The sequence below is a fragment of the Ahaetulla prasina genome, chromosome 2, assembly GCF_028640845.1.
Source record: "Ahaetulla prasina isolate Xishuangbanna chromosome 2, ASM2864084v1, whole genome shotgun sequence".
NCBI lineage: Eukaryota > Metazoa > Chordata > Lepidosauria > Squamata > Colubridae > Ahaetulla > Ahaetulla prasina.
Genome location: NC_080540.1, coordinates 278031700 through 278133558, shown reverse-complemented (window position 1 = coordinate 278133558; position 101859 = coordinate 278031700). Strand labels below are relative to the sequence as shown.

At 39.3% G+C, this 101859-nt stretch overlaps 1 protein-coding gene across 1 annotated transcript; it reads right to left on the bottom strand.

The window, feature by feature from the left end:
• Nucleotides 1–5979: 5979 nt before the first annotated feature.
• Nucleotides 5980–97280, bottom strand: FYB1 (FYN binding protein 1). Its single transcript, XM_058170998.1, has 19 exons — nt 97151–97280; nt 66144–67272; nt 48023–48203; nt 46783–46832; nt 44363–44382; nt 43821–43861; nt 40944–41061; nt 38639–38795; nt 35389–35533; nt 34675–34697; nt 33251–33314; nt 32077–32214; nt 30713–30744; nt 29506–29575; nt 29222–29336; nt 25997–26159; nt 11623–11656; nt 11416–11447; nt 5980–11267 (listed from the first exon to the last, which is right to left on the bottom strand). Exons 1-19 carry the CDS (start codon nt 97151–97153, stop codon nt 11248–11250), a joined length of 2535 nt encoding a protein of 844 aa, XP_058026981.1. The 5' UTR covers nt 97154–97280; the 3' UTR covers nt 5980–11247.
• Nucleotides 97281–101859: the final 4579 nt, after the last annotated feature.

The following is a 101859-nucleotide window of genomic DNA, read 5'->3' as shown; positions in this document are numbered from 1 at the left end:
TGCTATAAGGTATTTTGTTGTTTTCAGAGGAGCGGAGAACTCTTGTAAAATATTTCTGGATGCGTTCAATTGTATTAATGTCAGAGATGTGGTATGGGTTCCAGACAGGTGAGCTGTATTCAAGAATAGGTCTAGCCAATCCTTAGAACTAAGGATAAATTTCCTGACAGAAAAATTAATCATTGGAACAACTTGCCTCCAGAAGTTGCAAATGCTCCAACACTGGAAGTTTTGAAGAGTTGAGCGTGACTTAATGACTGAGTGATAAAAACAGATACTCATATGTGTATGTATGCATGTGTGTTTATATACATATATGTGCATTCTCTGTATACATTCAGAAAGCATTCAGGCCCGGTTCACTTTTGTCAGTTTGGTTATGCTGCAGCCTGATTCTACGGTTGTTAAAATTCGTTTTTTCCCCTCATTAATCTGCACTTAGTACCCCTCATAATGACAAAGTGAAAATAGAAGTTTAGAAATGTTTGTAAATTTATTAAAAAGAAAAAATCCTCAAATATCACATTGGCATAAGTATTCAGTCCCTTCATTCAGTACTTTGCTGAAGCATCTTTGGTGGCAATTACAGGCTTGAGTCTTTTGGGGTATGAGGCAACAAACCTTGCACACCTGGATTGGGGGATTTTTTGCCATACTTCTTTGCAAATCCTCTCAAGCTCAGTCAGGTTGGATGGCAGCTGTTGGTGGACAGCTATTTTCAGGTCCCTCCAGAGATGTTCAAAAGGGTTCAAGTCAGGGCTCTGGTTGGGCCACTGTAGGACACTCAGAGTTGTCCCTAAGCCACTCCTGGGTTGTCTTGGCTGTGTGTTTAGGATCGTTGTCATGTTGGTAAGTGAACCTACATGTACTTTCACCATTCTGTACCTGTTTGATGCATTCTATACTTACCCATTCATCACATATTCACATTCCTTTACACAAAATGTTCATGTAATCTGTCTTCATTGTATTGGTCTTTGTTACAGGAGCCCCTTTTGCAGATATTTGATATTTGATGTAACTGTCAAGTATTGTCTCCAAATGGCTCTACAGGTTTTGACTTCTTGTGTGCTACAGGCAGAATCCCATTTCTGTGAGAAATGGGTGCTCATAAATATACTAAAACATCTCTACAAATGTTCAATTTCAGCTGATAAAAATCAAAAGCCTTAACATTTGTAGGTGTAATCTTTTTACCACCATACATATTAGCAAATATGGTATCCTGTGGCTTGTTGAAAGGTAAAGATTTGTTTGGGTTGAACTCAACTCCTGATGACTTCGTAGACAGGTCCATGCAGGGTTTTTTTTTTTTTTTTGGAGGGGTGGAGGGGGAGAGCAAATGGCTTACTATAGGTTTATTCTGGAATGTTTTTTTCATTTTCTAATGTAACTTAACTGAGCCCAGGGCTCTCCATTTAAGTATTAATTATACTTGAGCCTCAAAATCTTCCCATCCTGGTAACATAGCCACTCAAGTAAATCCCAATCTGCAATTTAAACATAGGCTTTGAGTATATATACCCGTGATGGCGAACCTATGGCATGCATAGGAACCTATGGCATGCAGCGCCTCTCTGTGGGCACGCGAGCCGTTGACCCAGTTCAGTTCTGCTGTGCATGCGTGTGCGCCTCCTGTCAGCCAGCTGATCGTTGGGTCTCTACCATGCATGCGTGGTGGGCAGAGCATGAGCGGGGGCAGGCACACGCATAGGCGGGGGGGGGGTGCGTGTAGGAGGGCCACGTGTGCATGTGAAGGAGGCAGGGCGCATGCATGGGGGGCGCACACACATTGCATTTTGGGGGTTTGGCCATGTGCTTTGGGCACTCATTCCAGAAAAGGTTAGCCATCACTGATACATACTTATTCCCTATAAAAATAATCATTTTAATTGAGTATCCAAAGTAAGATTTTGTTTTATAATAATTGTCCCAAAGGTGCTTTTGTAAAAAGAGAAGTGGACGTTATTGTTTTTTTCCTTGAAAATGTTCCACTTTTCATCCAAGAAGCTGTTTCAGCTTTGACTGAACTGAACTGATCAGAACTGAAGAAGTTCTGTTCCACCTTCTTGGATAAGAAACAAAACATAATTCAAGGAAAAAAACCAAGAAAGTCCAGTTGCCTTTTTAAAAAAGAACCTTTGGGACAACCATGACCTGGATGATTGAGAATCTCCAGAGACTCACAGGAATTATTATAAACCACAAGATGGCATTGTGATGTCCCTTTTGTATTTTGTACAATTTTACAAAGGATCAAACTCATCAGATGTGCAAAAATGTCTACTTATCAATTTCTCCCCACCACCATAATCTGAAGTTATCTGAAGAAAATCTACTGAACTAGGTAGATTGGTAGTCTCTGGATATTTTTTTTTTTAAAGACATCCTCAATACATTTCATGCTGAAGGATAAACCCTATTCTCTGATGTTAGATTCATGCTGTCTGCTGGATAGGACTGGAATATATCTAGAGCCATGTGAATATTACAACTTAAACCTTGAAAAAACGGTAATTGGTTTTGCAACTTTTTTTTTAAAAAAAAACATTTTATCAGCTGCATAAAGTATATCTCATATGCTAAGTGGTGTTTTTAAAAACATAAAAACAGTACTGATAATAACTTTTAAATGTAAAGTTTCTCACTTCTAAAAGTGTGGTTTTACTCTGAAAAATGACTGGTTTTTCTTCGAAAAATGTCAAATGCTTCCTGTTTACACTCTCTATAATTTTGCCTTAACTACAGTAAGGAACTTTTTGATGTGTAACATCCAGAGTACATGCTACAAAATGAATCTTTCTGTGTGCTTGCGTGGAGAGAAGGGGAGGGAGGGAAATGTGAACGATATATATAACATTTAGCATATTTTTTTTAAAAAAATATTTTTTTAAATAGTTGCTTAGCTTGTACAAAGTGTACACCTTGTTAAGCAAACAGACAAGCTACAATTAAACTAGCAGAATATGTTAACCCTGTTGAATGTATGAGCTCATTAGTACAATTTGCAGCCAATTCCATTGTCTTTGATTATCACTTATTTATTTTCCAATAGTTATAGCCTGCCCTAATCCTGAAGACTTGACTGTGCTACAAATTCAGAGCAACAAGACAATTATTATACAAAATTAAGAGGATATCATATAAGTGCTAAATAATATTAAGGGCTAAATGCATGCTGGATTAAAATTGCTTTGATTTGCTTACAAAATTATTTTGTTATTGTTGTTGTTGTTGTTGTTGTTGTTGTTGTTGTTGTTATTATTATTATTATTATTATTATTATTATTATTATTATTATTAACTGAAACCAGGCCTCCAAAGAACAGGTGACTGGATACCATCAAAGCTGACACCAGCCAGAGCATAGAACAATTCAAAGTAGTACCGTATTTTTCGGAGTATAAGATGCACCTTAGTTTTTGGGGAGGAAAATAAGAAAAAAGCTGATTGGCGGGTAGATCAGCCTCCCAGAATACCTGCAATCAGCTGTTCCCAGAGGTGAATTTTAGGAACAGGTTCATTGGTTGTGAGCTCTGTGCCCTGCTTTTTTTCCCAGCCTCTGAAACCTCTAAAACTCCATTTCAGAAAAAAAGTTTTTCAGCCTCTGAAAGCCTCCAAAACAGAGCTTCAGAAAAAAAGCCTTCATTTCAGAGGCTTTTTTTCTGAAACTTTTGGAGGCTTTTTTAAGCTAAAAAAGAATTCAGAATTTTACAATACCACAATATCTCTCTTACAAGTTATCATTCCTTTTTAAAACTATAAATTTGTATTTAAAGTTTTAAAAAGATTAAAAACTAATACCAAGCCAAAAAAGAGAAAAAAGTACAAAAAGAAAAAAATATAATAAGCTTTCAATTTTCTTTGCAGCAAATACAAGTATGATTACAAAGTTATTTTATAGCTTGAAGGAGGTCCAAGGTTAGCAACACAGACCTTGGACCTCCTTCAAGCTAATCATACCCTGTATTCTACAATAGAATAGAATAGAATTTTTTATTGGCCAAGTGTGATTGGAGACACAAGGAATTTGTCTTGGTGCATATGCTCTCAGTGTACATAAAAGAAAAGATACCTTCATCAAGAATCATAAGGTACAACACTTAATGATAATCATAGGGTACAAATAAGCAGTCAGGAAACAATCAATGAGGTCAATCAAAACCAAATTGATAACTATTTAGTGGTAATGATGCCTGATAGTCGTGCCTATTTACGAATAAGTATGAAGACATTTGAAATAATGAAATATGACAAATAGCAAGCCACCATATAGAAAACTTGAAATCTTTATTTTTTTTAAAGAACAAAATCTACAAAGATTAAAAACATAATATAACATATAACCCCAAACTCCTGGATGCCATAGCAACATGCTACTATAATTAAGTCAAGAGTTCCAAGGATAGAAACTGAACATAAAAGAAAATGCATAAATTACATCGACTATTTAAAAAAAAAGGCAATTGTCTTTATAACTACCAAATAAGCTCATTAATTCTCTATGGAAGTCATATTCTATCTGTCATGCTAAAGATTTTCACATCTATATTCGTTTAGCTTGGAAACAGCTATGTAGGCTGGAACCATTGTATGCTTCAGGATCCATAAACTATGTAGGATTGTCCTATGATCAATAACCTTGTGGATCAGAAGCTGAAGTTTCCTCTGTTTGTTTCTCCTGTAATCTGTGCTATCCCTAAACATTGTGCCAGGCTGTGTATGTATGGGCAACTACTTCCCTACTTTTATTTGTCACAGTCTCCCCCCCCCCCATTTAAGGAGGATTCTTTGCCACTGCTAGCAGAGTAATTGTTAGAGAACCCTTAGATGGAAACCCCTTTTAGCTAATCTTTTCAAAAAGATGTCAGACAAGAAACATGACTTGTTGATGTATACAGGTAGTCCTTAACTTACAGCCACAATAGACACCAAGTGTGGTGGTTTGTAAGTGAATCATGCCTGATTTTATGACCTTTTTGCCACAGGTAAGTGAATCACGTGGTTGCTAAGTAAATCTAGCTTCCCTCATGGACTTTTGTCAGAAGCTGCTGGGAGGGTCAGAAATGGTGATCACCCTCAGATACTGCAACCATCCAAAATATACACTGATTGCCAAGTGCTCAAATTTTGATCAGGTGACTGGGGATGGTACAATGGGTGTAAGAGCGAGGACCAGTAGTCACATTTTTTCAGCACCATTGAGCTGTCATTAAATGAATACTTACAGTCAAGGGCTACCAGTAGGAGACTGAAATACATGGTGAAATATTTTAGTCTACATTCTACAACATAGAGGCCATCCAGTCAACAGTCCTGTATCTAATCTCTCCAAGTGCTTAATCATTTCTCTTTACCAGGAAGGTTGAATAGAGAGATGAAATGGAAAGAGAAAGAGTTGGTTGTGGTAAGTCTTTGTACAATTATTAGTATATAGCCATAGCAATAGCGCTTAAGACTTACATACTGCTTCACAGTGCTTTTATAGTCCTCTCTTAAGTGGTTTACAGAGTCAGCCTATTGCCCCCAACAATCTGGGTCCTCTTTTTACCGACCTCATAAGGATGGAAGGCTGAGTCAACCTTGAGCCGGTGAGATTTGAACTGCCGAACTGCAGCTAGCAGTCAGCTGAAGTAGCCTGCAGTGCTGCAGTCTAACCACTGTGCCTCAGCTCTTTTGCATACAAAATATGCTATATTTTATATTAGAAACAATCACTATTGGGTATATTATTATTATTATTTTTATTATTTATTGAATTTTTATACCGCCCTTCTCCTGAAGGACTCAGGGCAGTGTATATCACATTGAATAGTTTGGGATGGGTCGTGTTCAGACTGAACTGAACATTAACTGTTCATTAACATTAACTACTGCCACCATTAGCCTCTCACCGACCAGTGCGCTCTCACAGAGAGGGCCTCCTCCGGATACCGTCAGCTAAACAATGTCGGCTGGCGACCTCTAGGGGAAGGGCCTTCTCTGTGGGGGCCCCTACCCTCTGGAACGAGCTCCCTCTGGGGCTTCGTCAACTCCCCGATCTCAGGTCCTTCCGCCGCGAGCTGAAGACGTTGCTGTTTCGAAGAGCAGGACTAGCTTGAACGTAGTTTTTAAATTGGGATTTTTAAAAAAGGGGTTTAAATGAGGTTTTAAATTTGTATTTAAAAGTTTTATTTATTTATTTATTTATTTATTTATTTATTTGATTTTTTATACCGCCCTTCTCCCGAAGGACTCAGGGCGGTGTACAGGCAAAAATAAAACAGACAGTACAATATACAATTTAAAATGCAATTAAAAAACTTATTTTAAAATTGGCCTGAAAAGTAAAAATATGCAATGAACTAAAAACCCCATTTAAAATTAGTTAATAAGAATTTAAAATTTAATAAAATTCAATTTAAGCCAGCCCCGCGCGAATAAAAAGATGTGTCTTCAGTTCGCGACGGAATGTCCGAAGGTCAGGTATTTGGCATAAACCCGGGGGAAGTTCGTTCCAGAGTGTGGGAGCCCCCACAGAGAAGGACCTTCCCCTGGGGGCCGCCAGCCGACATTGCTTGGCGGCACCCTGAGAAGTCCCTCTCTGTGAGAGCGTACGGGTCGGTGGGAGGCATGTGGTAACAGCAGACGGTCCCGTAAGTACCCAGGCCCTAAGCCATGGAGCGCTTTAAAGGTAGTAACCAGCACCTTTAAAGGTAGTAACCAGCACTTTTAGGGCATCAATTGAATTTAACTGTCTATTCTTTTAGCTGTTTATATGTATTATATGTTTTCTGTTGTTTCTTTGGCTGTGAACCGCCCTGAGTCCTTCGGGAGATGGGCGGTATACAAATATAATAAATAATAATAATAATAATAATATTAGGGAAGGTTGCAGGCCAGAAGGTTGTATTGTTGTACTGTTTGGGGACATTGGCAGACAGAGTGGAGGAAATGAGGTTTGGTGCTGGAAATTTTGAGATGGATGGGCGAGTGAGTTGTCAGTCTTCATGTCGGACACACCAATAAATCTCAGTTCTTCAGACACTGAAGACCACAGTCTGCTTAATGCAGAAACTCTTGACATGATATGGCTTGATTGCAAATAAGAATGAATCTATACAGTATATGCCCAAAGGATCTGTCCACTGCAGTACGTAGAAATGAAAGTAGAAATAAAACTCTAGCTCTCCATTACAAGTCTAGGTTTTTTTGACTGTTTTCTTCACAACACTCAGATTTGGAAGGATTTGTTCAGTAGGATCACAAGGGTTCTTTCTATGCTGGTTCTTGCCTTGCCAGCTTCATTCTTTACAATCTGCTGTGCTGGGAGCTGTTGAGGGGAAAGAGGAGCTGACACATACCAGTCTTATTTTACTCCCCACATAAAAGTATTCTGGGATTCCTTTTGTTTGAGCTTAAACCCCATAACAACAAAAACTGTTCTGCCTTATGTTTTTGCTGACAAAAAGGCCCACCTAGAAGGGTTGGACAAGACATGTGGAATGGGTTTGGTTACTTTCAGTCTCTAAATCCTGAATCCTGCAGCCATTTTGTTCTTAGAAAATGTGTCTCTGTTATAGCCCATTGAAAAAAAATGTAGAAGCCATGTCCAATTGAAGGGGCCTCTGGTGGCTCAGCAGACTAGTCTGTCTTTTATTAACACAGCTGCTTGCAATTACTGCAAGTTCAAGTCCCACCAGGCCCAAGGTTGACTCAGCCTTCCATCCTTTATAAGGTAGGTAAAATGAGGACCCAGATTGTTGGGGGCAATAAAAGTTGACTTTGTATATAATATACAAATGGATGAAGACTATTGCTTAACACAGTGTAAGCCGCCCTGAGTCTTCGGAGAAGGGCGGGATATAAAATCAAATTTAAAAAAAATGTGAAGAAACCAGAGAAGGCAAGAAGTATGTTGCCAATAACACTAAACCGTTAATTACTGTTGATCTAAAATAGATCAAAAGCAAGCAAGACTGTTAGCTAATAAGAAAACAAAAATAGGAAGAAAATGAGGTTGAAGAGATTAATTTTTTAATTAATTTTAATTTTTTTCTTTGCAGAAATTGTTGGGTCTGAATTTCTATTTTTAGGAAGTGAGTGAGAAAATGAAGAAAAGTAGTGGTGAGAAGCAAAATTCTCACTCTTATTTATAAATTGAAAACAAATCACAGGAATGTGTCATTAAGAATTCAAAAGCGACATTCTTAATACCTTCACTAAAAGTTTATTCTAGATTTGATGTTTACCTACAAGTCTAAGGAATGATACAGACCAATGGCACTCTTAAAGGGAATTAAGATTCTACTGCCAGTTACACCATTTCTTTTAGAAAAATAGGCAGAAAGCATGTAAAATGCAATGTGAAGAAGAGAGAGAGAAAAAAAGAAATGAGATTTTGTGGAAGAAAATAAATAGTATGCACAAGGCACTTCTGTGTTACAACTATTTTCAATTTCAAGTCCCTCAGAAATCATTTTGAATCCAACCTTCATTTTCATTTCTGCTGACTTTAGAATGACAAATAACCTTTGAGGTTCAGTTTCACATAAAAATATATATTCTCCCCCATCTGTGTTTTTTAGTACATATATTTATCTCCATTTTGTGGAGATTTGCTATTGTGGGCAGCTATATGAAGGAATGTTGATTATTAAAAACATAAAACAAAAACTTTTCCCAAAGTTTCCCATATGTGTTTTACTGGCATTCCTCTATTACATTTTAAAAACGTGTAGTGCAATGATCATAATGCCGGCAATTTTGAAGTTGGGTGCTTTCCCCAATAGCAGTGAGGCTTGAAGAGTCAAGGGGGGAAAAAAAGTTCTAAAATATATTTTAAACATAAAGGAAGAGACCAACTCCAGGAACAGGATGCTGAGCTTCAGGGATATGGTAGAGCAGGAGTGTCAAACTCACAACATCGCATTGTAGTCATGTGATGTATTATGACCTGTTTTCCCCCTTCGCTAAAATGGCGGTGGGCATGACCAGTATGTGATACATCCGGCCTGCGGGCCACGAGTTTGACACGGGGTAGAGGAATAAGTTATGACTGGCTTGAATTCAGGAGACAGATGCAAAAACAGAATCATTGTTAGGTTTGTAGTGATGTAGCAATTTGAAAAATACTGTGCCACTTTGCCAATAATCTCAAGAAAAACAGCAGAATCAGAAATACCTTGATTCATTTTCCCAAATTAGATGATGATGTGAAACCAGATAGGTTTGGTTTCTGGCGCTGGCCTTGAAGTGATACAAATCCCTTGTGTGAAAGTTCCCTAGAACTATACAATTCTCTTAGTGGTGGAGGAGGAAGGAGATAACTATTTATTTATCAGAATTATATACATACAATATATAATAATACAACTGACCAAGTAAGATCGAGAAAGAGAATCTGCGGTTCTCAAGATAAAGGTGAAGTACGATTCATTGTATCCCACATTATTGCCAGATAAGTAGATAGTTGTCATTGATCACTTTCCTGTGAATAACTCAATCATTTAATTCAAAGTTCCAAAATATACTGAATGCTAGATTAAAATATGTTTGAGGGGTCCTTGGTGCTCTTTGAGCTTGCTTGTCTTCTTGCAGACGTTTCATTACCCTAACTAAGTAACATCATCAGTGCTACTAGCTGATGTAGTTTTCTAGTTAGGGTAATGAAACCTCTGCAAGAAAACAAGCATGTTCAGAGAGCACCAAGGATCCCTCATTTCAACCCTGAGCTACAAATATTCTCCTTTATTAGTAAAATATGTTTGGCTGGTTTGTACAGCTGTTCTCAAAAAAGCCAATTTTATTTTGGGGGGCATTAAGAAAGATGAAGTAAAATGCAAGGACAGTATAATAATGCCTTTAAGAAAATTTATGGGGTGAACTTTTTTAGAATATTGTGCATTATTCTTTAACATAGAATTGTTCTACCGAAAAGGCCCTTAAAGGGGGAGCTAAATCAGAGCATCTTTTTTCCCCCTTCAGAAAATATTCTGTTCGAAGATTTGGGACACTGAAATAAAAGGTTAACTTTTATTTATATACAGAAGGAGCCCAAATATACAGTACCTGAAAAGTCAGGAAATTCAGAAGGGATAAAACGTTTTTTTAAAAATTGCTACTATTTGAGGTAGCAACCGTCTTTTCTTTAAAACAAAAAAAGTGAGGTGGAGAATTACTACCAGTTTTGTGCTTTTTTCCTGTTTTGATAGTCATTTTTAAAGAAAGATTTAGACAAATTCAGATAGGTGAATAAAAAGGCAACAAGCATTTTGAAAGGACTTTCACAGGTTTGAGGGACTGTGAGAAAACTGAGGGAAAATGATACTGTTGTTCTAATACTGGAAGGGATGTTGAGCTTTTAAAAAGCCAGGTTCTGCTCTCTATCATCCTAGTGTAAAATGGAAGACTTGTCTTAACTTTCAAATGGAGATGAACAATGTTTGAAGGGAGAATAGCCACATCTCAATTTTTGAAAGATCCACAGGAGGCAATCCAATAATGTGACATTACCAGAGGACGCATGGCTCATTTTTTAGCTTTTGGGGAGATTTTAAGGATGGAGATGGGAACAGAAATCCTCCTAAAATTAAACCCTTTTCATTTCTATTCTTAAAACCATCCCAAATCTAAAAAACAAACAAGCTGAAACTTTGCTTCTGAAATTTAGCTGTTTTCCCATTGAATTTCAGAGGCACAACTGCAAGACATTGGTGGCCCATTTCTGAGTTATAGGAAGGCAGATTCTGCCTGAATATTACAAAAAAGGTTCAATAGCAGGTTAAATTAGTTGGCTGCTTCCAATTCAATGGTTCTGTGGTACGATGACTAGATAAAAATAACACAGAACATATGAAGGACAGGTATCACGTCTGTGGGCAGATTGGGATATTTCCAAAGCCCATTGTATGAATATGAGAAGGAGTATTGTACATGCAAATTGCTGATTTAATCTGTAGAACGCTAAATAGAATATTTGGGATTGTGTTGAGGGATTTATAGAAGAAAGCTGTCAAGTTATCCCACACCCAACATTGATTTAATAACGTCCCGATTTGAAGATTTGGCTGATGGTTGCAAATCAAGAACATATTTGTGTAATTTTATCATGCTTCTGTGATAAAACCTGCTTCACAGTCCAGAAATTGGTGGGATAGCTTAACCAAATCTTTTGTACATACGCATAAATCCTAAATCTGAATAATAACTTTCTCTCTTGTATCCACCAATCAGAAAAGATGTGGTCTGCCAAGATGAGGCCTGGAGCTAATCATTGTCATATAAATCTACGAAAGAGGGAAAAATGAAAAAACAAATCAGTTTTGGATAAAAACTTCCTATCCTTATAATTAAAAACAAACCTATAGAAAAATATTTCAGCTGCCTTCATTCTTGATCATTAGAATTCCATTTTACTTATATTGTATATCTTACCCTCTGCAATATCATCATATATTTCTTCATCACTGTAAATTTAGAAAGAGAAAATATGAATTTAGTTACTTTACATATATTAGGAATGGAGAAGAAGCATTATTTAATTTTTACTAACTCCCTCTTCTCAAATATAAATATTTTTAAACTATCCTTTGGCTATTCTGAGAGATAGAGAAAGATTTACTATGAAATTATTGCACTTACTCATGCGCTAGACAGCTTCTTTGGACGTAGCCATCTGAAAAATTAAATCATATATACATAGTTATTTTCAACATAAACTGACATCTCAGCTAAAAGAATCCAGACAGAAGAAAATTCTAATATAAAAATGCTATTTGTTATCTTTGAGTTCCATCTAGACCACATGAGACATATTGGCATTTTGGTGCAATGAAGAATATGCTGTATGATGACAAATGGTTCATCTATGGGGTAAAGATCAGCCAATTCCACCCATTAATATAATATAATATAACAACAGAGTTGGAAGGGACCTTGGAGGCCTTCTAGTCTAACCCCCTGCCCAGGCAGGAAACCCTACACCATCTCAGTCAGATGGTTATCCAACATTTTCTTAAAAATTTCCAGTGTTGGAATCATTATAGACCACAATTTTCTCTAATTTATAGTCATGCATAGAAATCAGACAAAAGGCTTTTTCTCAAAACACTTGCTCTCTTTTTGAACTGGATTGAAACCAAACTCAATGGTGATCCACTAAAATCACAGAGACAAGATGCTCTTTACCAAATATACTTCAATTCCACCAGTGCCTCCATTTCCCAACTCCACAAAAGCAGTTTGAAGATAACCCATAAACATTCATTTTTACCAATCTCAGAACTCTGAAAAAGAAACAGAATCACTGCCTCACAAGTGGATGGTCCCAGATCTTTCAACAAAACACACAACTTCCTTATACGTCCTTTGGCTAGTTATCTGCATAGTGGTTCCTATGGTTGAGAATTAAATACATGACAAAACTCCCCCATCCTTGGAAGACCTGCCAGGAAACCTCTTAATCAGGAGGTGAAACCATAACTACCTATTAGGGTATGTTGTAATGACCTTGAGAAATGGGACAAAGAGCAGCAGCTGAGACAACCATCATGCAAAAAGTATCTAAGCCCACAGAAGGAAAAGGGGTGTGGGAAGTGTTTCAGAAGGAGGAGTCCTTAATTTTCTGGAGAGTAAAAGTATAGAAGGGAATAAATATTTAGGGCTGCTAATGTCAACAGGGACAACGTAATGAGATCATAATTATAACATTTCCACTAGAGCTTCAAAGTACGTGATGGTCAGAGGTAGGTTTCAGCAGCTTCTGACCAGTTCTGGAGAACCAGTAGCAGAAATTTTGAGTGGTTCGGAGAACCGGTAAATACCACCTCTGATTGGTCCCACCCACATCTATTCTCTGCCTCCCGAGTCCCAGATGATTAGGAGGAAATGGGGATTTTGCAGTAACCTTCCCTTGGAGTAGGGAGGGAATGGAGATTTTATAGTAACCTTCCCCTGGAGTGGGGAGGGAATGGAGATTTTACAATATCCTTCCCCTGCCATGCCCACCAAGCCACACCCACCAAGCCATGCCACGCCCACCAAGCCACACCCACATAACTGGTACTAAAAAAAATTGAAACCACCACTGGTGATGGTTTATGGGCATGAATTTTTGCCTCATCCCATTTTCCAAAACCTGTACTTTGCCCCCTGCCACTCCAGTTATCAAAGCCAAGATATACAGGTAATCCTTGACTTACAACTGATCACTTAATGATTGAAGTTATGACAGATTCCACCCCCACAGCTATTTATAACCTATTCTTGAAGTTATGACGGCTGCACACATGCCTGGAGTCATTGATCACATTTACAATAGTTTGCATTATCCCATCGTCATATGACTTACGGTTTGCAACATTTTCTCCTGGTTTCCGACATTTACTTCCATTTTCTGGCCAAAAAATACCCATTGGAGAAAATCATTACACTTAACGACTGCCACCAAATAATATAAAAAAATGGATTCAGTTATGTAATGCCTCAATGTATGACTGCAACAACGTATGACCGTAAGGACTGAATTCCCAGACTGAATTATGGTCCTAAGTTGAGAACCACATATAATGCCTTTCTGCCGTTCTTCTTGAAGCCAGAAAAAAGACAGCTTGACTGAGCCATGTAATCATCCGGGGTTTTTACTTCTCATGATGAAAGCCTTATAACTAGGAAGGAAAGGCTGGGTGCATCGAATGTCCCCTCCCCCACCTTTTCCTGTCCCTTTCTTCATCCTTTTTGTTATGTTCGGGCAATGAAGAGGCAGGAGACCAGTGAGTGACAACAGCTCTTTAGTTTATTGTGACCCCAGCAAACACAACCGGCAAAAACCCCTCTTTAAATACTCTTTTGGTTGAGGCTTCAACCAATCAGCAACGTGCAATTTTCCCGCCCAAAATTCCCTCTCAAAGTTCAAAATACATTACACTTTTGGTCCAAGACAACATCATGGAAAATACATGGTGGCAGAAATCCTGCAGAGGGAAGTACTGCTGTGTGGAAGTACATGTGTATTGCAGAATATATGTGTTTATTAATCATCTGCACATATACCTGCCTTCTGATAAGACTACATCATGAAGACAGAATTCTGTCCCTTTGCGAGCATTATAGTGCAAGCAACAACAGAATTATTATTTTTTTGCGTGCTTTAGAAAAACCTTGGGAACACCCTATTTTCTCCAAAACATTCAAACTGGCTTTAAAAACAAACAAACAAACCTCTGTTGGGGTTATTTATTATCCAGATCACTTCTGAGCTTTAGAATCAACCAACAACAGTAAAGGAACATAGTGTCAATAAAGATATTGCAGATTAGCACATGAAGACCTAGGAAAAGATATTCAAATGTGGTAATATGTCTACAAAAGTCAGAACCATGCAAGCTATGATGGTGCCTATGACACCCTATGGAAGTGAAAAATCTGAAGAAGTAGGAGAGAAAGAGTTTTGATGATTTGAACTTCAGTGTTGGAGAAGCTGCCTAAAAATTCCATGGACAGCCAAGGAAACCAAGACATGGATCCTCAAACAAATCAGCCTACTCAAAGATACAAATGACTAGGCTCAAATTATCATACTTCAGACACGTTATCCAAAATCCTACTGTCTGAAGAAGGCTTAAGTGCCAGGAAAGCTGGGAGGAAAGAGAAGGAGAGCATCACCAGCAAGGCAGATGGATCCAATTAAGTAGCGATGAGTGGATCACTGGAAATGCTGAAGGACCAGGTTAGGAGAGATCATCCTGGAGAATAGCTATCTGTGTGGCCACTAGGAGTCAAAACAACTCGATGGCACATAATTAACCAATTAATTGTGCTTATTTGATGTAGCCTTGGAGGGTGAGTTTCTCATAGGAAGAAAAACTCCAAACTTCCTGCCCTCACAGTTAGATTTAAAAACTGCAAGGCAGACATTCCAGGTTTGATTAAAAAAAAGCTCTCTCCTTGGCCTTTGAAATTGGAGTTCCTGTCATTCATTTTAAGGCAGAACGACTTCCCCTTAAGTGAAGGATTGCAAATTCACTGTGACTCTCATGGGGAAATGAGCTCATATCTAGGGTATTCTAATCTTCTTTTCTCTCTTGTCTAAAAATAATCCTTGCCATAAACAAAACCTTTAGAGAAAAATCATCAATTTTCGATCTGGAAAAAGACGCTGGAGAAGGGTGGAGAGGAGAGAGGAAGGGAGAAGGGAAAAAATAAGAGGGGCGGACTATCTCAAAGAGAAGATATGGTTCTATATCATTTCAATAAACATGTAACTAATTTGTGACATTTCATAACAAGTTAGGCTGTGCTTGATCCATTGAAAATGGTGTTGAGAGTCTTCTAATGATTTTCAGCTGAACTAAACAATCTCTCTCTTTTGTTCATACCATTTTGCAACAATAAATCTACTTCCTGAAAACAAAAAGCTCAAATGGTAATTTATTTATTGTATTCTGATGTAGAAAATATACAGTATGTATAGAATATCTGCTAGACTTGGCTAACCTGCTAAAACCAAGAATTTTAATTGTTATCCTCTTTCTATAACTACTATCTCCAGAACAATTTTGTTCCATCCTGACCATCTTTTCACTATTATAAATATTTTCTTCTTTTCCCTACTGTCAAAAACTATACATACAAAATGTTTCTCTGCCAAGACCACATGCCACATATCCAAAAAAATTGACTGTAATGCACAGACATCTAAGTGATAATAAAATCAAATGGATTCGACTTTGAAGTGCCAGAAGACAATCTGTATTTGTGAAGCATTGGCAAGTAGTGAATTTCTGATCTTGCAAATAATCCAAAAGAAAAGTTCTCTGCTTCAAATATTTCAATTTCATCAGTATCTGACTTCTTCCACTCTATATCAACCACAGAACCGTCTTTAAAGGCCTCCAAGCATCAACTCTATTACAAAGTCTTGTCCAGACAGAACGAAGCATTAATATGTTAAAGATACCCTTGATTCGAGCTTAGCTTCTGTTGATTATACAGATCTGCCCATGTCTATTTCTTGGCAACCATAAAAAAAAAATGGGATTTTTTTTCAGGATGGTTGTTGTGGGGAAAATAAGAGGAGGGAGCATTAGGCAATGCCTAATAGGCATGCCACCTCTAGTTGTGTAAAATAAAAATGAAATACAAATCAAATAAATCAGTAAGGATTGTTCTTTTTGCTTCTTCTAAGATTGGACAAGGTTGGCTAGCTGCTGCCCTCTGCTGTAGACATAATGGGAATAAAATCAGAGAGAAATACTGTAATGAATGGTTTGCTAGATGAAATTTCAAGGACAGTAGAAGCTAACAGACGGTCATTATTTGTAAGACAGGATAGGGTATTGTTTTGTTTTTTTTAATTTTTCCTACAGAATGTTCATTCTGTTTTATTATCGCAGAATGTATTCAGGGTTTTCTATTCATATCCAGCCGATTCAATTCCAGGAATAACTTTTCCTTTCTTGGGAAGCATTAATTTAGAGTAACGTTTTTCAAACTTGTCTTAGTATTGTGTATGTTCGCTGCCTTGAGTTATTTATAAAAAAATAATAATAAAGGCAAGATAAAAATGAAAACAAGCAAACATAAAGAACCACAGAGATGATCTTGGAGGAGGAATATGGCAGTTCACAAAATATGATTTAAGCCAGAGGTCTCCAACCTTGGTCCCTTTAAGACTTGTGGACTTCAACTCCCAAAGTTCCTCAGCCAGCTTTGCTCTGGGCCGGGATAGCTCAGGCTGTTAAGAAGCCTGTTATTAGAACACAGTAGCCTGCAATTACTGCAGGTTCAAGCCTGGCCCAAGGTTGACTCAGCCTTCCATCCTTTATAAGGTAGGTAAAATGAGGACCCAGATTGTTGGGGGGGCAATAAGTTGACTTTGTAAAAATATATATATATACAAAATAGAATGAGACTATTGCCTTATACACTGTAAGCCGCCCTGAGTCTTCGGAGAAGGGCGGGATATAAATGTAAAAAAAAAAAAAACTCTGGAAGTTGAAGTCCACAAAGTCTTAAAGGGACCAAGGTTAGAGACCCCTGATTTAAGCCCAGGAAAAGAAGATAACATTGAAAAGAAACTTGAAGTATCTCCACATTAAAAAAAAAAAAATTATGCGAGAGAGGAGGATGGAAGATATCAGGCTTTTACAATTCTATTATTACAATTTATATCAATAAAGAATTTCACTACTTCTTTTGGAGTATGTTTCTGATATGACCTCAAAGGGCCCATAGCATTTTGTCAATAATTTCCTTATCCTTGAAAGGCAACGGGGTTATCAACGGTCTGCCATCTTCTACGTCAACACAGCACCAGGTAGAACACTAGTAAATATAAGACTTCCTTCCCCAACCATCTACTGCCTACAGGCGCCTTCTTTCGCGGTATACAAAACTTCCTCCCACAATCAAATGTGGCTGGTGGTGTTGTTTTTTCCAGAGAAATACAGAATAAAACCAGAAAGAAACCACTTAATGCAGCTGGCTGATGCAACAGATGTCCATGCTTTTCCAAAACTTACACAGAAGTGAACATTCTAAGCAGGTGAAACTTATCCTAGCTTGGAATAATATATTAGAATATCATTAATGTGGCAACATTGCCGATCGTTCTGTATCACGCCGAATAGGGGCAAGTTATAGCTTCAAAAGAATGTTTCTAAACAGAAGCAATGGATGTTCAGTAATAAATACAAGTGTAACATACTGAATATTTGGGGGGGGAAAGAAACTTAATTTCGCACATGTGCCGTTGGAGTTTAAAGTGGTTTGAGTAATCAAGGAAAAGATCGATAGCCTGGTGAAAATGTCAACCTTCTGGGCAGCTGCTGTTTAAACAATAAATCCCATACCAGCTTTCCCCGACCTTGGTGCTCTCTAGATGTACAATGTGCTGTTCAGCTCCCATAAGCCCCCAGTCAGCAATGGCATGCTGCCAAAGTCCACACATCTCAAGAATGTTCAGGATTAGGAGGGTGTGGCAGACCATTAGGGGGAAAAATGATTTAAGAGTAGCATAACACTTTTTTTCACCAGCATCTCTTTCGGAGGATGGGTAAAACAAATGACATATGTACAACCTACCATGCGAATAGTGCAATGGGCATAATTGCATCAGACACTAAGACACAAGTATGTAAGGGCAATATTTGCATGATTTCATCCACACACATGTCAATTTGGAGTCACTGCATGAGCTATTGATGCTGCTCCTCCTTTGTACAAATCTATGATGAATCTCCCCTTGAAACCTTTTGCATCAACTTTGATTCATCATCCATTCTGTCTTCATCCTATCACTTTATATTTTACCATATACATCTCTTAGATAAGCCATGTCTCCATTTTTAGTTAATCTTCTACAAAGATATAAACATGTATCTATAGTACTTGCTCATTTTTCTTTGCAAATCCTTCAGTTTTCCCTTTTAAAATACACACGCACACTTACTCAATGACTTACTAAAGAACAAAAATATAATTGGTAGAATTATTAACTGGCATGTGTTGTTTATTTGCCTCACTTTTATCCTTTCAATCAGGATTTTGCCAAACTCCTTCCCAGACACTCTTAACAAACAAACCTCCCTGAATTCATTATTCGACCTTTGAGGTATAATTCTTCCAATTATCAGGCATAGAAGTAGCAAACAAATCACACAACCACTTCATAAGCAAGCCACATCCATATTTTGACATTTCTCCTATGACATCAACACTCCCATTTTTCCAATTTTACAGATCATTTAGGACTCCATTTCATCTGTTTTCAGTTGGACTGAAAACAGATGGATTTATGGCATTTGTTTTAAATCAGTTCTTTGACATATCACTGCTACTCCCATACTCCTGTCTCACACGTACTCCTCTAAATATTACCCCCCTTCCGCTTGCAGTCCAAAATTGTTAGCGCTTTTATTTTTAATCCTGTTTACTCTGTCAGGGGCTACTTCCTTAATCCCTTTCACTCACTTCCAAAACAAAATGTTTCCATCAAAGTTGCCCTCCATTTCTTTGTGTTTTCTAACCTTCACCATTCCTTGCATTCTTTGGCTACATTCTCTTCACCTGTCTTTTTCTTGCTCTATAAAGCAAAAACAACAACAAGACTGTTTTGAAGCAATTGTTCTCTTCTTTGTATTTCCCTCCATCTTTAGCTTCCTTAACTTTACCATCCCACCAAGCCTCTTTTTCATACCACTGATGGTTACAGCACATCTGTTGTACTCTGTAGCGTAATTTGTTTCAGTCTTCTTCAAGCAGGAATAGCATGCATCAGAGGAGGGAATGGAAACAGGTGACAGGTGGTGGGTCACAGAACTTGGGTGAAGTGTGGGGACATAGGGGGCCATGATTGAGCCCCTTGACATGGTTCACACTATCTGGCAAACATCCTGCAAGCCCTACACCGCAGATTATGCTCTAATGTGGCAGACCAAGTATGACATGTTGGATAAAACACAGAAGGAATGAAATGTGAAAAGGAAGTCTCCCAGAGAACTAAACGTATTGCCAAGTTCTGCTTTAGGACATTGGCGTGCAAGCATATTTATTGAAATCATTTTGTGAATCATGTCTTTGAAGGAAGGAATGATGGGCTACATTATCTGGATTCCAGAAGGCAAATAATATAATCTCACCCTGATTTAGTAGTATCCCCTGTTGTTAAAAGGGTTTTGAACTTCAAGGGAAAAGGCAAAGGAGCAGAGCTGTAGTGCCAGCTTCTGGGGCTTTGTAGAGAAATAAAGTGAAAGGTCACACAAGCGGCAGTCTGCATTCCTAAAATTCCAATCATTAATACCTCCCTGGGGAAAGATATGCATAACAAACGGACTTATTCATGAGAACCAGGTGCCTTCGGAAAAGCAAGTTAAAATTGCCATTCATTCAGCATGATGCTGAACAAAAGGCAATTGGCCATAACACCCTCATCTCGTGGCTCCTTAATCAATTCTAAGGATTGCTCAAACAAAATTATAGTTTGCCCACATTAGACGAGGCATGAAAAGTTTCCCTTCCATAACCTACTACCTTCCCAATAGGTCAGGATTACAACTCCTGGCATTTTGCACAAGGCTGAAAAGAGATTTTAGGAATTGAAGTCTCAGTACATCAGAAGGGTGATAAGATGTAGAAAGAAAAACTGTTATGAATGAGCCGTGATATCACAAAGATGGCAAACTAACAAACAGTAAAATGTAACGTTCCTATGAAACAGGGGTCTCCAACCTTGGCAACTTTAAGACTTGTGGACTTCAACTCCCAGAGTTCCCGCAAAGCTGCCTGAGGAATTCGGGGAGTTGAAGTCCACAAGCTTTAAAGTTGCCAAGGTTGGAGAGCCTGCTATGAAAGATTTACCAAACTTTTGTCAGACCTTCAAGGTAAAGACATGCACACTAATTTTACTTTTATTGTAGCAGAACCTTGAAAGTCTGAATGCACTTCCCTTCTCGCTCCTTTTATCTTCATGAGAATGAGGGGAGTGCAGTCGGAGACACTTACTCTGGTTACAGATCTGGCCCAACTCAGATTTTTTAAAATCTGATTGTTTTGATAGTGACTCTTCTTCCTGTTCATCAAGGTTATTCTTTTTCTTGGTGACAACCTTCAACTCTCCAGGTGGGTTTGATAGCAACTCCCAGAATTCTGGAGGTTGTGTTGGGAAATTTGGACTCATAATTTACTTGTTCAAGAAGGACTGAAATGTAGAAAAAGTTGCCCTATTATTTATTATTCTATCACTTTCCCCATCCCTATATAGAAATGAGAAGTAGCAAAATACCTATTCTTTCAGTAAAGATGTTTTATACAGAGATAGGACATGCAACCCATAAGGATCCCTAAGGTATCTTTTAAAAATCATTCTTAGAATCATTCTATTTACAAAATTAATCTGTAATGTTGTTACAGATGTACAATATCAAGATTTCATTTTTGTGTGTTAGAATGAAGAGATAAGAGCGTTCCAGACAACCGAAAGCCAAACCTGCCTTGTTTTCCCCTTAGAGGCTTTGTTCATTCAGAACTATCTTTATGCATATTTTCCTTTTACTAGAACAAGTCAGAGTTTTGGAGATTTCCCCTGAATGCATTCATTAACATTGCTCAAGTATGTTTATTGATTTTTAAATCCTTGATATTACATACAGATTGTATGACTGTAACTTTGTTGCTTGTATCCTTATGATTTATATTGATATTGATTGTTTCCTGATTGCTTATTTGTACCCTGTGACTATCATTAAGTGTTGTACCTTATGATTCTTGATGAAGGTATCTTTTCTTTTATGTACATTGAGAGCGTATGCACCAAGACAAATCCTTGTGTGTCCAATCACACTTGGCCAATAAAAAATTCTATTCTATTCTATTCTATTCTATTCTATTCTATTCTATTCTATTCTATTCTATTCTATTCCCCAAGCAACACAATATTTCAGAAATTGTGGGTGCTTCATCACTGGAGGTCTTTATGAAAAGACTGGACAGCCATTTATCCAGAATGTTGTAGGGTCTCCTGCTTGAGTAGGGGGTTGGACTACAAAACTTCCAATGTCCCTTCCAACTCTGTTATACTGTTATTGTTACTATACTGAAAGTGTTGACTGATTCTTCAAATATTGACTGATTCTTCAATTCCTTCTGACTATATGGGATGTTGGGGTGTAGACAGAGAGTTAGGCATTCACTCAGTGTCCCCCTTGTCTTTCATTTTACCCAATCTTTTGTCTTTTGAGACTGCTAATCTCAGGGTCTTCTTTCTACCTTTGTTCCAAAGCATGAATGCATGAAATCTAGACATATAGAAATAAACAACATCTACATACTATGCAAAAGAGACAATCAACAACCCCAAATTGGAACAAAAAGGACCAAAACATCTCCCACCAACAATGAACACCCAGATGAGCATAGATTAACTCCAAGATTAACATCAGACCAACAATCAAAAAGTTAACAACAACAAAAGTAAACCCCAATCAAGAAACTGCCAATCAAACAGTAAACAGCCCAACCAAAGAATCTCCACCAACATTGACAGGGCAAGTTACTAGAACAGGGCAGTCAAATTCCCAGCCCGTGGGCCAGATGCGTCACACGCTAGCCACTCCTACACCCGGTTTAGCAAAAGGAAAAAAAAGTCCCGATACGTCACGTGACAAAGCCATGATGACATGAGTTTGACACCCCTGCACTAGAATATAAACTGAAAGCAAACCCCATTCCTTACTAGCATTGATGATATTACCTACTTTGGGTAATACACATCTGCAAAAAAAACAAAAAAACAAAAAAAAACCCAAGCTCAGAGAGCAGCAAGAACCTCTCTTCTTTATCATATATTGGCTGTGGAATATGGGCTTTTTGGGCAGGCTGGCTGCTGGTGCAAGGAAAGAAAGAAAGAAAGAAAGAAAGGAAGAGAAAGAAAGAAAGAAAAGAAAGAAGAAAGAAAGAAAGAAAGAAAGAAAGAAAGAAAGAAAGGAAAGAAAGATGGGGAGAAGTTTAAGTATGGCCTTGAGATGCAGCTGTGCTGTCATGGGAACAGATGAGCTGCCTTACTGCTAACCAGGACTCTTATGAGGCAGGTGGAGGTAGAATTTTTATTGGCCAAGCTTAGTGTTGAAAGTGTGGGAGTCTAAAGATCTGATCTTCTTAGCTGTGGAGGAATGCATTGCCATGTCTGAAGCTGGTTGTTTTCAGGCATCACAACATAGAGAGAACCTTTGAAGAGACCATATGGGAAGATGGTGGCTGGAATGAGACATCACTGGGAGGGTTCTGGCCAATTTCCTGCCCCAGAGAGAGAGAGAGGGTAAAAACACTGGTTGGGAAAAGAGAAGCCAAGACCTGGACAAAGGGATATGTTTTACCAAACCCTAAGACCAGTGGTGGTATTCAGTTAGTTCTATCCGAACCGATAGTGTTGGCTGCGGGAGGCTCCGCCCACCCACCTGGACGTCATCATGTCCTGTTTTTGACGCTCTGCGCATGTGCGGAAGGCCCTGCGCACACTCCCATTTGCGAACCGGTAGCAAAGGTAAGTGAATACCACCCCTGCCTAAGACCAGAGAGGGTTGCCTGCAGAGGGACATGTGGGGACCTGGAGGAAGCCCCAAATTGGGAAGAGCTGAGGGAATTGGTAACTAAGCAGTGGAATGGGCGGTCACTAGCAAATGGCTCTGGGGAAGTGGTAGATAAAGTTAGAGCCTTTAGAGAGACAGAAAGGAGGAAGAAACTGTACTGGGAAGTTTGATCATACTACTGTAAATACAGTAGTTCTATTTTTTTCTTTATGCCTGTAAATCATCTACTCGTACATAGTAATGGAAACAAAAAGCTCTCTGTCAAGCAAATGTTCTGCTTAAAGTCACACAGACACCCCACTGAAAAAGTACCATTGGTCACACTTTGACAATTGCTTTAAATAAATCTACTTTCTCTTATAACTGGCTTTGCAAACTGTAACGTTCGGCTCCGAGGAATGCGCACACACATACACAGGCAAATCCTTTTTTCCAACACAAAACAGCTACTACTGCTAGCAAAGCATTCAAAATTGTATCCAGGCTGGTACTGGCCAAGAACCTAGCAATTCCCCAAATTTGTGGCTAAGAACCACATAAATATCTAGATTCATGAATCCGGCTAAGTGAGTAATGGGATGTGTTTGGCTTGGCCTTGGGCATTGAATCCACATAGTTTATAAAGCTTGGCTTATAGTTATAATAAAACTCTCCAATTGGAGTTTAATGAACAAGACCTGGTTAAAAAAGCTGTGTCTTAGTGTGACATACGAACTTAGCCCTTCGCTCCAGATATAGATGAATATTCTCTGAAACCAATTTTTCCTTTTAGAAAGAAGGAGTTTATTTTAACCATCCATAGATTAGTCTCAATATAAAATCAGCAATAGGAGCTTAGTAAGGACATATTATATTTTAAATAAAAATATTCAGCAGTGTTCAAAATAATTATGTTCTGTAATTAATCTGAAAACCATTTGAGCTATTGCTAGTAATACCTGTATGGCCCATAGTGATCTTGAATGTACAAAGATCCTTTTATTGTCCTTTAACTGTTATTGGATTATGAATCCCATCATTTCTTATGTTTGGCCATAAGCATTAAGGCTGATGGAAGTTGGAGTTCAACAACTTCTACTCCTACCGTTCCTGTCCTATTGTTTCCTGTCCCTCGCATCCTGGACATAAACTGTTTCAATTACTACCCTCAAAATGACACTATCGAGCACTGCACACCAGAACAACTAGACACAAGAACAGTTTTTTCCCGAAGGCCATCACTCTGCTAAACAAATAATTCCATCAACACTGTCAAACTATTTACTGAATCTGCACTACTATTAATCTTCTCATAGTTCCCATCACCAATCTCTTTCCATTTATGACTGTATGACTATAACTTGTTGCTGGCAATCCTTATGATTTATATTGATATATTGACCAATTGTGTTGTAAATGTTGTACCTTGATGAACGTATCTTTTCTTTTATGTACACTGAGAGCATATGCACCAAGACAAATTCCTTGTGTGTCCAATCACACTTGGCCAATAAAAATTCTATTCTATTCTATTCTATTGCTTCCTTTCTTTATATTCAATTAATTTAGTTATTACATACTCATACTTATATATATACTTATATATTGTATAGTTATTTCATGCTTACGCTTTTATACTGTGTGACAAAATAAATAAATAAATAAATAAATAAACTAACTAACTAACTAACTCCAACTTCCTTTTTTTCCCAACAAAACAAACAAAACAAAAGGGAGACCCCAGCCTAGTTGAAAATTACAGACCAATCTCTTTATGCTGCGCCACCTGCAAAGTAATGGTGTCCCCCAAGGCAGCGTTCTAGGACCAACACTCTTCATACTATACATAAATGACCTTTGTGATCATATTATAAGTAACTGAGTTCTCTTCGCTGATGATGTGAAACTATTTAACATTACCAACAATGCTGCTACCCTTCAAAAAGACCTTGATTTTGAGTCAGAATGGTCAAAAAATTGGCAACTCCAAATCTCAACCAACAAACGCTCTGTCTTACACATTGGCAAAAAGAATCGGAACATAAAATACAAGCTAAGTGGACATAACCTTGTAGATGACCTTCACTCTGTCAAGGACCTTGGAGTACTCATATCAAATGATCTAAGTGCTAAAGCCCACTGTAACAACATTGCCAAAAAGGCATTAAGAGTTGTAAACCTAATCATTCTTGCATAGCTTCTTCTCCAGTAAGATTACACTACTAACCAGAGCATACAAAACATTTGCTAGACCAATTCTCGAATACAGCTTATCTGTCTGGAACCCATACTGCATATCGGACATTAATACAATTGAGTACATCCAGAAATATTTCACAAGAAGAGTCCTCCACTCCTCTGCTTGCAACAAAATACCTATGCCACCAGACTTGAAATTCTGGGTTTAGAAAATTTAGAACTACGCCGCCTTCGGTATGACCTGAGCATAGCTCATAAAATCATCCACTACAATGTCCTATCTGTCAATGACTACTTCAGCTTCAACTACAACAATACACGAGCACACAATAGATACAAACTTAAAGTGAACCTCTCCAAACTCGATTGCAGAAAATATGACTTCAGTAACAGAGTTGTTAATGCCTGGAATGCACTACCAGACTCTGTGGTCTCATACCAAAACCCCCAAAACTTTAACCTAAGACTGTCTACTGTTGACCTCACCCCATTCCTAAGAGGTCTGTAAGGAGTGTGCATAAGAGCACCAGTGTGCCTACCATCCCTGTCCTAATGTTCCCTTTAATTGTATTCATTTTATGTATTCAATTCATGCTTATACTTATATTTTAATATAATATTTATATTTATACTTATATTATATTATATACATATTATCTAATATGTACTCAACAAAATAAATAAATAAAAAATAAAATAAATATTTGGATGGGCACTTCTGCTTTTCATAACTTCCTTTCTGTGTTAGTACTTACATTTTCCTTCTTCATTCCTACAAAGCACTTTAGTATCATCCACATCTTGAATAACCTCAACCACTTCTCCTGGCTTGACTTGCAAATCTTTGGAACCTCTTTTCTTTTGGGATGGTGCTTTAGATACGGTAGTAGTGTACAGAACTCGAATATCACCTTCATACTGTGGAAATAAAATGAATTATTCATAAATAAATATTAAACATCAATTGAAATTATACTTTTGGCTTTGTATACAGTTGAATAAACGTAATCCTGTTAGAAGATTAGGCTATTACCTGAAATTCATTTGATTTTCCCTTTCAAACTCGAACTGGCTGAATCCCACCCCTGCTACAGAGTATGCTGCACCTCTCAAAGCATACAGTACAAGACAATTTGATTAGACAGTGAGTGATCTTTGTTCAACTATTCTTCTCGCCTGATGATCCAGGCAAGGAACTGGATAGGACCTCTATCAGAACACTATTTCAGTTGGGCAGTAAGTCAGTGGCCTATCTGTTGCTTCTCCATCCCATTCCTAAAACTACAGAGCAGTGGTGGGATTCACCAGTTGTAACAACCATTTTGCTTTGCGCGCCCTCCGGAGGCTGGAAATGGGCCCATTTCCAAACTTCTGGTACTTCCAGTAGGCCCGGTTTTCACCCTCCCCAGGCTCTAGAGGCCTTCCTGGAGCCTCCAGGAGGGCAAAAACAGCCTTCCCCGGGGAACAGAAGACCATCTTTATTTCTTATGGGAGCGGCCATTCACAGTCCACCTGTGGCTTTAGTCCCAAATTGACCCTTGTTCCTTAGCTGTTCCCTTCTCCTGGCAGCTGTGTGCATGCCCACACTGGGAACAGGCTCCAGCTGTTCTTCTGCCCCACTGATGTCTGACTCCGAAGACAGCTGACAGCTGTCAGACAGCCCTGGCCCCATCTCTACCGCCGATGCAGAGCACTTCCCCAGACTCCAGGACTGGCCCATGTTCCTCCCCAACCGCCTCACTGTCTGAATCTGCCACCAGCTCTGCTGGCCGCTGGCAGGCCACAACATAGAAACTGGGAGAATAAGGATTTTTTTAATAACTAGTAGTTAGGATGGTAATATTTTACTTCCAATATGAGATGCAGTTTAAGTTTCTAGACCAATCATTAAGGAACATGAGTGAAAAGTTCCTAACACCCTCCTATCTCTGATCTTCCCAGTGGGTTTTTTTTGTTTCTGTTTCACCAAGGTGGAAAAAGAAACTAAGCTAGTTAGTCTTTAGTCTGATTTATCAGAGGACTTATTTAATTAATTAGTCATGTAATCCAGTCCTATGTGTGCTGAGTTTTACAAAAGAGCAGCTGCAGTGGATAGGTGAGCAAGGAAACACATAGTGCAGTAACACCCTACAAAATTGCATCCTTTTTTAATTTTTTTGATTCACAGAGAATTTCAAACCAAGCAACACATCAGGTTCTTCAGAGATTTGCATTTCCTCTGGATCAAAACTTGAACACTCCCTTGAGACTATTGAATGACTTCCTCTTGCTATCAGACCTACAAAATGCTTTGCTAAGAGTGTTTTCAATGGGGAAATAAGACTACTTTCACATTTTTCCCAGGGGAACGAAAGAAGACTAATTATTCTTCAAGGCAGCTTTTTGAAATGCTTTTTGGTACGCTTTTACCGTGATTCTCCCAAAATAAGACCCTGTCTTATATTTTTGAACCCCGAAATAAGCGCTTAGCCTTATTTTCGGGGAGATCTTATTTTGGGGAGCAAGATGGGATTCCTCTTGCTGTCTTACCTGATTTCCAGCTCTGTCTCCCTAACCCTAACCAGAGGAAATGGCGAGGACCAGCTGCTCATGCTGTTAAATATTTTCGGGGAGGGCTTATTTTGGGGGGGGGTATTTTAGCGCATGTGCTCAAAAGCCTGATTGGGCTTATTATCAGGGGATGTCTTATTTTCAGGGAAACAGGGGATGAATTAAGATTTTAAAGCATCTAACTAAACCTAACTATTACTATCAGAAAATGAACTCCACTCAGTTCAATGAAAATGGAAGCGTCTAATGGGCTTTTTGACTAAAATGTTGCTTCTGATTTATGATTTTGATGATTAGATTAGAATAGATTATAAAAAAGGTTATTATAGCTTGAAAGAGAGAAAATGAGAGACCCAATATGATGGGTCATGTGAAATATTCACTGCCATGTGTGAGCCATAACAGCTAGGTTTGCACAACACAAATGGCATTTTTGTATAGAAGGGATTTGGAGGGAATCAACCCAATTTTGATTTTGATTTGCAGAGGCAGATAAATACAGAAGTCACTTCCTAACATATTTTCTTTTTAAATTTTTAATATTTTATTATGACACAATATGACAAACACATAACATACAACATATAAATATATCCTCTTTTTAACCAATGTTTCTTAGTGGTCTTCTTTCCATTTTCTATCTTTCCCCCCCATCTCTCTCACTTCCTGAGATATTTTATTTGTCAAACATATTTATCTATCAAACCTAACTATATGCAGATCATTCCGTCTGAAGCCATGTAGGACCTTAAAGACAACAAACAGCATCTTAAATCATAGCAAGAAGCCAATTTGCAACCAATGCAACTCCTTAAGCAGTGGAGTCACTATTTTGGGGTACACCTGTCAATCCCTGAACCCCTGCATTTTGTATCAACTGTAACTTCCAAATCCTTTCTAACAACTTCCCCTTGTACAGCACATTACATTATTCCAAGCAGAGTAACTACTGTAAGGCATAGGTGACTGCACAGGGCTTCCTCATTCAGAATTGTTGCTATTACTGCAAAAAGAAAATGTCACTATTCAAAAACCTTCCTGGGCACAACTGCCACCAACTGATCTTGTCAAATTGCATACCACCTCTTTTCAGAGACAAAAACAAATTTTCCCTGGAATTTGGCTCAGAAAAAAACGGCCATCCAACCCTGGAGGGATTCGGTCAAAGCCTGTTCTTACCCTTTCGAGCCCTGACAATTTCCAAGCACTGAGTCAACACTTTTACCATTTCACCAGTTTTAGGTATGGGATTAATGTGTATAGTTAGGAAACATCAACATCTTGTGGAAACTGGACCCCTTATCAATATTTATGGGCTTTTGTGAAGCTGGAAAATTACATAATGATCAGGTGTTGCATTGATATGTTTAAGATTGCTTACATGTTTATTTAACATATTGATGTTTACACTCAATCATACAAATACTTACTTTGAATTTTTTCCGAAAATCTTTCTCTTCTTTGTCAATCTTCTTAAACTTCTGTGAATCACGTTCATCAGATTTGCCCCTCCCAAAGTTCAAAGATTTTATATTTTTCCCGAGGCTAAAACAATACATTAGGACAAAAGGAAAAAAAAGCAACCCATCAGTGCATTACATTGATATATTTAGCTGCAACTGCAAATTGTTTTTACTAGTTTATACAACAAGTCAGCCAGCCCCCACTCTGTACAAAAGAAAACAAACAAACTTTTAAACTTATTTTAACTTGCCTAATTTCTTTTGGTGGGAGAGGGAAGTCAGTGGATTCAACATCATCGTAAACATCACTGTCTCCAGAATCTAAGATAGATTTGAAGAAATAAAAGATAATTATCATTGGTTATGCTTATACATATAGTTTGGTGATAAATTTGGACAAAAATAATAAATTAGGATTTCACTTTTAGACAAAAGCCATACTTTAAACCAAGACATTATCTTTATGTTATCTTAAAATTGCGCTTCACAACTCTTCCTAGAGTTGAATTGGAATTTCAATTACTGTAACTTTGCAGTTTAAAAATAAACCAGTTTTTGTTTCCTGGATTGTTTAGCCATTCAAATAAAGCTTAGACAAGGCAAAAGTTACCATGATATTTGTCATGTAAACCTGGCCAGGTACATTGAGTAATATGTTGTAACAGTGAATTTGTGTATTATGATATGCCATGACAAATATAAACTGGGCTATTACGTGAACTTTCTTATATTAACAGAACAACATGTTCAACACCTCAACCATAAGTTGAGGTGTGAACAGTCTAGAAATATTCTGACCGAGTTAATTAAGACTTAGCTAATGCATTTCAGGGCACTACTGGCTTATGTATATACATATTTTTGGATTGGATTGTGTCCTGTGATTGCTGTTAAACTGTGTTACTAGATGCTATTAATCTCACTGAGTTGGAATCTTAAAACAGGAATTACTTGGAAGCAGCAACACATTTCAAAACAATTCACTGAATATTATGTAGGCCCAAAGCTGCTTGTCAGTATTTGTTGCCTAAGGAGTATTATGCTTGTCACTGCAGATACCCCAAAATATTTCTTCAACAGTCTCTGGCTTCAAACTACATATCACATTAAAATATGTTACAAATAGGCTTTGTTTAGTGGCTGCTTCATTTAGTGGCCTTCACAGTTACAACGATGATAAAAAAGTAAAACTGTGATTAATCCTTGCATCTACAAACTTCATAGGTCTGTAAAGCAAAGGAAAGCTGAAGTAAAAACTCAAGCAGTTTGAGAAATACTAAGCTGAAGATACTATATTCAGGTGGCAAAAGGCCACAACCATGAGATGGCAGCAAAAGCCTACATTTTAAAAGATCTCTTTGCTGCCATCTCACGGTTATTCAGATTTCTGCATTGAAGATATAGTAGTAATTGTAATTCAATTCAGCCACAGTCAAAGAATTTCATCCAACAACTTACCCTTCCCTGTTTGTTTTGCTGAAGGACTTCTTCTAGAAATAAATTTAGAAACAACCTTAATTAATATATGAAATGGAAGGAGTGGTATTATCATAACTTTAAATTGTATGTGGCTAAATACAAAAATATAAAGCAATTGTCTTGAAATTTTGTCATTCAACCTGCAGACTAAGGTTGGTAGGTTCAACATCAAGAAAGCCATAAAATATCCATCCTTGCTTTACATAATTAAATAACACATCTATAAATATTATAATAGCAAGAATCTCTACCTATTTCACACATGAACTTTTCTTGGCTTTGTTTCTTGGCTATAATTAGACTTCTATTTCTAAAGCTATTATACCACTCTGAAATTGTTACCTTGGCCTGAAATAACTGGAAGGGCTTTAAATAGTTCCGAAGTATTACATAAATGCAATATATTATTGTTGCTATCAAAGCAATATAATTAAAGGAGGAGCATGCTGATGAATGCTTCCTATTTAGCAGTGGAATTCTGTGAAATCCACACTGTCATTGTTCCACTAGGAGTCATACTCTACCAGCATGTTTTCCTGGTCAAACCCAGCTAATGTGAATTAGAGCTATGCAAGGCCAATAATTTTTATTCCAGTAGGTCAGGTCTGCCTGCTTCTAATTCTGCTACCCAGATTGGTATCCTGAATCTGTTCTCAATAGAAGCCATCTAGATGATTAGGGCCCTGGAGGCTAAAACATATGAAGAGCAGTTGCAAAAACTGGGCATGGCTAGTCTAGTGAAGAGAAGACCAGGGGTGACATGATAGCAATATTCCAATATTCGAGGGACTGTCACAGAGGGGAGGAGGACAAACTATTTTCCAAAGCACCCAAAGGCCAGACAAGGAAATATCAATGGAAACTGATCAAGGAGAGATTCAAATCTAGAAATAAGGAGAAATTTTCTAACAGTGAGAACAATCAATCAATGGAACAGCTTGCCCTCAGAAGTTGTGGGTGCTTTATCCACTGGAGGCTTTCAAGTAAAGCCTGGACAGTCACTTGTCAGAAATGGTATTGGGTCTCCTGCTTGAACAGCGGGTTGGACTAGATGACCTATAAAATTCCTTCCAACACTGTTATTCATCTCTCCTTGCTTCATAGTAAAAACCGCTTCGCCTAACATGCAACCATGATAGTTAAAAGATATCAAGTCACAGACAGAAAGGCCCAATTTTTTATAGTCAAGTGGTATTTCCATAGCTTGAGTTATCTTATGCATATTTGATTTGTGGCTTATTAGGCTGCTGTGAGAAGTGGTTAGTAGAGCACAATCATCAATGAATCCGTGGTATTAGCTTTAGTGAGCTTTGCGTGTGTTACTTTTCACAGCAGTCTCTTACAAGGAATTTTCATCTTCTGTCACACTGATTTTGGATGGTGCCTCTCGCATACTTTTCTTTTGGTAATCTTTTCCCTTTAAAATCTTCAAAAGCCCCTTGGACCAGGTGTCACTCTTCTCTTCATCCTGTGACACAGATCTTTGAAGTATGCACACAATTATTACATAGTAGAATAAAAAAAAATGTTAGCAAGTACTTTGGCCTAATGGGTTAATATAGCAAATTATGGTGTTAATATATCATAATTTGCTATATGAAATATAGTTGCCTGAAACATTTAAAGTATACATCCCAACAAAATGTGTAGATCAACTAAGATATATTTGGAAACATAAATAATGTTCTTGAGTGTCCATATAGAATAGAATAGAAAAGAAAAGAATTTTCATTGGCCAATTGTGATTGGACACACAAGGAATTTGTCTTGGTGCATATGCTCTCAGTGCACATAAAAGAAAAGATACTTTCATCAAGAATCATAAGGTGATTGAATATGATATGAAGGTACATTGGGATTAATTGCTCTATAATGCATGAAATGGGCTAAAATGACAACAACAACAACAACAACAACAATAATAATAATAACAAAGAAGAGAATCACATATGACTCATGACTTTAACCCAGTCCTAAACTTGTATCCATAGGAGGAAACGTCAATTAATTCCATGGGACATGGTGAAGGAAATATTCACAGGATTGAGTTCAGAAACCAATTTATGGATAAACATGTCTATAATTTCATTTTAAACAACTTGCAAAATTCACCCATTATGTCACTTGTTAATTTCCTAACAAATTTACATCTTGAGCTAACACTTTGTGGGTAATTTTATTTATTTATTTATTTATTTATTTATTTATTTATTTATTTATTTATTTATTTATTTATTTATTTATTTTGTCACAACAATATACATAAGCATCACACACAAAAAATTATATAGTATATAAACATATATATGAAGAAATATAAGGAGGTATAAGCATATACAGTATATATATATATATATATATAAGAAGAAGAAAAAAGAAAAACAATAGGACAGGAACGGTAGGCACGTTTGTGCTCTTATGCACGCCTCTTATGGTCCTCTTAGGAATGGGGTGAGGTCAATAGTAGAAAGTTTTTGGATAAAGCTTTTGGGATTATGAATTATAATTCATACTTACTTTGCTGGAATCTCATCATCTTCTACTCCATCATAAATGTCATCTGGTGGAGGTGGCGGAAACCCTGTTTTAAGGGGATGGGGAAGAAATTGGGAGAAATGGAGTTTATGAATCAATTCATCTTTTAGTTTAACATTTTGAAGCAAGAAGAGTTTATAAGTTCAAGGAACAACAACAGAACAGTTAAAATATAAATACATATACCCTAATACATTTAAGGTTATTTAAATGTATCCAATACATTTCTACTCAGAAGTAGATCTCACTGAGTTCAGATTTCAAATGGACAGATATCCTAGTTTACAGAATACATCTTCAGTTTTAGCCTTGTCTAAGCTGGGGCTTTCCACACATGTTGGACTACAGATCTCATCATTCCCACTCAGAAAAGAATGCTGTTCTTTAAAGGAATGGAATCTAAGCTGGCATCTTGTTGACCATTAAGAATTAGCACCCCCTTGGTCTCTCCCTGTGCAATGGAATGTCTTGGATGGATTTGATACTGGATTAAGTCACACTGAATAAATGTCTGGGAAGAACCTAATCAAATGAGTAATTTACTGTAACTTGTTGATTCAGTAGTTACTAGCTCTCTCCATTTGCAGCTATTGTTTAAAAAGTTAAAATTTATTTAGTTTTAAAACAAACACGATGATTATGGTTAAAACTTTATTTTATGCTCATTGTTTAAAGAATAAAGGCATTTACCCTGAATATTTAGCACATGGCAAACTTTTCTGACTTTGCTTGGAAGTCAGAGAGAGAAGTTTTGATTTGTTAAACATTTTAGTAAAGGGAGCATTAATATATGAATTGATTGATTTTTTTTTCTTGTACAAACAGGTCATTTTCCAATTGTTATAAACTTGAGTCATCATTTTACTCTGAAATAAAACTGGTGAAATGTTATGACATCATCTTATTTTGAGATTATTTTCTTAAGATGGAGCTGCTCCCATTCTAAACTACTCCAGTTACTTGGTCATCCATTGTTTGTAGTTGAGAATCTTATGTGAATTCAAACATTTGGGGTTAATTCTGTCAGTCATTATTAGGCAAATCATTGATATGACTAACATTCAAACAGATGTAGAAATCACAGCTTAGTCATTCTGGAATGGCTGACAAACAAACTAAAACTGAAGGGCTTCCAACCTTTTGAGGACAACAATAGTTGGTTGGTCAGTCACAATCTCCTCATATACTTAAAGATAAACAAAGCCTTGCACAATAACCACCCACTATTTTATTTTCCAAGAATGCCTCTAGGATCTACATCGGGGCCCAAAGGCATTATTGGAAATACAGATTATGCTTCACATGGATCAATTCTAGTTTCTACTGTGAAAAAGAGCATCACAAAAGAACAATACGATGTTAGAGATGATCATTATTTCAAGACTTTAATAAAAAGGAGAACTCACCTCCCACGGCACTCTGACTTCCGCTTTGTCCATAAAACAAACAAAGAAAAACAAAACATTGAATGGAAAGAAAACCAGATGCATTTTCACAAACATGCAAAGTCACGTTAAGGGTTGATCACTCTCATCAATTATTTTCATACTGTTGCTAATCTCTATAACTCTTTGCTGAGAAAAATGACAATATTTTTTGGACCAATAGTGATCTTAGGAATTTTAAGAACCTGTCATGGGTTGATACAAGGGTGTTCTATACAGAACAGTTTTGTTTGTACAACATGCTTACAGATGTTTAGCTGATCCATGGTTTTATTCTACAGATTATTGGCACAAAGCTGGCTACATTCTAGCCAGTGTGCTATGCAAATCTAGCCAATGGCTGTTTTAGTGGCTGGGTCAGATATGACATCTTTCCTTAAAGTGAACTAAGGCTGTGCAACAATCCGGATTCAAAAGGCAAAGCGTGCTTTACAGCAATGTCAGCTTCCCATTTATTACTCATTTGGAATTAAAATATGCACTTTTTTTGAAAAGCCAATTTTAGTGGCACTAGTAGTGTACAGTTGTTATAGTCCTCTGGAAAAAACAGGTTGGGGAGTGTCTAAAGATGTGGAAGGATGAATCAGCACAAGAGATTGGACTACACAGAACTGATGATAGTATTTAGGGTTTAGATGGGGTGCTCATCACTTTATTCACAAATATGTGACATACCTGCTGATACTGTCTTGGTCTCCAACATCATCATATACTTCTTGATCACTGTCTGGGTGCTTTGACTGAACGTGCACGGGAGGCCGTGGCTTCCTTTTTAATGTATCGTAGTCAATTGCCACCATGGTAGTTTTAATGTAGCCATCTAAAACAAATATCATTTGGTGATATGGTTGCTCCAGTATAAAAAGACACATCTAGGAACTGAAAAATCATCATGCAAAATGTATTGTGGTATAGGACAAAGAGATAGTGAAATCCTGCTAATTCAACAGATGCAGAATATACCTTACCCGAATTAGAAAAATAATTGCACTGTTTTTCAGATGAGATTATAGATGAGATTATAAATTTGATTTTGGTCAGTACCAGGGTTCTCTGGTTTATGTTTTTTCCATAGAGAAATAAATAAGACATAGTACATGGAAATCAAGTTTATCACAGGAAAAATTGAATTAGGATCTTTCTCCTTCCTATATTAATGTTCTAGAAACATTGTACATAATATTTTTCCATTATGTAACCTCTTATCTGTAATCTGAAGCAAGACAGTCCAGGTACAATTTTATGAATACCAAATGTTAGCATAATAAACCCTCTTAAGCCCAGCATGTGAGATAGGAAGATCATCCACAATCTATGCATTATATGGCCTTGAAAGAAAAGCTGATAAAAATAAAATTAATTCTGTAGCATGTCCACCTACACCTGTAGTACAAAGAGTGTAAGACAAAGGGAACTCTTCCTTGAGATTTAGATCAACATCACAAGACTTAACTATGAAAAAAAAGCAAAAATAGGTACTCACATGGTAGAGAAAGTTAAAAATACAAAGGTATTAACATTGCTAAGAGTGCTATAACAGAATCTCCCATAAAAAAAGTTTTGAGAAGATCGTAGGCTATGATGGTTCAGCTGATCCGAGATCCCAAGAAGCATCCAACACATAATAGCTACGATTTGTATAAATATAATAAACATCAGAGTAGATATAAACATGCACATCAATATAAATAAAGATTACAGTTCTTGAGTAGCATCTTCCTATTTCTCTAAAGTATAAAGAACTGCTGAAACTGTGTCTTCATCAATATGTGATTTGTGCAAATTCTACCTTAAATCTGAGGTGAAGGGTAGATGTTTCACCCTGCTTTAGAAGGACAAACCATTTTCTTCTTAAAGAGAAAGGGAGGGATTTGGGAGTAACCCCCTGTCTTTATGAGCCAGCCTATGCATTTGTTCCTTCTGAATGGTTATAGTGAATGGTTTTAGAGACCAAGTGCCCAAACTGCAACCCAAAACCCACTTATTTATCACAAAGTGCTAATACAGCTATTTAACCTGAATAATGAAATTTTACTACCTAAAATAATGACAAACAAGGCAGAGTTCAGCTAATTGTTCTAAAAAAACCATAATAAATGCACTCTTATGTCTCTTGATTTTTTTTCTGCTTTTTGAAATATTTTGAAAACTTTTGTAATATCATTTTTCTCTTTCCTTCCCCCCCTCTCTCTTTCCCTTCCACCTCTCTCTTTTCCTCTCTCTCTCTCTCTCTCTCTCTCTCTCTCTCTCTCTTCCCCTCCCTCCCTCCCTCCCTCCCTCCCTCTCTCCTCCCTGTGGGAGAAACGCGATGGAACTGGGCTGGGGTGATGGCACGCATGCCCATAGAGAGGGCTCTAAAACACTGTGAAGCGGTATATAAGTCCAAGTGCTATTGCTATTAGAATTTCTCACAATTCTAGAAGTGGGATGAGCAAGAACAGCAATAATATGGCAGGAGAGAACAGCAAAGATTTGGCAGGACAGACATATTTTGGGCCCTCTCAGTTAAGGAGGGAACCTAGAAGATGAACTGTTTCTGCCATGGCACTCGTTCTTTGAAACTACTCCCTGAGTTGAGGTTGACCCTGACCCTTATGGTCTTCCGGAAAGCCCGCAAAATGTGTGTGTGTGTGTATGTGTGTGTGTGTGTGTGTGTGTGTGTGTGTGTATTTTCATGAGGTAGCAGGGAGCCTGTCCCTTGGCTCCCCATGTATAACATTCTGATTTTGAAAAGATCTTGTTCTTATTTATGTTTTAGTATTTACATGTTTTAAATGGTTTTATAATAAGTTTCAATTTTTGGTTTTATTGTACACTGCCCAAAGTCATCATGTGTGAGATGGATGGCCATATACATTAAATTAAAATAAATAAATAAATGTAATACATAAATAAATGCAATACATACAGAAGCAAATGCAGAGATACAAGAACTATATCCTTGGGAAAATTCATATTCTTTCATCATTATGTTAGCATAAATTCTCTTAATTTCCACACATTATAGTATACCTACATGAGTCTTTTAATCTTCCTAACCATTTCCCTTCTGGATTGTCTGTGATACGAAGTATTTCAATTAGATCTCCTTGTTTGAATGACAGATCATACTTTCCTCCTTTGAAGTCTGTGGAAGCTCGTGCCTGGTGAATAACTTCAATGGGACCTTCTAGCTACATAAAAGATGAAGATAGGCAGTTAGGTTTGAGTACTTAGGGAGAGTGAGAGAAAGAGAAAACCAAATCATAGCTTGAAAGATAATACTAAATATAATACTAAAACGTGTTTGTTATGAGAATGAGACCTCTCCATCCCATGGGCTTTATGCACTCTCTCTTTCCTGTAGTAAAGAAGCTTAGAAGTTCTGCTTTGATAACCTCCCTTGGTTGTGTCCTCTGAATCAAGGTTGGTTGTTTTTTTTTAACCGGCTGAGGGGAAAATTCAAGTGGGAACAAAATGTCAGTAGTGTTCTTCTGTCCTTCCTTGGAATGGGATGGAGGAACACTCAGTTCCCTTTTGAAAATGCATGAAATGACAAGGATATTGGGGTTTTTTCCCCCACCAAAAATACCTGACATGCTTACAGAAGTATAAGGTTCTGTTCAGACGTTGATCTGGAGCACTTCCTAGAATGACTGTGACCATACAGTGTCAAGTATTCACATGGCCATTTTGGGGTTTTTCCCCCCAATAGAACAATAAAGACAAAAAAACTCCAGCATCTGATTCAATGGACTATGACTATTTTTTTAATAAATATTTTTTATTGTTTTGTATCACATATTCCATTTCTATGCTGAACAGTGTATTTTCTAGGTGTCCAAAAATGTTAACATATAAACATCACCATAATTATTATAATCATATAAATCATAATATCAATTTTTATTGAAAAATATACTATCTCCCATTATAGTATACCTACATGAGTCTTTTAATCTTCCTAACCATTTCCCTTCTGGATTGTCTGTGATACGAAGTATTTCAATTAGATCTCCTTGTTTGAATGACAGATCATACTTTCCTCCTTTGAAGTCTGTGGAAGCTCGTGCCTGGTGAATAACTTCAATGGGACCTTCTAGCTACATAAAAGATGAAGATAGGCAGTTAGGTTTGAGTACTTAGGGAGAGTGAGAGAAAGAGAAAACCAAATCATAGCTTGAAGATAATACTAAATATAATACTAAAACGTGTTTGTTATGAGAATGAGACCTCTCCATCCCATGGGCTTTATGCACTCTCTCTTTCCTGTAGTAAAGAAGCTTAGAAGTTCTGCTTTGATAACCTCCCTTGGTTGTGTCCTCTGAATCAAGGTTGGTTGTTTTTTTTTAACCGGCTGAGGGGAAAATTCAAGTGGGAACAAAATGTCAGTAGTGTTCTTCTGTCCTTCCTTGGAATGGGATGGAGGAACACTCAGTTCCCTTTTGAAAATGCATGAAATGACAAGGATATTGGGGTTTTTTCCCCCACCAAAAATACCTGACATGCTTACAGAAGTATAAGGTTCTGTTCAGACGTTGATCTGGAGCACTTCCTAGAATGACTGTGACCATACAGTGTCAAGTATTCACATGGCCATTTTGGGGTTTTTCCCCCCAATAGAACAATAAAGACAAAAAAACTCCAGCATCTGATTCAATGGACTATGACTATTTTTTTAATAAATATTTTTTATTGTTTTGTATCACATATTCCATTTCTATGCTGAACAGTGTATTTTCTAGGTGTCCAAAAATGTTAACATATAAACATCACCATAATTATTATAATCATATAAATCATAATATCAATTTTTATTGAAAAATATACTATCTCCCATTATAGTATTGATTATATAACCATCAAAATATTTACTCATCAGTTTTTTTCTCTCATGTAGTCCATATTTCATATAAACCCCTACAGATGATAATATAATCCAAAAAATTCTGGAATGTGCAGAAATGGATAGGTTAACTCTAAAAATCAAAGGAAAAGAGAACTCGGAATATTTTATAACATGGGAACTCGTTTACAAATGGTTAATTGACAGATACTGAGGTTAGAGGAGTGGATTTATGTGAAATATGGACTATGACTATTATATACCTCTTATTGAATGAGCTGTCTTTGTTATTTTTCACAGGTGTAAGTAATGAAGAAAATTTGCTAGTTAAGTTTATCTTAACTATTTAAACTACTTAAATCAAACTAATTAAGTTTGATTAGTTAATTAACATTAATTAATATCTGGGAGTTGATGGAATCAAAAATCAAAAGAAAAATGAAATGGCAATTTCTGCTAGATAACTTGTGATAAGGCCACCAGATACCCATGGTACAAAATATTCCTTGGTCTCCACCAGGTTCTTTAAATTCTTTTAATTAAAACAACTCCATAAATGAAGAACCAACATGCTAAAAAGTCATCTTCATTTCCATAAAATTTCCTTTGGCTGCCACATAAGTTCCAGAAATATTTTCAAAACATAAAAATAGCTGGGGTCGGAGCTTAGTGCTTTTATGTGGAAAAGGAACAAATGTCAATGGAGTTAATAGAGACCATCTTGGAAAGCTAGAGGTTGTGGTGAAGATCAACTTCATCAATTAACTTTATAGTAATTAGAGGTTTTGTGACTGAACCCATCTACCATGGCAACTCAACCAGAAGACAGCCATTTTATGAAAACACACAACATGATCTCAAAATTCCAGACATTCTCTGTTAGCTCCTCGTATTTTTCAATTATTTATAACATTGTGCTATTAATATCTGCTGAGCCCTGCTGGCGCAGTGATTAGAATGCAGTCTTGCGAACTAACTCTGCCTACAGTCTGGAGTTCGAACGTGACCAGCCCAAGGTTGACTCAGCCTTCCATCCTTCCGAGGTTGGTAAAATCAGGATCCCGATTGTTGGGGACAACATGCTGATATTGTAAACTGCTCAGGGAGTGATGTAAAACACTATAGAGCAGTATATAAATCTAAATGCTATTGCTATGAATTTGGTTAACTCACTTGATTAAGCAGGCATTAAAATATTAACTTTTGCTGTTAAGTAAAAATACCAAGTGGCTATTTTAGCAACTTTAAAAACACAGAACATAGAATTATAGACTGGAAGGGTCCTTGTGTGTGAGGGGGTGTCTTCTAATCCAACCCCCGCCCAAGGCAGGAAACATTATACCGTCCCAGTCAAATGGCTGTCATATATATATTCTTTGCATGACCTTCTTGAAAGAAGTTTTACCTTGAATTTCTTTCTGAGTTCTTGCTCCTTTTTATCCTTATCCCTTTGTTCTTTCTTTTGATCAGATTTTTTCTTTTCCTCCTTCTCTTTCTTTTTTCCCTCTTCTTGAGGTGTAAATCTGCAAAATAAGAAGAAGGAGACTTAATATGCTATTCAGCTGTAAAGATGAATTGACCCCAAAGGGTGTTTCTTTTTAAAAATTTGTGGTTCTATTTGAGGTACAGCTCACAATTTTGAAGAAAGGGGAAGACTTAGCAAGATCTCTGGAATCAGATATGTACCACAGTGGTGGGTTTCAACCAGTGTTACAACCAGTTCACTTCGCGCATGCTTGGCCCACGTGTGCTCGCTTTGCTCACACGCACCCCAAACTTGCACTCTATGCAAGTGCATTGCATTTCAGAACAGCTGAGGCTCGGCAATTCGCTTTATTGGGCTAGCACTCACATTTGCGAAACCAGTAGCGAAAGTAAGTGAATACCACCACTGGATGAGGGGATGTTGACAACCAACCTACTGAAGTTAGTAAATCTTGCTACTGCTTACATCTGCTATTTTTGATATTCTAAATAGGGGATTTTGTATCAACATTTCCTGTATACAACCTCACTTTTACTGGAAGGACCAGTAAATTGAGTAACAATCTGTTTTCTTAATCATCCTGATTGTCAGTCAACTCCAGTATTTTGTAACCAGCCAAATTCCAAGGCCTAACTGCTTTTGGGTTATCCCAAAATTTCTTCTTGATTATGCTATCAAATTTCAGAGATAAAATTGCCAAGTTCTCCAGTTGGCTTAAAAGCCCTTGTTCTTCAAAAAGGAACACTTAACAAAAAAGAGAGGAAGGAAGAATTTTGCAATATTCTGTTTAATGTAACTTTACATTAAAAACCGTGTTGATGCTCCTGGTTGTAGTTGTTGTCTGGGCTGTCTTTAAGGGCTAACATCTATCTTGCAAGACTATGGATTTTTCTCTCTTTTTAGTCTCCAGAAAACCAGAGAGGTCCCTTCTGAATCACTTCTCAGGGTTTTCCCCCATTTGCAAACCAAGTTGCCTCTTATCAGACCATTGTTCAAGCTGCAAGTCTTCCTTCTATTCCCCCAACCATCACACTCACCCAGTACCTCCTCCTCCACTTGTAAATGGAAAATACTGACCTGACCTAAACCCCCTACAAAACCTAAATTCAGATTATGACCAGGAAAAATTAGTCTGCTTGCATAGGGCAGACAATCTTCACATGAAGCAATGGATCGGTTTTCAGCTCTCCTGAATTTTTTTAAAAAAGGAAAACAATAGTGGTGCAACCTGAAAATGAAAAATGAATTTTAAGTGAAAGTCCATTCTGTTTTATAGTTTATTGGGAAAGGTTTAATTAAGATTTCTGCAATCTCTTTTTATGTTTTTAATCACAGAATGTGGTTCTTTTTCTAGGAAGTTTTTAACACTTGCACTTGAACAAGGATTATTAAAATATTAAAATAGACTGTTTACACTTTTGGCCATTTAATGCATTCACAATGTAATTCTTTCCAGCCTTTTGTAATTCAAGAAATATTGACATAGCTAAAAGCAAATGGACTTATTCAAAGTTCGAGCACAAGCCTCTAAAATGTGCAAGAAAAAAAAAGTGATCAGGATATATTGGACATTGGTAAACAGAATTCATGCCTAGAATGCCTCAAGTGGAGCTTTACATTTTTTTTGGATCTTTTTGCAAATAACTTTTTTGCAAATAACAACACTCTTTATATTATACATTAATGATCTCTGTTAACATATTAAAAGTAATTGTGTTCTCTTTGCTGACGATGTCAAAATATTTAACACTACCAACAATACAGCTACCCTTCAAAAAGACCTTGACTTTGTGTCAGAATGGTCAAAAACTTGGCAACTCCAAATCTCAACCAGCAAATGCTCTGTCTTACACATTGGAAAAAAGAATCTAAACACTAAATACAAACTTGATGGACATTACCTTACAGATGACCCCCACCCTGTTAAAGACCCTGGAGTTTTCATATCCAATGATCTAAGTGCCAAAGCCCACTGCAACTACATCGCAAAAAAGGCTTTAAGAGTTGTAAACCTAATCTTACATAGCTTCTTCTCCAGAAACACTACACTACTAACCAGAGCTTATAAAACATTTGCTAGACCAATTCTTGAATACAGCTCGCCTGTCTGGAACCCATACCACATTTCAGACATCAATACAATTGAACGTGTCCAGAAATATTTTACAAGAAGAGTTCTCCACTCCTCTGAATACAACAAAATACCTTATGCCACCAGACTTGAAATCCTGAATTTAGAAAACTTAGAACTCCGCCGCCTTCGACAGGACCTGTGTTTAACTCATAGAATCATCTATTGCAATGTCCTTCCTGTTAAAGACTACTTCAGCTTCAATCATAACAATATAAGAGCAAACAATAGATTTAAACTGAATGTTAACCGTTTCAATCTTGATTGCAGAAAATATGACTTCTATAACAGAAGGGCTTGGAACACATTACCTGACTCTGTGGTCTCTTCTCAAAATCCCCAAAGCTTTAACCAAAAACTTTCTACTATTGACCTCACTCCATTCCTAAGAGGTCTATAAGGGGCGTGCATAAGAGCACAAAAGTGCCTACTGTTCCTGTCCTATTGTTTCCTTTCATTATATCCAATTAATATAGTTATTACATACTTATGCTCATATATATGCGTATATATTATATAGTTATTTTCATGCTTATGCTTATATATACTGTTGTGACAAATAAATAAATAAATAATAAATAAACTTTTAATTGTGGTCATGATTTAATAATAGCTGTGATTATTATAATATGCTCAGAGGCCCACTTTATATATCTTTTTCATACCTCATCTCATTTATGTCTTCATACATTTCTCCATCACTGTTCTGATTTTATGAAAAGGAAAAAAAAGTTTTAGTTTTTACTGAAAATTAAGAGTAGCGAAAAGTGTATATATAAAGTTTTAGTGTTTACTAAAAATTAAGAATAGTGAAAAGTATGTATACACACACATATATACACATGTATGTATTTATACACACATACATACCAGTGGTGGGTTTCAAATTTTTTTACTACTGGTTCTGTGGGTGTGGCTTGGTGGGCATGGCATGGCTTGGTAGGTGTGGCTTGGTGGGCATGGCAGAGGAAGGATACTGTAAAATCTCCATTCCCTCCCCAATCCAAGGGAAGGATACTGCAAAATTCCCATTTCCTCCCGATCAGCTGGGATTTGGGAGGCAGAGAATAGATGGGGGCGGGGTCAGTCAGAATTTTTACTACTGGTTCTCTGAACTATTCAAAATTTCCACTACCAGTTCTCCAGAACTGGTAGCATACACACATACACACACACACATTTGTAGATTATGAAGGGTAATACTTACTTCATCTGCATTTCCAGTATCTAATGGATAAAAAGGGAAAACAATTGCATTGCATTATTTTGCAGTCTAGCAATCAAAATACCAAGTCATGGGTAGCCCTTGTTAGCTAATGGTGTATGGGGGGGTTAGGGGGCAGCAGGGTGGGAAGGAAGGGAATTGGGGTGGGTGGGTCTATATAAGCAATGATGTCATGCCAATGCTGTCTGTTTTAACCTGCTTTGAGATGTTCCATACATTGCCCAGAGACATGGACTTGTGATACAATTCTATGACACTATTTTTTTTAATTATACTTCTTATACTCTTTATCTATTCCACAACAATTCTATGAAAGCTTCCTCTAAATCAAATGTTAGCTTATTATGTAACATGAATGCTGCAATGGAGTATTAATCTTTGTACTTAATCAGAAAATCCCCTTCATCTTTAATTACACTATTGTTTATCTTATATACTTTACATGCTTCAAAAATCCTTTGGAAAATGTATTTTGGATCTTTTCATCATAGTGGAAAAGACTAGATTTAGGCAATTTGCATGGTACTCAGTCTGTTTCTGATGCTGTTTATTCAATCTATATGAAAACAGACTTAGCTATGGGAGAGCTTGAAGTAGAAGATGGACCCTGTAGGTCCTTCTTCGTGATCTCTAAATGGACAGGTCATACCCAAGGAAACCAAAGAAACAGCACACATGTCAGAGCATCCTAGAATGAGGAAGACAGTGTATTAAGATATCACATTTTTTGTAACTGCAGACGTGAACATCGAAGTTGGCTTATAGAGTTTGATTGTCAATACATTTGAACCCAAAGTCCTGACTTATTTCTCATTTGTTATGGATCCCATACATGTCCTATTTTCATGCTTATGCTTATATATACTGTTGTGACAAATAAATAAATAAATAATAAATAAACTTTTAATTGTGGTCATGATTTAATAATAGCTGTGATTATTATAATATGCTCAGAGGCCCACTTTATATATCTTTTTCATACCTCATCTCATTTATGTCTTCATACATTTCTCCATCACTGTTCTGATTTTATGAAAAGGAAAAAAAAGTTTTAGTTTTTACTGAAAATTAAGAGTAGCGAAAAGTGTATATATAAAGTTTTAGTGTTTACTAAAATTAAGAATAGTGAAAAGTATGTATACACACACATATACACATGTATGTATTTATACACATACATACCAGTGGTGGGCTTCAAATTTTTTTACTACAGGTTCTGTGGGGGTGGCTTGGTGGGCATGGCATGGCTTGGTAGGTGTGGCTTGGTGGGCATGGCAGAGGAAGGATACTGTAAAATCTCCATTCCCTCCCCAATCCAAGGGAAGGATACTGCAAAATTCCCATTTCCTCCCGATCAGCTGGGATTTGGGAGGCAGAGAATAGATGGGGGCGGGGTCAGTCAGAATTTTTACTACTGGTTCTCTGAACTATTCAAAATTTCCACTACCAGTTCTCCAGAACTGGTAGCATACACACATACACACACACACATTTGTAGATTATGAAGGGTAATACTTACTTCATCTGCATTTCCAGTATCTAATGGATAAAAAGGGAAAACAATTGCATTGCATTATTTTGCAGTCTAGCAATCAAAATACCAAGTCATGGGTAGCCCTTGTTAGCTAATGGTGTATGGGGGGGTTAGGGGGCAGCAGGGTGGGAAGGAAGGGAATTGGGGTGGGTGGGTCTATATAAGCAATGATGTCATGCCAATGCTGTCTGTTTTAACCTGCTTTGAGATGTTCCATACATTGCCCAGAGACATGGACTTGTGATACAATTCTATGACACTATTTTTTTTAATTATACTTCTTATACTCTTTATCTATTCCACAACAATTCTATGAAAGCTTCCTCTAAATCAAATGTTAGCTTATTATGTAACATGAATGCTGCAATGGAGTATTAATCTTTGTACTTAATCAGAAAATCCCCTTCATCTTTAATTACACTATTGTTTATCTTATATACTTTACATGCTTCAAAAATCCTTTGGAAAATGTATTTTGGATCTTTTCATCATAGTGGAAAAGACTAGATTTAGGCAATTTGCATGGTACTCAGTCTGTTTCTGATGCTGTTTATTCAATCTATATGAAAACAGACTTAGCTATGGGAGAGCTTGAAGTAGAAGATGGACCCTGTAGGTCCTTCTTCGTGATCTCTAAATGGACAGGTCATACCCAAGGAAACCAAAGAAACAGCACACATGTCAGAGCATCCTAGAATGAGGAAGACAGTGTATTAAGATATCACATTTTTTGTAACTGCAGACGTGAACATCGAAGTTGGCTTATAGAGTTTGATTGTCAATACATTTGAACCCAAAGTCCTGACTTATTTCTCATTTGTTATGGATCCCATACATGTCCTCTGTCCATGATAATAGGTTATCTTACCTTCTGAACCAAATCCAACATCATCATAATTTTCTTCATTTTCTTGGCCTCTGCAAAACAACAAAAGTGAATTTGTTAAGAAAAAGAAGAAAGCCCATTGAAATATATTTTGTTTTTTAAGTGAAGGTCCATTCTGTTTTATAGTTTATTGGGAAAGGTTTAATTAAGATTTCTGCAATCTCTTTTTATGTTTTTAATCACAGAATGTGGTTTTTTTTCAAAGAAGTTTTTAACAATTGCACTTGATCAAGGATTATTTTCCACATTATTTCCATGCTAGAAAAAGCTATGCTTAATACAATTCTGCCTGCCATAATAGCCACATTAAAACAAGATCCATCCAGTCCTCAGCACTATATTTTATACATAAACAGGACAATTTGAAATCAGGAGGCCTTGAGTTCTAGTTCTGTCTTAGCATAAAAGTCAGTTGGGTGACTTTGGACCAGTGTCATTCTGACAGCCAACCCACCTCACAGGGTTGTTGTCATCAGAAAATGGGAGGAAAGAACATTAGATACGTTTGTCACCTTGAAATATTTACAATAATAAAGATGGTAAATCTATCTATCTATCTATCATCTCTATCTATCTATCTATCTATCTATCTATCTATCTATCTATCTATCTATCTATCTATCTATCTATCTATCTATCTATCCATCCATCCATCCATCCATCCATCCATCCATCCATCATCAATATCTATCTATCTATCTATCTATCTATCTATCTATCTATCTATCTATCTATCTATCTATCTATCTATCTATCATCTCTATCATCAATCTATCATCTATCTATCTATCTATCTATCTATCTATCTATCTATCTATCTATCTATCTATCTATCTATCTATCTATCATTGGCTTTTGCACAATCTTCTCCCAAAATAACTTTTTACTGTCACAAGAGAATAGTTCATATATAATGTAATTCGTCTGATATTGGCTTGGCATGTTGTAGCTTCATAAACCATTATTTATGGCTCAGCATGTTGGGTGAACCTAGTGAAGTATATCTTGATTAAGAAATCTTTATGAAACAACCATAACTTTTTGCTGTATATAGCTTATTGTAGCTGTTTATTGCAGTTCCCTCTTATGAATACCAAAACTCATGGGCTTCAGTATGAGCACATTGGAGAAGACGTTTCAGTGATGAGAAGAACAGAGATCCATCTCAATTTTTAAGAAAAAAGAAAATATGGAAGAGGGACTATAATTCACAACTATGTACCTGAAATCAGGTCTGGATGGGATGTTCCCCCTTGGGGGGAGAACAGGAGTTTGTGTTGATGGACGGAAACCTGGAGGAGGTGGAGGAGGAGGTGGAGGTGATGATAAATCTGTAGACTGTGTGGCATGAATGGGTGGCGGAAGTGGGGGAGGCAAACCCGCTGAATTGGATGAGCTGGAACCTGGAACAGAAACAAGACATATTTAATGTATATGAAATCATCATCACCATTCCTTTCCATATTGCTATTCTAGCTCTGCAGTCTGCGTGGCACATATTTTTATCAAATCAGATGTTGATTAATCCATTATGTTTTTGCATAACTTCTGTTTTGGATAAACTGGCCATATTCTAATAATTAAAGTTTGTGTATGTTCATGCATGCTTTCATTCTTTCCTGTACTCCAGAAAACAATGAAACTCTGAAATATAGGCTTCAGCTTCGTGCTTCTGGGAGCAATGTGTGAATGCAGCTGTTTCTTCCTTTTTAACTGCTAGTGGGGGTTTGAACTGATTGGGTGGGAGCTTGGCTGTGCTCTGATTGGATGGAGGTTTTTTTGTGCTCTGATTGGCTGGGGGTGTGTCCTGTTTGGGTGGGGGTTTGGTTGTGCTCAGATTAGTCTGAGTTGCAGGGGGATTTGAGCTGGTGAGCTGCATTGCTGTTGTTTAGCTTCGTGTTTGTGGTCGTGCTACATCTTCATAGTGGGTGTCTGTCTGCTGTATGTATGGATTGGAGGGGTTTGAAATGGCTAATGTTGCAGCTGCAGTCTGGCTTCTGGTCCTCGGTCGTGCTTCCTGATCAGTGTGGGTTTGGGTCTGCTTTCTGGGTGGATGTGTGGTGGTGACATCCTGTGTGGACCTCGTGAGTGTGGGTCTGGTGTCATTCCTTGTGTTAGGGACTCGTTTGTCAATAAGGGCGGGTTTCCAAATGGCTGGTAGGCGGGAGGTATCATCTCATTTGTTCATGCTGTGTGGGCGTTTTTCTATCTCGATGGCTTCTCTGATTATTCTGTTGTTAAAGTGTTCAGTTTTGGCGATAGTTATGGTTTTTTTAAAGTCAATATCGTGTCCTGTGGCTTTAAGGTGTTGGACCAGGGAAGAAGTTGGTTCCTCTTTTTTGACTGAGTTCTTGTGTTCTTCAATGCATGCACTTATTCTTCTGTTGGTTTGTCCGATGTATGTGGTGGGGTAGGCGGTGCATGGGATTTCATATACTCCTTGATTTTCTAACTCAATTTTGTCTTTGGGGTTTCAAAAGCTCAAATCCCCCTGCAACTCAGACTAATCTGAGCACAACCAAACCCCCACCAAACAGGACACACCCCCATCCAATCAGAGCACAAAAAACCTCCATCCAATCAGAGCACAGCCAAGCTCCCACCCAATCAGTTCAAACCCCCACTAGCAGTTAAAAAGGAAGAAACAGCTGCATTCACACATTGCTCCCAGAAGCACGAAGCTGAAGCTTGAAGATGACGAATGAGACTTCGTCGAAATGTCGCCAAGACACTTCTAATTTTACACGGGAGAAAACCCGAACAACCAAAGACCTACATACAAACACCCGTGAAAACCTCAGAAAACAAATATATATATATATATATATATATATATATATATATATATATATATATATATATATATATATATATATATATATATATATATATATATAGGTCTTTGGTTGTTCGGGTTTTCTCCCGTAAAATTGGAAGTGTCTTGGCGACGTTTAAGTCTCATTCGTCATCTTCAGGCTTCAGTTTCGTGCTTCTGGGAGCAATGTGTGAATGCAGCTGTTTCTTCCTTTTTAACTGCTAGTGGGGGTTTGAACTGATTGGGTGGGAGCTTGGCTGTGCTCTGATTGGATGGAGGTTTTTTGTGCTCTGATTGGATGGGGGTGTGTCCTGTTTGGTGGGGGTTTGGTTGGTCTCCCAGAAGCACGAAACTGAAGCCTGAAGATGACGAATGAGACTTCGTCGAAACGTCGCCAAGACACTTCCAATTTTACACGGGAGAAAACCCGAACAACCAAAGACCTATATACAAACACCCGTGAAAACCTCAGAAAACATATATATATATATATATATATATGTTTTCTGAGGTTATATATATATATATATATATATGTTTTCTGAGGTTATATATATATGTTTTCTGAGGTTATATATATATAGGTCTTTGGTTGTTCGGGTTTTCTCCCGTAAAATTGGAAGTCGCCAAGACACGTCGCCAAGACACTTCCAATTTTACGCGGGAGAAAACCCGAATAACCAAAGACCTACACACACATATATATATATATATATATATATATATATATACATATATATATATACATACATACATACATACATACATACATACATACATACACATGCATATCCACAATATAGTTATAGAAACTTTTTTTAAAAAAATACTGCAAATTCACAATGAAAGAAAAAAATTGGATATTTCTAAGACTCACTAGATACTACAGAAATCCAGGTAAGAGATTCTTTCATTCCTAATATTTGGGGGGAAAATAATTAACAAGGGAGATGATCCCTTCTGATTCACACTTTTTTACAGTGTTTTTTTACAGTATTACACATGGTTCTATATCAGGGGTTAGCAGTATATATCATGTTGACCAACAATAACTATAGCAAAAATAGGAAAAAAAGATTTAGGGTGACAATGCTGAAATCATATATTTGGCAACCTCATGAGATTTCTAGTTGGGTTACCAGATATCTGAATGGGCAAAGGAAGGGACAGATAATTGGAAAAGAGGACAAATGGGGGAAAAGAAGGACACCCTAATTATTATATTGGCATCTCTGACAAAAATTAAAAGATGTAAAGAAGATTTTGAGTCTCTTGAAAGCATACAGAGAAGACCAACAAAGATGATTAGGGGACTGGAGGCTAAAACACATAAAGAAACGTTGCTGGAATTGGGTATGTCTAGCTTAATGAAAAGAAGCACTAGGGGAGACATGATAGCAGTGTTCCAATATCTAAGGAGCAGCTACAAAGAAGAGGGTATCAACTTATTCTCCAAAGCAACTGAAAGCAGGACAAAAAGCAATGGATGGAAACTAATCAAGGAGAGAAGCAATTTAGAACTAAGGAGAAATTTCCTGACAGTTAGAACAATTAATTAGTAGAACAACTTGCCTCCAGAAGTTGTGGATGCTCCAAATTTTTAAGAAGAGATTGGATAACATTTGTCTGAAATTGTATATGGTTTCCTGCCTGAGCAGGGATTGGCCAAGAAGACCTTTAAAATCCCTTCCAACTCAGTTATTCTGTTATTTTAGTGAAAAACTGCAAAATATGTACTTATGTATATGAAATTACTTTTTCCAGCATCAGAAAGACTGGTTTTTCAATCATAATATTTTTTCAACAAATCTTTATTTTCAGAGAGCTACATTAGCGATAATATAGAATTGCTTTTAAATTTCATTAGACAAATTTGTGACCAGTTAGGGGATCTATAGACTAGAGTGATCACAGATTTGAAGGTTTGAAACCAATGACTAGAATTGGAAAATAAATTAAAAAATGTAAATCTAGGTTGTTCTGCCTGAAAAAAGGATAGAAAGAAGCAGGCAATTTATAAATACCCAAATGTTTGAATGAGTATTGTGAAATCAAGCCATAATAACAAAAATGATAAGCTTACAGCAAGAAACAAATCAACAGCACAGCTGCAGTTAAGACTGAATATCGGGATGCAAAATCATCAAAGAAGAAAAAAAGCCAAACAGTCCACCGCCAAAATGAAAGATCAGGCAAGAACATAAGATCAACATTTTATTTACTTATTTTATTTTTATTTATTTATTTTATTTCGTCAAGCATGTATTTTATGACAGATACAAGTGTAAACATAATTATAAATACATGAAAAGGATATGAATAAAAGAAAACATTAGGACAGGGACGGTAGGCATGCTGGTGCGCCTATGCACGCCCCTTACAGACCTCTTAGGAATGGTAAATAGGAATTATAAATGCTGAGATCAAGCAAACTAAAACAGATGAAAAAAATAACAAGAATAAGAAGACCAAAGAATAGCTGATCAAGAAATAGCACCTAGAAACAAGAAAGATTAAGGAAGCACTAGAAATAAAAAAGGTAGAGAAAAAGATGAGGAAGATCAAGAATTGGTTTGCACCATGTGAACATGAACTGCATGGTTTTTAGTTGAAACATCTGACTGGTCTATAGCCACTCATTGCCAAGCAGTTTAACCACATACTGCAAGGAGGTGAAATTGAAGATTGGTTAACATCTGCCAAAATCTACCTCATAATGAAGGATACAGCAAAAGTGGCAGCATCAGGCAACTACAGGCCAATTACTGGCTTACCAACAACTTTCAAATTGCTAATTGATACAGTTCAACAGTATCTAGTATCTTGTTGAAAACAAACTTTGCACTCGAGCAGAAAGGTAGCTGACCAAATAGTACAGGAACAGGTTGACAAGATGATTTTGGAAAACTGCAAGAGAAGGAAGACCAACTTGAAGGTAACTTGGGTTGATTACAAGAAAGCATTTGATTCTCTGGCACATTATTTGATCATCACATGCCTAAACATAATAGGAGTCAGTAGAAACATCAGCAGTTTTGTGCAAAGATCAATGGCAGAATGGAAGACATAGTTGTTGGTCAATGGTGACAGACTGAGAGAGATTAACATCAAGAGAGGATCTTTCAAGGAGACTCACTCTCCCACTCCTGTTTGTAATTGCACTGATTCCTCTGTCAACAATGTTGAACAAGTCAGACCATGGCTATCAAAGATCAAAAATATCTGCCAGGCTATCCTAACTCCTTTACATGGACAATCTGAAGCTGTATGGAAAAATACTCAACAGCGTTGAGCAGAGTATGGAATCTCTGCTCAACACTGTTTGTATATACATCCAAGTGTCAGATGTGAACAACCAAACCCACAGATGCAGATTCCAAGCTAACTACTTTATTATGTTCTGCCTATAATACAGGAATCTCCAGACTGGGGCAGCCTTCTCTTGGGAAGAAATAGATAGGACTCCAAGGAATTCGGGGGGGGGGGGAGGTTAGTCCTAGCCCTTTGCTGGTTGTTCAGTGACTCCAGATTAACTCTGTACCTGAGCCCACTTTCCGGCCAGCTTGGATGCTTCTCGATACCAAGATATTGCAATGAATTTTGGACTGGACAAATATGCCACCTTCATCATAAACAGGGGAAATATAGTAAAAATTGAAGGAATCAAGATGTCCTATGGAAATAACATCAAAAATCTGGATGAAGATGATCACTATGAAGATAGGCATCCTTCAAGCGGACAACATCAACTCACTATAGTCAAGAAAATTAGATGAGACTACATCAGGAGAGTCAAGAAAATCTTAAAGTTCAAACTCAGTGGAGGAAATACCATCAAGGCAATTAGCATCTGGACAATTCCGGTCATTAGACACACAATATCGAATTCTATATCTGGAATAATTGACAGGACTCAAGCAAAACTAAAAGCCTTTGATAGGAAAATAAGAAAAATGACAATGACATTGAATTTTTTTTTTTTTTTTAAGGGCCGGTGAATAGCGCAGGCTGGTACATTGAATCATTCCCTTCATCCATACATCAGTGTTGATAAACTCTATTTACCATGGAAAATAGGTGGACTGGAATGTTACAAGTATGCTAGACAGTTGGAAAAGAACAAAGGATATTGGAAGTATATCTAAAGAACAGTGAAGAAGATGCGGTGAAGCTAGTACCTATGATGGCTTATTGAGTACCGGAGAGACCAAACCGGCCTATAAAAAAAGACCAGATGATGAAGAGAAAAGAGAAATGGCAAGCTAAAGTATTACATAGCCAGTACATAAAAAAGTAGCAGGCACAGCAGATAGCAACAAGCCCTAGCAATGACTAAGAGCAGGAAAGTTGAAATAAGAGACAGAGGACCTGATTCTAGCTGCATAAGACCATGCCGTAAGAACAGATGCATATAAAGTCAAAACTGAGAAGACAGTAATAGGGAGCAAATGCTGCCTCTGCAAAAAAGCTAAAGAAACAGTGGCTCACCTAGTTAGCTGCTGCAAGATTGCATAGACAAAAGACAAACGATGACGTGAGAAAATAGCAAAGGTGGACTGGAATATCTGCAAGAAATGCTAACTTCTATTAAGTAAGGGCTAGATTAGAGTTGTACAATGGTGCAACTCAACAGAAGCAAAACTCTCTCACACCAGACGGAAACAAACGTAGCACCTTCAAACCAAACTTTTAAATTTTAGTCACTCCACCTGGCCAAATAAAACATTTTAAATAATACATGTTAATGTGGAACATACTAACAGATCAGGAGAATTAGAAAAAAAAAATACTTAAGTTTGGCAATGAAAGAGTTAATAAAAAAAGTCTGTGCCCTAAACCAGGGGTGAAATCCAGCAGATTCTGACAGGTTCTGGAGAACTGGTAGCAGAAAGTTTAAGTAATTCAGAGAACCGGCAAATACCACCTCTGGCTGGTCCCAAAGTGGGGTGGGAATGGAGATTTTGCAATATCTTTCTTCCAGGAGTGGGGATGGAATGGGGATTTTGCAGTATCCTTCCCCCAGGAGTGGGGTGAGAATAGGGATTTTGCAGTATCCTTCCCCTGCCACGCCCACCAAGCCACACTCACAGAACTGGTAGTAAAAAAAAATGGATTTCACCCCTGCCCTAAACACATGATTAATTCAGGGCTGTACCATTTTCAATATAGGGACCGTAGTCCTCAACATACAACCATTCACTGCAGAGATGGGTTTCAGCAGGTTCTGACCAGTTCTGGAGAACCTGTAGTGGAAATTTTGAGTAATTCAGAGAACCGGTGGTAAAAATTCTGACTGGTCCCGCCCCCATCTATTCTCTGCCTCCCAAGTCCCAGCATATTGGGAGGAAATGGGGATTTTGCAGTAACCTTCCCCTGGATTGGGAAGGAATGGAGACTTTACAGTATTCCTTCCCTTGGAGTGGGGTGGGAATGGAGATTTTACAGTATCCTTCCCCTGCCATGCCTACCAAGCCATGCCCTGCCCACCAAGCCATACCCACAGAACCGGTAGTAAAACATTTTGAAACCCACCACTGATTCACTTAGGTACTGTTCAAAGTTACAATGGCAAAGTAAAAGTGACTTATGACCGTTTTTCATATTTATAACCATTATAGCATCCCCATGGTCACGTGATCAAAATTTGGATGCTTGGCAGCTGACTCAAATTTATGATGGTTGCAGTGTCTCAGGGTCATCTGTCTACCTTTTGCGATCTTCTGACAAGTCAAGTCAACGGGGAAGCCAAATTTTCTTAACCACTGGGCTACTAACAAGGTGTTACTCATAACTGCAGTGACTCATTTAACAACTGTGGCAAGAAAAGTCATGGGGCAAAAGTCAATTAACAAATGTCTCACTTAGCCACATAAATTTTGGTCTAGATTGTGATTGTAAGTCAAGGACTACCTGTAGTGGCAATCTGTGTAGCTCAGGGTTGAAATCCTGGGACCTTGGTGTTTGCTGAACTCGGGTTGCAAATGTTTCAAAATCAGACTGGGTAACTTTGTCAGTGCTTCAATTCAGGGAAATGGAGTTTTCCAGCTTTTTATGGGCGAAAGCTTGTCCTATTTTTCTTCTTGTGGTTTCTGTGCCTGTTTCTGATAATCTACTTGGTTTGGCTAGCTGCACTGTTTTAGTGTAGATTATTTCCACTTATTGTGTTGGTTAATGCTTATCTCCTTATTGATTGCTGGCTGTGTGATAAGGGAGACTGTGCTTCATGCTGTTTATTTTTAACTTGAGTCTTTGCTTGTTGGAACAGTTTGCAAACTATTCTCTACCTCTACAGTATGTGTCTACTAATGACTGATCCATCGGAATGCCAGGCTTATAGGAAATTTTTAGTAGTTTTGAATAGGATAGAATAATTTTTTATTGGCCAAGTGTGATTGGACACACAAGGAATTTCTCTTGGTGTATATGGTCTCAGTGTACATAAAAGAAAAGATACGTTCATCAAGAATCATAAGATACAACACTTAATGATAGTCATAGGCTACAAATAAGCAATCAGGAAACAATCAATATCAATATAAATCGTAAGGATACAAGCAACAAAGTTACAGTCATACAGTCATAAGTGGAAGGAGATGGGTGATGGGAACGATGAAAGGATTAATAGTAGTAAAGACTTAGTAAATAGTTTGACAGTGTTGAGGGAATTATTTGTTTAGCAGAGTGATGGCGTTCGGGAAAAATCTGTTCTTGTGTCTAGTTGTTCTGGTGTGCAGTGCTCTATAGCGTCGTTTTGAGGGTAGAAGTTGAAACAGTTTATGTCCAGGATGTGAGGAGTCTGTAAATATTTTCACAGCCCTCCTTTTTGACTCGTGCAGTATACAGGTCCTCAATGGAAGGCAGGTTGGTAGCAATATTTTTTTCTGCAGTTCTAATTATCCTCTGAAGTCTGTTTCTGTCTTGTTGGGTTGCAGAACCAAACCAGACAGTTACAGAAGTGCAGATGACAGACTCAATAATGTTGATGTTAGCTGTCCATTTTAAATCTTGTGTGATATGGCAGAACCTAGAAATTTGAAGGTCTCTACTGTTGATAACTGTCTTGTCTAGTATTGTGAAAGAAAGGTTTCTCCTAAATCTTTAGTAGTTTTGAATTTGCCTTGATATAAAATTACTACACTTTCCCATTTGAACTTGTGGTTATATTTGTGTTGTTATATCGCTAAGTAAAAATATTTTCACCTTAAGTCCTGAGAGCTTGCTGGTATTCATGGGCAGATGCTGCTAATCCTTTGCCTGTTTGTACTACTTTGTAGCTTCCATAATCCTTGCATTGTAAAATTTAAATATATCCTCTTTGGTCTTCTTTAGCTGTGGGATCTTTGGGTTGGCTTAAGAGTCTTTGGAAGGATTTTGTTTCTGTGTGGGCAACTATAATATCTTGTAGTTGAAGTAACTTGCTGCGGTTTGAGATAACTTTGATATACGGTTACCCAGCAGTTAATATGTAGATAAGTAAAAACCAAACACAATTTACAGGAACAATCTAAGATAATATTATATAGCCAAACTAAGCCAAGTAAGCCAATCAGAAATAGGCATACAAATTATAGACAAACCTGATTGAGACATCAGTTACATCAGGTAGCACAAATTGCTACCCATAAAAAGGCAGCAAACACACTCCCTTAAATCAAAACATTAAAGGTGTTACTTCACCTGCAAGTATAAAAGCAAGTTTGTCAAATTCTGGGCTGCATAAACAGTTCTGGGCTGCATAAACAGAGGGATAGAATCAAGATCACGTGAAGTGTTAGTGCCACTTTATAATGCCTTGGTAAGGCCACACTTGGAATATTGCATCCAGTTTTGGTCGCCACGGTGTAAAAAAGATGTTGAGACTCTAGAAAGAGTGCAGAGAAGAGCAACAAAGATGATTAGGGGACTGGAGGCTAAAACATATGAAGAACGGTTGCAGGAACTCGGTATGTCTAGTTTAATAAAAAGAAGGACTAGGGGAGACATGATAGCAATGTTCCAATATCTCAGGGGTTGCCACAAAGAAGAGGGAGTCGGGCTGTTCTCCAAAGCACCTGAGGGTAGAACAAGAAGCAATGGGTGGAAACTGATCAAGGAAAGAAGCAACTTAAAACTAAGGAGAAATTTCCTGACAGTTAGAACAATCAATAAGTGGAACAACTTGCCTGCAGAAGTTGTGAATGCTCCAACACTGGAAATTTTAAAGAAAATGTTGGATAACCATCTGACTGAGATGGTGTAGGGTTTCCTGCCTGGGCAGGGGGTTGGACTAGAAGGCCTCCAAGGTCCCTTCCAACTCTGTTGTTATATTATATTATATAAATACAAGTTCCCAACAGGAACTTTCCTCCTCCCCTTCACTTAAGACAAGAGTATCAAAAGTGCGAGTGAAAGTATTTTTTTCTGAACTCCAACTTTCAGCTCTAGTAAGCTCTAAGCATGTATATGTGTGTAGAGTGTGATCTAAGGTCAACTTCTATGCATTATTCTAATTCTAATTCTACCTCTGCCTCTACTCTTCCTAATTCTAACATTAAGAAAAGGATTATAGTGGCAAGATTTCATCCTTCTTTGGATCACTCCGGTAACTCATAGTTGGCCTTGATCTGCTTGGTGCTTGTGACAAGTAAAAACCTTTGATCTTCTTTCCCATCATTTTCAACCGCACTGAGACCTTCCTGTGATGAACAGATAACAAACTGTGCCAAGCCTTTTCCTCTTCAGCACTTTTCCTTGGACTGTGCCCTCGGATGCTTTGGGCCACTCCTGAACACTTCCTAATAATGCATTTTACGCTTATTAGCCATGTTTTCTTTGAAATGAAACCCACATCCTTCTTCAATAGTCACTGGAGCGATCTAAGTCCAAGTTAGCCATTTTAACTGCCATGCATCGCCTCACTTTTCAAGCTTTCTCCTTCCCACAGTCCTCCTTGGGCTTCAAATCCTCCTCCTTTGTTACTTGGCATCTGCTCTCTTTCTCTTATGAGAACAATCGCTGATGATGTAAAACTATTCAACACCACTGACAATGCTGTTACCCTTCAAAAAGACCTTGACTATGTGCCAGATTGGTCAAACAAGTGACAACTTCAAATCTCATCTAACAAATGCTCTGCCTTACACAGAGCATTGAAAAAAAATCAGAACATAAAATACAAGCTAGATGGACATGACCTTGTAGATGACCCTCACTCTGTCAAGGACCTAGGAGTATTCATTTCTAAAGATCTAAATGCCAGAGCCCACTGTAACAACATTGCCAAAAAGGCATCAAGAGTTGTTAACTTAATCTTGCATAGCTTCTTCTCTGGTAATATTGCACTACTGTTGTGGTCTGCAGGCAGCCTGTGGAGCTGGCAGCAGAGTTGGACAGTGAGGAGGTTGGCGAGGAACATGGACCAGTCCTGAAGTCTGGGGAAGGCTTAGATGAGGGCTCTGCATCGGAGGTAGAGAAAGGGCCATCTGGGAGGTACATGCTGCCTCCGGAGCCTCCAGAGTCAGACCTCAGTGAGGCAGAGGTTCAGGGGGAGCCTGTTCCCATTGCACACATGCACAGAGTGGCCAAAGGCAAGAACAGTTAAAACAAAATGACCTTCCTGTTGAAGACTACTTCAGCTTCAATTGCAACAATACACGAGCACACAATAGATTTAAGCTTAATGTTAACCGCTCCAATCTTGATTGCAGAAAATATGACTTCAGTAACAGAGTTGTTAATGCCTGGAATAAACTACCTGACTCTGTAGTCAGGTAGTTTGACTCTGACTCTGTGGTCTCTTCCCAAAATCCCAAAAGCTTCAACCAAAGCTTCTACTATTCTACAAAGCTGTCTACTATTGACCTCACCCCATTTCTAAGAGATCTGTAAGGGGCGTGCATAAGAGCACAAGCGTGCCTACCGTTCCTGTCCTATTGTTTCCTTTTGTTATATCCAATTAATATAGTTATTACATACTCATATATATGCTTATATACTGTATAATTATTTCATGCTTATGCTTATATATACTGTGTGACAAAATAATAAATAAATAAACAAACAAACAAATAAACAAACAAATAAATAAATAAAAAGGATGACTCAGGAGTAGGGCTTGGAGATGATTGGCCCCTCCCAAACGACTTAAAAGAGGAGCAAAGACAGCTGGGCCTTTGCAGGAAGCAACGTTGTTAATTCTGTTCAGTTTAAAGTCTGAAGCTCTGTTTGATTCTGCACTCCATGTGGCTTTGCCAATTAGGTCTTTGACAGTGTGTCATGGGAGATAAAGGTGGGTGATTATCAACCTTATCCCGAAGGATTCTTTACAACTATTTGGGACTCATCTGTGAATGAAAAGAATTCACAGCTGTTGTAATAAAAGAGTTTTTGGGACTACTGGTATGTTTTACTGAGTCAGGAAGCCTAGGTCAGAATACAATACTAACTAGAGCATACAAAACATTTGCTAGACCAATTCTCGAATACAGCTCATCTGTCTGGAAGCTGCACTGCATATTGGACATTAATGCAATTGAGAGAGTCCAGAGATATTTCACGAGAAGAATCCTCTACTCATTTGCTCACAATATAATACCTTATGCCACCAGACTTGAAATTTTGGGCTTAGACAATTTAGAACTACGCCGCCTTTGGTCTGACTTAAGCGTAGTACATATAATTATCTGCTACAATGGCCTATCCATCAATGACTACTTCAGTTTCAACCACAACAATACACAAGCACACAATAGATACAAACTTAAGGTAAATTGCTCCAAACTCGATTGCAGAAAATACGACTTCAGCAAAAGAGTGCTCAATGCCTGGAAAGCGTTACCTGACTCTGTGGTTACATTCCCAAACCCTCATAACTTTAATCTTAGACTGTCTACTGTTGACCTCACCCCAGACCCACTCCTAAGAGGTCTGTAAGGAGTATGCGTAAGCACACCAATGTGCCTGCTGTCCCTGTCCTACTGCCCCCATTTATTCGTATCCATTTCCTGTATTCATTATCATGTTCATAGTTATATCTGTTATCTTATACATGTTTGACAAATAAAATAAATAAAAATAAATAAATAAGTCCAAGTTAGCCATTTTAACTGCCAGGCATCGCCTCACTTTTCAAGCTTTTGTCGTGTCCCACTTCTCCGCTGACGGCCAGGTCAGGGAAATCCGAATCAGGCGTGCCTCTGCAGCTCTGCCAAAGTCCTAGCAAAGTCCTCTAGGCAGGCAGGAGACCAGAAAGTGACTTCAGCAAGATATGTTCGATTTTGCCTGACTCAGAGACTGCCAGAAAGCAGATCCTTTATATAGGCCATGGGGTGTGGCTCCATGACTCAGCACTTATCCAGGCCTGCCCCTCCCTTCCTTCTGACGCCGCCGCCTATCAATTCTTCTGAAGCGAGAGTCACTCCAGTCGGCAGCTGTTGGTAATAAACCTCCCTCAGGCTCACATGCTGTGGGGGAGGGGGAGGGGTCTAGTTGCTCCGTTTGCCTGGGCATGGAGCCAGGGCTGGGGCCGGGAGGTGCCCCCTCCTCCTCAGCCTGTCTGGGCATGGAGCCAGGGCTGGGGCCGGGAGGTGCCCCCTCCTCCTCAGCCTGTCTGGGCATGGAGCCAGGGCTGGGGCCGGGAGGCATACTAGGAAATTCCTCAGCGTTCGGAAGCAGATAAGAAGACCCCGGCTGCGGTGAGAGCGGGCAAGACACAACAGCTTTCTCCTTTGCACAGTCCACCTTGGGCTTCATATGCTCCTCCTTTGTTACTTTAATTTCTCTTATAAGAACAATTTCCTTTCAGAATCTCATACCTAATTTCATCTCCTTATGAGCACGGATATTTAATAAACATTTGACAAGTTGGCTATTTTACAAGGTACTTGTTTCCACATCATATTTTTCTTTTGTTTCTTTTAGTATTTCCCAATAGCTTCCATAACAAGAGCCACTTCCTACTTTATCACATTTGCAAATGATTGCCTTAAGCTAAGTTTCTTTTATCTTGGCTATGATAACACAGAGTCCCATGACCCGGTGACAGTACAACACACCATCAGAAGTTTTTCTTTTGATCTGAACTACTGAGTGAGAAACAATGCACAGTGTGCCTCTGATACTCACTATAATGATCCTATTCTTAGGATCTCGCTCAGATATTTTGCAAGAAAAAGCAAGATCAAGTTATCTGTTATGGAGTCCATTCATAATTCTTCTAATGTGATCAGCAGTAATGGAGTTGGAAGGTGAGATGTTTGAATAATGCTGTTTTAAATATCTTGGAAGGATGTCCAATTATTTGCAAGAATGAAGGCTCTCAGCATTAATTTCAAATTAAACCAATACAATATCCCAAATGGCTGGCATTTCATAAGATCAAAAAATATTTGTTAGATTTATTTCCAACTTTTTCTTCAAGAGGTGACTAATAAGGGATCTTATTTCATTCCTCAACTCCTTATGATAGGTTGGGCTGAGAGGTTAGTTAGTAAATTTCCATGGTCGACAATTAACTTGAATCTGGACCTTTCCCTTTCAGGTCCAAACGTTTGCAATATTTGATGATACATGTAGCTTGAGAAAGTTGTCAACCTATAAGTAAATGGGATGGGTGCATTTTCCTTGAATCTGCTTAATCTTTTAAGGCCCCTGAGGGCCTTAAAAGGCTATCATCACATGATGTGGCAATAAATTTCATATCTATCCATGCATTATGTATGAGTGGATTAAAAATTTCCAAATGGTGCAAAGATGAAGAGCACCCATGCACCAATATATTTAATATGCAACCTGAGCAGATTAGGACATGGCTACAACTACAGTAGTGGCCAAACCTGTGGAAACCTTTTGGGAAAAGTGTATTTTTGAGGTTTGGTGGCTAATAACACCACTTTTCTTTTTTGGAGTTTCAAGATAATCCTATTGCACTGCTGGAATGGCCTGGGACTAGCCCAGACCTTAACCCAATTGAAAATCTATGGAGCTGACTAAAGAAACTTGTTAGTCAGAAGTGACCCAGCAATAAAACCCAGTTAATAGAAGCAATCTTATTTATTTATTTATTTATTATATTTGTATACCGCCCTTCTCCCAAAGGACTCAGGGTGGTTCACAGCCAATAAAAACCAAAATACATATAATACAGATTAAAAACAGTATAAAAAACTAATTCGATAAATGGCCTAAAAATTTAAATACGATTAAAACCCCATTTAAAACCCCATTTAAAACCCCGATTTAAAACTATGTTCAAGCTAGTCCTGCACGTCGAAACAACAACGTCTTCAGCTCGCGGCGGAAGGTTCGGAGGTCTGCTTTCAATCTTGGTCTCACATTATAACAGCTGCAGAACTAAATGACTTGGTTCACTCCATCGGAAGATGTTATAAGGCCGTCATTCATGCTAAAGGTTATCCAACTAAATATTAACTGATATGGTGATAATTTTTGTATATTTCGTTTTTCTATGGTGATAATTTTTGTATATCTCATTTTTTCTACATATTTCACTTTTCTTCTTTATACTGTAAATGCTATTCTAATAGCAAATCCTTCATAAAAGGTATTGCATTACATTCTTGATTAAATTATCTTTCCATTGATATATAAATTTATGGTACTACTCCAAAAAAAGGTGGTGTTATTATTAGCTAGTTTTAGAAAATACACTTTTCCCAAAAGGTTTCCACAATTTTGGCCACTACTGTATTCATATAAGAATTGGCCTACTATACATCGACTTGTAATTAGTATACTGTATTATTTGAAGCCTGCTTTTAAACTACCTTTTTCAAATAATAGGTTTTCCTTCATAGTAAACTTCTTTGACAATTTTTTTTGTTGGAAAAATGAGACCTAAATTAAATAAATTACTAAAAGTATAGTGTCCTCCAGATACAACAGTTCATTTAGTGACTGTTCAAAGTTAGAAAGGCACTGAAAAAAGTGACATGGCCAGTTTCACACTTACGACTGTTGCAGTATCCCCATGGTCATGCAATCAATATTCAGATGCTTGGCAAACTGATTCATATTCATGACGGTTGTGGTGTCCCAGGGTCATGTGATTACCTTTTGCAACCTTCTGATGAAATCCTTAGGGAAGCTAATTTCACTTAACAACTTTGCTACTAATTTAACAACCGCAGTGATTCACTTAACAACTGTGGGAAGAAAGGTTGTAAAATGGGGCAAAACTCAATGAATAAATGTCTCACTTAGCAACAAAAAATTAGGGTTCAATTGTGGTCGTAAGGCGAGGACTCCCTGTATCAGGGGTCTCCAACCTTGGCCCCTTTAAGACTTGTGGACTTCAACTCCCAGAATCCCTCAGCCAGCAAAGCTCTGGGAGTTGAAGTCCACAAGTCTTAAAGGGACCAAGGTTGGAGACCCCTGACCTGTATGGTCAATCAATGTGATCCAATTGAAAAGAATTTTAGCAAGCAGAAATGTTAAAAATGCAGGAGGACCAGGACAAAAGTAAAGTAAAATGCCACCCAAATGGAATAAAAAGTATAGCTTTCGTAAGAGTTTTCATAGCACGAGGATTAAATTAAATGTGAGCACAAAATATGCTATCACATTTTTATAATTAAAAGCTTACAAACAGCAGTGAGGAACAAGCTTTATTGCTCATACTATTTTCTTGCAGAGTGTCATCTTGGAACGGTGTTTGAACAAATTTTGTGTGGAGGTGAGCTTAGGACTCCATTCCTTCTAGTAAAGGCAGGTAGTAACAGTAGCAGCTCTTGCTATTTTCATAATTCCCTAAGACTGGAATGTAATAAACACACATTTCTCATGCTGCTTGGTTTAACTCTTGGTGGACTTCCAATTTTAGAAATTTTATAGCAAAACCTTAATAAAAACCATAGCATAAACTAAAAAAAAAAAAAAAAAAGAACCAAGAAAGAAAGGATGAAGATTGAACAAATATTTAGGGGATAGACAATTTTTGCTAACTGGAGATCATGCTACATTAAAAGTGTGAAATCTACACCATAATTACATATTTTACAGTGATACAGTGTATATTGTTGCATAGTACATATAGTCATGTGCTTTTTTAAGATAGTACCATGGGATGGACTATGCAAGCAAAAAATATAAACTCTTCTGACATTCCTCTCCCAAATCCTTTTTCTCCATGGATAGTCCTGTCAGTAACTCTAAACTGTTTTGATATAAAGAAAACAATTGTGATGTAACATTAAAGATGTAGAACTGGGAAAAACAAAACAGTGTTTACTCAGCCATTGTTCACTGGATAACCTTAAGGCCTGGCTCTCTCTCACACAGTGTGAATGGGATGGTAAAATAAGGGGATTCTCCAACGTGTGTTACCTTAAGCCTGCAAAGGAAACTGGGATGAACATATAATTTCCATCTGTCAGTCTCTATGTATGGCCTCCAGAGATCATGTGTTTCATAAGTCTAAAACTCCAAATTAGGGAAAAGCAGGCCCAAAAAGATATAACCCTTCCTCTCAAGTGCTAAGAAACCCTAATGGGATAGCCGTATCTCTTCTTACAACTTGTTTCTATGCTTATTTTGTGGTTGTTCAGTTGCTAAGTTGTGTCTGACTCTTCACAACACCATGGACCATAGCCTATATATTTTTTCCCACAGCCCTAAAATAGAGGCGGAAGTGAGCACGATATTGCATCTTCTCTTGGTATAAAATTTACCCCTTTTGTACAGATGGAGTTTCTACTTGTGATTGAGAACAGAGATTATCTCAATACCAAATGGAATATTACCGTTGAAGCAGTAAACCAGTTTTCAGTACAACAGTGTTGTGACATCCACAAAACATGGAGTGGGGGAGAGAAGGAAATGCTTAGCAATGTTGTGGTCACATTGTTGTTGCTCCAAGTTACCTTCCTTAGATCACTTTGTTATGAAACAGAGCTCAAAAAGCAAGAAAATGAGCAGAGGGATTTTCATGGGGAGGAAAGACAAATGAAAGAGGAACTTGAGAGAAGACAATGGCTGTAAATCTTATTGGGCCTTCTCAAAACTCTTGTCATACTTCTGGAACTTTGTCCACACTTCAGTACGAGTTAAAACAGAATCCCAGCCGCATCTAATACAGAGGTTAAATCCAAAATTTTTTACTACCGGTTTTGTGGGCGTGGCATTGATTGGTGGGTGTGGCAGGGGAAGGATACTGCAAAATCCCCATTCCCTCCCCATTCCTGGGGGAAGGATACTGCAAAATCCCTATTCCCACCCCACTCTGGGGCCAGAGGTGGTATTTGCCGGTTCTCTGAAGTACTCAAAATTTCTGCTACCAGTTCTCCGAACTGCTCAAAATTTCCGCTACCGGTTCTCCAGAACCTGTCAAAACCTGCTGGATTTCACCCCGATCTAATAGCATATAATAATCATCTCAACCACATGCCTTCACATATTTAAGGCTGCAAATCCTGAAGGTGTACAATTTGCATTTAAATAGAATAACCATAGGACCAGCTTGCAGATAATCTTTAAGCACAGAAAAGCTTTTGCCAAACATAAAATCAACCATAAATCCAGACACATTACTCACCTTCCCCATGACTTTTCCTGAATTTTTCCAGGTCAACTGTGGGAGGCCTGTTAGGCTTCTGTGGGGCTTGTCCCAATGCAATTATTGAAGGTAGTGTTTTTCGTTTGGGCAAATTCTTGTCTTTGTCTTTGTCTTCTTTTCCAATATTATTGGCCCAAGGTCCTGCCTTAACTGTTCGAGATGAATTGGCCAATTTAGCAGCAACGGTACCAGACGTAGATCCAGAATCCTCTTGCTTGTTTTGTAGGAAAATATTCTTGATGGGTTTTGGTTTTGCCTCTTCATTCTGCTGCCCAACAGGTTTAGTGGGGATTTGAGGCAGGTTGTTCTGGTTGCTGACAGGTTTCAAAGGTGGGAAAGGGCTGATGGGATGTGTTTCATTTCTGATCTTGTCCTGTGGATCTTTGAGGGGTCGGATGGAACCAGCTTTCGAGTTGATGGCACTGGAACTTGATGACACTTGATTGAAACTAGCACTTTTGTTGGAAACTTCTTCACCTTGGGTGAAACTTTGACTTGGTTTTTGTTTAACAGGTGGCTTTGGAAAAGGAGGCTTGGAGTTGTTTTCCTGTGCAGCACTGTTGAATTTTTCTTTAACTCCAGCGACCGTGGGAAAGGCAGGCTTTGCTTCACTTCCTCGGGGTTCAGGTTTGAGGAACCTCTGATCTAAAGGCTTTAGTTCGCTCTTCTGCAGAGGAGAGCCAGGTAGTTTCTTCTCAGGAATCTTTGGGAACACTGGCTTGGTTTCTTCTTTTAGTCCTTCAGAAATCTTGAGAGCCAAAGGCTTTGGATAAGTAGTTTTTTCATTAGCTTCTCGGCTAGCAGCCTCGGCTAGCATCTTCACCTTGCTGGCCACAGGATTGCTTTGCAAAGGTGGCGTTTTAAAATCCTTGCCTGATGCATCATGAACACCAGGTTTTGTGCTTGGAGGCAATTTAAGTGATGTAGGCTTGCACAAGCTGTTAGGTTTGGAAGACAGACTAGCATTTTCAAGCTGGGTGAACTTCTCAAAGGCTGCTTTTTTAGCCAAAGGAGGGTGCGCCCCAGTTCTGACCTGATGGCAGTGAACACCCTCAGCTGCGTTGTTATTAAACTTCGCCATGATGGACTTCACATTTGCCTTGCCATCCTGCAAAGTAGAAAGAAAGCAAAAGTCAGGAAGGTTCTTTTGCAGCAGCGTTCAGAAACGCTGCCGCTAATTTGAAGGCTTTCCTGGTTTGAGGCTTCTGATCTCCGGTTAGAGATAACTCAGTGTTTAGCTTCCTGTATGGCTAACAATGTTCAACTTTTTTGCTACACACTTGTGGTGATAGAGGATTTCGAGACGTTGATTGCAGACAAGTGTCGTTTTGCTGACTAGATCTTTCCTTGCCTTGCCTACTGTAATGTCTCTCTCTTCCTGTTATATTTGCGGAACACGCTATTGATGGTTAAGTTCTGAAACATATGCACCACTGTTTAGACTGAAGCCAAGACATTTTTACAAGACTTGCACTGTAAAGTAAGAAAATAATAAACTAAATCTCAGGTCTGCTGTGACAAAAAAGGAAAGCCCCCCCCCCAAAGCTCCAAAATTGCAGGTATAACTTTAGCCTTCCAAGGAGGAAGCGGAAGGGAAGCATCCTCAGTTGTTCCCTTGACCTAAAATAAATACACTATCGAAGCTGTCGAAGTGCTGTCCTGGTGTCTGGAAGCCGTACGGGTCTGGATGGGGAGAAACAGACTCAAGCTCAATCCCTCCAAGACGGAGTGGCTGTGGATGCCGGCACCCCGGTACAGTCAGCTGCAGCCGCAGCTGGCTGTGGGGGGCGAGTTATTGGCCCCAATGGAGAGGGTATGCAATTTGGGTGTCCTCTTGGATGGGCGACTGTCGTTTGACGATCATTTGGCGGCCGTCTCCAAGAGGGCCTTCCACCAAGTACGCTTGGTGCACCAGTTGCGCCCCTTCCTTGACCGGGATGCCTTATGCACGGTCACTCATGCCCTTGTCACTTCCCGCTTGGACTATTGCAATGCTCTCTACATGGGGCTGCCCTTGAAGTGCACCCGGAGGCTGCAGCTAGTCCAGAATGCAGCTGCGCGGGTAATAATGGGAGCAACTCGTTGCTCCCATGTAACACCAATCCTGCGCAGTTTGCACTGGCTTCCTGTGGTCTTTTGGGTGCGCTTCAAGATTTTGGTTACCACCTTTAAAGCGCTCCATGGCTTAGGACCCGGGTACTTACGGGACCGCCTGCTGTTACCTTTTGCCTCCCACCGACCCGTACGCTCACACAGAGAGGGCCTTCTCAGGGTGCCGTCCGCCAAGCAATGTCGGTTGGCAGTCCCCAGGGGAAGGGCCTTCTCTGTTGGAGCTCCTACGCTTTGGAATGAACTTCCCCCTGGTTTACGTCAAGTGCCTGATCTTCGGACTTTTCGCCGTGAGCTGAAAATGCACCTATTTATTCAAGCGGGACTGGATTAAAATTTTATTGGGGTTATTTATATTTTAAGATTTTAAATTGTTTTAAATTTTCGGCCACATTATAATATGTTTTCTTTTAATTTCTTTTAATCTGTATATAGTGTATTTTTACTTGGCTGTACACCGCCCTGAGTCCTTCGGGAGAAGGGCGGTATAAAAATCAAAATAAATCAAAATAAATAAATAAATACACAATAGCAAATTGATTCTTTTTTCATGCTGCCCCAGCTGTTTTTTGTTTTGTGGAAGGGCTCTTTCAACAGTAGAATTGCTAATGGTAGGAATAAAAAATCTACCTGACTCCGTTGTTACATCCTCAAACTCTCACAGCTTCAACCTTAGACTGTCTACCGTGGACCTCACCCCATTTCTAAGAGGCCCATAAAGGGGGCATGCATCAGCGCACCACCATGCCTACCATCCCATTTATTTGTACTCATTTCCTTCGTTCATGTCCATGTTCATATTTATACCTGCTATCTTGTACATGTTTGACAAACTAATAAACCAATAAAATAAATCAATATATTAGTATGACCTAAACATGTCACGATAAGCAATAAAGACATGGCTGGTACACTTTCCTGGTGGCTCATGTAGTACGATGGCTGACATAAAGCGTCCACATCAGTGGTGGGATTCAGTCGGTTCGCACCCCTTCGGGAGAACCGGTTGTTAACTTTCTGAGCAATACGGCAAACTGGTTGTTGGAAGAAATTATTAGGGCAGAGAAGCGGTTGTTAAATTACTTGAATCCCACCACTGGTCCACATACATATTTTGTAGCCTTTTGTCCTGGAAACATTTTGCCTAATGGTATGTAGAAAGTATAATTTACAACAAATGGGAAGTTGTGCGTTAATTAAAAAGCTCCCCAGAGAGAAAGCAATTCTGCATTCATTGCTGTTTGTCACTGGAGTTAAGGGGATTGGATTTTGAGCTACTAGATGCCTGGGACGACTTTGAAGTCTTTTGTCTTTCTTCCTTTGCCTTATGATTGAGAGTATCCCTGTTTCTTTACATCAGGAATTGAGAGACGGTTTGGTGTAGTGGCAAAGGCATCAGGAGAATCTAGTCCCACTTTAGGCATAAAGTCAACTGGGTGACAAGAGGCCAAATGAGGCCAAATATTTTCTCTCAACCCTAGGAACCCCAGCAAACAATTTCTGAAAAAAACTTGCCAAAAAATGCTGCAGGGACCTGTGCAGGCACTCTCCAAGAATCAGACATTGTTGAACATAAGGCGGAAAAGTGTGTGTGTGTGTGATAGGACAGGGGTCTCCAACCTTGGCAAGTTGAAGCCTGGCGGACTTCAACTCCCAGAATTACCCAGCCAGCTTTGCTGGCTGGGGAATTCTGGGAGTTGAAGTCCGCCAGGCTTCAACTTGCCAAGGTTGGAGACCCCTGTGATAGGAAGTAAAGGAGAGGTAATATATCACCACCTTTCAAAATTTACAGAATTTCTATATAAAAAAGAAGCATAGTAAAGACAGAACTCAGTATCCTGCCCTTACATTGCACCCTTTTATATACTTTTGGATACAGTGTTTGCTTCCTGGATCGCTCTTAAAATAATATAATTTGCAATGTGCGTGCTGGAAATGGTTGGTTAAAGTAGAATTCATGAAAATTCTGTAACACAATATAAAGGAGTCTTGAGGATCTAGCTGAAACTATTGGGATATTTACAAAATTTATAATACTGCCCCACTCATAACAACTCTGCACAGTTACAGATTACTAATCTCTGCTCTAAGACCTAAACCCTCATGGCTGACTGAAAAATAATATGCCGTATACCTTTAAAAGTGCAGGTTTTTCTCCAGACACTTTCCACTTCCTTTACTATTGTCTCCTCCCTTATCATGCCACTTTTTTTTTTTTTTTGCTGATGTAGTTGAGTTAGGTTTGAAATTTCTTGCACTTACACATTTACTCCACGTTTCAGTAAGCAGTTTGTGGTCGACTAAAAACCTCTACAGCTGAACAGCTTCAGAAGATGAGTTATAATTAAAAAGCCTTCCTCAGTACTCCTCTTCAGGAAGTCTCTAAATGTAAATATCAGCTCTGATTGTAGGGACATTCCAGGCATATGAGCCAAGAGCTGCGGTATAAGATCTGGAAGAGTAGATCTGAATTTCTCCCCTTTTGAGAAAGTGTAATCTAAAGCAGGGGTCTCCAACCTTGGTCTCTTTAAGACTTGTGGACTTCAACGCCCAGAGTTCCTCAGCCAGCTTTGCTGGCTGAGGGACTCTGGGAGTTGAAGTCCACAAGTCTTAAAGGGACCAAGTTTGGAGACCCCTGATCTAAAGTGATAATGAAGACAAGACTTTTGGTTGCAGTCCTCACATGGAAAGCATTGCATCCAAGATTAGGCTGTTGGCTTTTTGTTTTTTGGAAGACTAGCTGTTGTGGCTATTCAGGAGGTCATGGAAGCAGATTTGGTAGGTCTCCCATTTGAGAATTGATTTTGTGTTTTGCTATTCATCTTGGCATAGTCTATTATTGCAACAATTTTCTTTTTTTGTAATTGTTTTTTTTTGTTCCTATGATTTCACGTTGTTAATCTTCTTGCCCTACAAGGGTATATGGCCACTCAGAATTTCATATGTAAGTCCTAATAGCAAATCAACCAACCAACCCAGCAAATAAATAGGATTCTTCATCTCAAAAGTTCACACACAATACAGGTAGTCCTCAGTTTATGACCATAATTGGGATCAGAATATTCATTGCTAAGCCATACGGCTAGTAGTGTACTCAGTGATCAGGACAAAGGCTGTGGCGTACCATCAGCCTCATGGCTTTCTCTAGTATATAATACCCCATAGCTCTTCTATATAATATATTTGGTTTCCTGAAGTTATTACAAAATCCATCTGGAGGAACAGATGAGCAGGGGTGTAAAACTCACATCGTCACGGCGGCATCACATGACGTATTGGGACTTCCCCCCTTCACTAAAACGAGTGTGGGCGTGGCCAGGAGTTTAACAGCCCTCCTTAGAAAAATCAATAAAAGAATATTTGTAGCTCAGGGTTAAAATGAGGTGCTCTCTGAGCTGGATTTTGTTTCCTTGCAGACATTTCATTACCTTAACTAGGTAACATCATCAGTGCGAGTAAGGAGTGTTGTTTGCTGTCAGTTTATATTCTGGTGACTTGCCTATCTATGTGGGTGGGGGTGGTTTTAGAGATCCTTTTGATGGGCTATTTACTGATGGCTCTTTGGCAGTTTCTTGATTGGGGTATTATTACTCACTTGATTGTTGGTCTGAAGTTAAACTTGGAGTTAATCTATGCTGAGCTGGGTGCTGATTACTGGTGAAGAGGGGCTGGAGTTTTTTTCCTCTTTTGGGCTAGTTGATTATCTCTTTTGCATAGTCTATATGCATGTTGTTAATGCCTCTGTGTCTATTGATGGGTAATTTGCCAGAGTGCCAGGCTTCTGGAAACTCCCTGGGATTTTTGGACTTGGCATGGTCTAGGACTGTCACATTTTTGCAATTGAGACTGTGGTTAAATCTGTCTATATGTTGTGAAATTAAAGAATGTTCATCATGTCTTCTGACTGCCAGTTGGTGTTCATGGATGCCTTCTGCCAGTGTTCTGCCTGTTTGTCCTACATAATGGTTGTTGCAGTTCTTACATCAGGGGTAAAATGCTACCGGTTCACTCCGGTTCAGCCAAACCGGTAGTAAAAAAACCCTACTGATTTAACTACCGATTTGCTTGAACCAGTAGTTAAAAAATGCTACTGGTTCATCCGAACCGGTATTTCCGACAATCAGCTGTGCAGCGGGGTTTAGCTTTGCTAGAAAGCAGGAAATCTTGCTTTCTAGCAAAGCTAAATCATGCGTCACATCTGATCCCCCCCTCGCTATTCTACTTACCTTCCTGAGCCTCCTTTTAGCATGTACGTGCATGCGTGTGCATGCGTGCACTGCACTTTTGGTGCGCACTGTGCATGCACATGCAGCACGAGTTTTATGCGCAGTGCACATGCATGGCCAGCGAAATGGTATCAAACCGGTTCGGATTTCACCACTGTCTTACTTTCTATATGGTACATGACTCCTTCTGAGGTTGTTGGGTCTTTTAGTCTGCTTAGGATGTATTGAAGGGCTTTAGTTGGCTTGTGTGCTACGCTGATTCCATGTGGTTTTAGTAGTCTATTTGTGGTTTCTGAGATATTCTTGATGTATGGTAGTGTAATTTTAGGGTTTTCTTTTTAGGGTTTGTGTTGATTGTGCTGTATTGGGTTGAGTGGTCAGGGATTTTTTTGATAAAATTGTGTAGGTATCCATTTTGTTGGAATGTGTTGTATAGATGAGAAACAACAGTGGCTGATTTTTTTTTTAAAAAAAAATTGTGCACATTTATTCCTGAACTATTTTCCCTATTGTTACTTTACAGAAAAAAAGACCTACCTGCTGCAGGTATGGAATGGGAATGTAATGGGACCAAGGAGGAGGAAGGTTATCTCCTTGGAAAAAACCATTCCAGGAATTCTTGGTCTTACTACAGCTAGTCCTCGACTTATGACTACAATTGAGCCAGAATTTATGTTACTAAGTGAGAAATTAGCTAAGTGAATTTTGCTCCTTTTTATGATTTTTCTTGCCACATTTGTTAAATGAATCACAGCAGCTGTTAAATTAATAACATGGTTGTTAAGTGAATCTGGCTCACAGGTTGACTTTATTTGTCAGAAGGTCACAAAAGTTGATCACATGACCCCTGGACATTGCAACCGTCATAACTATGAACCAGTTGTCAAGCATCCGAATGTAAATCATGTGACCGTGCAACGGTCATAAGTGTGAAAAACAGTCATAAGTCACCTTTTTTCAGTGCCGTTGTAACTTTGAACGGTCACTAAACAAACTGTTGTAACTCGAGAACTACCTGTACTTACAACTAAGGAAAACAAACCACCAGAGAAGACATCTTGCTTGTTTTAATCTTGTAAGCAACCCAGAGTCATTTGTATAACATGGGCAGCTGTATACAGTCAATCAAATAAATAAATAAATAAGGCACAAATACTTGGTGCAAATAAATCAAATCAATCAATCAATCAATCAATCAATCAACCAGGCACACAAACTGTGCACATAAATCAAATAAACGAGGCACACAAAGTTGGCACATACCTTCCAACCAGCTGAGAACGACTGCTTGGTATAGAGCTGGCTAGCTGTCCTGCAGTTCCTAGGCATATGCATGCAGTGGAGTTATCAGAGAAATGGCGGAAGGAGTGGCCTGAATTGATATCTGTAATTGCTGGCTTGGCAATTCTAGAAGGCTCAGGAGAGTTTGGAGATTGGATGGCTGAAAAACCTTGGAGAGGACTGATAATCTCTGGGACCAATGAGATTTAATTATCAACCTCAGAACTGTACAGTGTTTCCTTGTCAAGAAGAGTTTAAAGGATTGACACTGCAAAAGTTTTGTCTTATTGCTCCATTAGGCTAAAAATGAAATCCGGTAGGGACATTTTTCCATGTTTTCCACAGAAGATTTTATCAACTGACATAAAAATGAAATGTCTATCTAGACATCTCTATAGCCTGTGGTGGTGGAAGTCCTGATTATTAGTATCTTCAGGTCAGTTTTTGATAACCAGTAATTGGCATTTACTTCTGGTTTTTTGAGAAAAAAAATCCCCATAGCAAACAATGGGTTTGTTTAACTGTGGCATTGCTTAACCACCATGGATTCACTTAATAACCATAGTGACTTGCTTAATGACCATTGCAAAAAATGTCATAAAAATCAGGTCAGTCACATGATGATTTGCTTTACAACCATTATGACTTATCAATGGACAGGCTCCGTTATGGCTATAAATTGAGGATTACCTGCACATTCGGGAGATAGGCCCATGGCCAGAATGTCAGGCTAAAAAGAAACTATGGTATATTAGAGATGAACATTTCTGATCTGGACAGATTGGTACTATAGCCCAGGCTTATTTCAGCATTAAGGGGATAAAAGCAATTTAAGAGATAAATTGCTTTTATCCCTTAAAATAACATGGTTGGAAGACTCTGGTTTAAGCAGCTGGGTTTAGCCTAAATGAAGGTGTTGTTTTCACAACCTGAAGCAGCACAAATGAAGTTACATCGAAGGTGGTCCAAAAATGGAAAATACTCAGCACTTTTCTGGAACTGGCCCTGATAATAAGCCGTGAATTTAAGGTATCTTTATATCTTTTCTTTTTTATAAGACTAGAAAATATGACTTAATATTGGAATATTAATGCTTAATACCTGGGCTTAACTGTCTCCTTGCCCCTTTCATTGAGATAGGAGACCGTGCCAAGGAATGTCTGAACTGCTTTTGCTCAAAGCTTGCTCAGAAGTGAAGTAAGCATGAATTTCAAGGCTGAAGCTGTAAGCAACTTTCTCACATCAAAATAAGTGAGCCCTGCAGTGCACATTAATCAGTGTAGCTTTTGCTGCATTATTAAAGAGATTTTAACAGCTTCCTTGTGAAAACGTAGAACGTTTAATAATTCTAGTTTGAGTGGTTATACAGTTGATGGCCTTAAAGACTGAAGTGGAGATTACTTATAATACTCATAATAAATGAGCTTTAACCTTGGTGTTAAAGTTGGTTTGCTGTTGGTTCCTCTCCTCTAACCTGGCTTATTTTCTAGGGTTGCACATCATGCTGGAGTTAGAAAGAAACTTTCTTAACTATGTTGGACTTATGAAGCAGAAATTTCCCTTTGCTCCAGTTCATTTTCAGGGCACAGAGATAAGGAAGACTCTGTTACTGTATTTGCCAATTATTGGGTAAGAATGGCAAGAAAGGGAACAGAATAAGGAACTAAACTCTTTGCAGTTTTATGAGCCTGGGAATAAATTTTGGGCCCATGTGATTTCTCTGAAAGGAGAAGCAGCAGCGACTGTTCTTCATTTATTTATTTTGCATGCTGAGGACTTTGTCCCAGGATTGAATTGTTCAGGAAGTTGCATATCATTGCCCTTGTTGTAGCACAAGCTACAAAATGATAAAAATCACTTCTGGTAAAAAAAAGAAGGACAAATGAGAAACTCCCTTTTAGTTCTACTTTCTATCTACCAGCCTGAGTAACAAAGCCCTTTGGGAAGGCGAACCAAGAAGTGAAATGTTAAGCATGTGTGTAGTTATTTTCACTCAAATAGGGATTAATGTATTGCTTTTAATCTATCACTTTAGTAAGGGGAAAATAGAAACATGTTCACGTAAAGTACAGCTTCAGACCAGTTCTCTCTGTCCAAACAAGGATACTTATCCAATTACAATTCAGTTCAATTTTATTCCCCCTATATGCATACATCAGGGGTGTCAAACTCAATTTCATTGAGGGCTGTTGAGGGCTCAACATCACTTGTGTCAGGGGCACCTGTGATGGCCCAAGCGCTCTGCCACTGAAAACGGGCTCCTGAGCTCCGTTTCCAACTGCAATGTCACTGGCAAAGGCTGTCTCCTGCAACCTTTGCCAGTGAAAACGGAGCTCGGGAAGGCCCCTGAGCTCCATTTTCATTGGCACAGGCACTCCTGGCCAGTCCTTCGCTGTTTACAGGGCCCAGATCTAAGCACTACACGGGCCGGATCTGACTCACAGGCCTTGAATTTAACATCCCTGGCAAACATTTATTTATTTATTTATTTATTTTATCACAACAATATATGTAGGTATCATACAAAAAGATTATATAGTATATAAACACATATATGAGTAAATATTAGGAGGTATAAGCATATATATATATATATATATATATATATATATATATATATATGTGTGTGTGTGTGTGTGTGTGTGTGTGTGTGTGTGTGTGTGTGTGTGTGTGTGTAGGTCTTTGGTTGTTCGGGTTTTCTCCCGTGTAAAATTGGAAATGTCTTGGCAACGTTTCGACGAAGTCTCATTCGTCATCTTCAGGCTTCAGCTTCGTGCTTCTGGGAGCAATGTGTGATCGCAGCTGTTTCTTCCTTTTAACTGCTAGTGGGGGTTTGAACTGATTGGGTGGGAGCTTGGCTGTGCTCTGATTGATGGAGGTTTTTTTGTGCTCTGATTGGCTGGGGGTGTGTCCTGTTTGGGTGGGGGCTTGGTTGTGCTCAATTTAGTTTGTGTTGCAGGGGGATTTGAGCTGGTGAGCTGCATAGCTGTTGTTTGGCTTTGTGGTGGTGCTACATCTTCATAGTGGGTGTCAGTCTGCTGCATGTATGGATTGGAGGGGTTTGAAATGGCTAATGTTGCAGCTGCGGTCTGGCTTCTGGTCCTTGGTCGTGCTTCCTGATCAGTGTGGGTTTGAGTCTGCTTTCTGGGTGGATGTGCGGTGGTGACATCCTGTGTGGACCTCGTGAGTGTGGGTCTGGTGTCATTCCTCGTGTTAGGGACTCGTTTGTCATATATATATGAAGAAGAAAAGAAAAACAATAGGACAGGAACGGTAGGCACGTTTGTGCGCTTATGCACGCCCCTTATGGTCCTCTTAGGAATGGGGTGAGGTCAATAGTAGAAAGTTTTTGGTTAAAGCTTTTAGGATTATGAGAAGAGACCACAGAGTCAGGTAAAGTATTCCAAGCACTGATGATTCTGTTACAGAAGTCATATTTTCTGCAATCTAGATTAAAGCGGTTGACATTAAGTTTAAATCTTTTAGTTGCTCTAGTATTATTGCAATTAAAGCTGAAGAAGTCTTTAACAGGAAGGACATTACAATAGATGATTCTGTGAGTTAAACTTAGGTCTTGTCGAAGGTGATGGAGTTCCAAGCTTTCTAAGCCTAGGATTTCCAGTCTAGTGGGATAAGGTATTTTATTGTTTTCAGAGGAATGGAGAACTCTTCTTGTAAAATATTTCTGGACACGTTCGATTGTATTGATGTCAGAGATGTGGTGAGGGTTCCAAACAGGCGAGCTGTATTCTAGAATTGGTCTAGCAAATGTTTTATATGCTCTGGTTAGTAGTGTGGTGTTTCTGGAAAAGAAGCTACGCAAGATTAGGTTTACAACTCTTAGAGCCTTTTTTTGCTATGTAGTTGCAGTGGGCTTTGGCACTTAGATCATTTGACATGAAAACTCCAAGGTCTTTAATGGGATGGGGGTCATCTGTAAGGTAATGTTCATCTAGTATGTACTTAGTGTTTGGGTTCATTTTTCCTATATGTAAGACTGAGCATATGCTGGATGAAATTTGGACATGATTTGTTCTAGATTCTGGTCTGTATTATTTATTTTTAAATTATGACATGTTTATACTGGTAACATCTGTTATTAAATAAGTGCAGTGAAGCTACACAGGTAGCTGGTCATAGAAGAGTCATGTAAATCAACCAGTGGGCAGCTGGCTTGTAGAGCAAAAGGCGTTGATATAAAATAGGGATAGTTGTCACTGAAAAACTAACTAGAGCTAGCGTTTCAAATACTTTTTATACAGGAAGCTTTTCTGGGCGCCCTGTCTTAAAATACCAGTAAAACCTAAAAATTGTCATTGCCAGCAGGAAGCTGTGGTTAGAGAGAGTGAGAGGAAAAAGAATTGTACTGTCAAAGCAGAAAGCATCCTCAAAAAAAGATGCCTGCTAGATGGTCCTATCCTTGAAGATGGTCCAGAAATTGTCGTGTGATGCACAATGTTTATTAAGGAAGACAATTAAATAAGACAAATTGATTTCTGCCAATACCATCCATGCTGTGTGCTAAGATGAGTTGAAATACTCAGTGTATAAGTTCCTTCACACTTGGGTTTTGCACACTGAGTATCTAGGTAGAAATCCCACATTGTCTGGTTGTAGTAGAGAGCTTCAGATATGCAGACCTTTGCAGGACAACTGCCCAAACATTCTTTATATAGGTGAAAGAGTTGTTATGTTAGATGATGCCTTCTGATTTATTTATTTTATTTTATTTATTCATTTATTTTGTCGAGTACATATTAGATAATATATATAAATATAAGCATGATTTGAATACATAAAGTAAATACAATTAAAGGGATTAGGACAGGGATGGTAGGCATGCTGGTGCTCTTACGCACGCCCCTTACAGACTTCTTAGGAATGAGGTCAACAGTAGACAGTCTTAAGTTACAGTTTTTGGGGTTTTGGGAAGAAACCACAAAGTCAGGTATTGCATTCCAGGCATTAATAACTCTGTTACTGAAATCATAATTTCTGCAATCGAGTTTGGAGCGGTTCACTTTAAGTTTGTATCTATTGTGTGCTCGTGTGTTGTTGTGGTTGAATCTGAAATAGTTATTGACAGGGAGGACATTGTAGCAGATGATTTTATGAGCTATGCTTAGGTCATTATTGAGCTATCACATTATCCATTTCTTATTAAGAGATCAGAGTACAATAATACCATGACATTTGCTGTCCTTATTTCCAGTCACAGTTCCGCTTCCTTGTTGCCCCTCTTCCCTTCTCAGTCACTGCCTATTATTATCCGCCCAGAACAGAAGACAAAACTTTACAGTTTTTGTATATATCTTTGATGGTGTCAAGATATTGGAAAAGACTACTTTAAAAGTGATTCCATCAAGGATAATTTAAATCTGTTTCATTCATATTCTGAAGACATGATGAAACCATTGAGAAGAGCAGGAAAAAAAGTATTAGTAAATCGTATTTGGTTAGATGCAAACAGGGAAGAGCTTTAACAACAAGTTTTCCAATCAGATCTGAGTTATCCCTGCTGCAGGATTGTGGATGGTGGGTATTTTTCTCACCATCTGATGATATGCAGACAAGAGCAAAGCTGGACTATTGAACCAATCTCTGTGCCTATCATATGCAGCACATCCCTAATCAGGGCAGCATCATTCAGGAGTAAAATGAATGATCACAATAGAACAATATTTCTCAGTCTTGACAACTTGCAGATATGTGAGTGTATAGTAGCTGGGGAATTCTGGGAGTTGAAGTCCACACAACTGAAAGTTGCCAGGGTTGGGAAAGACTGAAATAGAGGCAATAGGAAGCAGGATAGGGATTGCCAAGGGAGACAACAAAAATAATGTGAGTGCAATTTTCTGCAAGTTTAAGGAATGTGGAAAAGCCAGTTGTGATGAATAGTGTTAATTATTTATATTTTGTTGCATGTTCTACTGTTTTTATTATTTAGGAATTATTTTATGGTGAATTATTTCAATTGAGACTTTTTTCTGGGTACTGTTCCATGCTCATTTGAGAAGAAATATGCAAGTAATATTTATAAAAATAAGGATGATGTTAATGATAAGCTAACAAATAGAATGTACTACAGGCTTACCTCTTAAAACACTCTTACACTCCCTTTCTCTCCAATTTCTGCTCTGCGAGGGAAGGGAGAAAGGCCTCTGGTGGCTCAGACTGCTAAGACAGTCTGTTATTAACATAGCTGCTTGCAATTATTGCAAGTTCAAGTCTCACCAGGCCCACGGTTGACTCAGCCTTCCATCCTTTATAAGGTAGGTAAAATGAGGACCCAGATTGTTGGGGGCAATAAATTGACTTTGTATATAATATACAAATGGATGAAGACTATTGCTTGACATAGTGTAAGCCGCCCTGAGTCTTCGGAGAAGGGCGGGATATAAATGCAAATAAAAAAAAAAAGGGTCAGGCACAGGAGAGATTGCCTAGAGCCGTGATGGTGAACCTATGGCATGCGTGCTGGAAGTGGCACACAGAGCCATCTCTCCGGGCATGCCAGCCATTGTCCATTACTCTCTCGGGTTCCAGTGCGCATTTTTGCATGTGCAGGAGTGCCAGAAACCAGAAGAGCAGCTTCCTGGCGCACATGTGCATCCTAGGAAGCTGAGCTTCTGGTTTCTGGTGCGCGCATCTGTGCCGGTTAGCTGGTCTTTGCGTGTGCATGAGCACAAGAAACTGGAAGACTAGGTGAGCGGCACGCAAGAGCATGCTGGAAACTGGAAGCCCAGCTTCCCAATATGTGCATGCATGCCGGGGAGCTGCTCTTCTTGTTTCTGGCGTTCCCCCACATGCATGCTCCCATATTGGTACTCAGTGTTGAAAAGTTTCACCAACACTGGCCTAGAGTTTGTCTCATTTTTTGTTTTTTTTCTTGCCCTCCCATGCTTTTTTAACCAATCTCGTGGCAGGGGGTTTGAAGAAAAAGAAACAAGTGATCTCTTTAAGCAATATATCCTGTGCCTGGCCCTTTTTTCTCCACCATCCCTCTTGGAGAGCAGAAAGATAGAAGAGTAAGGGATTGCAAGAAAGTTAAGAAGCATATAATGGAAAATATACTATGCATAATGCACTTGGGACTACCAGTGCCAACTCATTTCGTTTTATGTATAGTCTTGATTATGTGTCTTCTTACTCTTTTGTAATCCCTTCTTCTCCAACTTTGCAAAAGAGAAAAAAAAAAGGCTCAGGCATAAGAAAATGCATGGTGAGTGTAATGGTGATTGTGTGACTGAGGGACACTATGAAGCTTTTAAATGTATACCTTGGCCACAAAGTTATTTTCAGCACTGTCATAAGTTCAAATGGTAACTATATGTGTCAATCACTAAAGATCTACTTCTATTCTCTCATGTTTTTCTTTTATAAGCCACTCTGGAAATATCATTGAAAGATTATACAAAATAATTTGTTCTCAATAAAATGAATAAAAAGGGGAGGGAGTCATATGTAGGGAAGAAAGATTACAAGAAATTAAACACATTTGTGCTAATTTAAACACAGAATATTTGGCCCATGCATTTATAGTTATTCCTTTTTAAAAAAAATTCAATCATGGATGCCGGTTGCCAAAATATAATTTTAGATAGTTCTCTGTCATCTAGATCAATGGTGGGATTCAATTTTTTTTACTACTGGTTATGTGGGCGTGGCTTGGTGGGTGTGGCATAGCTTGGTGGGCATGGCTTGGTGGGCGTGGCAGGGGGAGGATATTGTAAAATCTCCATTCCCTTGCCACTCCAGTGGAAGATTACTGCAAAATCCCCATTCCCTCCCGATCAGCTGGAACTCAGGAGGCAGACAATAGATGGGGGTGGGGCCAATCAGAGGTGATATTTGCTGGTTCTCTGAACTACTCAAAATTTCCTCTACCGATTCTCCAGAACTGGTCAGAACCTGCTGAATACCACCAGATAATGATCTGGATCATTATCAAATTTAGACAGCATTAAAGATACTGATTCGTTCTTTGGAATCATATGATAAGGATCTATCCAGTTGGGTGTCACCAACATATTGATTACTCCCAGGGATTTTATGTAGATGTATATCTTGTCCACACTGGACAAGGTAGAATTCTATAGATCAATAGCCTAAGCAACAAACTGTAGCAATGCTTTCTCACACATCACTTTCTAGATATATTGAACAGAAATGACCAGAGGAAATGCAATCAAAAGCCAAATTCCCAATCCTTTCAGAAAGATAGGAAGATCTTTCTGAAGAAAGGTATCATAGGCCAGTGATGGCGAACCTTTTATACACCGAGTGCCCAAACTGCACGCGTGCGTATGCCCAAACTAAAAGGTATGTGCATATGATCACGTGCATGCACTGACATGTGTGAATATGTGCATGCGTGGACATGTGTGAATGTGTGCGTGCACGGACATGCACAAATGTGTGCGTGTACGGACACGCATGAACATGCACATGCATAGACGTGTGAATGTGCATACACATGGACATGCGAGAAGGTGCGCATGCATGGACATCGTGAATGTGCGCATGCACAGACATGCCCACATGCGTAGCAGAGACCCGAAGACCAGCTGGCCAGCGGGGAGCAGGGTATCCCAACACTGGCAGCGCAGCAAGAGGTAAGATCTTTTTCTTTCGTTAGCTTCTGTTTCGTTGTTTGCAGGGAAACAGACGCTCACGAAAGAAACGCCACGGAGATCTGATCTCGGGCGACAGCACAAATGCCAGCAGAGAAGGCTCTGTGTGCCACCTCTGGCACCTGTGCCATAGGTTTGCCATCACGGTCATAGGCAATGGTTTCAAAAGTTGCCGAGACCTCCAAGAGAACCAGCAGAGCTGCAGTCTCCCCAGTTTCCTTAGCCATGTAATGTATTGAATGACTTTAGGCTGATCATTCACTCTTAGCCTTGCTGAACAAGACAAAATTGGGGAAGGACAGAAACTGTAGAGAAGATTAGGACTATGAAATCTTCAGTGGGGGTGGTGGTGGACAAATTTGGACCACTCATAGCAGATCCACAAAGTGATGCTTTGAGTTAACAGAGAAGCCATCCTACTTCAGCTGTTTCTGATTCTTTAGCTGTCCTTTGTTCACATACAGAAGTAAAAAGAAGGCAGACTGGCCCCACCACCACGCTTTTCAAGACAAAGCATTATTGCTCCTGATGCTTCATTTCAAGCGTCAAGCTGGGTCGCACCAATTTTACACGGTTTTGATGCATTTAGTTGATATGCCACTTTGAATATTTTTATTTGGGATACACATGGCGGTGAGCTTCAAAAATTTTAGTAAGGGTTCTCTGCCCAGTTGCTGGGTGGGTGTGGACATGGTGGGCATGGCCTAGTTGGCCTCCTGCACCACAGTTGGGGAGGGGGGCATTTTTGCCCTCCCCGGGCTCCAGAACCTTTCCTCGAGCCTCCAGGAGGACAAAAATGAACTTCCCAGGCTCCAGATGGCTTCCCGAACTTCCGGTAGTCCCATTTTTCATCCTCCCTGAGCCTCTGTGTGCGCCCTGCACTTACCTGTATCCAAAACAGGCTGTGTGGGGACTCCTGGGAGGGGTGGGGAGGGGTGAGTGGGGCCAGCCAGGAGCAGATTTGGGGGTTCTCTGAATTGCAAAGAATCTTAGCTAGAGGTTCTCCCAAACCCCTGCAAACCCACAGCAGCCCACCCCTGGATACACACATAGCAAGTCAAACAGCCTTTCCGTGCCTTTTATTCTGCTTTCAGAAATTCAGAATCTTTCCTTGTCAAAATATATTGCATCTTCTAGCGGTTGCCATTTTAATACTTTGCATAGCTCATTTTGCTTTACAGTTAAAACAATGTAAGCATTATGTCACAAACAATACGTGTTCCTTCCAGCTTTTGCATAGAGCCTCATTCATTGGCACGTGACAGTCTGAAGAGAAAAAGAAGGTCTGTCTGTAGCTAAGGTGTTTTTCATACAATTCCAGCAAATGGAAATGGGCTCTAATTAGCATGCAGCCATAAAAGCTATTAACCAAGCGAAAATAGACACCCATGTTCCTTTTCAAGGACTGGAGATTGCTACACCTATGGCCATCCTTCACTGTGAAAACATTACCTTGCGATATATCAGCCTTGTTATGCATATCAGGGCTCTAATTGGTTTTCTACCCAGCCGTCTCTGGACTTTACTGGAAAGGAAGAAGAGATAAGAATGCTCTGGGATAGACACCCTTGAATCTGCTCCCCCTCTCAAGGCATAAGTTCTGTAATCAGTGAGTCACTAGTAGGTGCCAACTGGCAATGTCTCAAGAATTCCATTCTTCAGGATGACATCAGTGCAATCCAGCCTAAAGGCAAACATATAATACTGTATTTATATAAGCAAGCACATATTTATGTAATTGATTCAACCTGAATTCTTATCCCAACTCAGCATGGAGCACTTTCACGCTTGGAGAGAGCTAATGAACAAGGAGCAAAACCAGCAAGGAAGGGGTCAGCGGTGGAATACACTGCACATCTGTGTTTCTCAGCAGCTGCTTGATAATGTAAAATCTGGTCTCGGCATTGCTCTTAAGATGCTGAAAATGTACACCTGCGTTTGGATCTTTAGATATTGAAGTATTCAGCTAAAATGTGCATCTGAGTTTGAACTGCTGCTATAAGGTTGCATCCTTTGTGAAGAGGGAGTAGGAGCAAAGCAGATATGGGGATGCATCTGAATTGTTCCTACAGTATTTTCCAAACTTGGCAACTTTGAGTTGAACTCCCCACATCTTAAAGTTGCCAAGTTTGAAAAACACTGGCTTATATTCACCAAGAAAACAGGTTTAGGGGAACCCCTTTCATGTACCAGCAATAGCCCGGACATGCTTCATTTTTACAATGTAAAACATTTCTTTCTGGGATAGTTAATAGTCTGATGAATAACACTGCTGAGCTGATTTCTCCCTTCCAGTTTTCTTCAAATCTTCTTCCCTTGCCAAAGAGGGTTCTTGTTTTTCTGTTTCCTAGGGTGTTTGGAGAAGGCATGGCATAATAAAAGTGCATTCCAATTAAGTGGATTTGGTTATGTATTGTATGTAGCCATGATCCACAGGTGGCACGTGGGGCCATATTGGTAGGCATGCGAGCTCAGCTCCAGCGTGCATGTGCTGATTTTCAGGCCTTCTGGGCCCACCAGAAGTAGGGAAACAGGCCATTTCTGCCCCCTGGAGGGCCTCCGTGTTGGTGGAGAAAGCTGTTTTCGCCCTCCCCAGGATCCTAGAGAGGCAAAAAACGGGCCCACTGTGCCATCTCGTGCCAAAAGTGGGGGGAGCACGGGTGTGTGTGTGTGTCATGCGCATGTGCAGGGGCAGGGGTGTGGGCACACACACACTGATCCCCCCAGCCAGTGGTGGGATTCAAATAATTTAACAACCGGTTCTCTGCCCTAATGACCAGCTGGGTAGGTGTGGCTCGGTGATTATGTGACCATGTGGGTGTGGCCAACTCAACGTCACTCACGTCGATGGGCACTTTACCTTAGCTGTTACAATGTAATAAAGGTTAACCAGAGAGGCAGTTTTCTGTAAGCAGGGCGATAAAGATTAGGCTAGAAACAACACCAGAATGTTTCAATTCCTTACAGGATTAGCCCTGTAAAGTGGGGAAAATAAACAAAATAAGATTTCTTCCAACAACCGGTTCCCAAACTGCTTAGAAAGTTAACAACCGGTTCTTCCAAATAGGTGTGAACCAGCTGAATCCCACCACTGCCCCCAGCACTCCTCTCACTTTTGGCACGTGATGGCAAAAAGGTTAGCCATCACTGGTATATAGTATATAGTTGTCAGTTGAAATTCTCATTCTGGTCCACTGTTGAAGTGGGAAAATACTCTCTCCTAATTGGCTGTTTGGCTGATCAGTTTCATATAAAAGGAGTTGTGTCAGCCAGGGAGCGAGATTGCCTCACAGGCAGGATTGAATAAAGAACTGTTAGGAATCACTCAGGCCTCACCTCCATTCTTCGCCCAGAACTTAACATATTTTTTTTTGACTTGCCTGCAGTGCCCAGTGCACACTGTATCTAAGATAAATTTTACCTCATTTACTTGTTTCAGTTTAGGTGCTGTTTCACTCCAGCTGACTCTAGGCAAGTCACAATATAAAACATTATTTAAAAAAAATCTTACAAAAGATAACAAGTGCCAGAAGCTCAATAGAAGTGGGTTTATATTTCAAAGCATGATGGTCAGCAGAGGTCAATATCATGGGGTTCATTTGCTATGAATTATGACATATGAAGATGATGACTTGGAATGGAAGAGAAATAAATGGGAAACCACATGAAATAATGAATGAAAGGGAATGAAAAAGTAGATAGATGTTGTGAATCTAAAACTAAGAGAAAAGGGAAGGATGAAATAAATATGAATACATGTGGTTTGATCTTGTTAAGCAGAGTTGATGGATACATGCAAGGAAGTGAAAATGTAGGTATTAATGTAAATGAATGGACTGAAATGTATGGCACAAAGCATGCATAAATGCTAGATATTCTCATGAATGAAAGCAAATATACGTGACCCAGGACAATGTTGCAAATTCCAATCTGGGTTGGATAATAGGACCAGAAATTTACTCTTCCAGTAAGGAGACTGACTCAGATTGGATCTTGCTAGATATTCTAGTCAGTTTAGACTTAATTTTCCCACAACACAAAGCCGTTGTGGATTTTTAATGTTGTAAGCCACCAAGAGTTACCTTTGTGTAAGTTGGGCAGCCATATATATTTGTTTAATAAATAAAATAAACCCAACTGTAATTCTTCCAGACAGCTGCTTGTCACTTGACCAATCCTTCTTGTTTTTTTCCTGCTTGTTAGAAGCAATGGTGTAGTAAACTCTTTCCTAAAGAATGGATTGCAGCTACCGCATTAGAAAAAACACTGGCTCCTAAAGTTTAATGTCAGTAATCCAGAGTTAATAAAACTGTCCAATTTGATGAATTAATATGCTGCCCACCCGACTATCCAAAATGACTCTTTGGACCAAACCAAACGTTCCTGTTTGGGCTGAACTGTTGGCAAATAATTGAGATGACAGGCCAGTAGGATTAAGATTTACAAAGGTTAAGCAAGTACACTTCCAAATTTACTTTAGCTAATCTGCATAGGTTACAAAAGGATGATCTAAAGGAGGAAGACCTCTTGTGGACCTTCCTTTTTAAGGAGATGACTCCAACAGCCAAGCAGAGTAGGCAATCCGGCCAGAGCCTGAAACAACTTCATTGAGAAATTTTACCTCTAACGTAAGGTAGTATGCTCACCATAAGATTCCTCCAGAGATAATAGGTACAACTCCTCATTTAACGTTTACTGAAATGCCATACTTATCACTTGTTGAAATGGGGTGCCGTATATATTAAATATACATAGACCTTGAGTTATGACTGTCAGAATATTCATGACTAGGAAGACATGGTAACAAGGTCAGCCAATGAGGACTGTTTAGAAACGGAAACTGGTAGGAGCCTAGGCGTGGCTCTGTATTAAGCTCTGAACTCTGAAGTTGCGAACTGAAACTGTTAAGTTCTGGAAGTAACGAGGCTGGAGACCAGGGTAGTGACAACAGCTCTTTAATATAGGGTGAACCCAGCAACAGGCTGGGGGGAAAAACCTCTCCTTTTATACAGTTCTACTGGCGGCTTCGTCCAATCAGCAACGTGCTGATTTCCCGCCCAAATATTTAAAGGTACATACAAGAATACATAACACTCCTCCCCTCCCAGAAAAAACTTTGCCTCTATTTACATTTTATTTACATGTTATTTTTCGACGTAGTCACGCAAATAACCTGGGCGTCTCCTAGTTCTTTCAGACCTGCGCGGTTCAGTCCTGGGTGGTGTTTTGAGCTGTTCGGAGGGTCTGTTTTCTCCTCCCAGCTCTTTTTCTAGGCCATCGGGCCCTGGATTATTTGCAGATTCTTTTTCTTGGCCATCCGGCCCTGGATTACTGTAATTTTCCCTGTCGTTTCCCTCGGGAACCTGATGGCGTCGCTGGACCTCCGGGACCTCAGCTAAGTCTTGCGCCTCCCCCGGGTCATGGTCAGCTGTGGGTTCAAATAAGGAGGGGTCATAATTTGTTTCCTGTGGCTTAATTTGTTCAGTTATTCGTCTCCTTATCTGATCTATGTGGCGCCTCCATACTCGGTTGTCTTGTAATTCGACCAAGTATGACTTTGGGCCGGTTGCTTTTATTATTTGCCCTGCGAGCCAACTTGGGCCGTCCCCGTAGTTGCGGGCCCACACTCGGTCGCCTATGCCCAATTCCCTTGTTTTGTCTATTTCCCCCTTGTAACCCTCTGGTGTGTAATGGGGACTCAAATGGTCAAGTGGGCACCGGAGTTTCCGTCCCATCAATAATTCGGCTGGGCTTCTGCCTGTAGCAGTGCTTGGGGTTCTGTGCTGAACGGCCAGAAAGAAGTCTATCTTTGTTTGCCAGTCACCTGGCTTGAGCCTGGACAATGCCTCCTTAGCGCTCCGGACGGAACGCTCTGCAAGGCCATTCGACGCAGGGTGGAAAGGCGCAGAGAGGGCATGTCGGATGCCCTCCTCTGCCAAGTATTCTTCGAACTGGGCTGCCGTGAATTGCGGCCCGTTGTCGGACACCAGAGTGTCAGGCAACCCGTGGGTTGCGAATAAGTGGCGCAGGGCTGCGATTACTGCCTCGGCCGTAGTGGATTTCATGAGTATGATCTCCAACCATTTAGAGAATGCGTCGACAACCACTAGGAAAGTTTGGCCATGGAAAGGGCCAGCAAAATCAATGTGGATTCTTGACCAGGGCCCTTGGGTTTTTCCCATTCCCTGACTGGGGCCGTTGGGGGTAGGGGTCTGGACTCTTGGCAAGCCTGGCATTTCCCCACCCTCTCAGCAATCTCTGAGTCCATGAGTGGCCACCACACATAGCTTCTCGCTAGCCCCTTCATCCTGACGATCCCTGGGTGGCCCTCGTGGAGGAGGTCCAGTACCTTTCCCCTTAATTTATCGGGGATTACCACACGATCACCCCATAACAGGCACCCCCCTTGAGCCGAGAGCTCATCCCGTTTTTTAACAAACTCCTTAAAGCGTTCGCCCGGCGCAGCGGGCCACCCTCTTTGTACCCAACCGAGTACAGTCCTTAACATAATGTCCCGGTATGATGCCCGAGCCACTTCCTTAGATGTGACTGGGCCAGAGTCCAAAGAGTCAATAAGCAGGATGGGCGTCCCCGGCGTAGGGTCTTCGATGGCCCCTGGTAGTGGGCATCTGCTTAACGCGTCTGCATGCCCCACTTCTTTTCCTGGTCGATGCTGCAGCTTGTACGAATAAGCGGCTAAGAAAATAGTCCATCGGGTCAAGCGTGGCGAAAGTGCCACAGGCATTGGGCGGTCACCAGCCAGTATCCCTAGTAGCGGTCTGTGGTCAGTCACGATTTCAAAATCCCGCCCAAAAACATATTCGTGGAATTTTTTCACCCCTGACACAATGGCTAGTGCTTCTTTATCTAATTGGCTGTAGTTCCTCTCTGGGGAGGACATCGTTCTAGAGTAAAAAGCTATAGGGGCTTCTGTGCCATTTGGAAGTCTATGGCTGAGTACAGCCCCCACCCCGTAAGGGGAGGCATCGCAAACTAGCACTAGGGGCAATGAGTTATGATATTGGATGAGCAGGCTGTCACTCGAGAGCAGGTTTTTTACTGCTTCGAAAGCCCTATTTTCCGACTTTCCCCAAGACCAAACAGTATTTTTTCCTAAAAGCCTATGCAGCGGTTCAGCAACGGTCGCTTTGTTTTTTAAAGACCGCGTAAAATTCACTAGCCCCAGGAATGCCTGTAGCTCTGCTTTGTTTTTGGGCGCTGGAGCCTTTCTAATTGCCTTGACCTTGCTCTCAGTGGGGTGAATTCCTTTCTTGTCTATCCGTAGCCCAAGAATTCGACGGATTCGACCCCTATCTGGCATTTGTTTACCTTGACTTTTAATCCGGCTGTCCGGAAAATGCCCAGAACCTTTCTCAACGCTCCCCAATTCCTCTCGTTTCCCTGAAATCAGGACATCATCAGTAGGAACTACCCTGGGAGCCCTTGCAGAAGTCGTTCCATTAGGTTTTGGAACAGCCCTGGTGCCACACTCACCCCAAATTGCAATCGGGTGCACTTGAAGGCCCCCTGTGCGTTACAATCGTTTGGGCTTGGCTGTGCGGGCGTCTACGGGCAGTTGTTGGTAGGCTTGGGCCAAGTCTAACTTTGCAAAGACTTGCCCTCGCCCCAAAGAGTGCAGCAAGTGTTGCACCACGGAACCGGTAAGCGCTTTTCTGTAAGGCTTTGTTAAGCGTCGCCTTGTAGTCAGCGCAAATTCTAATTGACCCGTCTGGTTTTATTGGGGTGACGATTGGCGTCTCCCACTTTGCGTGATCGACTGGCACCAAAATCCCCTGATTTATGAGCTTATCTAGCTCCTTGTCAATTTTTGGTTTTAGGGCAAAGGGGACTCTCCTCGCCTTAAGCCTAATGGGAGCTACCTGGGGGTCTAAGTTGAAGGAAATAGGGGTCCCCTTGTACTTGCCCAGGCAGTCCTTGAAGACATCTTGAACTCGTTAAAGAGAATGTCTTTCAGGTTACAGTCACTTCTGTAGATGCCAGTCACTCCCATGCCCAGGGCACGAAACCAGTCTAGTCCCAACAGACTGGGCAGGGTCCCTTCGACGATCGTGATGGGCAGGGTCTTCTTGTGTGGTCCGTACTCGACTCGGACGGAGGTGGTCCCTCGAACAGGGATGCGATTCCCCGAGTAGTCGTGGACTCGTAGCCGTTGCGCTTGCAGGGGGCGCCGCGACTGATGGCAGTGACTTCGCCAAAGTGTCCCAGGACATGATGGTGATCGCTGATCCCGTGTCTACTTCGAGCCGGCACCGTACTCCCTCTATTTTTGGTTTGGTGAAGATCTTCTTCTCCACTCGGGTCGAGGCGCGGCCTATGACCACAGTCGTTTGGTTTGAATCCGCGCCTTTTTTGTTTGAGCCAATCGCGGGTCGCCTTGCCGATTCCGCGCTCTGATTGGCCGATTTGAATTTTCGGCGGGAAGGTCGGGCCGCTCGACAAACTTGAGCTAGGTGCCCTTTCTTCCCGCACCGCCGACATGTCGCGTCCTTAAACTTGCAGCGTTGGCGCTGGTGTTGACCACCGCAGCTTCCGCATTCGTCTCGGTTCGGCAGACCCCTTCCTCATCTTCACCGTCGGATTCGGTCTGAACCTCCTCCTGGTGCACTGGAGTTGGCTTCGCGCTCGCCTTTGGTGGGACAGGCTTTTGCAGTGTCTCCGCCGCTTGGGTGGACATTTCATGTGCTCTGGCTTCGTCCAGAGCGTTGGCCAGCGTTAGGTTGCTCTTTGCTAGCAGCCGTCGCCGCAAACGGATGTCTCTGACCCCTCGGATGAGTTGCTCGAGGAGCACCTCGTCTAGGTCGCGGTATCCGCAGTCCTTGGACGCTTTCCTTAGGGCGGCCATGTAGTCACCGATGGATTCGCCCTCCATCTGCCTTCGCTCTCCGAATTCAAACCGCCGCACGTATTTTGACGGCGTTGGCGCGAAGTGGTTTTTTAGTAAAGTCTGTAAAGTTGGCCACGACACCGATTGTAACGGCGTTGGCTCTGCCAGGGCTTCCGCGATATCAATGACCTCCGGACCACAGTGGCTTAAGAAATAAGCCCTTTTGCGGTTATCTGGAACTCCTTGCAGTTCGTTGGCTTCTAGAAAGCTTTCGAAACGGGTCATATACGTTCCCCATTTCTCTTTGGCCGGGTCAAACGGTGCGGGCGGAGTATAACTGGCCATCTCCGCTTTTCTGCCCTGTGTTTGCTGGGTTCGGGTCTATCGTGCTTCAGCTCGGTTCTGGTTCTCCTTAGCCTCGAAATCCCACCTTCGTCGCCAGTGTTAAGTTCTGGAAGTAACGAGGCTGGAGACCAGGGTAGTGACAACAGCTCTTTAATATAGGGTGAACCCAGCAACAGGCTGGGGGGGAAAACCTCTCCTTTTATACAGTTCTACTGGCGGCTTCGTCCAATCAGCAACGTGCTGGTTTCCCGCCCAAATATTTAAAGGTACATACAAGAATACATAACAGAAACTAAGAACTTGCTTACAATCTCTTCTCTCTACCACGTTGAAAGAATCTGCTATTGGTATTGTACATTTATCTTCATGTGTTATTATGTATATAAAGAAGTTAATGAATCCAGCTGAATCAGTTATCTGTGTGTGCTTTCTGGATGTGATTATTGCAAGAAACTCTGACAATGACCACAACTGGGACCACAATTGTCATTGGTAAACAAGACACAATCTTTTTTGTCATGGTAGTTAAGTAAGTAACTGCAGTTGTTATGTGAATCACACCATCCTTGAGTGACTCTGATTTGTGTGAATCAATTGCTAAATGAATGGTTGTAAATTGAGGACTACTACAGGTTTTTATCCCTTATTATGATGTTTCAGAGAAGAAGTGCATTTGTCACAGAAAAATAAGTCTATCCATTCTTACATTTCCATATGTAAAAAGACTTGTAACATTAACGTATGAGATTCATTTATCCATTAGTGTGACTGTTCAATAAGTCATCCATTTCCTGCTCTAAGCAAATGTAAAATAGGTTTAAATATATTATTTGCAAGAAATGGGCAAACCTCTATGGGTGGGAAACAAGATATATTGTTTGCCTGCTTAAAGGGGTGGGTGGGTGTCAATTTCAGTTTTTTAACTTCTCTCCAATACAGCTGAGCCTACAAGTCATTGTGGATTATGATTCGTATCATCTGTAGCCATCAAATATGCTAGCTAGCTAGAGCTGATATAAGCATCCATAACATTAAATTTACTGGCTTTTCCTCCTTCTGTATAGCCCTTACATCATTTTTCAAGTGAACCCTAACAATGGAGTGAATTTATTCTTCTAATCCATACTGTGCTAAACACAATGTACCAAACAAAGACAAAACATATCTATATTCACCATAAATCATGGGTTAATGGGTAAGTTTACACACCATGCCAAAACCAAAGGGATACAATTCCTACATCAACAAAAGCACATGAAGGCACACCAAGATTTCCCAGTTGTTTATATAAATCTGTGAATAATGTGTCATTAAATAAGTGATTTTCTTTTAAGTAAGTATAAATACACTCAAAGCCTATTGTTTCTATTGTGAAAGAGGTATGATGTCAGGAGATGAATATGTCAGGAACAGGATTCTTTTGCTACAAAAAAATGTTGATCAAATCTATTAAATATAAGTGCAGATCAGGATATCCCCATAAGAATGTTAGAAATTATAGTCCAATGCATCTAGTAGAGGAAGTAGTTCTTATCAGACACTATTCCACTTTAAAGACATGACCCTAGATCAGTGGTGGGAGTCAAGTAATTTAACAACCGGTTCTCTGCCCTAATGATTTCTTCCAACAACCAGTTCACCAAACTGCTCAGAAAGTTAACAACCGGTTCTCCCGAAGTGGTGCGAACTGGCTGAATCCCACCACTGCCCTAGATGCAGGTTTGATCTTAAAATCAGTTAGGTTCTAACCATTTGATTATAAATGGTTATAACTTCTTTCAATTAAAGAAGTTGACACTTTTATACCAAGGTAAATAATTATTTCATCTCTTTGCCAAAATGGGTACTGCTGAAATGGAGGTGAGAACAAGAGTGCCAGATCTGGACTGCAAAACCTGGATACAGAATGCTAGCTAACTTTTGCTGCCCAGATTTATAGCCCAAAATGAGAAGGAAATATTTAGTGAGGGAAGGTAGAAGCTGCATAGAATGCATTTTTCACCAACTGTCCCTAAGAGGTCCATCAAATTAACCTATTTTCAAAGTGTTTCTAGGTGCAAAAAACTTTATGTATTGCTTGCTCAGACTCTATGAATAATCAGAAGCACTGTATGCAAATGTCACCTACACATACACTAAATCTGGTGCTTTACAGATGATGAACTGGATTTGGGCTTCCAAACTCCCTCACCAACATAAACACAACAAACTGCCCAAGATCTTCCCAAGCACAATTTTTGCATGTTTAGTATTCAATATCTAGACTGAAGCTGGGCCAACATTATCAGAAGTAGGACACCTATTTCCTTCATTTCTTTATTTGATTGATATTGCGCTCCCATCTCATGTCCTAAAATCTGCAGTACTGTTGTATAATTTTTTGTTTGAGCACTGTAGATGTCATTCATGTTCCACAATGTTGCAGGAGTATGGTAGACAAGATAGTTTTGTCTGATCTGTCCCTGAATGCTCCTGTTTTCTCCATGTTGCTTTCACCACTAGTCATTTCCTTTCCTTTTTCTATTGAGTCCAAACTGTACAACTGTCTAGAAGTAAACAGTATTAGCAGTGGTGGGATTCAGCTGGTTCGAGCTGGTTTGGGCAAATGGGTAGTTAAATTGCTGACTGACCCCCTCCCCTTCCAGGATGCCCCCTGTGCCCATTTTGGCTCCCAGGTAAGGGCAGGAAGGCCTCCTAGGCCCAAAAAGGGGTATGGGTGTGTGTGACACAGCCCCTCGTGGCCCGTTTTTACTCCCAGGAGGCTGCAGGGAGGCCTACTAGGCCCAAAACGAGGTGCAGGGAGGGTTGCATTCCCCCCGTGGCCTGTTTTTGTTCCCAGGGGTGCTGGAGATACTGGAGGCTGAGTGCTCCCTGTCACACCCCTCGGCTACGCCCACCATGGCTCTGCCCACCCCGCCAGTCATTAGGGCAGAGAACCGGTTGTTAAATTATTTGAATCCCACCACTGAGTATCAGGCTTCACACTATGGCTCCTACATAAATCGTAAATGGCATGGAGTCTTCTCCTTTTCTTTCCCTTATGAATAGGTAGATAATCTGTCACAATTACGATTTAGGGAATGTTCCAAGCTAAAAATTGTTCTATAAAAGCCAACACATAAGATACCACTAAAAGTAGTACTGACAGCTAAGCTGATCTACCCAATACTTTGTACCCTAATACTTTTTGTAATGATGAAAAATACAGCAACTTCCCTTCATAATAGCATAGAGAGTAACTTCTAACCCAATTTCCCAGAAAGCAACCTCTGCCATCCACTGATGCAGCTTTTCTGAAGAACAAGAGAGCTTTGAAATTGGCAAAGGTCCAGGAACGGATCTGATCCTTAAGTTCAGTCTGGCCATCCCTAAGTACTTTTGCAATGAAGTTTAGATTATGCTGATTCAGGACTTGACTATGTGGCTTAATCTATTGTACACCACAAACTATTGGTCAACGCTGATGACAAGATCATGAAAACCTCTCCTCTCCTCTCCTTTCCCTTCCCTTCCCCTCTCCCAGATACATATACAAATGCATAAAAATTGGTTTTTTAGTCTACGCCCAATTCAAATGTAATCAATTATATTCTTCAGAATATACATTCTATTTTGCTTCTTCGTTTTGTCTAAATGTTAACAATTCTACTAGAGGTTCAAAAACATCTCTAAACTAGGCACAGGAATCTAAAACAGCATTCCCAAGATTTAAAAAAAAAGCTGAAAATTTCTGAGAATGCAGTTTGGAATTTTTCGAAGGAAGAAAAAAAAAAGAATAAGATCCTTTATATTCTAGTTACTCCAGGAATTGAACTCATGCTCAAGAGGCAGATTGGGTAAACATCAAGAGAAGCACTTTTCCCATTCTGGTGCTCTTTGATGCTGGGACTACAGTTCTTAGAATTCCTAACCAACTGATGAGATTGGGATGGACTGAAATGGCTTGTATAAAGTCTACCTATCTACAAGTAGTTCTTGTTATAGGTCCACAACTGGGACAGCAAGTCAGTTGTTAAACAAAGAGGTCGCTAAGTGAAACTGCAACACTGAGACTATGTTTATGCTCTTATTTCTTGCCGTCAGTCAAGCAATGCCTACTGGCGACTCCCAGGGGGAGGACCTTCTCTATGGGGGCTCCTGCCCTTTGGAATGAGCTGCCTACGGGGTTACGCCAACTCCCCGACCTCCAGAGCTTCAAACGCGAGCTTAAGACCTTTTTGTTCCACCGTACAGGGCTTGCCTAACGAAATTTTTAATTGAGGATTTTTATGAGGGTTTTTATGATAGTTTTAACTTATTATGGCCAAATTTAGAATCAGTTTTTTAAAATGTTTTAAATTTTGTTTATGTCTTTGTTGTTTTATTCTGGCTGTAAACCGCCCTGAGTCCTTCGGGAGAAGGGCGGTATAGAAATCAAATTAATAAATAAATAATAAATAAATAAATAAATTTCAGCTTTTCTTAGCTTTACAGACCTTTCTCCCTCCCTCCCCCCTCCCTCTCTCTCTCATACACACACATATTTAAAGTTTTGATAATTTATATTAAAGAGCAATATATTTACTTCATTTTTAAAAATGTTCTGAATCGGGCTACATATTGATTAAAGTTGTAATTTCATGACCACTTTTATAGAAATCAGTTGCTCTGAAATCAATGAGGCATACTTAGTAAACGAATAAAGAATTTTGCTATCACTTCAATAGTAGGATATTTTTTCCTACTATCATCACTTTCCCCTTTTTTTGATTCTTCCTTCTGTTCTTAATTCCAGTGCATGTGAGTATAAGAAAACTATAACATACAATAACAAAGTACCAAAAAGAACATTTATCTTATGTAAAAGGTGAAGTCATATTTTGGTCTCATAATGCAGAGAGACCAAAATCATTCAACCAGTTGATTAACCATTCTGTTTGCAACTTCCTAACATCTGACAGACATCCCGATGTGAACGTTGCATAGAGATTGATGTGCAGATATAATTTTAATATATTTCAGTGGCCTTTGTCTTATAGCTGTTTCTGACTACCGATTTCACAGAGGCCATAACTGAGTGCATCAGCTCTGACAATTTTGCTAATTTAAGAAATGTTACATTAAAACTCACTTTTCCTCCAAGAACCTCAACCAACTTGAATGATTGTTTGCTATTTTATCTTGTCAGCAGCGGTCTAAGATAGAGTAGACTGAAAAATTGAATTAACAAAATGAGCCAGGAATTTTAATGTTGACACCTCTAATATCAGTCCAAACATTGAACTTTCCACATTTTCTTCCCAGTTCTGTCTATTGCTGCCCTCACTTAGGCGAATGCAACCTAGCCATTGTCCTATTATTTAACATACAAAGAGAGAAGTTCTCCACAACTTGCTTCAATGTTCAAAAGCTGTGAGATTAAGAAACAGCTCAGAGTATGTAGCTGTTGGCTGAATGGAAGGAATTTAGGTGCCAGCTTCTCGTGAACAATTTGCCAAGCAGTCAAACTCCTCTCCTTTTAAAAAACCTGCTACAGTGAAATTAATAAAGATAAGATCCTTCACTTACCATTGTTGAGAAAACTCTGCACTTGCTTGCCTGCTCGACAAGGCTCTTTTACAAGAGGAACATTTTCTCTGTCCTTTGCCTGGAACTTCCTATTTTGCGCATTCAGTGGTTTTTTCCAGCATCTCAAGGAAAAACTAATCCGCACAATCCATGCTTTGCATATTGTGATCTGGCATCCACACAGTGTGTAGCAAGAGCTTGAAAATACACTGTGCAGTTTAAAAGGAAAGAATTGGTGAAAGTAGAGGGTAGTGGCTGCAACATCTCCAGAAATAAGAAGTATCTTGTTACTTACACACAAACCATTGCCTTTTCTCATTAAAATTGGCTCTTATTTTGAGGTTTTAAAGGATTTCTCATAGCAAAGCCTCAGGCCCACAGTAAATTGGAGGTGGGATTCACTTACCTTCCCTAAAAAATGGTAAAGGTTCCCCTCGCACATATGTGCTAGTCGTTCCTGACTCCAGCGGGCGGTGCTCATCTCTGTTTCAAAGCCGAAGAGCCAGCTTTGTCCGAAGACATCTCTGTGGTCATGTGGCTGGCATGACTAAATACCAAAGGCGCATGGAACACTCTTACCTTCTCACCAAAGGTGGTCCCTATTTTTCTACTTGCATTTTTTATGTGCTTTTGAACTGCTAGGTTGGCAGAAGCTGGGTCAAGTAATGGGAACTCACCCCATTATGCAGTACTAGGGATTTGAACCGCTGAACTGACGACATTTCGATCGACAAGCTCAGTGTCTTAGCCACTGAGCCACCATATACCTTCCCTACCTTCTCTACTGGTTCGCAAATGTGAGAGAGTGTGCACCTTCCACGCATGTTCTGTCTTCCACACATGCTCTTTGCTTGCACGCATGCCTCCCACACATATGCACATCCACCAAAACTTGGCTAAATAGGATGGTGTTACATCCAGGTGGGTGAACGGGGCCTACCGCAGTCAGTGCTACCAGTTTGCCTGAATCTCTTCTCCTTTTTATCTGGGGATTGTACATCTTAACTGACCAACTCAGTTTAAGATCTCCCTCTGCCAGGTGGAAAGGTCAGCTCTTCTAGCTTTAGGGCTACTTACCTTTGTACATTCTGTGGTTTGCTTAATTATGCATCATGGAAAAATAATTTGTAATTTGTGGGGTTCATGCAAGATAAGAACATAAGCCATAAATCAGATGGTGTAATATCTGGTGGCCAAGAGCTTTGTTAAATAATTTTGCCGGATCCTAGAATGGATGGATAGAGTAGATAATATACATATAGGTGGATTTTTTTTTTACTATTATTTCTTTACTTTTTTGCAGTAAATAAAGCCTTTTCTCTCTTAAATACCCACAGCTCACCACAATCGGGCAAAAATTGATCCTACACTGGTGATATAACAGAACTGGCCATGCTGTCTAGAAGGATCTCATTGAATCCCTGATGGCAGGAACCCTTTTCATCTTTATTCTATATGGAAATAATTTGCTCTCACTCTAAGTTATAGCCATTCCCCATAAATGTATTTGTCATTTTATTATCCTGTATTGCTTTTCATGCAACCACTAGCCACTGTGATTAGCTCTGTCTTTTCAGAGGGACCGCTCATAACGCTATTGGTGAAAAGACACCCTTCAACTATTGACTTTCCCCATTTTGATTATTTTTGTGGAAAGAAAATAAGATAGGAGAAGATGGTAGGAAAACAGGAGGAAAGTAAGAACTCTGCACTTAGACACCCTGCAAAAGAGACAAAAGAATTGCATAATAAAAGCCTTGTGGTGTACATCCTTTGTCAGACAGGAAGGGCGTAAATGTTCAAAATAAAGTCAAATACAGATTTCAAACCTATTGATCTTAACGATCTTTGAATTTTACCACATGCAGGCAAAAGTTCGGGCCTTACCTGTACACTACATTCATTTCAAGAATGAAGTGGACTGTGTACATGTGCTTTAAACAATATCTTTACAATATATTAGTAATTTCAGAGAAAGCTTAACAGGAAGAAAAAAAAATGTGAATTGGCATGTTCTAAGATCTTGTCCTATCTTGTAAATAATACTAGCCAGAGTTGTGCAGTTTGAATCCTATAGACGGTTTGTTGTTTGTAAATGCCATAAATGTGGTTGCAGAGTTAAATGTTGTATTCCATTTTTTAGTCTGTGGACTTGAGGAGAGAACTTAAAGAGTTAAAATGGATGTGTTAAAATATTTTGTCACTGGACTTTGGTGGCTTGGTCCAAGGGCTATAAATTCAGGTGATTCTATTCTCTGTAAATTCTATTCTCTGTACAAGAGATCAAAGTACTAGAGTTAATAAAGCAATTATTATTATTTTTATTTTATTTATTTATTTTATTTGTCAAGCATAAATAAGATAATAGATAAAAGTATAAACATGATTTTGAATACATGAAAAGGATACGAGTAAAAAGAGACATAAGGACATTGACGGTAGGCATGCTAGTACGCTTATGCACGCCCCTTAGAGACCTCTTAGGAATGGGGTGAGGTCAACAGTAGACAGTCTACGGTTAAAGTTATGAGGGTTTGGGGAAGAACCCACAGAGTCAGGTAGTGCATTCCAGGCATTAACAACTGTGTTACTGAAGTCATATTTTCTGCAATTGAGTTTGGAGCAGTTTACCTTAAGTTTGTATCTATTGTTTGCTCATGTATTGTTGTGGTTGAAGCTGAAATAGTTATTGGCAGGTAGGACATGGTAGCAGATAATTTTATGTACTACGCTTAGGTCTCACTGAAGGCGGCCTAATTCTAAGTTGTCTAAGCCCAAAATGGGCCGGTGAATGGCACAGGCTGGTAAGGCCTGTTATTAAGAACAGCCTGTTATTAAGAACACAAAGCCTGCAATTACTGCAGGTTCGAGCCCGGCCCAAGGTTGACTCAGCCTTCCATCCTTTATAAGGTAGGTAAAATGAGGACCCAGATTGTTGGGGGGGCAATAAGTTGACTTTGTAAAAATATACAAATAGAATGAGACTATTGCCTTATACACTGTAAGCCGCCCTGAGTCTTCGGAGAAGGGCGGGGTATAAATGTAAACAAAAAAAAAAAAAATTTCAAGTCTAATTTAAAACAGTATGAAGAATGTTCTTCAAACTGCCGGTGATTAATTCACACAACTTGTCTTCCACTTGAAGACTAGGTTCTATGGACAGATCTCCATGTGTGAAAGCTGCACTTGAGGGATAGCACTTGTTCTCATGTGGCTGCAAATGCATCCTATTAGTCTATGACTCTGAGAATATGTGGAAAATTGTATTTTCTAGACCTCAGGATAAGAACTTTGCACCCAGTAGACCAAATTTCCATGGGGATTTACATCTTTTGTACAATGACATTGTCATGCAAATGCCGTACATTGTTCTAATTATATACTTCTGCATTTAGTGGACATTTGTGACTAATGGATATCACCTAACCGGTTCATTACAAAAAGGCTTATTTGATCTCTCAGTGGTTTCATTATAATATGTACTCAGAGGGAAAATATGGATCTGAAAATATTAATTATGTTTATATAATTATATAAATTATATATGTACTACTACTAATTTATATATTACGTAAATTATATATGTAGAACCAGATTGTAATAATGAAAAGCAGGCTATAAGTATATTAAATTTAAAACAGCCAAACAGCTCCAAAGATTGAGGATACTTTATGGCTATAGAATTTTATATGTCTTTGTGTTTGTATATCTTTCTCTCTTTTTCTTTCTTTTGCCTGCCTGCCATGGATTAAATATTTGGCTGATTAGCTGGCACCCTCATCAGGAGAAACATTTTATTGTAGACTCAATATGTATGTTGTGATATATTAAGAACTACAATGCTTCTGCTTTAAAACCAAAAAGAAAAGTGCAACGGAACCATACCTTCTTCCTCTCCATTATTTTAACTTTCTTCACTTTCAGACCAAATAGATTGTTATGACCATGCTTCTTTTACAATCTATTTGTGATGGAATAATAAAATATCCACTGCAGTGACACAAAAGTGAACAAGAAATTTTGGGGAAGTAAAGTGGAAAGTGTTTGACACAGAACTCCCTTTAAAAAAAAAAAGTACCCGTATTTTTTGGACTATAAGAGGCACCGGTGTATAAGATACAACAAGATTTCGAAGAGGTAAGTAAGGAAAAAAAAAAACATTTTTGCCCTCCTCCGCCCCCAGGAGCACTCTGCAGGCCTCCTAAACCCTCTACACACCCTGTTTTTGTGAAAAACGGGTCCATTTTTCGCAAAAATGGCTGTATTTGGTGAATAAGAGGCACCCATATTTCCACCCTCTTTTAGGGGGGTGGGAAAGTGTGTCTTATACTCCGAAAAATACGGTAGTCTCATGCTTTTTTTAACATTAATTTTTCCAACAAGTGAGATAATATTTGGTAAAACAAATTCAAATCCTTACATTCATAAGGAAGGTCCTGAAAAAGTCATTATTAACTAGTCTTAATTTCTCCTCTTTGGATAATTGTAAAGTATGTGTTCAAGTCATTAATTACTATGAACAGTGGTTGCTGCCAAATTTTGATGGTGCAGTCCTTGTAGTAGCCTTTGGTGTTTGGTGAAATGTAGCTGCCAACTCTCTTGCATTTTGGGGAGAAAGAAGATGCAGTTGCAAGAATGCTACGTTTTTTCTGCAACTACTGTCTTCATCTGGGCAGTTAAGAGGAGATGGTAAAAAATGTATCAATTCA

Coding starts and splice junctions, on each gene's coding strand:
- FYB1 (XM_058170998.1), bottom strand. Junction 34,698..35,388: donor GACCAAGACAGTATCAGCAG/GTATGTCACATA, acceptor TTATGGACAAAG/CGGAAGTCAGAGTGCCGTGG. Junction 11,268..11,415: donor ATATGATGATATTGCAGAGG/GTAAGATATACA, acceptor CCTCTTTCGTAG/ATTTATATGACAATGATTAG.